Source organism: Cavia porcellus, unplaced genomic scaffold (assembly GCF_034190915.1).
Source record: "Cavia porcellus strain 051 isolate PalLab524CR breed Dunkin Hartley unplaced genomic scaffold, mCavPor4.1 scaffold_2, whole genome shotgun sequence".
NCBI lineage: Eukaryota > Metazoa > Chordata > Mammalia > Rodentia > Caviidae > Cavia > Cavia porcellus.
Window position 1 is genome coordinate 28,560,373 of NW_026947485.1, and position 144,179 is coordinate 28,704,551.

At 41.1% G+C, this 144,179-nt stretch overlaps 3 protein-coding genes and 1 long non-coding RNA gene across 16 annotated transcripts; 3 read left to right on the plus strand and 1 right to left on the minus strand.

The window, feature by feature from the left end:
• Positions 1–35,127: 35,127 nt before the first annotated feature.
• Positions 35,128–45,315, plus strand: LOC134472655 (uncharacterized). The gene is made up of 3 exons (XR_010042554.1): positions 35,128–35,255; positions 37,688–38,067; positions 45,030–45,315. It is a non-coding gene; the product is annotated as an uncharacterized LOC134472655 (long non-coding RNA).
• A 10,721-nt stretch (positions 45,316–56,036) lies between these two features.
• Nfe2l3 (NFE2 like bZIP transcription factor 3) lies at positions 56,037–89,518 on the plus strand. The gene is made up of 4 exons (XM_003467935.5): positions 56,037–56,846; positions 79,691–79,867; positions 86,205–86,288; positions 87,106–89,518. The coding sequence occupies exons 1-4, from the start codon at positions 56,274–56,276 to the stop codon at positions 88,297–88,299; spliced, it is 2,028 nt and encodes a 675-aa protein (XP_003467983.1). The 5' UTR covers positions 56,037–56,273; the 3' UTR covers positions 88,300–89,518.
• A 1,476-nt stretch (positions 89,519–90,994) lies between these two features.
• Positions 90,995–100,883, minus strand: Hnrnpa2b1 (heterogeneous nuclear ribonucleoprotein A2/B1). 8 transcript variants are annotated; one of them, XR_010044334.1, is made up of 14 exons: positions 100,690–100,878; positions 98,015–98,050; positions 97,807–97,917; positions 97,509–97,655; positions 97,047–97,257; positions 96,809–96,910; positions 96,651–96,731; positions 95,780–95,842; positions 94,812–94,931; positions 94,337–94,459; positions 93,537–93,619; positions 92,466–92,694; positions 92,033–92,168; positions 90,995–91,514 (listed from the first exon to the last, which is right to left on the minus strand). XR_010044334.1 is itself a non-coding variant. In XM_013150463.3 (12 exons), the coding sequence occupies exons 1-11, from the start codon at positions 100,693–100,695 to the stop codon at positions 93,558–93,560; spliced, it is 1,062 nt and encodes a 353-aa protein (XP_013005917.1). In that variant the 5' UTR covers positions 100,696–100,878; the 3' UTR covers positions 90,995–91,514; positions 93,537–93,557. The 8 variants fall into 8 exon arrangements, 5 of the variants coding, with proteins under 5 accessions (XP_013005917.1, XP_063095692.1, XP_003467988.2 ...); XR_010044337.1 differs by lacking the exon at positions 92,466–92,694 and having other exon boundaries at positions 92,096–92,168; XR_002790705.2 differs by lacking the exon at positions 92,466–92,694.
• Positions 100,884–101,184: 301 nt separating this feature from the next.
• Cbx3 (chromobox 3) lies at positions 101,185–110,997 on the plus strand. 6 transcript variants are annotated; one of them, XM_003467936.5, is made up of 6 exons: positions 101,185–101,689; positions 103,022–103,073; positions 105,288–105,430; positions 107,911–108,073; positions 109,374–109,468; positions 109,730–110,997. In XM_003467936.5, the coding sequence occupies exons 2-6, from the start codon at positions 103,050–103,052 to the stop codon at positions 109,854–109,856; spliced, it is 552 nt and encodes a 183-aa protein (XP_003467984.1). In that variant the 5' UTR covers positions 101,185–101,689; positions 103,022–103,049; the 3' UTR covers positions 109,857–110,997. The 6 variants fall into 6 exon arrangements, with proteins under 6 accessions (XP_003467984.1, XP_063095716.1, XP_063095698.1 ...); XM_063239628.1 differs by lacking the exon at positions 101,185–101,689 and adding an exon at positions 101,774–101,912; XM_063239633.1 differs by lacking the exon at positions 101,185–101,689 and adding an exon at positions 101,783–101,916.
• The last annotated feature ends 33,182 nt before the right edge of the window (positions 110,998–144,179 follow it).

The following is a 144,179-nucleotide window of genomic DNA, read 5'->3' on the forward strand; positions in this document are numbered from 1 at the left end:
CTGAGCCCACAGTGAACAAGTCCTTGTCTAGCTCATGGGCTGTAGTAGTGGATTTGGATTTGATACAGGCTGGACAGATTCCATGGACTCTTACTGCAGTGCACAGAGAGATCACCTGGATACTTGTCAAATGTCCAGGTTTCTGAGTCCTCGCTCCAGAAATTATGACTCGGTTGAGAGAGCGAGAGAGGGAGCTGGTAGGTCTCATAATCTACCCACACTTGGAAACCACTGGGAAAACAAAGCATTCCATTTCCATGATGGCAGCTCAGGCAATTTCTATCCGTCAGCAAACAAGTATTAAGCAAGCATATGGGACTGGGAGTGTGCGAGGCACTGACAGGATGTTTTAGGCTTTTAAAAATATATCTCAGTGCCTTGTGTTAGAGTATATAAATGAGCTGTATGTATCTGCACATGCACACATGTAATTTAAGTAAGAAAAGGAAAGAAATAGAGAAAAGAAGAAGATGACAAATTAGTGAAGGTACACATGCCCTTTCCCCTGCCACAGCATTTGGAGAGTGAGATCACATTCTCCTCTGTTCTAAAATAACAAAAAAGGCAGTGATGTGAATGAGGTCAGGGAGATCCTCAGAGGCTCTTCCTTAAAGAGGAGAAGATGAGGAGGAGTCACAAACCGAGCTAGGAGAGTGTCAGATCGCTGCTAAGAGCTCACATGTCCAAGCCTGCTGGGCACAAGGATAGAGAAAAGGCCGTCTCTGTCTGCCTAACACACAACTGAAACAGATTAGAAAAAAAAATAATAGACTTTAGAGCTCATTGTACCACAAAGAAACTTTGGGGGGAAAAAACAAGTGGTTGGTAAATTATTTGTTCAAGACCAGATAAATGAAGAAAAGATTTGAATTCAGAGTCTCTTTGACAAATGTATTTGACACACGCTATTTGCTTTGGATATAAATATGTGATTGACCACGTATGTAAAAATAAACACAACTAAGACCAGCACCTACAGGTTAGCATGTACCTGGGCGTGGCGGGCCCTCAGTCAATATTTGTCAAATTAATTCATGTCCTGTTTAAAAGATACACAATATAGCGTCAGATGGTTGTGAAGGGCCCAAGTCCAGAACCTGATGGCTTCTCTGTGAAATATGCCTGATAACCAAGCAGGTTGCATTGATCTATTTTTTTGTATGCATAGGACATTAACAATAGTTAACGCTATTCAACCTTTAGTAGTCTCTAGGCACTAGCTTTACATAAGTGAGCTTACTTAGTCTTTACAACAATCCTATGAAAGGTAACTATCACTATCCCCATTTTCCAGAGGAGGAAATTGAGGCACACAGGGTAACTTAACACAGGTCTTTACTTCAAAACACTGATAAGAAAAACTTTAGAATAGCTAAGTTCTAACTAATGGATTCTTCATGGGGCTTAATGTAATAGGGATTTGGATTTATTAGGGTAAAAAGGATTAGTCTAGGAAAAAGTTATAATAGGCTGTAGCAGAATTACAGAAATTCTCATGGTGGAGGTGGGATGTGAACTGTATGTTTAAATGCAGGCAGGACTGGAAGGTGGAAGAGGGAGATGTAAAGGACCAGGAAAGGAAAGGAAAGGAAGGCGTGGGCCAGATTCCAGAGCGCGCTCAGCAGCCCCACCTAGGATGAAGAATTTGGGGTTAGTGAGAAGTCTGGAAAATAAAAGAATCAGTTTAGAGAGTAGAGCAGAGCTAGGGAGTTTGACTGATTGTTTAAAAGGCCCATCTAGTTTCTTAGCTAGAAAACATCCCAAATGAGAACCAAGTTTCTAGGACACTATCTTGGCAACAGCCTGTGAAAAGCGGGCAGCAGCCGGAAAGCCCAGAGACCAATATGGTGGCTGCATTAACCCAGATCCAGAAGTCATGGGAATAAGAGGAGATGCAGCTCTGAGACTAGACAGCTAAGTAACTATGCTGAGTGCTTCCGCTGGGTCAGGGCCTGTGATAAGGGCCCATGAGCTCACTTGCCACATCCTTATAGCAAGAAGTGGAAGGGGATGTTAATGTCCTCACTCTCAAGACAAGGGAACTGGCTGGGGGTTTAGCTTAGCAGCATAAGCGCCTGCCTGGCAAGCACCAGGTCATGCATTTGATCCCTGGTACCAAAAAAGGGAAAGCGAGCCCCTAGCTTCAGAGTCCATCCTGGAATGGCGTGAACAGGCTCTGACGACAAGTTGGATGCCTCCGTATCCTCTCAAGAGCAGCTCCTTTTTGTTTCTTCAGAGCCATTTGAGGGCAGGGAGGCAGGTGGAGGTGATAAATTTTGTTGGGGTTTCTTGTGTCAGCTAAACAGCGGATAAACTTGTGCGGGGAGTTGAAAGTGCTAGACTGAAAACAGAGCATCGGGGCTGGGGATTTAGCTCAGCGGCATAAGCGCCTGCCTTGCAAGGCAGTCGTGAGTTCGATCCCCGGTACCGATAAAAAGACCTAAAAAAAAAAAAAAAAAAGAAAAAGAAAAAAGAAAGAAAAAGAAAACGGCATCTCTGATCTTGGAGGCTCCTGCCCAATCAGAAAGTAATGCTTGTGGTTAGACCCAGAGAAAACAGAAGAAACCAGCCTTTCTCAATCTTCCTCAACCTGTGCATCCAAACTCTCATCCAACAGTCCCAGAGTGTGTGTGCTTAGTCCCGGTGCTGAGAGTTAAGAGCTGCCCATAGCTTCTCTATTTCATAGAGAAGCTGGCTAACCCCCCGCCGGACACTTCCTTCCCCAGATGCTACCCACATCAGGATGCTGAGGGCTGGCCAAGGAAGGAGCCTCCTTCTCCAAGCTCTGTCCCTAAGGGGCCTTTCACTGCAGGTTATGGATTAAAGCAGTAGGAAAACAAAGTGGGCCAAAAAAACAAAAGTGCCCTTTTTGAAAGAATGCTGGATGCCTTCTTCATTCTGTTTGGGGATGTTTGGTACTATGTTGTTTTGTATGAAATCTTTGTATGCAAAGACATGGACAGCTATTTGGAAGAAAACAAGAGCAATATGATAGTGAAGATCTCAGGTCCTCTAGCTTTGAAATTTATATCTCTTACATTGCTTGCTTATGTCCTCTTTTGTTCTGTTTTGTTGTGTTTAATTTTACCCCCTTTAAAATAAAAATTAAAAAAATTTAAAAAAAAAAAAAAAGAAAGAATGCTGGCTGTCCAATCCAGGTAGGGCCACATATCACCAAAACAACATGCCACAGTTAAATGTATGTGTTCTTTTACTGAATATTCTAATTCCATGAGTGGACAATACCTCTTCCCAAAAGCAGACAGCTGACACTGACTGATTTGCCTGTCTTGCTAATAGTAACCTTCAGAGGCCTTGGGAGCTCCTGAGAAAGTCAGTCTGCCGGTCCACCAGCAGATGTCTCTGTTTTGCCTACATGAGTTGGGCTCCCTTTGTTCTCAGCCACTAAATTTCAAATCCAATTAAAGAAAATCCTTTCTCGAATTGTCCCCAGAGATTTTTTTTTCTATTTGAAGGAAAAAAAAAAATTCAGAACAAGACAATAGGAGAGTTACAATGGTTAATATATTACTTACTGTTATCTTTAAATTAGTTACTCAAGTACAAGATATTGCCATTTAATGCCCAAGCAATATTAGCACAAATCTTTTTTTAATGAACCAAACAAAATTAGTGGTATAACTATCTTAACTATCATTTGTTTGGCTTTTCTCTTCCTTTTTTTCCTCCTTTCCTCCATTCCAGTTTCTCTTTCTTTTCTCTTCCTCTTTCTAGTTTGTACCTAAAGATTCTAACACACGTTTGCCGAACAACAAATAATTTCCTTCCTCCTTAATTTTTTTTTTTTTTGTACCAGGGATCGAACTCAAGACTTTGTGTTTGCCAAGTAAGCACTTGTGCCACTGAGCTAAATCCCCAGCCCCTTCCTTAATTTTTTAAGAGGAGAAATCAATGAAATTGTTTCTATACCTCCTAAAAACCAGCATTCATGTCTCATAGTCCCATTTCTAATAACTTATACAAAACCAAGCTTATATTTATGGTTGCTGGGAGCTGATGGAATGGGGAGTCATTATTTGATAGGTGGAAAGTTTCCATTTTATAAAATGAAATGAAGCTGGGTAGTAGTGCACTCCCATAATCCCAGCAATCTGGGAGGTGGAGGTGGGATGATCTAAAATTCCAACTCAATGTGGGCAACTTAGCAACTTCACAAGACCTTGTCAAAATAAAAGTTAAAAAAACATTGATATGTAGCTCAAAACAAATACTGGGTTTTATCCCCAGTACCACCAAAATTTAAAAAAAAAAAAAATAGATGACATGATTTATGGAAGAGTAAGGTGATGACTCCTATACATTCTGAATGTATTTAATACTACCTAACTGTACACTCAAAATAATTAAAATGGCAACGTTTATGCTATGTACATTTTATAGCTACAGAAAATTTGAGAAAAAAAAAACTTACATTAAAAAACATGCAACCCTCAACTTGAGTCTTTATTGTAAATCCTCCTCATAAACTGGCAAAATTTGCTTTAAAGAAAGTAGACAAGTTCTCCCCCCAAAAGTTATAATTCTGGATGCTCAAAATAAAAGTATACAAATGAACACCCTTTTGTTAATTACTAAATAAGCCCTTCACAAGTGGAGACAAGCACCTCCTTTAGGAAGTCCTAGTAGGAGAAAAAAAGACTGACAAAGAATTTAATCTCAGGATAAAGCAACCTTTCATTTAAAATATTCCTCCCACGTGACCCAGAGGCTCTATTACTTTCTCCCTGTTTCTCCTACTTCCTCAAGAATGCTAAACTTAAAAACTAAATTTAAAATGATCATTAAGATTTGCTGAGGTAATGGACACATTCTAAGTATACTGGGGCCTCATTTTTAGTGCATTCATATGGGCCTTAACGCATGAAAGAGCAGAACCAGCTTTGACTTTGCTAAGTTAGCATGACCCTCATGACACAGAGAAACCTTTTCACCCAGAACCTCCAATTGGGAAATGCTAAAAACTGAAACTTGCTCCAGGCAAAAGCTTCCAGTCAAGATTCGAATTTCCATGGTAACACCATTTTACATCCTGACCACCAATCCCCAAAGCGTCGTTCCAACCTCATCCCTTATGAACACACACAAGAACACATGAAAGGAGCATTTCAGGATTACACCGACCCTCATGGCAATACAGCTCAGGAACTCCCAACAATTATTCAGAAGATCTCAAAATTCCATTTAAAATTTGAATTCAGTTCAACAAATCAATTCATCTTGAAAGACACATTTTTAAATGGAAGGCACAGTAGGAATCTCAGCCCCAAACACTGCCCTGGTCTTTTCCCAGCAGAATGCTGACCTGAGACTCATTACTTACCTCTCCTCCCGTGGATGGGAACATCATCCTTTGGCACAGCACTGGTCCAATTATCCTATGCTAAGCATGCCTAGATTTCACTTACTCTGTATCGTTTCCTTTGTATTCAACGAGACGTTACTATTGGTCTTTTTTATTATTTAATCTCCTATGCTAACTCAAGCTGTTCTAATGAATGACCAGAATTCACTGCCATGTTGGATGACAGAGTCAGCTGTGCCTTAGATAGTTCATTTCACTGGAAATAACAATGAGAATGTGTCAATCAGCTGGTACTATGCCACCAATAGCATCTCACTATAACCTCCCCTTTTTTATTTTTAGCTATAATGTGACAGGTGAATACCATCCATCTATTTCCAGAGCTGCTTCCTTTCTTGACAGTCATTGTGGAAGTTAGAACTAGGATAGTAATAGCAAGGGTCACAGCTAGGGTGGCAGAGCTGCCACAAATCTAGAACAGGCCTGAAAAGACCTCACACAGAGGATCCTCCTCTGATGTGTGATAGGTGGGGAGGCGGCTCTGCCAGCTCAGGAGCTGCCTGTAAAAAGAACAAATGGCTCTGTAGAAAAGCTGTCAGAGACCGGACAGGGAGGGACTGTCAGAACCCAAGGACATGAGACCCTAATGGCCATGCTGACTGGCTGTCACCTGTAGCCCCGTGACCTTCAACTAATTCCTGAAACCTTTTGACCTTAGTTTCTTCATTTGCACAGTGGCAAATATCAGAATCTACCTTGCAGTTATAACGAGGATTGTATTAGTCACTTTCCTGTCACAAGGACACACTGACACCTGAAACGTAATTGAAGAAAGGTTTATTTTGGCTCATGGTTTCAGAGGGTTCAGACCACGTTCAGCTGGCTCAAAGGAGAAAGTGCATGGTGGGAGGGCACCAGGAGGAAAGCGGCCAGAAGCAGAGAGTGAGGAAGGAGCCAGGGACAAAAATCCATCCTTCTAGATCGTGGCCACCTCTTCTGCTCAGTCCCACTTCCTAACAGACTATTCAGCTAAGAACTCATCAATGGATGAAACCACCCATGGGTATAATGCCCCAGGATCCAATTGCCTTTCAAAACCCCCACCTCTGCACACATGAGACATCTGGGAGATACTTCAGATCTAAACCACAACAAGAATACTTTTTACAAATGGGACATGGAAACAGGGTGAGTATCGGGAACGGAACCCAGAGCCTTCATGCAGAGCTCCATCCAAAGCCCTTTATTCTTTATTTTGAGAAAGGATAGTGCTACATTGCTCAGTTGCACAGACTGCACTCAAGCTTTTGACCTCCTGCCTCAGCTTCCCTGAGTGTGTGCACCATCACCTTCAGCTGAAACTTTTTTTAGTAAACATTTTGATGAAGTCTAACACACTTACAGAAAAATACACAAGTTATAAATTCATGAATTTTCACAAAACAAACACATCCAGGTTAAGAAACAACACAACCAGTAAACTTCACTTCCTCCCAAGAACCATGTCCTGACATCAAACTCTGTACTCTGCTATACTTTGAAATTGGTATAAATGGATTCATTATGATATATACTCCCTGTGCCTGGATTTTTCTGAGAAATATCCACATTGTTATAAGAATCAGTAGATCGTTCTTGCTCATGGTTCTCAGGGTTGTATAGTATTCTACTGTATGGTTATTCCACAGTTCTTATTTGTTTTACTTTTTTTTGGTTTTAGTTTTTTAGCTTTTTGTAGGGTTGTTTGCTTGCTTGCTTGCTTGCTTGGATTGCATTCACTTTGTTTTGTTTTGTTCTATTTTGTTTTGTTTTGGAGACAGGGACTCACTATGTAGTTTTAGGCTATCTTGAGCTCATCATGTAGCTCAGGCTGGCCTCCAACTCACAGAAATCCTCCTACCTCAGCCATCTGAGTGCTGGCATTTACACCCACACTGGATATATACCACAGATTTTTAAAAACCCATTTAAATTACATCCCCTCAGAGCTAGGCATGTGACACATTTTTGTAATCCCAACACTCAGGAGGCTGAGGCAGAAAGATCATGGTTAATTCAAAGCCAACCTCGGCTACATAGTGAGTTCCAGGCCAGCCTGAACCACATGATGGACCTGCTCTCAAAAAATGACAACAAAAATTATATTCCCTCATGCTTCCTCTATGGATAGGCAATGCCACTTTAAAGAAGCAAATGATAGCTTTATGATGATATAATTCACACATTGTAACGTTTATCCACTTAAAGTATATAATTCCATGGCTTTTAGTATAGTCACAGAGTTGTACAACAATCACTACAATTTTAGAATATCTTAAAAGAACCCTGCAGGCTTTGGCATCTATTCTCATCCCCCAGCCAACCACAGGCACCCACATTCAGCCCCAGGCACCTGCTAATCCAAACCTTGTCTTTAGAGATGCACCTGTTCTGGAAATTTCCCCCTAGGGCTTTATGCAAGGAGTAGGTGGCAGCTGAAGTCTGGAACATAGGCCAGGGAACAACTTTAAACTTAAAACTTGTCTCGCCTTTATATTTTGTTTATGAAAATGAGATATGGCGGGAGAAAATAACTTCTAATCTCCATTAATTCTCATCTAATACATCAATAAGTATTAAAGGGAGGAAAGAGGGGAAACAGGCATGGCTCTACCTCCTAACCTCCCCTCTTAGGACCAAGTCCCCGAGGCCAGAGAGACTGGAAAGGGGACAGTGAAGGGAAAGCAGGGGAGCATGGCCTCCTCCCCGCTTCCAGTTCATAGAAAACATCCCCGCAGGCTGCCTCCCCAGTGCCTGTGCCCATAGCACCCTAAACTATGGTAGAGCACATGGCCCGAAGCTCGCTTCCTCAGCTGCTGTTAGTTACCCCATAGCAAACCCAGACGTCCCCAAGGAAGGGATGCAAGACAGAACTGGGCATCCCCTTGGAAATGTCTTGGAGAATTTGTAGTGTCAGAGGATTGAAACTAGGAATGTCCTCACTGGGAGCCACAGACAAACTTCAGGGGATCCCTAATGCTCCCCAAAGGAAGCAAGGTCTACTCAGCAGAGAGAGGTCACATGGCCTGAACAGTGTAAGCGTTAAGTGATAGGCACCAGCAGAACTGATTAGGACTGAACCAACCACGCCTCACTGGACACCAACCACAACATTCCCAGCCATCCACGCCAGGGTCCCCATCCTGCCACACTGAGAGGTTCCACGTCCTGTTTGCCCCCAGAGTGCTTTAGGCATAAAATTGAAACTCAGCAGGACTGATCATTTTATCTAGCACATATTGAGATTTATTTTTGAAAGAGAATTGGGGAAAAAGAGAACAAGATTGTTTCTCCTACTGAATGGGGCTATTATTGAACTTAAATGTAGCAGTTTTGTATGTTTGGTGGAACAGGAATAAAGATGTGATCACCATGAGGAGATCTGTCATAGGGAAATAAAGACAGGATACTTCCTTACAAATATAAGTGTATCATATGAGTGAACCTGAAACCTAGATGTAAAAAATGTTTGAAGCATTAAAATGTTAAAAACAACTGACACATAGGGACTCAATAAAAGGTAAGAATGACCACTGATGTTGCTGCTTCGCCTCTCTCCTCCTCGATCCTAACACACTAACTCACATCACCCGAAGCAATTCTGTGCTCTTGGACACAGCAGAAAGGCGTCTTTCTGGGCTGGGGCAGAACACATGCCTTGCATGTGCAAGGCCCTGGGTTTAATTTTCAGCACCAATTTCATGCATGCTTTTGAGAGACTGCATCTCTGAGCTCCCTAGCAAGGATGGCCGTGACAATGCTGAGCACGCCGTAGGCCCCATGTTCAGTGGCCCCCCTTCTTCCTTGGCCTTCCTTCGGCCCAGGGCGTCCTGGCTATGTTCTTCTGAGAAGTGTGATAGTGCGCAGCCAGATCACTCCAGCGCAGCAAGAAACCTGCAAACAAGGCCAATGGGTGGAGATGCTCCCGTTGGGGTAGGGAGAGCACAAGATGCCAAACGTAAGTGAGGAAAAGGTGGTTAAATTGCTCTTGAGCATTGATGATAGCTGCGTACGACTGAAGATTTTGGGATTTCAGCTAAGCATTATCCTGGATCAGCACAAAATCCTTCTCACTTCCGTACTAAGGATCATGGGTTTGTATCTAAACTTCTCCTTTGCCTGAACTTTGAAAGTCACCGTATTCCTATTCCCCACCCCACCTCACCGCGACCTTTGGGTGGGATACAATGTTTTCCCCATCAGTAAATCTAAAATCATACTTGTTTGTACCACAAGCCTGTAATCCCAGCACTCTGGGAGGCTGAGGCAGGAGAACAAGTTTGAGCCTAGCCTGAGAAATTTAGTGATTTAGAAAGACCCTGCCTCAAAATAAAATGGAAAAAAGGTCTGAGGATATACCTCATGGTGAAAGCCTTGGGTTCAGTCACCACTCAGTACTGCAAAAAGAAAAGTGTGTCTATTATTTGTTATTCTTACTGTGCATAGGTTGCCATATGTTCAAGATTTCCTACCACAATTCCAATTTTTAATCTCTCTTCATTGCTTTTATAAATTCACCTTTAACTTTTCATACTATGTATCCCAATTTTGGTTCTGAAAATACAGTCTGTATTTTTTCTAGTATCATTCCAAAAAGAAACCAGAGAAATCTTCTAATATCTTCTAATATCTTACATACAATGAGCAGAGGAATATTTAAGGAAAGATTTCTAGGACACCATAGCAGTTGGGGGGGTGTTCATCCCGCTCGCTGTATGAGTCACAGTTAGCAGACCAAAGCCAGAAGCCAGAGCAGCTGACCCGCTAAGCTGTGACACTGCAGAAGGGTGGGCTGCTTGCTTGGCACCGCAGACACAGCCAGCTTAAGCAGGCTTCGGTCTTTGTTGGTGGCTCGTCTATGTCAACAGTGGAATCCGGCTACACCTCACTTTTCTTCTCCATCAAATGGGCTAACAAGGCTGTTACAAGATATAATTGCTGTTTATAGCATCTCAGATGAAAGGCATTGGAGCTGGGCAAAGCTTGTCAAAGGTGAGTTAATGCTTTGATTAGTGGAGCCCAAGGAAGAAAAATATACCCCTGCCATGTGAGAATTATCTAGGCTGGTCGGAGAAGGAAGGTTTCACTTTACAGAAGAAGACTTGTGGGGATTATTGTTCTCTTTTGAACAGCATTCACAATCCTTGAATTTCACTTGAGGCTTGAGGAAAGCAGAAGTCTCTACACACAAAGGGAAATATAACCCATTAGGACCACAGGTATTCAAATTATTCCTCCTGCAAAGCCAAGCACACAGTAAGTGCCCAGTAAATATTTGCTCTATGGCCTAAATTATTTGCCAAAATCAATGAAACAGGGCCCAAAAACAAGGTCAATGTAATAGCTTCAAACCACAAAAAGATGAACCCAATAAAATACAGGACATGATTGTTTCGAGTTCTCATGATCCATAAGAATAGTCACATACATATTCTCCCAGGCTGAAGGCTATGCATGCAAATGATAGCCAACTGATGGATAGCTCAAATTATTTGTATTATTTTCATGTATATAGAGAAACTGAAAAATTATGTGACAGTGTATACAACAAACACATCAGGACTTATACATTCTCACAAGTACAAACTTTAGGAAACTACAACTTTTTTCCCAATAAAGATACTATTGTTTAAAACATTTTAAATTTTTTCATAGAAACTTTTTATAAGGATTGAGATCTATTGATTTTAATAGTGGCCAAATCTCAACATTTGGAGACTCAGTTTGAATTCTTTAAGTAGCTAAAGAGTATTAAGAGCAAGTGGGTGAGCTGGGTGTGGTGATGCTTGCCTGAAATTCCAGCACTCTGGGAGGCTCAGGCAGAAGGATTGCCAAGTTTGAGCCCAGCCTGGGCCACTTAGTGACTTAGCAAGATCCAGCCTCAAAATACAAATAAAAATGAGTTGGGGATACAGCTCGGTGATAGAAAACCCTAAGTTCAATCCCTAGTATTGGAAAGTGAGTGGTTAAGCATTCTACTTTACAAACTAAAAGAGAAGTGTGATGATGATTGTGATGTATTAGGAATTAATGCTCTTACATAATTAAACTGCTTTAAACACAAATCCAAAGAAGCAGTTCCAGGAACAATTTTTATAACTAACACCTCTCTATTAAGGTTAGCATTTACACTGTGTGTTAGCACAATAGTATCTCATTTGTCCTTATCATCTGTCCCTGTCCTAGGTGTGACCTAGGTGTGTCCCTGACAATAGTACATCTGACCTAAAAAATTATCTACAAAATACAAACCTTAGATAGTTTTTGTAGTGCCCTGTAGTTAAAAAAGTACATTTTTAAATATTCAATAATGAAAATGTATCAGTAATACTCCATATTTTATAAGTATTTCTAGCAATTTAATGATTCTCCCCAAGTCCACAATGCCTTAAGATTAAAGTATGCTACTTGGAGGTCAAGGTACCGACTCTGCAAAAATATCAGGGAAGTGATCTATCAAGGAGGTGCTACTCTGTTGAGTGAAACCTCCTCTTCATACACAAGAGCTAAACCAACAGAGCAAAGGAGCAAAAGGAAATTGAAAGACCACAAGAAATATGAGACTTTAATTCCAAATTAAATACCTCTGCTATTGTCCTCAGTCACCATTTCTTACATTTCTTAACCATCATTCCTTTTTACCAAGATGTAATCATTGGATCAGAAAATCTACAACCTACAGCTGGGAATGTAGCTCAGTGATAGAGCACTTGCCCAGCATGTGCAAGGCCTTAGATTCTACCACAAACATAAAAGAGAGACAGACAGACAGACAGAGACAGGGACAGAAAGACTGGCCATCTATAAGATCCCTGAAAAATTTCTAAGCCACTTGTATTCCCTTCATCCACTGTTAGAAAGTAATGAGAACTTAGGTAGTATTACCCAGTAGCACAGGTAGAGTGGTACACACAGGAGTTCATGTCATTAGGTTAGCATTGTCATGCAGCAAAGAGTCATCCCCAGGGGTTGCTAAAAACATACCAAAGATCAACATACTAGCTCGCTTTATGCCTGCAGCTGCTTGCACATGGAGCTCAAATGGTGTCCCTTCACTTGCTATGGGTGGCAGGGTATAAATGTCTCCCACACTGACTAACCTAACTGTTCTAGTTTTAGCACTGGAGCTCTCTCATTCCAGGAAACTCCCTAGTTCATCAATCTAGAACAAACCATCTGGCAGGGACCATACGATACATTCCACTGGGAATGGAAGCCCACTCTCCGGATAGTCTATTAGGTCACCTTGTCCATCTGGCTAATGCTTGTCTCCAGGAACTAACTTTTCTAAGCTTGTGGTCCAACATAGTAAGAGAAGAAAATAAAGAAAGCCGGGGCCCCAACTTCATGTGACACTTGGGCCAGGCCTCCCCTCCCTCATGTGTGAGGGGCTGGACACATCAGAGCTTCCACACTCCAAACAATAGCGTGATTGTTATCAATCATGAAATAGATTGAGTGGATCATAAACAGCATTTTTAATTAAAGGAATGAAACAAGTGGAAGATGTTAGAGGACATTGTATGTGACAAGGAAGTACTGTAGAATATGTTCCAGTTACATATAAATGTCCATGTGTACTGGGTCTCAATGTAAAACTTATTCCTTAATATACAATGCAGTCAGACTCTTAGAGTCAATGCACTAGGTAATCTCCAAGTTTCCTACTGATTCTGAAATTCTAAGGTCCTTCAGGAGTTGGAAAATTTACCAATAATCTGCGTACATGTATGACCAGCACAGGTCATATATTTGGTTCACTGTCAATAACTGACAAATCAATATGTTACAGGACACTGGAATATAATCACTGGTGTCATTTTCCAGCTCAAGTGTCAGCAAAAGTCCAAGGGTTACGTGCTTGTCCTACCTAGCAAGAAAATAGCCTTTTAAATACTGTTGCTTTCACTTGGGAGGAACTCAGAGAACCCAATAAATGCCACAACCATGTCAGCAGTAGCCTTTGCCGGCACCATCTGTAGCACTGACGTAGGGGGCTGATTTCAGCTTCAGTTGCTGGAGAGTGGAATGCACTATCAAAGGAAAGGCAGGAGAGAAAGAAGGAAAAGATATATCATACAATTAACAACAGGTACACACTAACTACACATTGGCAGTGCCTTTTAGGAGCTAGAAATCTGACATTCACTGCCTGCAAACTGCTAAGGAAAAGAATAAGAAATACAATTTTTTCAAGAAGTATAATTTTATGGATGGCCATTTTACAATAACAAGACAAAGAATGAAGTTTAGCAATTTTTACATCAGGAATCACAATTATGGAGTCTTTTTTGTTTCAACCCTCTCTCACCAAAAAAAAAAAAAAAAAAAAAAAAAGTGTGCAGGAATTTCCAAACATTCAAGACTCAGAGCAAAAATTTTAGCATCCTGGAAAAAAAAAGTCATTTCCTCTCAAGTCATATTTCTTTCGCAAGTAATTCTGAAGTTTGCTTAGAGGACAAAAATGGAGAAGACAGATATTTATGGCTCAAAGCCTTTAAAAAATTAAGAAGTAATGCTCCTTTTCCAAAATATGAGAACAGAACAGAAATAAAAACTTATTACTGTATCCTACACTGAAGCCTGAATGTTGGACCCCCTATTAAGGGCACAGCTGCCCTGGTTCAAGGGATGACAGACAGGTGGGGACATGGAGGGTAGAGATAGATGGCTGTGCTGTGCTGGTCAGGACTTGTTACCTTGGAAAAACAAGGCTTATGAAAGGACTCACATGCCTGGAACCCAGAACAAGCTAAGCAGCCAGATCTGGGGAAGGACAGTACTGATGCTGCTGAGAACTGGTCAGTTTTTTTTCCTGTCTGTACTTTTTGTTAGGCTCCTTGAAACCAGGTACACATTAAACTGCTTTCAAATTAACCCAATACAGTATATCTGTAAGACTAGCACCTAAGTCCTTCTTGGTCCTTGAACACCAATCCCAAGTCCTCAAATTCCACAGTTCTGTCCCAGCTCATCTCTCCTAGCTGTACATGCCTCCAGCCTGGCCAGGATGGGATAATTTTGGGTTTGCCTCGGCCAGTCAGCTGCTGCTGGGAAGAGGAACAGAAGCCAGGGCTGCTTACACAGCAGGGTTGACAACTAGAGAGCACCACAAACTTGTGCAATCACTGCAGCTTCACGAAGTCATAGGGGACCCAAACCCTGGGGCAGCCTGGAATTCCAAGCCCCAAGGAACAAAGAGATGATTACCAGCAGTGGATTCCAGGACAGGGAAACCATGCAGGTACCCAGTGAAGAAAACTGGGACAAAGCAAAAGGGTTAATTACAGGAAGAGAAGCCACTGGATATGGAGCACAGAGTGAAGAGTGCTCAAAACCCAGCAGAACAGTCATCTTCCAGGCAATCATGAAGATAGTCTGACTTTTAATTAATTAGCTCAGAGCTTAATTAGCTCAACCACTGGAGAGCTCGCTTAAAATACAGTTATCAGGCCTCCCTAAGAGTCACAGTGATTCCTAGCATCTGTGGACCTGAGCTTGGGGATCTCTACGACTCTGGGAAACAATGCTGTAGGATAAAGGGGCCTCTTTGTTCTTCTGTTGGCAGAAATTGCGGACTACCAAGTTCTGTTTGCCCTGATCTTCATGTTAAAAGTCTTCTTCCTCCAGCTGAATGAAATGGCAGTGATGAGAGACCTCCTGTGAATACATCCTGTGTGATGTGTCCCATTGTTTCCAGGGAGATGCCGAGCACTGGGCGGAGGCTGACTCACTCCCTGCCAGTTTTCCTGCATTCTGTTTCCACTCTGACCCCAGCGGCAAGGTCAGGCTGTCCCAGTCTCTGGTGCAATCCCAATAGCCAGTCTCGGCCCCACCCTCTCCTTACTGAGGCTGATAATTAAGTCATCCCTTCCAGACCTGTCATCCCGGGTTCAGCCATTCCTGCTCCTAATAGTTCCCTAAAGGTGCCCCGGAGCCAGAGTGCCAAAGATGAGGACCACAAAAGTGCCACGATCCTGCATGCCCTCCTGATTCAGTGAGGGATACGTTATTGCTGCATTTCCTTACTATTTTCTTTCCTTTGTTCAGAAACAACTGTTTAGTGAGCACCCCCTGTATTTGGTGACCAGGCACTGGGTCACCAAAGTGAGAGTGTCCTTCAATTCTGAGCAATCTTCAGTTCTCCACAGCAGTATTGGCTGTATTAGCTTTTAAATTTTTTTTTTTCATTTCCACTTTAAGAGTATTCTTTAAAAAAAAACAAGTAACTGGCACTTTGTCATATAATTTAGAGTTCATATTTATATTAGTAAATACTCATCAAGTAAGGCCAAATGATATCATGTTAGTGAACTATGAAGGGTCCAATAAGTTGAATAGATCTAAGTGCTTAGAACACTTATTATTTGGGTATCAAAACTCAAAGGATCCTTGTAGCAATCACAATCACTCTCTCATTATGTTCATGATCCCATTTGATACTGATCCACTTGCCAAAGTTCATTTATTATGAATGTAGCAAGTCAATGAACAATGACAAACAGCTGGAGTTCTTGTTCTAGCAAGTACACAACTAGATATTTGTGTAATGCAGATTTCCAGGATGTGGCAATGCTATCTTCACTTTTGAACAAACAAGACAGTCTCACAGAGTTACTAAGTGGCATTTCATTAAAATCCCCAGTTCAAGAGTGCTCCAGGGAAGAGTTTAAAATTAACAATGAGGTCTGATTATTCTAAACCAGCTACAAAGTTAACAGGCATTCTCTTCATTAACACTAACCCAAAAGGTCAAAGACAAAAAAATATAAGGCTGGATCTGAGATCACATCTTCCTACTGTTACATTCAGTTACTTTTATAACAGCATCATCTATCAAATTAATGTGGTTTACTTGAATAATATTAATTTGCGGTACTTTGGGAACTTCATTCATATTGGCTTTGTTTTTATAATAGTTCAGATTTAATTGGTATTTGTTGCATACCAGGCACTGTGATAATCATTTTTCATGCTATTAGCTGCTTAATCTGTACAACTGTACTCTTAGAGTACTCTGTAACTATTCTAAGTAGTTTTTAACCTGGCTGTTAATGGTGAGTAAACTGAAGCACAAGATTAACTGGCCTGAGGTTACCCATCAAGAAGGTGATTGGTCTAGACAGTAATGACAAAACTGTTACAGACTGAGTGCCAAAACTCAATCCCAAACCTACTTATTTATTGCAAAGTTCAAAAACTGCAATTAAATCTGAATACTAAGGTTTGGGGGGAAAAAACTGTAGGGGGTCGGGGATTTAGCACAGCAGCATAAGTGCCTGCCTGGTAAGGGCGAGGTCCTGAGTTCAATCCCTGGTACAAAAATAAAAAATAAAAAATAAATTTAAAAGATTTTTAAAAACTGTTATCCAGTATTCAGCTACTGGGGCAACTTGGCTCGAGTGCCAACATAGAGGGCTCTGTGTACCCACTGCAACACATGTGCCATAGGTTTACCTGTGAAGATTTTAATCCAAGAACCTGAGTTTTGTTTTGTTTTTTTGATACTGGGAATCGAACTCACGACCGAGCACTTGCAAGGCAGGTGCTTATGCCGCTGAGCTAAATCCCCAGCCCAAACTTGAGTTCTTAACCTGAAACTGTACTGTATTATCAGTATATATGATATATACATATGCACACCTATGTCTATGAAATTATGTAAACACAATGCAGAAAAGCTTATGCTGTATAGCTTTGTACTTTCACATTATTTGTATGATTACAATATAAGCATTTAATTCAATATTCAACTCATGAGGATTTCTTTCATAATTTAAAAGAAAAAAAAAAAAAACAAGGGAGAGTGGGGCAGAGAGAGATAGGGGCAGTCTATGTTCTATTCAAGTGAAAGAAATGCTGCATTAGTCAGTGCTGCCCCAGGGTATGGGAAGCAGCCTAAATTCCAGCGCTGACTTGCAGGAGGGAGTTCTGACACCAACTTAGCTCTCCAGCAAGCCCTCCTGACCCTCCACTCATCCTTCTATTCCCCCTACACTATGAAGAGCCTACTGTGCAGGGACCCCTGAACTCATTCCGACTTTCTGAGCCACTGAACTTTCCCAGTACCTGCATTTCCTTGAAATATTCTGCTTTAGTTCCCCGGCTTGCCATGTGAAAGGAAGTCAGAATCACAGCTGACTTTGCATCTCTGAACCCAATGTATTGTTTTTCCCCCTCCCACCCCACCTTCTGCAGGAGGGTGAGTTTCTGCACTCTCTCACAGCTGACACCTGGCTGTGGGCTCTCCATCCAGCTTCCTCATCCTCATCCTCATGCTCCTTCTTCCCTCCTCCCTGCCAGATGTGTGTTGCTAGGGTCCAGATGCTTCTCACTTGGCTCAGGGAATACAGTGTTTATGATTCTGCTGCCGAAGTCTCCAGTCACTAGGCCAACATCACAAAAGTGGCTTGCACTATTAAAGCTGCACTTCCAGGGAGTCAGTAAGATACAAGCCATAGATGCCCTGTTCCCCTGGAGGATCCACAGGCTGCAGGCCTGTCTTCACAATTGCAAAAAATATGAAGAATTGTTGCAAGTTTAAACTGATTTTTAAATGTGAGTTGGGAATTAAATTGAAAGGATTCTCACCACCCGAAGGCCCTACCTCCTAATCCCATCACATTGTGGGTGAGAATTTCAACACATGAACTTTGGAGGGATATAAGCATTCACTCCATGACAGCCTTTTACACATGCTGTTAATTAATTAATAGCAGTAGTTAATGGTGCCTTGCAAGATTCAAATTATTATTATTTTTTGTCTTTTTGAGACAGAGTCTCACTATGCAATTCAGCCTGGCCTTGAGTTCACTTTGTAGCCAAAACTGGTCTTAAACTCACAACATTCCTCCTATCTCAGCCTCCTGAGTGCTGGGATTATAGATGTAAGCCACCACGCCTGGTTTCAAATTATTTTTTGACCTGATGTTGTTCTAGTTATGATTCAAATTCTCCAAAAAGATCAAACTGGTATGGCTCTTCTACTGACAAGTCCATCAAGATTGCATGTGTTTAAGTAGGACAGTTTCCTCAAAGGAAACTTTGAATCAAAAACATCTCCCCAAAGGCCTAGGCATTAAAGAATTAGTCGCCAGTTTAGTGCCTTTGGGGAAAAGCACACATTTTAGAAGTTGAGACCTAGAGAAAAATCTTCAGGTCACTGAGGCTGGCCACCCCTATTTTGCTTTCGCATCAGGAAGTGAATAATTTTGCTTCTCCCCATGCTCTCCACCATGATCTTCTGCTTCTCCACTGGCCCAAAAACAAAGAGCCAACTGATCATGGGCTAAACCTCTAAAACTTTGAGCTAAACTAAATCTTTCCTCACTACTAATTGATTATGTCGAATATTTTTTACAGTAATAAGGAGCTGATTAACCGAATAGAAAAGGAATGCTGATTAGACCAAAGCACAAGCTTCCACTGCAAATACAAAAACTCTTTTGAATCTAGCTACTGGTCAAAAGGATCATAGCAAAGTACACAAGTGAAAAATGCCTGAACATTCAGTGGAAACTTGCTTCTGTTCAGATGTTAAATATTTCATGCAGATCTTGAAGAACACTCATCTGAAACACAGAGACTTATATAAAACATCACTGGCATTGTCCTAAAGCAGCTCTGGAAGGCAGCCAGACACTCTGGAAGGGAAGGTGGGAAGAGGAGACACCAAGGAGCCTGGGTACTGAAGGGAAGGCCCAGTGCACCTCCCTCCCCACTCACTCAGTGAGGACTGTGGAGCTTCTGGGTGAAACTCCTGCAGAACGTGGTGGTCACTGCTCCACACACCGTCACACAGTGTTACCAGAACTCACTGGAAAATGTCCTGGGGCTCAAAATAAGAAGGCCTCATGGGTGCTCCAATACAATCTGTCACTGACAAATGAGAAACCTCATGCCCAACTCATCAAATCAGAATTTATCTCTGGGAATCTGACAGATGCTTCCCTTTCTTGGAGATTTGACATTTGATTTCGGGGTTATGGTTCATAGTGCACTTGCTTTGATTTCAATATGGTTTGTCCTCTTCAAAACTCATGTGGAGGTTTGATTGCCACTGTGGCAGTGTTGGGAGGTGAGGCCATCAAGAAGGATTCAAGAAATAGGCTCTTTCTCACAAGAACAGGTTATTATAAATTGAGACCACACAAACCTGTTTATCTTCCTGCTTTTTCTATGAGTTGCTACATGATGCCCTCACCAAAAAACTAGCAGATGCAGAAGTACATAGCAGGCTCTTGAATTTCCTGACACTCAAAACTATGAATCAATATAACTTCTCTTCTTTCTAAATTATCCTGTTTCCAGTATTCTGTCACAGCAACAAAAAACAGACAAAGATAGCTTCTGAGTGGTTCTAATACCTTTATTTAATGTCTTAAATTTTTATTTAAGGATTTTTCCAGATTAAAGCTTTAAAATAACTTCCTCTCTTGTATGATACATAAATTATGTAAAATTCATATATATATATATCTTATATATCACATTATATAAAAATCTCAATTAAGTCTCCAATTTATTTTATAATTCCTTACTCCCAAGAAAATAAAGAAAAACTTGATATTTTTTAAACCTCAAACAAGAATTTTTTGCCTCTTTAAACCAAGATTTTCTCTCACTTATCATTTCTTTTGATGGAAATTTTCCTTGATTCCTTTCTTTTTAGTTTCTGCTTTCTGTCAAAGGTTGATTATATCTCTTCCCCTTTTTCCAGAGCAACCTTCATATTTTTACTCTTCCCACAACGCAAGTAATTTCCCAATTATAAATTCATAAAACCTCAATTGTGGAGATTTTCCTCCACCAATTACAGGTAGTTTATCACTAGCCAAATGGATGCTGGTGTTTTACCCACATGTGCAAAGGCCATATCCTAAAAAGACAGAAATATAATAATCCCTGAGGATTATTTCCCCTTTTTGAATAGGAAGAAAGAATTTTATCAAAGTGGTCTTGCCTGATACATCTGGTAATTAATGAGCAGAGACCAAAGGCTGCTTATACCAAACTAGCTGAGAGACAAACACGTAGAGGGATGAAGGCAGTGAATATCCTCACTGACAATGGTGACCAATCAGATTTCCCAGAGCCAAACAGTCTGGATATTGAGGGAGAATTCTCTAAGCTTTCCCTGTGTTGCTAAACAATTGCTTCATGCAAGAAATAATTTACATCAACCAAGAGAACAGTTGGACCTTGCACCGAGACATGGTGAGACAGATCACTTGCAAATGATGAATGAGCAGCAGGACCAGATGCACTGATCTGCACCAGAGATATGGTGGCAGCCACTCCTTAGTAAGCTCCAAGCAGAATCTCTCCATGACCAGATTTTATATTCGAAATTGTGCCCAGCCTGGCCACAACAGAGGCTCAATTCATTTTCTTGAAAGTGTAAATAAGAAGTTCTGAACGGTAGTGCTGCCTTGAATTTTAGTTACATTTGCATTTTGACATTAAAGGGAAGCAAGAAAACATTTTTTCTCTTTTTAAGTCAGAATTTCAAAAATAACCTCTTTTACCACCTCTTTAAGTGTTTCAATAAACGTAATGCGAACATTGGATGCCATTTGAAGACAATCCATACCTTATTAAATCACTCTACCAAAACTTCCTTACCAATCCTCCCTCTTTCATTTTCGCAAAATTCAAATCATATGTGATCTGCTCTTCTTGCTTATCGTGGCAGGTATCTTTACCAGTTAAGGTTTCATAATCATAATTTATAACAAAAGCATGTCACGATATTCTTGGCCTTAATTCAGTGAATCACTTCCCTATTGTTCACCCAGGTTAAAAGAACCCCAATGAATCAGCACAAGACCAAAGAAGCTCTGTTTGCTATTAGGATTAGAATTGCAAGTTTGACTGAGAGAACAATCACTATAAAAGCTTACATGACTCCCCCAGACACAAAAGTGAGGTCAACCCAACAAAGGAAGATCACAGAAAATTCCAGGAGCAGGTGATCCATCATGGAGCCAGAACAAAGGTACTCACATCATGTGCAAAAATAAATAAAGAAAAATGAAGCACACAAAAAACTGACCCCCCAAAAAAGTACTCTACAGAACAAATTAAACCCATAAACAGTACTTTGAATAATTTACACTTTTCGTTTTAGTTAACTAGTATTTTGATTTTTAACATGAACAGAATTTTTTTTCAAATAATTTCAAATATTTTCACCCAATGAAGAGAGAATAAGTGTATATAGATTTTAAAAATCCAAACATAGAGTAGATTGTCTCATAATCCAAGACCTCTATCCCTCATTTAGAAAAAAATGCTCCTGAGAGTGCATTCACTATCCTTTTAGAATTTTTCTTTGTATATGGCACATATACATTTACACGTATACATCTTTTTTATGGTTTATACAAATACCTTTGCCATTTTTACCTGTCCCAGATGACTCCATCTTGGCATATATAGCCCACTTTATTATTTTTTGAAGAACTACATAGTTCTTTTTGAAAGTATTATAATTTATTTCCATACAGAGACATTTCACAGTTTCTAGTTTTTGATTGAAATAATGTTGTAACTATAACATTTTTGATAGATTTAGGCCAACTGGAAGTTTCAGATTTCCTGAACAATCTTGATGACATATAACAAATTATATTCAACAAAATAATCTTTGTAGATCCCAAAAAGAGAGTTGATAAAACTTGGTATTTCATTCCTGATTTTTAAGAAACTTAGTAAATAAAATTTTTTTTTTCATTTTCATACTTAACAGAAAAATAACAGAAGCATTGCCGTTAGAGTCAGAAAATGACAAGGATACCCACCCTTACCATAGTTGGTTAGCATCCTATAGAATAACTAGCCAGGGCAAAAGAAAGATTAAAATTGAACTAAGAGGTAAAATTACCATTATATCTAGATGATGTGTTATATAATTTGAAAAATAAATAAGCAAAATCAACAGAACTTCTAGTAACAATAAAGGCATACAGAAGATAGCTTTCATATGCTTCTAAGGTCTGGTGAATTGCTCCGGTGAAGAGTAATTCACCAATCTGAGCTATGTATCAAAACCTACTGAACCCACTGAAGCCTCACTTCCAGAAATCTAGCCCTCACCTCAGATACACCACACCATGGCTTCAGAAACACAGGTACAGGTATGTAGATGTATACCCAGACCTTTTATTAGACTGCTTTTATCATAACAAAGGGCTGGAAACAACTGATATATCTATGAACAAGCATATGATACAACTGTAAAATACTGTTTAAAGAATAGCCAAAAAAAAAACTCATCTCGATGAGTTCCTCCAAGAAACAAAAACATAGGAAGGATGACAAAAAGCTTTTTTCCCATTGTAGCTGGCACATTTGCCATGTGCCCCGCAAAGTACATGCCTTCAAATGTAATTTACTTCTTGTATCACAGACAAACTTTTTCTAACGGACAAATTTATTTTCACAAAATCCTTGATCAAATCGAAACACTGATTTTGAGTTCAGAATAGATGGATGGCCTTTTTTCAGTAAAGAAAAACCTTTTCATTGACATAAAGGGGAGAAAACAGTATCTTAAATTTTTAGTTTTGTGTTGTTTTTTTCATTGTTGTGATAGTTTCGAAGTGGTCCAACTGTATCTCTATTTGTCACTTTACACGTCAGTTTCTCCAATCCTGTGGCTGGTACATGTCACCACCAAACACAGTGAATGCTGCTGGACACATAAACCAGGACCAGCAGAGCTTTTCTGAGGATCTTCATGGATTCTGTGAGCCAGCTTACAAACACCTGCGGTAATCAGTTTATGAAGAGTAAAGGTTTACTTTGGCTGCCATTTTTAGAGATTTCAGGGCATGGTCAGTTGACCCCACTGCTTTGTACTTGTGGCTGGGTGAAGTGAACAAAGCCTCCCATCTCATAGCTGGAAAATGGGAGAGATGAAGAGGATCGAGCTGAGACCTCACAGTCCCCTTCAAGGATACACTCCTGGAGACCCGGGGACCTCCCGCTAAGCTCCATTGCACCACACCAGGAACCCCTCCAGTTACACAGGGGTCCGCAGTCTCCCAGGCCTGGTGGGAAAGGCCTGAACAGCAGGATCTAAGCAAGGGTGAGTAAAACTTCCTTTGTGTTTATGGCTGCTCTCCATACTCACATTACTGCCTGACTCTGCCTCCTGTCAGATCAGTGGTGGCATTAGATTCTCATGAGGGTGTGAACCCTTCTGTGAACTGTGCATTTGCAGGATCTTGGTTGTGTACTCCTTATAAAAGTCTAACATAATAATATAAATGAAGTGAGACTTCTGGGAGAACATGGTGGACAGATAACAGCAACTACTGGAGGCTCTCTGAAAGACTCAGCTCAGAAGCCAGGAATGGTGCAGACTAAGGAGATATAAGCAGGTGGAGATATGCTCTGCTGACTCAGGAACGAACTGGGCTGAGAGAAACCAACTTGGAATGCAGTCCTGGTGCTAAAACAGGAACAGAAAAGACTCGGTGTGGAGGCTGGACCTCGCGCCATTGTAAGCCGCGATTTGGGTTTCCCGCCGCGCAGCAGCTGGCTGCCTCTACATCGGCTCAGCAAGGAGAGAGACGCGCGGAAGCTCTGAGAACGGCAATCTGCGAACGGAGTCGAAAACAGGATGGGCAGGGAGGTGTGCACTGACTTGTGGTGAGGTGAGTGAGAGACACTGACACTCTACCACAGTTTGACTCTAGCGGAGGACTTTCTGGGCCCGAGCAGTCCTGCAGGAGCAGGGCGCGGTGGCGACTCCAGCCACACATCCCCCTCTCGGGCGGGATTGGTGAAAAGTGCCTGGCCTGCTTGATGCTGCCAGCGGACCCGGTAGGCTGTCCCAACCCAGATCCCAGAGCCTGACGGTGTCCGGGAGGGGCGACGCGTAGACTGCCTGGTCCGTAACTCCCTGGTACGCAGCGGTGAGCGGGAACACCTAACTGGCGCAATTCGATCAGGCTGTGGCTGACAGGGAGAGAAGCTGGGCCTCTTATATAAGCTTGCATATATAAGGAACAGAGAATATGGGAAGAGGGAGCAACAAGAAAGGCTCCTCGGCCCCCAATTCTGAGAAACAGGCAATAGCGGACACCGCACCAATAGACATAAAGCGCCATATAGAGAGCCTCATAGACCAATTCAGGAATGAAGTTATCAACGACCTGAAGCTAGAAGTATGCAGAATAGTTAGAGAAATGCTAAGCACCCCCCAAGAAAAAACAGATGGTGGAATGGAAGAACAGAAAAAGAGGGGAGAATTGTTTGATGGAGAAAACAGAGAAAGCATAGAATACATGAAGCAGGTTCAAAGGGACTACCAAGATACTAAGAAGTCTATCGAAGACTGGCATAACAGCTTGAAAGAAACTAAGGACAGACTATCTGAACTGGAGGGCAGACTTGTAATATGGGAGAATGAAATGAAAAACTTCTTAAAAATAACAAAGAAACAAACAGCAATAATACAAAGACAAGAAGATGATAAGAGGATCCATAACTTAAGAATTAAGAACATAAAAGAAGAGGTAGGGACACAAACAAATGAACTACAAAAGCTATTCACAGAAATAATCCAGGAGAATTTTCCTAATTTAGCACAAGGTAAAGATACTCAGATGTATGAAGCATTCAGGACCCCAGCCACCTACAACCCAAACAGAGCAACACCCAGGCATATAATAATCAAAATACCAGAAATCCAATACAAGAACAGAATATTAAAAGCCGTCAGAGACAAGAAACAGATCACTTACAAGGGAACACCCATCAGAATTACAGCAGACTTCTCGGCACAAACCATCAAATCACAAAGAGCGTGGGGGGAAATAATTCAAGCTTTGAAAGATAATAATCTCCAGCCAAGATTGAGATATCCTGCACAACTGTCCCTGGAAATTGATGGAAAAACAAGGTGCTTCCAGGATAAAGACGAACTGGGGGAATCTGCAACCACCAGTTCAACTCTACAGAGAGTATTGCAGGATATTCTAAAAAAAGAAAAATACAAAGAATCCAGAAATAGTGGCGGGGAGGCCACAACGAATGGAGCAGAGAACAAAATGAAGAAGACAAACTGACAGCTACTGACAGAAAAAGAGCTCAACAGAAATGAGACAGAAGATTGGATGATAGGAACAGCTTTTTTTGGAGAAAATGACATCTTAATAGGTAATGCTGATTTAGTACCATCTTGTTTTGAAGTCTCATCTAGCTTTTGTTCTTCTGTCTCCAATGGTCTAAACAGGTTGTATCTTATTGGATTTTGTTATGTACGATAGTATAAGCAAAAACCTTTTAAAGACAAGGAGATTATACAGAGACCATTGTTCATTTTCTGTTAGTCGATTCTAAATACTCTATAATGCTGCCATTCTCTTAAATGGATTTACATTGTTTTGATACACTTAATGCTACAGTATATGAAGTTGTACTCAAGGACTTCAGGGAGGGAGTCAATATGGTAACTATTTTTGGGTCAGGATTAGCTGGTGGTGAAACACTATTCTGCTTAAATGGTTATGTTTTGATCTGCCCTGTTTCGCTGTTATGCCCTCCTTTTTCTCAATCTCCACTCCATTATTTACTTTTTTATTTTTATCCATTTAATTAAAGGGAAAAATATAGCAGGATATAATACAGTAACCCACTTTGACTTTCTATTATCTCGATTTGAAGCCCTGCATTACTCTCACCATCTTGTTTTTGACTGAGGTTCCTATATTCTGTTTTTCTGGATAGTATCAGGTTCGAAAGTTTAGGCATCAGCTGAGAAGATAATGAGATTCATTATAACGCCCATTCTCGTTGACTTTTATCTACTTTTGAAGACCTACAATATCTCCAATGTTTTGGTTTTGTCGGTTTTATTCTTTACGGTTTTGTTCAATTGTATTACAACTAATGATATAGGCAATTCTATTAGAAATAGTGGGAGGCATTATGGTAACCATTGTTGATCACCTTGTATTAGGTTTTTATATTATCTATTATGTCCACCCTTTTGACTTGACCGATTCTGTTCTGTTATGTCACATTTGGTTTTACTCTCTTCCAAAAAAAGCAACAAGAACCGTGGGAGCAATGAAACCCAAAATGCGTAATAGTCACTGTACAAAAGAGAGGAAAAGAAAGTGCTCTAAACTATATAACTGCATGTATATTTAAATGTATAAGATAGAAAATGATAGCACAGAGTTTTATTGGATCATTGAACAGAACTGTTTGCAGTATCATTGTTGGAATGTCCACTCTACAAGCTTTAATTTTGTGACTTAAACAATTATTTCTAAGATGGCAATATGTAATCCATTAACTAGTGATTTCCTACTGCACATTTTTTTATTCTGTAAATCTGTATAACTTGTACCCCTTCACTGTTTTCTTTCTTTCTTTTCTTTTCTCCTTAAATAAAAAAAAAAAATAACAAAGAAACAAACAGCAATAATACAAAGACAAGAAGATGATAAGAGGATCCATAACTTAAGGATTAAGAACATAAAAGAAGAAGTAGGGACACAAACAAATGAACTACAAAAGCTACTCACAGAAATAATCCAGGAGAATTTTCCTAATTTAGCAAAAGGTAAAGATACTCAGATGTATGAGGCATACAGGACCCCAGCTACTTACAACCCAAACAGAGCAACACCCAGGCATATAATAATAAAAATTCCAGAAATTCAATACAAGAACAGAATATTAAAAGCTATCAGAGACAAGAAACAGACCACTTACAAGGGAACACCCATCAGAATTACAGCAGATTTCTCTGCACAAACCATCAAATCACAAAGAGCGTGGGGGGAAATAATTCAAGCTTTGAAAGATAATAATCTCCAGCCAAGATTGAGATATCCTGCACAACTGTCCCTGGAAATTGATGGAAAAACAAGGTGCTTCCAGGATAAAGACGAACTGGGGGAATCTGCAACCACCAGTTCAACTCTACAGAGAGTATTGCAGGATATTCTAAAAAAAGAAAAATACAAAGAATCCAGAAATAGTGGCGGGGAGGCCACAACGAATGGAGCAGAGAACAAAATGAAGAAGACAAACTGACAGCTACTGACAGAAAAAGAGTTCAACAGAAATGAGGCAGAGAAGATTGGATGATAGGAACAGCTATTTTGGAGAAAATGACATCTTAATAGGTAATACTGATTTAGTATCATCTTGTTTTGAAGTCTCATCTAGCTTTTGTCCTTCTGTCTCCAATGGTCTAAATAGGTTGTATCTTACTGGATTTTATTATGTACGATAGTATAAGCAAAAACCTTTTAAAGACAAGGAGATTATACAGAAACCATTGTTCATTTTCTGTTAGTCGATTCTAAATACTCTGTAATGCTGTCATTCTCTTAAATGGTTTTACATTGTTTTGATATACTTAATGCTACAGTATATGAAGTTGTACTCAAGGATTTCAAGGAAAGAGACAATATGGTAACTACTTTTAGGTTAGGATTATCTGGTGGTGAAACACTATTCTGCTTAAATGGTTATGTTTTGATCTGTGGTGTTTCGTTGTTATGCCCTCTTTTATCTCAATCTCCACTCCATTATTTATTTTTTTATCTTTATCCTTTTAATTAAAGGAAAAAAATAGCAGGATATATTATAGTAACCCACTTTGACTTTCCATTACCTCGATTTAAAGCCCTGTATTACTCTCACCATCTGGTTTTTAACTGATGTTCCCCTATTCTGTTTTGCTGGAGAGTATCAGTTTCAAAAGTTTAGGCATCAGCTGTGAAGATAATGAGATTCATTATAACGCCCATTCTCGTTGACTTTTATCTACTTTTGAAGACCTACAATGTCTCCAATGTTTTGGTTTTGTCGGTTTTATTCTTTACTGTTTTGTTCAATTTTATTATAACTAACGATATAGGCAATTCTATTAGAGATAGCGGGAGGCATTATGGTAACCATTGTTGATCACCTTGTATTATGTTTTTACATTATCTATTATGTCCACCCTTTTGACTTGACTGATTCTGTTCTGTTATGTCACATTTGGTTTTACTCTCTTCCAAACAAGTAATAAGAACTGTGGGAGCAATGAAACCCAAAATGTGTAATAGTCATGGTACAAAAGAGAGGAAAAGAAAGTGCTCTAAACTATATAATTGCATGTATATTTAAGTGTATAAGATAGAAAATGATATCACAGAGTTTTATTGGATCATTGAACAGAACTGTTTGCAGTATCATTGATGGAATGTCCACTTTACAAGCTTTAATTTTGTGACTTGAACAATTATTTCTAAGATGACAATATGTAATCCATTAACTAGTGATTTCCTACTGTTCATTTTTTTTCTGTAAATCTGTATAACTTGTAAAAAAAATAATATAAATGAAGTGCAAAATAAATGTAATGCATTTGAATTATCCAACAACGACTACCTCACCACCTCATCCATGGAAAAATTATCTTCCATGAAAATGGTTCCTGGTACCAAAAAGATTGGGAATGCACAGGCCTTTCAGAAACAGTTAAGAACCAGACCATACCAGGGGCCCTGCCAATTAGAGCAATCCCAACCCAAAGAGCTTGGTTCAGGCCTGCAGACCTGGTAGCAGCAAAGAGAGAAATACGTCTACCAGCTGTTCTGGCTCCTCTGGTTGTTGCGACCATGATCAGTGGCAATGTTTCTCTACTCTGAACCTCCCATGTGTTCTCTTCCTCTGATGAACACTACTAATACAAAGAAAGGAACACGGAGAATTCTAGCAGGCAGGAAGATAAAAAGAAATAAAGATATGTGGTCTACATTAAAAGTCTACATTTAATGACCATAATATTTTAGTTTAAAATTATCTAGGACTAAATTATCCAGAGAATTTTCCAAAGCCCACACACCAACAGAGGTGAGGCCACTGTACCTGAAATTCTGGGACGCACTGTCCAGTGGAAGAATTCTCAGTCTGTACCCCAAGACATTTTGCCTCACTAGTTCTGGGACTCCATATTTTTGAGACATTCTCTGAGTGATTTTGATGGGCCTTGGCATACCCAGATATAAATTATTCAGCTACATCCAAATTATTGTGACCTTCATAACAGTCTTATAAATTTGGATGTCTCTTTCAAGGGGAAAAATCCCAGAAAAATTACTACCATAAATGAATTAAATTAATCCTCAAAGGTAAATAAATTAGTCCCAGTAAACACATTATAGTCACTGCATTAAGTAAAAAAAAATTTGTCAGCCTAATCAATAATAAAATAAGCAGAGAGAGGACATTTCAAAGCCTGCAGGAGATGTTATAATTCACATACTAGCTTAGATCTGATAAATATTTTATAAACAATCAATTTTACTTCGTTCTACTTGAGAAATGAGTTAAGCGTAGTGCTTCTACTTAGTAACATCAGGATTTTTGAGTTGAACTGGAAGCCTGGTTAAACTAATGTGAATTTCTCCCTCAAGGTAAGTGTTAGCCGCTTTGTGATTGGAAGGCTCCGGGTCATTTCTGCCCCCCATATGCTTGTAAACCACGTCGCCGCGTAAACTGGTTTCTGAGCTCTGGCTCTGAAGAACAGTTTTGTGAGCCATCTTTCAGAAATGACAGTCCCACAAAAGGTACCTGTTCTTTAGAAAGGGCCATATCTTAGATCACTGGTCACGGTCCATCTTTTCTTCCTGCTAAAACCTTCCCAAAAACTCACTACACAGTGAGAGGCAAAAACAAAAGAAAAGTAGCTTATTTCCATTCATCACCTTACAGATCCTTAACAAAAAGTATCTACTGGGGGCTGGGGATTTAGCTCGGCAGCATAAGCACCTGCCTTGCAAGCAGGCAGTCGTGAGTTCGATACCAAAAAAAAAAAAAAAAAAGTATCTACTGGTGACACATGAGTTTACAGTAAGCCCTCATGGGAGAGTGTGTGCGTGTGTGTATGCGCATGTGTGTGCCTGTGTGTATGTGTGTGGGGGGCGTGTGGGGGTGTAAATTCATCCTGGGTTTTTTTTCCATATTCTAAATCAAGTGAGATATTGTAAAGTAAGAAATCTAACCAAGAAAGCCTTTAAGGGACAAAAAGAAAAGCAAGCCTTTTAGGGTTTGACAAACTTATGGAGAGATTCAAAACAGCGAGGAATCAACACTAAAAGGTATTTTCAGTTCTCAAAAGTTGCAAGACAGGTCATTCCAACTTCACATGAAAATGTACAGAGAAATTGGAGTAGCCGATCTAAGTGAGATTTTTCACTTAAGAGAAACAGTGACCCTAAAGTATCCTCTCATTCATTTCCCTAATCCATTTCATCGCCATCCATGCAGATTGGATTCTTGCATTTAGGAACCTCCCCTTGAGTAAAGAACCTCCCGCATTTAACTGGGAGGCCACAGAGGGCCTCTAGAGGGCGCCTTGCGTAACCAGTGTCAGGCTCCTGAAAGGGGAGGGGGGAGGGCGGTGTCAAAGATTAAGCTCCAAAGCACGAGGTTAAGACTTTTGAAAATTGACTTTATAGAGACTGCGTTCTCAGAGGAGAGAAAAATCAAAGAACAGGAAGTTTGAAAGCTGTTTGCTTTGTTTCAGTGAGGAAAGTACAGATCACTGCATAGTAATGTGTTACAGTAAGGTCCCCAGCCCAGCTCCATGGGAACTGAAGCCAACTGCTTTGGGGCTACTATTGGGGTGGGAAGAGACTCTTAAGCAAAATGACCAAAGCGCAGTGAGGCAAAGCCTTTGCGTCAGACTGGAGACTTGGGAGCAGTGAGGTGGGTGACCACCAGCAGCCTGTGGATTCACCCACAACCAGCCAGGAAGAGTTCCAGACTGAGGGTTACTGTCCCCCAAAAGCACAGCTGCATGTAAGAGGAGACAGCTGGGAGATTAGCATGCCAATAACATCTTCTTTATTATAGCCCTAACCTAGCTCTCAGCCATCCGCCCAGTGCAGATATGTATGCGTTGAGAAGAGGGAGGTAGACATACTTTACTAATGCACTTCTCCTACTTGTGTGTTTATAATGCACAGGAATAAGTGACTGAGTAAGTTGCATACAAAGAATGATTGACTCTGAGACTTTCTACGAGAACTATATGAAAATTCAGGGCAAGGGTTGTAGCTCAGAAATAAAAGGGGATGGAGAAAATTGAAGCCTTAGACTCTGTTAAGCAATAAAAATTATTCCATCTTGGTCAATGCAAACCTCTCATTCACAATACGAGTTTTTCCAGAACTTATTAGAACAAATATTTACCCTGACCTTCAAGAGATTAAATTTAGATGCGATGACAAAGCACACCCACATAATGACTGAGGATCAATGTGAGGCAGAACCTGAGTGGTGACAGTGTAGATTAAAATCACAACACCAATACACTAGGCATGGAAAACACCACTGGGAGCCAAAGTTACTCCTACAGTAAAAGGTTTCACAGCATTGGGACTTGAGATCCAAAAATAATCTAGTTAAAAGGAGGTGAGAGTGAAGTTCATCCTAAGGAGAAATAACCACAAAAGTTACAAAGGTCAGAGCAAAAAGAGCTGTGTACACAAGAATGAAATGCCTGTAGGTACTCTTCACAGCCCTCAGCAGTGCGTGGGAATGTGCCCGGTGTCAGCCGTTCACCGTGTGCCAGCCCATTGTACATTCACTCATTCATTGCTCCTTAAAGGAGCCCAAGGAAGCAAGTCCACTTTTGCAATCAGGAGAGAAAGGCTCCTAGGGGCTCAGGAACTTGTGCAAGGTTTCATGTTGGTAAGTGGCAGAGCAGGGACTCTAACTGAAAGTCAATAGAGTACAGGGCCTGTACCAAGAACTCCAGCACACTTACATAAATCAGTGAGTGGCATAAAGTTCTCAGATATGAATTCGTGGTCAGCATAATGTGCAGAAAAGCAGAGGTACTAACTGAACTGGGATAAGCTGGCTGCCCACTCTGCTTCATTCTTATCTCCTAACTCTCCTGGTTAATTCATTTATGATAGTAATTTTTCCTGGGATTTTTCCCCAAAAAAAGGTCACATCCAAATTTATAAGACTGTTATGAAGTTCTTCCTACTTCTAAGGGGTACTGGTACAGAGCCCACTGTTCCAGCCAACCTCTCCCAGGATGCAGTGATTCTAAATCTGGCAACATCTTTCCTAAGGAGTAACTTTATTTGTGAAAATTGCAGATAGTCGTATAAGTGACTCAAAAAAATTAGCAATCATGAAATCAAAACTACAATGTCACACTTTAAAATGTACAGTTGAGACTTCTAGGAAAATGGCCATATTAAGCAACAACTCAGGCTCTCCAAGATTCAGAATTCAGACACTAGAAAATAACAACTTGGAAAAGAAGAAAAAAAAGAGGGAGAATAGATTCCTGGGAGCCAGGAAGAATGTGTGAGGAAAGTGAAAATATGCGGAGAAATGTAAGAGACAGAACACAATGCAGAGAAGGGATGGACAGTCTGCACTTCCTCTCTAGCTCCCAGCTCATGACTCCTGAGAAAGGGAGACAAAATCTACAGAAACAGTGTGAAAGCTTGTGACTCTGGAAGGCCTCAGGGAGAAATGTAGCAGCGGAATGGACCAGCAGTGCTGTGAGCGGTGGGGAGGGCACAGGACACTGCTTCCATGTGAGTTGTTCAACTGGCAACATCTCATGTGTGACTGCAGTCCAAGTGTGTGCCAAATCTGTGAAAGAGTGCTCTATTGGGTGCCATGCCAAGGAAGGGTTGGTTGATTGTTTGAATTTGGGACTCAGAGTAGACACAGGACAAGATAGCTGTACTTCAAGGGTTCCCCGTGTTACATTCCCACAGTGACTGGGCAGGAATTAACCACAGGATCCTCACTTCTCTTTCCTCTTTCTTGTATCACGGTTTAATATTTCAAATTTTTCATCTTGCTTTCTCCTATTCCCAAATCTTAAAAAGTCTTATTAATCTTTTGATAGTTAATTTTCTATAAAACTACTGTTGAATTCATTTCTATCGGTAGTGGAGATATTGATATCACATTTAGTATATATTAGCCACAAGTCAATACCTGAATTGTCTTCATATATTTCTTCTCTAGAGTAAAAGACAGTTCTTTACTTATGGTATGTTAATATCCATTTTATCTTGGGTGATACTCCAGTAGCTGATGTGCTTGGGATTACCAGGATCACAAAATTGTTGTCCTTGCTCTGTATGACAATGTTTAGATTACCTTGTGACATTAGCAATACAGTGGCCTTATGAACTCAATTCATTCACAAGAGTTGGTTGTAGCTCAAGTTGATTGTAAGTCAAAACTATTGTTCCTAAAGAAATAAGGGAAATACTCATAACACATTCTGAACCTCCCAAAGCACTCCTTAACTAACCTTTGCCTAATAAAAAGGATTGTATAATCTGCATAATTTGCCAGGAACACCAATAGTTTTCCTAGTATATTCACCCAATTAGTTGCTTTCCAGTGATGTACTCTGAGCAGAGTTAACTATATAGTCCTTTGCCTTAGTCCCCAGATCTGACCACCTTGGTTAGCTTGGGAGCAGAGGCTGGAATATAAGTAGCCGAACAAGTGAGTTCTCTGGGAATGTATTCTAGTAGAATAAGGGACAGAAAGAGGACTGCTGTTGTCATTTGCTGCTTCGTTTTGTTGCCTTCTGCCTTTTGCAAGCTATAAACTGCCTTTCCTCTGCCATGCCATCCTGCTTTGAAGCAAACTATGAACTGAAACCTCTACAAATTGTGAGCCTCAATAAGTCTTTCCTCCTTTAACTTTGAGTGTCAGGTTTTTGTCTCAACCATAAGAAAGGTAACTAAGACACAGAGCAAGCTCAAATAAATAATTTAATGATGCACCTCAAGGTCCTGGAAAAGCAAGAACAATCCAAACCCAAAGCCAGTACAAAGAAAGAAATTGCAATGATCAGATGAGAAATTAATGAAATTGAAACTTAACAAACAAAATAAACAATCAATGAATTGTACAGCAGGTTATTTGAAAGAATAAACAAAATAGAAAAACCCTTAGTCAATCTCAACAAAGTAAGGGGGAAAAGATCCAAATCCATGTAATTAGAAATGAAAAAGGGTCCCGGCACTCAGCAGGCTGAGGCAGGATGAGCACTGTGAACTGGAGGCCACACCTGGGCTACAAAGCGAGTTTAGGGCCTGCTTGAACTCTATGAGGCCCTGTCTCCAAATGACAAAAAAAAAAAAAAAAAAAAAAAGATAAAGCCAGATATGGTGGCACATGCCTGTAATCCCAACATTTGGGAGGCTGAGGCAGGAAGGATTGCTGCAAGTTTGAGGCCAGCCTGGGCTACAAAGTGAGTTTAAAGCCAGCCTGAACTGCATAGTAAGACCTTGTCTCAAAAAGAAAATAAAAAAATAAATTCCTAGAAAAGTATGAACTACCAAAGTTGAACCAAGAAGATATTTTAAAAATCTGAATAATTCGGGGCTGGGGATTTAGCTCAGTGGCATAAGCGCCTGCCTTGCAAGCAGATGGTCATGAGTTCGATCCCTGGTACCAATAAAAACCGAAAAAGACAAAAAAAAAAAATCTGAATAATTCAATAGTACTGAATGAAATTGAAGAATGAAAAAAAAAACTGCCAAGAAAAGCTCAGGTCCCAGTGGATTCAATGCTAAATTATACAAAAATTTTAGAGAGGATTGTGATGGTTGATTCATAGTGTCTACTTGATAAGTTTAGAAGCTTAACTAAGTGACCCAGCAGTTCTACATCTTCCGGTTTGGAGGACACGTCCTGGGGCAGTTGTTTACATTCTAGGATACTGTAATAGTTGATTCACTGTGTCACCCTGAGAAGTTTAGCACTTTAATTAATTAACTCAGCAAGGGGCCAGGGTCCTCACTTTGTAAACATCCTCAGCCTGTGCAAGAGGAGGGCGTGGAAATGACCTGAGTGCTACACCCCCAGGGTGAGTAGTCTGCATACACAGAAGGGAGGAAATGAGGCTTGCTCCTCCCCTTCTTTTCTCTTGTTGCTTTTGTTGTCTTCTGCTGCCTTGAACTGTTGCCCCTCACCATGCCACCCTGCTTTGCAGGGAGCTGATTAAGAACTGAAATTGCAACAGACTGTAAGCTAAATAAACATTTTCTTCTTTAATTTTGAGCACTGAGTATTTTGTCCCAGCAATGAGAGAAAAGTGACTAACAGATCTAATGCCAATGCACCTCAAACTCTTTTGAGAAATTGAAAGGGAAGCAGTACTCCCAGAGACTTTGCTGGAAGCAAGCATTGTCCTGATACCAAAATCAGAAATATCCAACCAGAAAAGAGAACTACAGGCCAGTCTCTTTAATGAACATAAAGCCAAATTTTTATTCTCAATAAGATACTGGCAAATAAAATGCAGTAAATCATCACAAAAATCATACATTCTGACCAAGCAGGATTCATCCCAGGGATGCAGAGATGCTTCAACATACACAAATAAATAAATGTAATATACCACATTAACAGAACCCAGGACAAAAAACATATGATGTGATTCCTGGTATCAAAAGAAAAAAATTATAGCCAGGTGTGGTGGCTCACACCTGTAATTCCAGCACTTGAGAGACTGAGGCAAGAGGATTGCTGCTAGTTCGAGGCCAACCTGGGTTACAAAGCAAGCTTGAGTCCAGCTCAAACTACATAGTGAGACCTTATCTCACTAAACCACAAAAAAATTATAGTAAAAACCATATGATCATCTCAATGGGCACAAAAAACATTTGACAAAGTCCAACACATGCTCATGATAAAAAAAAAAAAAAAAAAACTGAAGAAAATTACTATAGAAGGTCTTTTAATCTCATAGAAGTCATCCATGACAAACCAAAGGCCAACCTCAAACTAAATGGAGGAAAACTGAGTGCTTTCTCTCCAAAATCCACTATCACCACACCTGTCAATATACTTCTCAAAATATTGGCTATAGCAATCAGGAAAAAGAAAAAAAACAAAGGATATGGATAGGAAAGGAAGAAGTCAAACTATCATTCTTTGCAGATGACGTGATAGTCTCTATAGAAGCCCTCAAAAACTATATCAAAAGATTCTAAAATGAATAGCCAAATTCGGTAATGTAGAAGGATACAAACTCAACATTTGAAAATTACCAGCATCCCTATACTCTAATATGAAGCTCACTGAGAGAGAAATCAGGGAAACAATACCTACCTTTCACAATACCATCTACAGTGAAAACTACAGTACTCTGAAAAAAAGATTGAAGAAGACATCACAAAATGGAAAGAAATGCCCTGTTTCTGGACAGGCAGAACCAATATTGTCAAATCAACCATACTTCCAAAACTGTTACTCGAATTTAATGCAATCCCAATCAAAACACAAATAGCATTCTTTATAGAATGAGAAACAGCAAACTTAATTCATATAGAAGCAGAAGTCTCCTACTGTAGCAAAAACAATTTTGGGCAACAAGAGCAAGGCAGGGGGTACCACAGTCCAGGACTTCTACAACGCTGCAGTGGGTGGGGTGGGGGTGGGAACAGCGCAACAGAGCGGAGGGTGCAGAAACTACTCCAGGCTGAAACAGCTTATCTCTGACAAGGGGCCAGGTACTTTCACTGGGGGAAAAATAGCCTCTTGCTTTCTGGGAATACTGGCTATCCACATACTGAAGATTGAAACTAGACTCATACCTCCCACTAAAATCAAAATGGATCTAAGTTTTGAAACAGAAACAATAGGCCCCAGGACAAAATAAATAAACGTCTTGAAGGCGTAGGAACAGGCAAAGACTTTCTGAACATAATCTGTGTTTATGATAATTAACTTGACAAGGAGTTATAAAATAAATAACTGAATCTGATGCTAGCAATATCTTTTTTTTAAGAAAGGGAATTGGATAAGAAGGAAGAAAAGGAATTGAGATGTGTTACATACATATACCAGTTCCCCAGGATGAATGTAATCATGTACTCAAGTAGGTACTCATATAAATAAAAAATAAAATGAAATCTACAATTGGCAATTTTTAAATGTTTGGCACTCTGCTTATTTACTTTGCAGGCTGCCCTGGGGAAGCCAGACATTTGCTCAAGCCTTTTGTAATCTTCCAAAAGTTCTTCATACTGATGGCAGTGCCTGCAGACTCTCTTTCTGCTTCCATGGTACCTTTTGTGGGGTATCACTGTGAAATTTTCTGCTTTTGTTGCTGGCACTAGCATCCTGTTAAACCTTGGTTCAGTTCTTCAACTCTTTACATGCTGAGTCAGATCAGATGTAAGAATGAGGTCTTTGCTTTCTAATCAGAGTTCAATATTTCAGTATATGATCAAGCTGGATCCGGAGTGCTTTCTCATTTCATCAGCAACTGCTTTTTGTTTTTTTCCAACACAGGTGCGGCCGGCTGCCCTGCATGCCCTGACCTGGTTGCTTCATTCAATACCGATGTCCTGTTTGAAGTTATTCTTCTTCTTTCTGTGCAAGAACCGCTTTTCCATCATCGAGCATACTCCTTGAGGCAGTACCTAGACTTGGCCCTGGGAGTATGACTGTTAACTATGCTTACAGGGAGGCAGGTCCCATGTGTGACCTTGGTAACACCCTACTGCCTTTTTCCTCACACAGCGCTGAGCACAAGGAAGCAGCACACATCTCCTTGGAGGCAGTGACAACTTGACTCAGATTCCTAAGGGAGAAGCTTAGCAACAACAGTGAGGTCTTCAGCATCTCATGTCTTCCTAGTGGGCAGCTCCAAGCGGCACCTATTTTTTAGGGTAAGTGGTGATTATGAAGTGGCAGAGGCTCTCACACAGAGCTGTGGCTACTGATCAGAGAATGCCAAAGCAGTGTACTAGAAACAAGCACGACTGACTGCACACCTACCAGGCAGGCCTGCCTGTAACACTCCAGGCCCTTCTGTGAGGTCACAGCAGAATGTCTGCACCAGGGCTGGGACCCACATGAAACTGGCCACACCAGTAGCAGGGGAGATGACAGAAAAATGTAATCCAAGGTGAGAGGTGGAGAGGGTCAGATGTTCACTGATAGGATTACTTCCAAAAGATGAAAAGTATTTCCAAAAGATGAGAAGTATAAAACAAAAAGAGTCCTTTATTCTGAGAATACGGAGAGAGATGACTGGCACCCCGGCCACTGAAGTCCGGCGATCTCTCTCTCGGACACGTGGCGTGGGGGGATATAAGTAGCCTAAGCTTAGGACAGTGCCCTAAGGCCAGTAGAGATGCACAGGTATTTCATTGGCACACGATTGGCACCAGGGGCAGATTCCAAAGGGTGGGGGGATATAGAGTTACAGGTAAATCTCTAAGGGCGGGGGAGACAGGAGCTCCCTGATTCTGGTTGAGGTTTTTTCTGGCTACAGTGTCCCATCTGGGCCAAAACCCTTTCACTCACCACCCAGGATTCTTCTGGACAGAGCATAGGACTATGGAGAGAGCCAGGAGATGTGGCAAAGGTGAGCAATAACTGGTAGGAGAAAATCAGACTCTTCCATGCAGATGGCATTAGGTGTTGGCAGAGATGCAGGGCAAGGTGATTGCTTTGACAGTCTTCAAAGAACCATTAGCAAGGCTCCACATCACGATGCTTACCTGTAATTGTAGCACTTGGGAGGCAGGAGGATGGTAAATTTGGGGCCAGCCTGGGCTACAACACTGAGTTCAAGGTTGGCTTGGATTACTCAGTGAGACCTTGCCTCAAAAAGAAAAACAAGGCAAAAATTTATAAGCAAAAACCAGAAGTATATGTCTGGAGCCCAAAGGGAAAATTACCAGATTCTTCTAAAGTAAAAAAATAGGAGTGGGTTGGCCAAGGAGGGGTCAAAAGCAATCTTTGGGCCTGGCATTTGCCAATTACATACTGACATCAATTAGACCATTATAGGGACTAGATCATTATGGGGGTCTAGGGGCAGGAGCGGGGCTGGAACAGAGGGGCAGTTTCCTCCTGGAAGAGGGACAGTGACCACACAGGGCCTCTGGGTGCATATGAGTGGGCCAGGTAGTCATCCACTATGGAGACTACTGATCCCTTGAGACTTCTGAACACCCAGCTGTGTCTGCCTGGCCATTGTGTGCACCCATACACATACCATCCCTCAAGAAGGCATCGTTTTCCTCTTGCTTAGTTTTTTTGTTTGAGCACTTATTATTCCCTGAAAAATCATTTGTCTATAGTCTGTCTCTCCCAAAAGGTTGCAAAGTCCATAGATCTGGAGCTTTGTTTCATTCATACAATATTCTCAAACAATGGGTGACATATAGTATCAAATAGTTACTGAATTAATTTACCTATAAGAAAAAAATTGATTAGATAAACACACCCATATAGTTTCAGGAACTGAAATGATGTGTTTATATATTAGCCAAGGTCCTCCAAGATTAGGTGAATCTAGTTAAATTGTGCAAAGCTATGCACAGAGCAGCTGGATGCCTTGTAATGAGAGAAGATATTTTGGCGGATTAACTAAGGGGTGACTTGTAACACTCAGCTAAACTGAATCAGTGTGGTGCTGAGTGTGGAGGGCCCCCCTGGGGATTGCTGCTAGCAGCATAAAAAGACAACTGGAGAGGAAGATGGTGTGCTGTTGATTCTTCTGAACAAGCTCATCACGCTGGTTTTCCTAATACAAATTCAGAGGTTCTCATCATCAGAAGAGTTCAGGTCTTCTCTGTCACTGAGGGTCGCTGTGGTTCTTTTTGAGAGAATTAGGTCCTTATCTTGACTGTCACTTCCTGGTTCCAGTGCAGATCCCTCAGCCTGGTGGCACAGATCCTTCATCTTGCTGGTGCAGACTTTCTAGCTTCCACCACTGATCTTTGGACCTTCCCAGTGCAGACTTGTATGAGACATTAGTACAGACTTCCATGAGACATTGTTGTGGGCTCTAGGCCTCCAGCTGGACTAGTATAGGACATTGCCATGGGATCTAGGCCCTCAGCTGGATTCTTTGAGTCTAGTGCATGGACAGATCACTTGCACTCTTCTGCATTTGAGTTTTTGGGTGAATATTGTAAAACTATCCTATAAATTATGTGTCTTGTATTAAATCTTATTGATCCATTCAAGGGGCCCAAGGGAGATTTTCGCAGGTAAGGTCTCAAGGTTAAAGAACATACCTATGCAAGACATCAGTGACAATAGCAGGCAGCATAGAACAGAGCAGAGCCCAAGAACATAAGAACACAAGTATTATAAACCCAAATATCAAGTTCAGACATTCAAATATTTGTAATCCTCTTCCTAATTTTTCTCACAATCCAAAGAGTTATATTTGTAATCCTATTGAGATGTTAGTGGAATCCCAGCAAGTTAATTCCAATCTACCTCAACCAATGCAACCCACGGCGAGAGTAAAGACACCAAGACGTTCCAAGTTAAGGGCAGCCAAGGGGTCCTAAGTCCGATCCTCATGAGGACATGTGGACAAAGGTCTTGATCTGAGGCTTCTCCCAGCATTTATTATCTTGTGAAGAAGGGGGGTGGCTCAGGGATGAATGACAGTGAGGATGGCGGGAATTACATAACTTTAGCTGGCTGGCCAGGTGCAAGATTGACATCTCTGTAAATTTGCAGAGATAAAGATATGTATAAGAATCAATTTATATAATCCAATTAAGGTAGTAGTGGAATTGTTTTGGGGGGTTATGGCTTTGGTTTCCGATATGCAAACTCTTGTGCCCTGGAGAGCCACAGCCTTTTATCTTAAGACTCCTACCCAGTTGACATTCCCGGCGCTATTTGCTCTAACATCCTGCATGCTCAATCCTGTACATATCTGTATTGTGGAAAACACTATGCGAGGAAACAGGACTGACTGTTGGCTATAGAGATTGCATATTAGCACCTCAGCTAGCCTTATTGCAATGCTTAGAGCCAACTGAAGAAGAGGAAATACCCTAGCCAGCCTTTTACATATCAGTATAAGAAAATGAGTCTCTAAATAATCAAAGTCACAGTAATTGTTTTGGATTCAAAGGGAGTCACTGGAGTTGTCTCCCATACACAAGAGCCAAAACAAGAGCTGCCTGAGTCTTTATTGTATAATTCTCATACAGATTGTTTGTTATCACTTATTTACATTCTTACACGGTGCCATCATCAGTGTATATGTGCTTACTTATAATAAGTCATGATACATAACTGTATCCCACTGTGCACCTGCACTAGACAAGCAGGGTCATGTCCACAGGTGTCCTTGGACACCCTGGAGCTTTGAAGCAGTCTGAGTGGTTCCCTATAAATCTTTTCCCTTATAAACCCTGATTAAAACAGATGTGCTGTCCTTGTCCATTCCATCCTGAGGGATGAACAGCTGAGGAGCTGGCCTGGAGCTCTCATTGAAGCTGAGTTGTTTGTTCATTTCTTGAGAACAGTAAGACTAAATGCAAATCCAAAGAAGGGATGGAAATCTGCTAGAATTACTTTTGAAAGGAATGACACTATCAGATGGAGCATACCAGAGTTGCAAGAATATTGTAAGGTCAGGCTCTACAGATGGCTTGAGGTTCTTAATCATTTTCAGGAGAGAGCTGGATGAAACAGAAGAGTTAGAAATTCTGAGTAGCAAACATCCCGCTGAATGATGCACTATGAGGAGAACTGAGCCCTCAAACAGTCTGTTGTGGTTTAGATGTAAAGTGTCCCCCCAAAAATTTCATCTATTTGGAAGATAATTGGACCATTGGCCTCTAGTCATTCATTGATGAGTTCCTAGTTAAATGCACTACTAGGAGATGGGGTGTGGTTGGAGGTAGTCACTGGGGCCCTGACCTAGCTCCTTTCCATCATAACAGTTTTGCCTTGGAGACAATCAACCATGGACTGAATCCTCTGAAACCTGAGTCAAAATAAATCTCTCATCCTTGAAGGTGTGAGTGTTGAGCATTTTGGTTCAGTGATGGGAAAGTGATACATTGTCAAGTATATTTTAAGAATTTCATTCCTATCCAAGGTGATGTTTTGACTTATTCATATTTCTGTTCCAAGGAATCTGACCTTTGTCTGAAGGAACACCAGTGGTTAAGATTCTTCTCTGGCACTCAGGTTGCCTAACTGAGCACACTCAGAAGCACACTGGACATGATTACCTCACAAAATAAGGGCTACTAGTGACCCAGCTGAGATACCAGCAGAGATCTGGGGACCCCAATTTGATGTCCTGGGGTTTGTGTGTTAACCCTAAAACTGCAACAGTACCAAGTTTCCATATGCAATTAAAGAAAATCATGAATTGCTTTGCTGCAGAGGTAGCATGTTGAAATCACGGTACTATGAGAAACAAGCTGTATCTCACACTGTCTGGTTTTTGTTTTTGTTTTTTGGTACTGAGAATTGAACTCAGGACCTCATGCTTACCAAGCAGGCACTGTGCCACTGAGCTATATCCCTGGCTGGCCCTCACATTGTCAATTGCTTACTTTTTAAAAACCTGTTCAAGAAAATAACTTGTTAATGATTAGAATGTTTAAATAAGCTGAGTGATCCTCCTGATTAAAAACTTCCTATAGTGGTAAACAATCCAAATGTATACTTTCAAAAGAGAAATGAATTCCTACTCTTTTTTTAAAAATCACCTCTCTCCATCTGCCAGTTTTAGGCCTGAAAACCATCTTGCTGAAGTTTAGTGTTAGCTATGCCAAATAATTGTCTCTCACCTATGAAAAGATTTCCTCACGGGTCCTGGCACTCCATTGGGGGTGCTCCCAGGTCTTTATTTAAACAAATATTGAAACTTTTACAGGAAATATTATTGTAATTCAAACATTGTAACTCCTTTTCCCTTCTACTTCATGGTCCAGGAAGTTTACTTTTGTAATCTCATTGAAATGTTATTGGAATCCTAGAGAGTTAATTCCAATCTATCATCTCCAATGCAAACCATAGAGAGAATAAAGACACTAGGACATATTCATAATTATGGGCACACAAGGGGTCCCAGGTCCAGTATAGGTGAGAATCCATGGAACAAAGGCCTTGATCCAAGGCATCGTCCAGAATTTATTAACTCATGAAGAAGGGAGTGGCAAGGATAAGTGACAGTAAGTACGGCAGGAATTACTTGAGTCTGTGAGGTAGACTTAGCCAGGATGCTAGAAAGTACTTCTATAACATGCAGACAGAAGGGAATGTAGATAGACCAATCTGTATAACTCAATCAGGTTAGCATTTAAATGTTTAGGAGGTTGTTACTTCAGTTTCTGATATGTAAACTTTTGGGCATTGGGAAGTCATATCCTCTCACCTTGAAGCTCAAACCCTGGTGATATTTCTGGAGCTATGTGGCTCTGCCATCCCACTGTGCTCAGCCTTACGGGGAGACACCATGTGAGGAAACAGGAAACTGTCGGTTGGCTTCAAAGATTACCCATTAGTACCTCAGCTATCCCTATGCACATTGCTTAGAGCTAATTGAAGGGAGAAGGAAATAGCTTAGCCAGCTCTGTACATCTCAGTACATGGAAACAGGGCTTGGTTTAACTAATGCTGAAGCAATTGTTCTGCATTCAAGGAGAGCTGTCCAAATCGCCTTTTACAAATACATCTAGATTCTGTTCCTTCCTAATGCATTTTGGCAATCCTGCAGGTTTGACTAAATATACTTCAATAGAATGAGGAAGACACATTTACCTCTGAACTCTAAGAAGACTCACATCTATGAAAGTAATGTTCTTGGTTAACTGGTTCTTGTAAAAGTCACAATGTAGGTTGGATGTGGTGGTTCACACTTGTAACCCCAGCATTCAGGAGGCTGAGGCAGAATTGCTGTGAGTTTGAGACCAGCCTGAACTACATAGTGAGTTCAAGGCCAGCCTGAAGTATATAACAAGACCCTGTCTCAACAACAACAACAAGTCACAATGTAAATAATACTACATATGATCACAAAGCACTGTGAAATAGAAAGGGGGCAGAGTAGAAAGGGATAGAAAAAAACAAAAAAAAAGTACTCTTCCAAAACTTCATATTAATATGTAAAACTTCTTTTTTTTTTAAATTTTATTTAAGGAGAAAAAAAAAAAAAACAAAAAAAGGGTACAAGTTATACAGAATTCAGAAAAAATAAACAGTAGGAAATCACTAGTTAATAGATTACATATTGTCATCTTAGAAATAGTTGTTCAAGTTATAAAATTAAAGCAGATAAAGTGGACTTTCAAACAGTGAGACTGCAAACAGTTCTGTTCCATGATCCAACAAAACTCAGTAATATGGTTACCTATCTTATACACTTAAATATACATGCAGTTATGCCTTTAGAGCACTTTCTTTTCCTCTCTTTTGTACAATGACAATTATACATTTTGGGTTTTATTACTCCCACTGTTCTTATTACTTTTTTTTGAAGAGAGTAAAACCAAATGTGACATAATAGGACACAGTCAGTCAAATCAAAAGGATGGACATAATATATAATGTAAAAACAAAATACAAGGTAATCAACAATATGTAAAACATTTTTAAAAGATCTTTCTAACTAAAATGTATGTCAGTGACAGCCAGGTTATATTAATTTTACATAGAAAATCAGGGAATATTTACTACAACTCAATATTAATACAGCAAAACATTGGATTGAAAATAACTTGTTCTGTGAGTGTTCTGCAAGAGAAGTGAACATTTCTAATATTACGAGCAAGGTCTTACAATATAAGTAATACATGGAGACAACTGTCACATAATCACACCTGAACTAATCCCCACCCTGACATTTCAGAACTGTGGGTGATCATCTCTGAGCAGCAAGAGGCTATGGAGAAGATCTCGTCTGCAGAGGAGGAGAAAAAGGCAGAGAATCCTCGCTTCAAATTGAGATTAAAGAGATGTATAAAATGTGGGAAACTGCAAAATTTTCTACAAAATTTTGCTCTACTTAAATAAGTGTGGAGCATTGAGAAAAATCTGTTTAACAATGCAATGTCACATTTCCATGAAATCCTCAAAAGGAGGCAAAAGTGTTATTGGATAGGTTCCTTGTTAAAGTTACATGAAAAAAGATTTCATTGAGGCAATAGATAGCAGTGATTCTGTAAGTCTTGATGAAATTTGTCCCACACAATAACTCTTCTCTCCTCTCGTCTCCCTCGCACCAACCACAAAGTTTTTCAAAGATAAATACAAGTTAATTTGCTTATATTTTGTATTTTGTTATTATATTGTAGTAATTTTGTTGAATATTTTTGGATTGTGGACTGAATCAAATGACTTTTCATTATTTCTTATGGGGAAATTCACTTTGACACACAAGTACTTTGGATTACAAGCATGTTTCTGGAATGAATGATGCTCACAAAGCAAGGTTTTAATTCATACACTTTTTTAAAATGACTAAGAAACTGCAAAAAACAAAAATCAGTTTATTCTTGGTTCTCATTTTGCATAACACTGCACTGCGCAAAATCAACAACCAAGGAACACTTGTTCATCCCTAACAGTTATTTGGGCCAACCATGAATTTTATAAGCTTCCAGGTCCACAACTCTGGATACAGTAGTTTGAAAAGGGAAGCATTAGATACTTGATCTGCCAGATCTTGGTGAACTTGGTTGCAGAAAAAGCTGTGACCCAACATGCTCTGTACCTAGCAGGGCTTCCTCCCGGAACTTGGGGAACTCCGTATTAGCATACAGAAAGCAGGGACCCTTACAGTTGCCTGAGGCAAAGTCCCCTTGGGTTTCAGAGGTGAAATAACCTCCGTGGCTGGCCCTAAAGTGAACACTATGACTGGCAAAGTAAAATGGTATTTTAAAAACTGGAAGCTTTCAGGGCTGGAGAGTTAGCTCAGTGGGAGAGCACATTCCTAGCACACAGGTGGTCCTGGGCTCAATCCCCAGGACTGGGGCCAAACAGGGGTACTTCTTTAGAGATAGGCAGCTTCTCCAAACTTCCTAGGGTCTCTAAGGGGTGTGCAAACACTCCCTACCCCTTCAGTCTTCAAAGCCCAGAGGAACACACAGAATAGCCGCAGATACTACTGGTCAGGGCACAGGGAAAGGAGGGAGAGGAAAACGGCTGGGAGGGATGAAACACACCCAGAGCTGTCTGCTGTCTCATCCTGGTCCCTGTCTGTCCTGTTCCTCACTATAAAGGACCCAGGCACACCTGGACACAGAGAGGCGATGATTTGTGGTGAAATGAGGCCCCTCCCTTTCCGAGGTAGCTCTGAGCAGAGTCCTCCCAGTCCTTCCTAGAACACAATTGGCAAAATTCCCTCCAATAGTTATCAGTGATTGTTTTGTTTGGTACTGTTTTGTCTTGGATACTAGGAATTGAACCCAGGGCCCACCTACCATTGAGCTACATCTAAGCCCTTTTTAATTTTCACATAAGATCTTATTAAATTGCCAAAGTACTCTTGGAATCCTCCTGCCTCAGTGTCCCTCAGTGTTGGAGTTACAAGTATACACCAACTTGCCCAGCTAGTACAAACTCTTTAGCTCAGAAATTTTGGAGAATTTGCACCATATAATTAGATAGTGACCAAAAATATGTACAAGAGGAATTCATCACCGTAGTTTGTAATAATACAAATTTGATAATAACCTAAATATCAGTAGCAAATCAGTGGCATACTTTGCAGTCTATAACAATATGGAGTTGTATTTGTTTATATGGAATATGAAGTCAATACAAGTATTTTTATAATGAAATTACAAAAACAATCTGTTACAAAATCAAATTGCTACACTTCATAAAAATCAGCCAGTCATGGTGGTGCATACCTGTAATACCAGCACTCAGGAGCCTCGGGCAGGAGGGTGACTGCAAGTTTGAGGTAAGCCTGGGCTACATAGTTCCAAACCAGCCTGAACTACATGGCTAGACCTTGACCAAACAAACAAACAAACGGCCACTCCCCAACAACTCATTTAATTCTGAAGCTGGGCGTAGGGGTGAATGCCTGTATTCCCAAAACTCAGGGAGAAGCATCTTGAGTTTAAAGACTGCTTTTCCTTAAACAGTTGCAAAGAACTTCTTTTGAAATAGTATCGTGATTCAGAGGTTCAGATGATGTGAATTTGGGTGGGGGAGTGAGGCACGACTTAACCCATTACATTATCAGAGACATACTTACTCCACAAAGTAAAACTAGGACAAGTGTAGTGACAAAACCTGGGTCCATGTTTCATTAAGTCAAAGAATGAAACTGAGGACGAAAGAGGTAGACAAGAGGGTAGTTAATTAAGAAGAGAGAAAAACCTCCCAATAGTTAGGAAAGGAAAAAAGTAGGTAGTCATGGGGATTATCTGTCTAGGAGTTTTTATACCAAAAAATGAGCAGGGCTCAGACCAGGGCTGTGAGTCAAACTAAGGTCAATTTTTAGGACTAAAACAAGTTTATTTAAACTAGAAATGAAGCTATGAGGAGTTGAGGGACATAGTAAGCATATGTCTACAGGTGCCTGTTGGCTTCTGTCCTAACTAAGTGGTTCATTAAAAGAACAAGTGAGAGGGGAAAAATATATTTTCCAAATAGGTAGGAGCAGAAGTTGTCCTAGTGGTCATCCATCACCTTGCTTGTTACCTCACTTGTTACATCTCTGGACCTAATTAATTGTGCATCTGGTTCTTATTAACTCTTGACCTCAGGCTCCTGCTTATCTGATGAAGCCTGGTCATAGTGACTCTACCTTGGTCCCAGTGCCTCTCTAGCTGCCTACTACCTTCTGTCTAACTTGCCTGACTATAGTACTAATATCTGCCTTTTTAGGAGATGGACAGAAGTTGGAGGAGGACTGTCATATGGACTGTCAAGTGTGATCCAGTTTGCAAAACCTGGTGACAATTTATCATCAAGGATTAGATTCTTCTGAGAAGACCAGGCTCATTCTTCTCTAAACAAATGACAAGCCAAGTACAACAAAGATAGTTCCTGAATTAATTAGTGTACAATGTACACAATAGCTTAATGATAAAAATAAGCAAAAAGAATATATATAGGTAAAAATAAAAAAAGAAAATCACTTCAGACAAGGGCTAGTGACAAATCAAACACCATGTGTCTGCAAAAGAAATTGCCCGAAGGTCTGGAAGGAGAGTCCCTCCAAGGTGGTACTTGATCCGGTCCAGAATGCCAGCAACTCATCAGTAGTGGAGCAAAGGACCATTTACTTAGAGGCTGCAACAGTTGATGCTGCTTCAGACTAAATAACTTGACAGGGTAGAGTCACAGCAAGATGTGTCTCAAATAGCAGTCTAAACGCGCTGATATTTATAGTCCCAGAAGGTGCCTTATCTCAGCTTCCAGATGTCAACTTTGAAGAGAAAGGTCCAACTATCCTATTTGCATATCAGCACACAGTTGTCAAGGTGACTATCAGCCAGGCCCTCAGCTCAAAATGGAGTTAGTGCCATCAAAGCATAGTCACATCAACCATACTTAAAATATCAATTTACTTAGGCGCATATGAATCACAACAGGGCCAAGCACACATCAGAAGGGTACCTAGCTGACTGAGGAATGCAGCCTTCTGGGTTCATTCTTGTAGTCTGGCAGTCAGAAAGCAACGGCTAAGATGGGATGGAGATTCTACAACACAGAACTAGGAATTAAAACAAACAAGGACAAAGAAGATGATAAATTGTTTAGTGATGTGAAGTAGTAAAGAGAATATTATGCTGAAACAAGAAATATACATATGGTTGATGAGAAAGATTAAACAAATGAGAGTATTCAGATGGTAAACTAATGGTCAGTTGAGATAATAAAGACCCATCAACCTTTTTACACAATGATCAGAGTCCTTGGCCTCAAAGCTAAAGTTTCTCCTAGCAATGCACTGGGCCTTTGCAAGTTGCACATTAATTCCCAGTTATGAGTGCTAGGGCTTCCTAGTTCATAGATAACTTAGTAACTGCCCAACAACTCCACTTACATACAAGCTGCTTTTCTCCTAGCAAATAGTATGAAGTTGGGGCACACAAATCAAGTCAATGAATATTAGACATTTCAACTGTACTGACATGTACTGACACAGAAAGGAAGATATATCCCAAAGCCAGACAGAAATGTCTTCCAGGTCCTTTTTGGAGCCGGAAGGTAGAGTGCACTATCCTTTGCTGTCTTCTCCAAGCTATGTGGAGATGCTCTCAGGGCTGAAAGTCACAGATTTAGGCAAGAACACTAGAATGTGTCACAAGCTAATGTTAAGCCCTCCCTATCACCAGGGCTTCCAAAGCCATTCAAGGTGAGGCAGGAACTTGTAAACCTGTCCAGGTCAAGCTCTTGCTGTGATGCAGTGAGAAACCCTACCGTTGCCTTTCCAAATAACTTTTTGGGGTCAAATTAGGACTACACCTGGGATATGAACCAGCTGCTTTGACCATTCTCCCCGGCAGCATTTCTTAAATACCTACACAATCAGGGCAAAGTGCTGCGTTGCCTTGAACAAGGCTCTCTGGGTTGCATTTGTGTGTTAATTCACTAGAAATGGCTAAAATATTTTCAGTCAAAAAGAGCAAGATATCCAATGGATGATTAATAAATTTTTTAAAATAAATAGGACAAAGAACAAAATCAAAGGTTAGGGATTGACTGAATGTGGCAGAGAGAGCCATCTATGCTCTCACCATACTCTTGAGCAGAGTCAGGAGCCCTGCACCCTTCCCTGCAGTCAGTTGTGGTCTTACAACCAACTTGCATCCATTGGAACATGAGTGGGAGTCGTGTGCATCCCCTCAAGGTTGTCCCATGAAACCCTCCTGTACTGGATCTCCACTTATCCATTCACCAGCTGAACAGAGAGGACTCTGGGGATCTAGAGGAGAAGAGAGCCACAATTTTAAAAGGGCCTGTATCCTCAAATGACCTCCCAGTTGACTCCCTTGAACACACACCTTTCTTTGGACTGTGAAATAAATACGAAACTTTCATTTAGTCACTGAAATTTCGGGGTTGTTGGTGGGAGATAAGCTACCCTGATTAGCATGTTACACTTGTACGGGTGGCCAGTCTTGGCACAGTTCAGAGTACAACCCTAAAAACATGATGAACAGGACAAAGGTTAGCAATGGTAGTGCTTCTCCACTTTCAAATGTGTAGGGTGTAAACTTGTAGATTTCTCGTTCTGTGATTAACAGCCTGTATCCAGCTCTCCTAGACTTCTTTTCCCAATTCCTTTTATGTCCTCTGCAATTCCCTTACACATGTGTGCACGTGTGCTCATGCACACACACAGTACAACTGCAAATTCTGGAAACTTGTAAGAATCTCAATTCACGCTAAGAAACCAGGGCAGGCAGCAGTCCTACTTAGCTCACGGTTTCTATAGGATAGGCCTGATAATGCAAACATATTTCTTGCATGAGGAGAGGGTCAGTCTCCCAAATCCGCGGCATGCAAGCACACATCCTGCTTCGCTGAGAAGACTACCAGCTCCAAGTTTGAATATCTCTGTGATTGCCATGAGTGGGTATTTAACATGAGTCACTGATGGTAAATGAGGCTGACTTGGATCTACATGAATTAAAACTGGAGGAATCACCACAGAGGCAAGCAACTACACAGGGTGCCTTTAACACAAGTTTAGCTGTTTTTGTGCCAGAGATCAGTATAGGAGCATCACATGAAGAAATAAAGCAAATACTGCATTTTTCCCAAAACTTTGCAGACAAGAGAAAATGTTGGCAGACTTTACACTTTCGGGAGCTGTGGGAAGAACACAGTTAAGGAAGAAGACAAGAAAGATGAGTAATGAACAAACAAAACAGTACAGCAGAGAGGTGGGGTATGGTAGGCAGAGGGGAGATTGTGAGTTTGAATTGTGACTGTGCTCTATTTACAGATTAGCATGTTTTCAGGCATGTTGGCAAGTTCCTGAGCCTCAGGGTCCTCATCCATACAACATAAATGAGGAAAATACAGTGAGAAGTGGGATGATACATGAGCCCCAGCACTGCATGGGGCTCAGTACATTGTAGCTTCTATTGTGGTTGCTATGTGTGGGCTCATAGATGGCAATCAATATCATCCTAATAGTCAAAGGAAATTTGAAGTCAAATTTCAGAAGATTATGGGTCAACCAGGAGAAAAGTACAAACTCTTCCTCTTTGTTAAGTATCAGCTGATTCAGCATCACCGAGATAACAAATTAGGTCATTTATATGCCTATTCTCTTTTGTAGAAGCCTTTGGCAAAATGTCTCAACAACTGCACAGTCATTTAAATTCTATGACTGTGCCTGTGTAGAATAGTTTACCTATCTCGTCCTCCTACATATACAACTTATATCTTAATTTATGTCTCAGATTATAATAGGTAATTTTGTTTAATCCTGACATTTCTATAGCAAATTTAAATTTCCTATGAGTAATACTAACAAAAACTTTCTAAGAGAAAGGTACCAATATTTAGACCTGTTTTCTTGTTGGTTTTTGGATAGATGCTATGATATTGTAATATAATAAGAAATATTCTACCAATCTGTGAGGCCGAGGCAAGAGAATCAAAAGTTCAAGCCCAGCCTGGGCACCTTGTGATTTAGCAAGACCTTGTCTCAGCATAATAAAAAAGGGCTGGGGGTATAATTCAATGTGAAGGCCCTGGGATCAAATATACATATATCTTCATCCCAAGTCCCTGGCCAGAATTCAAACAACATTTATAACTTCCTAAATGATGAGTGATAGGAATGATCAAAGTACAAAGAGCATCTTGCTATCCATAACAAGCCCCTGTTGATCACACCCGTATTTATGTTCATGAGATGAGTTTTAGACACCCATAAGGATGGGGGAGATGGCTGCTAAGAGAACCAACCATGTGATTAGGGAGCTGGAACTTTCAGCCCTGTCCTAGTTTCCTCTGTCCCCGAATTCTGGAGAGGGAAGGATAGAGATTGGATTTAATGACAATGCCTAAACAAGTCATCATAACTACACAATGCAGCCTGTTTTTTATGCAGCCTGCATTTTAAAAAAAATCAAGGTTTGGAGAGCTTCTCTATGCTGCTAAACTTGTGGGAGTATTGGGAGGGTGCTGTCCCAGAAGAGGGCACGGAAGTTCCACCCCTCCTCCATGCCTTGCCCTCTGCATCTCTTCCACTTATTGTATCCTTGGCAATAAACTGGTTAACAAGTAAATGCTTTCCTGAGTTTTCCCTAACAAATTATAGGACCCAAGAAGAGGGTGGTTGGAATCACCAATTTTAGCTCATCACTCATAAGTTTTGGAGGTATATCTATAAGATTGACATCTGATCTTATTGAACTAAGTATGAACCTGTGGGTGTGATACTAACTCTAGCTAGATAGTGTTGGAATTGAATTATATTGTAGAATACCCAGTTGGTATCTCCAGAGAATTGAATTGCTTAGTGTGGAAATTCTATACACTTGCTGTCCAAAGTGTTGAGTGAGCATATAAAGAGAAACAAAGTTTCCTATTAGATGGTTTCAGAAAATGAACATGGTATGCCCATTTCATACCAGCTAGAGTTGGTTACATCTTAGTAATGACTGTCTTTCATGCCAAGTTATGATTTTATATTGAGATGATTAAGCCAGATGATTGCATCTAGGGAGCAGAAAATACTGTTATAATGTTACTTTGCAGTTACAAATTACTCATTGAATTTATCACTAACTGTGCAGCATAATTTTAAATTTTCCCTATTTGATCAACTGTCACAGGTTATAGTAGATATCTACAATCGTGTAACCGACTACCCCAAAATGTAATTGAAACAACATTTATTATCTTAGATTCATTTCCAGGTCAGAAATTCATGTACAGTACCTGAATCCCCTTTGGTGCAGGGTCTTCCGTGAGGCTGTGCTGAAGGAGTGGGCTAGGGATACAGGTATCTCAAGTCTCCTGTGAGACCAGCGCACTCACGTGGCTGTTGGTGGCCTCAGTTGCACGCTAGCTATTGGCGAGCAACTCCAGTAGGCTGCTCACAACACAGCAACCTCCTTTCAGGGCCAGGCCTCTGAGAGGAAATTAGTGAGAATACAGAGAGAAAGGGTGAGCAAGACAGAAGCTACTCTGCTTTTTTGTAGCCTACTTCTGGAAATGACATCCCATCATTGTGTGATATTCTGTTACAAGCAAGTCACCAGGGCCAGCCCCACATCTGGGGGAAGGGAATCACTGAGATCAGCTTAGAAGCCACCAGCCTCACAGCAATGCCCATTTAAAACACTGCTTCTCAAACTAACGCTGGGGAAGAATGAACTGTTTTCTTTAATTCCCAATTTATTGTAGGTCAGTATATTTGTAAAACAAAATAGAAGTTCATTTATAGAAAATAAAAGTGAAAGCATAAAAAACAAATCCTCAGATCACACACTGGATCTCATAACAAAGTCAAATTGCTACCAAAATGTCTAAATACTCTCAATTGATTATAGTAAGCCTTCCATGTCTGCATTTGTGGATTCAACCAAGTGTGGATTGAAAGTATTCGAAAGAAATTGTATTGTATGAACTTTTTTCTTGTCATTTGGCCCCTAAAAAGTACAACATAACAATTTTACAGCACTGACATTGTGCCATGTATTATAAGTGAGATGATTTAATGTATATGGGAGAATGTACACAAGATATACTACTCCATCTTATACCAGGGACTTAAACATTTAAAGGTTTCCACATCTAAGGAGAGGCCTGAAACACCCTACCAATAACAAGGGACAGCTTGTTTCTGGATCAGAAATAGTTTTCAGACTGGTACCAATTTTAGATCATTCACTGGGTAGCATCAATGTATTTTATAAATACAGATGACTTTTTGAAGTTTTACAAAACAGTGGTACATTTCACTTGGCTATTTTACCTTGGTTTTTAGAAAATCTAAATAGAAATCCTTCCTTCAAGCCAGGTGTGGTGGTGCACGCCTGTAATACCAGTACTAAGGAGGCTGAGGCAGGAGGATTGCTGGGAGTTAGAAGCCAACCAGAACTGCATAGAAGACCCTGTCTCAAAAAAAAAGCTTGAATGTTCCTCCTGATCCTAGTCTATTCAGATTTCCTCAAACATCGCAAGTATAACCTCTTCAATTCAACTGAAAGAGGAACATTTTTTTTGAGCATTAACTCTGAGTGTATCCTTTTTCCTATTTCTAATTTTCACGCTTATATCAATTCTCCTGAATACTTCAAAAACAAAGCATTTCCACTCCATACCCTTCATGGCCTTCAGCACAGCATCAGCAGTTAGTAGGTCCTCAGCAAGAACCTGAATGCGGCATGTATTTACCGAACCAAGATCCAGAGTTCCCTGGGCAGAGATGAAGTGCTGTAGACTTGGCTTCTGTCCAAATATTGCCCAGGGAGCAACTTTCTTCATCCTCTTGACCACAGCTACCCATCATCCAAGACTTAAAACAGAAGCAACTTTAAGAACACTGTTTCTGCTGCTCTGGCCCTTGCTAAGCAAATCCAAAGCTCTTCCAACCATGTTAGCCCCAAGACAGAGAAAAGAAAATCAGGCAGAGGAAGGAGCCTGAAAAAAGTCTTTGTACCCAGCTGTCAACCCTCAGCTAGGCATCCCCTTCTCACCGAGGAACTGAGTGAGGCTTGGTAAAAGCTACATTTCAACGCCTGACGCTAGGTCCTGTGCGTGCACAAAAATCAACCAAACAGGTTTCTTACATTAAAGAATTTGTGATGGACAAATTAGACCAATCCTCAGTTACTGCAAAATACAAAACAGAATGGACCAAGGGATGTGATGTTGGCAGATGTAGGAAGTACTGTGGGAGAACAGATTGGAAGAGATTAACTCCAGTCTGTGAAACTCCAGAGGAGGTAGCTTTGGGGCTAAACCTTGGAAGATGGGAAATAAAAACAACGGGTAATTGAAAGCACTTCCTATCTACCCAGTGCTGGGGTTGGTGTTTTACACGCATTATCTCATCTGTAACTCACAAAAGATCTGAGAAAGTGTTAGTCTCATTTTATACTGAGGAAACTGAGACAGAGTGAGTAAGCAATTTGCCCAAGGTCCAGCCTAGGAAACAGTGGATGCTAGATTTGAACACACTCTTATGCCTGAAAACTGATGCACTGAACCCTCCCTTAAGGAGCAAAAGCTGCAACGAGCTTTTGCTCCTTAAGGGAGGTAGACAGACGACTACCAACCTGCAGAGCTCGCCTAGGGAACAGTCAGAAGTCTGAGGCTGTGCACGGAGTGGACACGTGTGAATAATATTGTTCAATCCCAATGGCAGCTTGGAATTTATACGTCAAATTCTGGATTTTATGTATATATCATCCGATCTCACCATAAGCTTGTTTTACAGATGTTATTATTCCATTTTATAGATAAGGGAATTGTAACTCAAGGAGGAATCACAACTGGCTGGTGGTAGACTGGGATCTAAATACAGGGGACAGGTCCTAAGCCTACTCCTAACTCTTACTAATGTGCCACCCAAGAGTCCTCTGGAGGGTGAAAGCCTTTGCAAGCCACCAGAGGCCTCAAAGCTGCTCATCAGCTTCCTGGTACTTACTAGTGTACACACCCTGTCATTTCCCACTTACTCTTGTTCCATCTCTCTCACCCGGGGCTTTTGGCCAGGATGGCCCGGGTCAGTGCCAGGGTTGCCAAGGACCACTAAATCCCCTGAAGAACTTTTATTCCCAGAAAGCTTTGCGTTCCCAGCATAAAGAGACCCGGAGCCGGCAGCCCCGCCCCGCAAGCCCCTCCCACAGCGTGATTGGGGGCGGACCAGTGGGCGGGCCCGTGGGCGGAGCGTGCGCAGCGCTCTGGCGGGCGGGCTCAGTGTGCAGGTGGCTCCTCCTCCACCTCGCCCGAACCCGGACCGCGCCAGGCCTCAAGCTTGCTGCCTGGAGACGCCTTTGTGCCTGGCTCAGGGAGCCCGCGACGCCCCCTACACGCCCGGGCGCACTGTTCCGCTTCCCAACCCCTTGGGTACCGGCGGTGCGCGGGACCCGAACGCGACCGGAGCAGCGTTGGGACCCGAGGGCGCGGCAGGGGCGCCCCCGGCGCTAGGTGGGCGATGAAGCTCCTGAAGCCCTGGGGGGCGGCAGGGGGCGGCTTTCTGCACCTTACCATCCTACTGAGTTTAGCTGGGCTCCGGGTGGACCTGGACCTAGACCTCTACCTGCTGCCGCCGCCGCCCGCCGTATTCCGCGACGAGCTGCTGCCCCTAGGCGGCCCGGCACACCCCGCCCACGCGATCACCCCCTTCCCTGCCTCCGGCGGGTGGGGGCGCGCCGGCCCCCTGCACCCCAAAACCCGGGAGCTGGATCCCGCGGCGCCTCTCGAGGGCCACCTGCTCCGGGAGGTGCGCGCACTCGGGGTCCCCTTCATCCCGCGCACCCGAGTGGACGCGTGGTTGGTGCATGGCGTGGCGGACGGGGACACAGACCGGAGCCATGGGCTACTGAGCGCCGCTGCCTCGTCTGCCGCAGGAACCGGCGCCGGCGTGGATGGCAGCAGCCAGGAAGAGCCCGGGGGCGACGGGGAGCGCCGAACGGTACGCGACAGCCCTTTGGCGGCCGAGGAGGAGGAGAAGGCAGCCGCAGAGCCGGTGGCGCAGGTGCCTGTCGCCAGTGGACGCACGAGCCAGGTAACCCGAGAGCGGGACGCGCGCGACTAGGGGCGTCGCTGCGCTCGGAGACCGAGGAGGACCGATGCTTAGCTCCTGGAAAGCTGTACAGCGCTCTACGCCTCGTTTTGGGGAATCCGAATGAAGTATTAGTGCTGTTAATAGGGTTTTTAGGCTTGCGGAGACGGGGGAGCTTTTTTCGGTAGCGTGGATCGAACACAGGGGCTCTGTAACATTGAGGTGCATCTCCAACCCTATTTATTTTTATTTCGAGACAGTGACTAAGTTGCCCTTGCAAGGCTCGAATGTGCAATCCTCCTGCCTCAGCCTCCTGAGTAGCTGGAGCTACAACACTACGTCCAGCTTCTTTAGGTTTATGAGAAACAGATGAATGCATCCGCAGACAACACCTTTCCACAGTGTACTTGGTGGCTGACAAAAGTGGTTGAGGTGGTTGAAGGATACTTTACTTTTCTTGCCTGCTGTCTTAATTCAGTGACTCAGTTGCCTTTCCTTGGACTCTGTGCCATCCTAGGGGATCAGAGGTGGCAGTGGCCTCTCAGAAGATGCACATGCCCTTTGGTCTGGCAGCCGAAAGCCTTCGCCCTGAGTGTAACCCAGTAGTAGCTTGTGTTGTTTTCCTGAAGTAAAAAGCAGTGATAATACTACCAGCCGGCCTCCTCTGAAACACGGGAGGTTTGATAGAGAGGAAAAAGACTATTTAAAGCTACCTCGGAAATGGAGGGGTCTTACTTCACCACAAATCATCGCCTCTCTGTGTCCAGATGTGCCTGGGTCTTTTATAGTGAGGAACAGGACGGACAGGGACCAGGATGAGACAGTAGACAGCTCTGGGTGTGTTTCATCCCTCCCAGCCGTTTTCCTCTCCCTCCTTTCCCTGTGCCCTGACCAGTAGTACCTGCGGCTATTCTGTGTGTTCCTCTGGGCTGAAGACTGGAGCGGGGAGGGAGTGGTTTGCACACCCCTTAGAGACCCTAGGAAGTTTGGAGAAGCTGCCTATCTCTAAAGAAGTATCCCTGTTTGGCCGCAGTCCTGGGGATTGAGCCCAGGGCCACCTTTGTGCTAGGAATGTGCTCTCCCACTGAGCTAACTCTCCAGCCCTGAAAGCTTCCAGTTTTTAAAATGCCATTTTACTTTGCCAGTCATAGTGTCCACTTCAGGGCCAGCCACGGAGTTTATTTCACCTCTGAAACCCAAGGGAACTTTGCCTCAGGCAACTGTAAGGGTCCCTACTTTCTGTATGCTAATACGGAGTTTCTCAAATTCTAGGAGGAAGCCCTGCTAGGTAGAGAGCATGTTGGGTCACAGCTTTTTCTGCACCAAGTTCACCAAGATCTGGCCTATTCAAATATCTAATGTTTCCCTTTTCAAACTACTGTATCCAGAGTTGTGGACCTGGAAGCTTATAAAATTCGTGGTTGGCCCAAATAACTGTTGGGGATGAACAAGTGTTCCTTGGCTGTTCATTTTGTGCAGTGCAGTGTTATGCCAAATGGGAATTGGGGCTAAACTGGTTTGCAGCTCTTCCGAATCGCCCTGTTTGTGTAGGCAGTTGCCAGACGGGCTTCCCCACCCTTTCCTGGAGGGGTCATTGTGTGAAGTGATGGGTGATTCACTGGTAGGCTGATCCCTTTCCCCTCCTGCGGACTGGAACTGAAGGGGCTGGGGTTTGTGCTTGTCTAGGTGGAACACCCCACCCCCCCTTTACTCACTTTTCCCTGTGGGCCCCTCTCACCTAATGTGAGCTACCTGCTGCCCTCTTCCCTCCTGGGTTCTGTAACTTAAGATTGAAACAAGTGCTGAATGCTGTAGGCAGATGGCACCCCCCAAGAGAGTACTGGGAGCTGGAGGGAGCCAGGCTGTTTGCTTTGAGGACTCCTGCATCATCTGTCCGACACACATTTGGACTGGCAGGGTGGTCTTGGAGAAGGCTCTGGGGGCCGGCAGGCTTGTTTAGGCTTCCCTGGAAGAGGCAGTTCTATTTTCTAAGGGCTGTTTTGGCGGTGCTCTCCTGGGGGAGAGCATTGCAGGCACAGGCACCTACTGGGCTCCCTTGGTTCTCTTCACTCCTTGGTTCTGTTCACTCTGGCAGGGATCAGCTGTGGAGCACCTTAGAATTTTCACAGCTCATTTCTCTTCGTTAGTGATTATCTTTTATTTACATCAGCCTTGTGAGGTGTGCAGAGCAGGCATCTTTCTATCCAAAGCTTCCTTAAAGGAAGTATGTTGAAGCAAGATTAGGGGACCCGGCTAAAGGCATATATTATTAAACACCAGAAGTGGGACGGCATCCTACCTCTCAGACTAGCATATTAATTAAGCAGCTTGCACTGTACAACTCAGTCTGTCCCCTGGCCTCAGGACAACTGTTGTCTGATACTGGATTGATTTTTTAAAAGCAGATTGTATAATCTTATAAAGAAGACTATGACTTGGGGGTGAGTAGACTTTGAAATTAGAGAGGCCTGGGTTAGTCACTTATTAGCACTCCCTCCCATGGGTTATTTTGAGCACTCCAAGGCTCCGTGTCTGCCGTGTCAAGTGGGAGAGTGATGTTTACCCTGGAGGATGTTGTGCTGATTAAGTGAGCACAGCATTGCCAAGTGCCAGCACAGTGCCTGGATTATGACGGATCTCTCACTTTGTTCTCCACTCTCAACCCTTCACCTGGCCCCATTCACTTTACTTCTTTTTGGCTTGACTACAGGTCCATCTTGGAGTTGATAGTAGTTAGTGTTGAGGTGTGTAGGAGTACTGAATCTCAGTTCTTCCACTTACCATGAATGGGTTTGTTGCCTTCTTTGTTTCATTCTTCTCACTGCACAATGAGACTGATCGAGGTGCCTGCCCTCTAAAGTTAGAAATTCATTGAACATAAATGCCTTAGCACTGCACATGTCATAAGTGCTTAATAAATATTAGCTGTTGTTCACTTGGGAGAGAGACAGTGTGTTGCTGTGTAGGACATCACAGATGGTAGTTTTTTAGAAAAGACAATTCTAGTGGCTTACACTTAAGTTATAAGAAATTCTAGTGTTAGCGTACTGTTTCTGTACATGTGCTGGAGTATTTTGGAGTGGGAGATTTTCCAAGTATCAGAAGAAGTACTGCGTTGGTTTCACTTCTTAATGGAAGTGAAGCTACACATTTGCTGAAAAAGACTCTGGAACTTCCCAGGGTCAAGAAGCTTTCTTTTACCACCAGAGCTGTTCGCTTCAAATCCATGAAGCACGTGTCTTTCAAAGTAATGTGTGAATTAAACCAAGAAATGAAGTTTCGTAGAAGTGAATGTGTGAACATAATTTGAGGATGGGTGGCTGCCTACAACCAGCATCAATTTTCAAAGCCCTTGCCACTGGAAACTGAGCGGGTTTATAGTCTTCTTGATGTGGTCTGAGGCCCAGTGACATTGACCCTCTGCTGGGTGGAGAAGTTCCCTAAGACCTCTTGATTTACTGCCTGTTGCTTTAGTTTCGTTTCTTCAGGTCACAGAAAGAATCTGACAGTGTAAATACGTTTAATTTTTATTTAGTTATTTTTGTGGTACTAGGGATGGAAACTAGGGCCTTTCAGTGGAGCTCTGCATCCCCGAGCTTTTCATGTGTTTGTTTTGACACAGAGTTTCACTAAGGGACCAAGTGGCCCAAGCTGGGCTCCAACTTGGATTTCTGCTTTGGCCTCTCACGGTGTTGTAGAGGTTTGTGCCACCACACTTGGCTTCAATATTTAATTCCAAGAGTAAAGGGAAAAGAGATGGTCCTTGGATGGTTTTTCTTTTATTACACTTTATTAGTGTGTATAAATATTATATATGAGATTTATTTTGGGAAGTTGACACACACTAAGCACTAAAAGATGGCAAGTTGTGTTTTATTTCAATGCAAAGACTAAGCCCCAGGCCTTGCACGCTTGGCAAGTGTTCGCCACTGAGCTACACCCAAATTTGCTTTTTGTTTTAAAATCAAGATAATCTCTAATGCCTGGGCATTTGGACAGAGATAAATTTTTTCTCTCTAAATTCAGAGATGACTTGCCTGTCTTTAAGTCAGTTTTAATACAAAAATAGTCTAATAATTACAGACACTGCAGGATAGCAGAGTATCATAGTAGGGCTTTCACTTTGCTTATGAAAGGGCATTGTAAAGGTGTCCTTCCGGTGTTCATATGGGAAAAGATGGCATAAGTCACTGTTGGTGTGCCAGGGCTGCCATTACAAAATGCCACGGATCAGGTGGCTTAGGCAGAACTTTACTGTCTCACAGCTGAGCAGTTGGGCAAGAATTCCAAGATCAAGGTGTCTGCAGGGTTGGTTCCTTCCAGGACTGTGAGGAGGAAGGTGTTCATAACAGTCTCCTGCTTTTTGGTAGTTGGCCATGGGTCTTTTCAGGCATCTTTGTCTTCTGCTATGTCACCCCAGTGCCTGCCTTCAGTGTCACATGACAGCCTCTGTATATGCTATCTGTTCCCTTGTAAAAACATCAGTTACACAGGATAAGGGGCTATTTTGCCCCCTTAATTTACCTAATTATATCTGTAGTTACCTAGGTTCCAAATAAGATTGGAGTTAGGACTTCAACTTACCAATTTTGTGTTTCTGTTTTTGATTTTTGGTGTTTTGAAATAAAATGTTGCCGTGTAGTCCGAGCTGGCCTCAAACTCACTGTGTAGTCCAGGCTGACCTCAAACCTCCCAAGTACTGGAATTACAGGTGTGCACCATCACCCCCAGCCAACATAAAGAGTTTTTGAAGGACAGAATTCATCCTGTAATACCATCGTCCTTCTGTCTCCTCTTGGGGTGTTCAGCTTGCTTAGCTCCAAACACTAAAGGCAGAGTCAACTGTTTCTAGGAGCAGCTGGTCTCTGGGTAGGACCGTTGGCAGTAGGACATGGTATGTACTCATGAAGAAACTTGGGATGTTGCTATCTTGATGTGCAAACTTGGGAGCCTTAGTTCATACTGTCTTTTTTCCAATCAGTGCTTCATTTCAACTGGTAGATTATGGAGAAATCCCCTCTGTAGAATATCTTGTAATTTGCTTCTCTTTTTCATCCCCCCTGCTTCTGAGCTCAGACAGTAGGGAAACTTACATGCAAGGCCCTCACCTGACTCAAAGGCAGGTGCCAAGTGTGCCCGCCCTGCAGTGTGGCCCATGTGGTCACAGCACACTTCTTACCTCTCTGAGCCTTGGTTCCCTTACCTGTGAAAGGGGTTGGTAAGAGGCAATTGCTGTAGGATTCTATGAGGTGTGGAAGCCAGTTGGTACATAGGCTTTCAATATCAGCTACTGTTAATAATTTATCCAGGGCTTTCTAGTAACCTCATATTTTGGTGCATCTCTCAATTTGTGTTTGGGGAGTCTCTTCTAGCTCTCCCTAACTGACCAACCATGTTTTTTTGTCTTTCAAGGCTCCCCAAGTGGCCATTGTGCCCCATCCCCACCTGCTTTTGTTGTGTTGAGCCCCACTCATACTCCGCCTATAGCCTACTTTCCAGCTAAAACTTTTCTCCCTCCCTTTTCCCCAAACAACCTCACACTCCCCTCTCACTCTGTTACCTTTGTCTAGAATGCCCTGCTTTCCTTCTTCTCAAGTCTGTCACCAGTAAATTCTCAGACTGGCTGTTATCAGTGCATCAACAGAACATTTCCTCTTCTTTCCTGAGCCCTGTTGCACGCTGTAACCTTTCTTCTAGAGCACTTGGCACCCTCTGCCTTGAACTGCAGTGACTTGAGTGTGGAAACTGGGTTTCAGTTTCAAGCTGCAGTGACACCAGAAGACGGCTAGAAGTAAAGGACAGTGCCACTGGCAGCTGCTGAGCTCTTATCATTTATCACTGTACAGGGGCTTTGCAGCACTTCAAGGGTCACATGACCTGGAGGGTGTCTGTGGCCTGTCAAGGCCAGAGTCCTGCCTAGAAAGTAGGTCAGATCTAAAATCCTGACCAATTCATGCCAGTGACTTGAGTAGAGCTGGGGAGTGGAGATCAGACTTTGAGGTTGCATTGTACTGAATCAGGCGTCGAAACATGGGATTGTTTAGTTGTAGAGCACGGTAGTAACCTTACTCTTTCTGGAATAGACTAGCTACACCGCTAGTTGTAGAGCACGGTAGTAACCTTACTCTTTCTGGAATAGACTAGCTACACCGCTCTTAAGCTGAGAAAGCCAGCCTCCCCCACTTACTGCAGAACTTCAGACTGCAAAGGTGCTGTTCACAGCAGCCTTGGGATAGGAATAATTCATTCTCAAAACCTAGTTATTGAACGTTGGTGTTAATACTCACTGGATGCTAAGTCTTGCTGAGGCACATTGCTGAGTTTTTGCTGACCACATTCCTGGTCAAGTTACAGGTGTTGGTTGGCAGAGCATAGTCAGGTCTTGGAGCAGACATGGATTTTGGAAGTTGGCAGGAACTGGGTTCCCATCTGTATCAGCAGGGTTTCTCCAGAAAAAGAATGAGTGGAATGAGTAAATATGTGCACACACATATTTATTTTAAGGAATTGGCAGACATAGTTGTAGAAGTTGGCAGTCCAAACTGTAGGGCAGCCAGAAACCCTGGGAATCTGCAAAGACTGAGGCTGCAGGCTTATGATAGAATTTTTTCTTCCTCAGGGGAAATCTCAGGTTTGCTTTTAAATCCTTTCAACTGATTGGATAAGGCGTACCCAGATTGGAGGGTGGGATTTGAATCTAAGGTCTCCTTAAATTCCCCAGGCTGGCTTTAACTCCCCAATACTTTTGCTTCACCCTTCAGAGTAGCTGAGATTGCAAACTTGCTCCATTGTACTGTCCCACCCAAATTCTCAAAAGTAGGTAAAGTTTGATTGCAGGTCTTAACCGCATCTGCAGATGACTTCAACAGCAACACCTGGGCTGGTGTTACGTGGTATAACTTGGTCACCTAAGATAATTACAGTGACATGTAAAATTAACCATCTGAACCCCATCTCCTGTAGGGCAGCCTCTGAATCTTGGTTCCCAAATTTGCTGAAGAAAGAAATTGGCATCCTTTTTGGAGAATCCTTGTCAGAACAGAATGACATCATATTGAACGGCTGGTATGGTTGCTGGTGCCCACTGTGTAATCCGCTGTTACTGCTCAGCTCCAGGTCAGATCTCCAGGAAACCTGTGTCCTGTGCAGGAAGTTGCCAGGGCTTGCCCAGTTGTTCAGGGAGCTGCTGAGGTTTAACAGGAGCCCTTCCCTCCCCAGGGGAAAATCAAACTGACTCTGGTTAGATGAACTGAGGTCGTTTGTGCTGATACAAGACTTGTTACAGGGGCCGAAGCTCAGAGGCAGATGGAAGCTAGGCTACCTCTAAGCAAGAAGGAATTCTCAGCCTGTACTCAGAGCTACTCCAGGGGGGCCAGTGACTATAGCAATCACCTGGGATGTGCTCTAAAAGCAGATTGTGACCCACCCAGACTACTGAATCAGAGCCTCTGTCCCCTAAGATATGCCCTCCCAAGCTTGAGGCACCTGGGTTAAAGGTTTTTTGTCAGTTTAAAATCCAGACTGCCTAAAGGACTGGTCTACAGGGCTTACCAAGCGTTTCAACGCTAAAGCCCAGTTTTTTCAGCTCTTTTTATTATTTCCTCACTTCTTCCAAAGAACATCTGTCTGGGTGGTGTAGAGACATGGGGAACTAGCTTGCAAAGAAAAAATATTAATAATGAACACAGAACTGTCTTGCAAATAAATGTAGTTTAAAACTTATGCTTCAATTCTAGAAAAGGCAAAGCTGAGATAAAAATGTCAGCACAGAAAAAAATAGGCCCGAAAATCAATAGAACAGATTAGAAGATACAGAAACAACTCCAGACACACTAAGCCACCTTATCTTTGACAAAGGTGCCCAACACATTCACTGGAAGAAAGATAGCCTTTTTAATGAATGATGCTGGAAAAACTGGCTCTGCACATGCCAAAGATTAAAACTGTACCCATTTCTTTAACCGTGCACTTAGCTAAAATTGGAATGGATCAAAGACCTTAATATTAAATATTAAATCTGCTGGAACATAGAGTAGGTAAGACTCTTGAAGACATTGGTGTAGGCAAAGACTTTATGAACAAAACCTGGATTGCATAGGAACTATCACAATGAGTCAACAACTGGATCTCATCCTATTGAAAAGCTTTTGCACAGCAAGAAAAACCACCAACAGAGTAAAGAAACAACCCACAACGTGGGAGAAATTGTTAGCTATTCAGACAATGGATTACTATCCAGAACATAAAAAGAACTCAAAAAAAAAAATCAGTCCTCCCATATTTAAAGACTCAGTCCAAAAATAGGCAACTGAGATGAATACACACTTCTCAGATGAAGAAATACAAACAGCAAGTAAATATGTGAAAAAAATGGTCAAAATCACTGGTCATTTGAGAGATAAATTAACACTGAGATTCTACCTCACCCCAAAAGAATAGCTATTATCAAGAAATCAAGCAATAACAAATGCTGGAGGGGCTATGAGGAAAAAGGAATCCCTTTCCATTGTTGGTTGGAGTGTAGGCTGGTACAACCACTGTAGAAATCCATGTGGGGGCTGGGGATTTAGCTCAGCGGCATAAGCACCTGCCTTGCAAGCAGGCGGTCGTGAGTTTGATCCCCAGTACCGATTTAAAAAAAAAAAAAAAAAGAAAAGAAAAGAAAAGAAATCAGCATGGAGACTCCTTAAAAAACTAGGATTAGGGTTCCCATTCGACTCAGCTATTCTTGCGGATATCTTCCCAAAAAAAACTAAAAATATCACACCATAGTGATATATGTGCATTCATGTTTATAGCAGCACAATCTGTAATAGCTAGTCTTGAAAAAACCGAAATGCCCATCAACTAAGGAATGGACAAAAACGATGTGGTATTTTTATATAATGGAGCACTACTCAGCCATAGAGAAGGATAAACTAGAGACTTGTATAGGTAAATGGATGCAACTTGAGACCATACTCATAAGTGAAATATATAAGACACATGTAAGCATCATAGTCGCACTAGTGTGAGAAGCTGAAACAACATATATATGTGTGTGTGTGTATGTATATAAATAAGATAGTTAAAAATACATCAGCAAAGGAGACAATTTTCTGAAAGTGCTTTCTATTGTGGATACAGCATGAGTTGCTGTGGTGGCCAAATTGTGCAGCTAAGGTGTCCTACCCCAAGACTTTGAAAGAATAATTGAATAGGCGGGGTGGAATTACCAATGGTGTAAGAATGTTCGAAAGGCCAAGTATGTTGGCACATGCCTATAATCTCAGCACTCTAGAAGACTGAGGCAGGAAGAGCACAGGTTCAAGCCCAGTCTGGGCAACTTAGTGATGTAGGGGAAACCCTGTCTCAAAATTTAAAAGGACTGGGTTGCTCCATATGAATGGCCTGGGTTCAATTTCAACTACTGGGGGGAAAAGTTAAATAATAATTGAAACTGGGTGATGGGGACTTGGAGAATTGACTGTATTATTCTGTGAGTGTTTGAAATTTTCTATAATAAATTATAAAGGCATCATACATTTTGTGGACCAGCTGGCCGGTCTGGCCTACTTGGGTAAATTAACATTAAAGGAGAAGATGGATGAATCCCACCCCCAGCCTAAACACACATGAGGGTTATTTGCATGCGAGGAAGCCTCATTTAAAAGTAGATCCTGTGTGTTGAAGCTTAAGTCAGATGTGGAGGCTTCTCTTTGGGGACATCATGGTTTTTGTACCTGGCGTCTCCTGTAAAGTAGCTTAGCTGCGGCCACCTGGACAATGTCTGCCAAGTGTTTACTGGATTTCTGAGTGTGCTCCAGGGCCTTCAGATATGAGTTTATAGTTTATCTTGCATTTTATCATAAAAATTTCGAAAGTGGGGAGAATAGTTACCAAGCTAATGAACCCTGTCCTGATCATCCATCTTTGATAGCTTCATTGTCCATCACACACACAGACACACACACACACACACACACACACACACACACACACAGAGCCCCTGTTTTGTTATGTTTTGTTTTTTCCTTTTCCAGTGCTGAGGATGGAGCCCAGGGCCTTTTCCTGCTAGGCAGGCGCTCTACCACAGAGCCACATTGTTGGGAAAGAAACATCAGACGCCTTTTGTGATGATCCTTGTGCCCATTCTTTGCAGCGACTTAGTGCAAAAAACCAAGCTTTTATCCTTTCTTCTCACTGACTTCATTGGCTTAAAACCTGTGAATCCATTTGTATTGCAGCATGTATCTTTGAATCAAGGGTTTTTCTAAACATAATCACATGGCATTTGCATACCTGGGAGAGAGTAATGAGAATTATTTCATATCACCAAATGTCCAGTCTAAGTCCAGGCACAGACTATCTAAGGAGTAGTCTTTCATGGTTTGTTTGAAGCACAGTTCAAACAGGGTCCACACCATGCATTTTGTTCAGCTGCTTTAACATGATAAAGTAGTATTCAAACAGGAGCGTGCTTTGTGTATAGGACCAGCTGTTCCAGCTCCACTGCCCGAACCTGTGAGGCAATGAGAAGCAAGTGTAGGAGTCAGCGTGGGTAGTGGTGACAGCAGCTTTCCTCTCCATGGCTCCAATGAAGAAACGTAAATGAAGGGCTTCTCAGAGCCTTGTGGACTGCAGCAGATGGGTGGGAGGCAAGCCAGAATAACAAGCAATGCCCTGACCTCTCCTTTGCCCGCCTTGCAGTTCCGCTTCAGCCTCCCTCTGAATGCAGCTGGCCTTCTAGCCAGTCTGGGAACCCCAAAATTACTAGGGCTTAGCTCCTGAGGATGCACACACGTGAATCTGGAGGGAGCAAATGAGAACCAGTACTGGCTCTGAACAAAAGTACCTGCAACCAGATCCAGGTCTTATCACTCACTGGCTGTGTGAGTTAAGGTGGATAGTTTAATTTCTGCCTCAGTTTCTTCCTCTGTAAGAGGGGAGAGCCTTTCTAGACCTCGTCACGTTTATATTTGTAATCCCAAGGAAAAGTCATTGGAGATCTAGTGAGTTAATTCCAGTCTACCACTTTCAGTGCAACCTACGGCAAGAAAAAAGATACTGAGGCACGTCTATAGTTGTGGAAAGCCAAGGGGATCCTCCGTCTAGCTAAGGTTATGGTTAACCAGAACAAAGGCCTTGACCAAGGGCTGAACCCAGGTTTTACCAATTCTTTACGAGGGGAGTGGTTTGGGGATGAGTGAGTGTGAGGGTGGCAGGAAATAGGAGAGTGCTGAGAGCTGGGCTAGGTAGGTGGCCTGAAATCACTTCTGCAGTATGCGGAGAGAAGGACAGGCAGAAGGAATAATCTGCATGACACAGTTCAAGATAGTGTCTGATGTTTTTGAGGTCGGTACTTCAGCTCTGATGTGGATTCTTTTATGCCCTGGGGAGTCATAGCCTCTTATCTTGAGGCTCTCCATCCTGCTCAGTGCACACTGTTTTTGGGGAGTAATGGGGGCAGGGTAACCCTGACATGTCACCTTGCTTCAGAGACTATACATTAGCACCTTAGGTAGACTGATTCGCATTGCTTAAAGCCAACTGAAGGGATAAGGAAAAGTCTGGCCAGCTCTGTACATACCAATGCATGGAAATAGTACCAGGTTTAACCAAAGTGAAGATCATTGCTCTTCTCTCAAGGTGAGTTGTCAGGTGGTTCTTCACAGGGATAATAGTGCATACCTTGCCAGGATGTTGAACAGCTTAAATGAGATAATGTCCATGGTGCCTGGCCCAGGGTGCTCAATAAACATGAGCTGTAATTATTGTAAACTGCCATTAAAAACCACCCAGGCCAAATAGGACACAGCCTCTCTTTGGCTCCTTGTTTCTCCCAGACCTGCCGACTCCAGCTTGCCTCCAGCCCACAGACAGGCCTCACAGTGCTGTAGCCCTCACTCATAGGCACCACAGTGTTCTTTGTCTTTGAAGGTTCATCTGACTGTCAAGGTCAAAGCAGGTCTCAATCCCTCCTCCCCCAGATGAGTAAATGAAAGGCTGCCGGGGCCACCTGGGACTGCTCATAGATGTTTTCAGGAGCAAGATCTCCACCCATTCCTCAGGTCCCAGGGCAGTGTAATAAGCACCTTGCCAGTGGACAAGGCTTCAGAGACATTGTGCTAAGACACAAACCAACTTCTTCCCCCTCCCACTCATTGCCTTTACTGACTGAGGAAATCCTTCAAATTTGGTCTGTGCTGCCCCTTACATGGATGGCAAAGGTGAATGGCAGGACACCTAGTGTTAAGCTTACAGACCCTGGGGTAGAAGAGGCCTAAATAATTGTTACTTAGCTAGAATGATGCTGTAAAAGAACATTTAGAGCCATGAGGTTATAGACAAAGGAGAACCCAGTTTTAGTTAAAGGACCCAAACTGAGAAAGTTCCAGCCCTTTTCTGAGGACATGGTAGGTCATTTCCTAGCAGAGAGAAAATGGCAGGGAAGGAAGGTCTTTCCCACAAATGCCAGTCCTTGTAGGTCGCTGGGGTTCTGGTAACATCCTCCTGCTCACAAGTTTACCATGGTTTTCTGTAGCAAGCATGGACACTTTCTTTTTTAAATTGGATCCTAGCTGCACAAAGGTAGAAATCACTTGTGTGCAAATAAAAAGTAACTCGATGGGTTTAACTTACTTGTCTTTTAAGTTAAAAGCTGCTATGGTTTGTGTCTAGTTGTGTTCCTCCCCCTCAAGCCTCATGCAGTCATAGACGTAGCTGAATGTAGTGTTTGTGATTGGTTCATTTTCTAGCACTGGGATTGGTGGAGTGAGTGCTGCACCTGCCTAAGGGTGGAGCCAGCATACAGTGTAAGGGCAAGAAGCTGATGGGCTTGGCCCTCTTTTGCTCAGTTCATGCTCTGTTCACGCTTGCTGTTTGTGGCCGCCATGAATGGATGCCTTGCCATCCCATCCTGCCTCTTGGAGCCAGCTGAGTATGGACTGAAATCCCTAAAACTGTAAGAAATAAACCTTTCTTCCCCTAATTTTGGGCATCAGGTATTTTGTTTCAGCAATGAGACAAAAGTAACCAAGACAAAAACACGGCCCATGAATCTCCAGTATGTGCAACAGCTCTTATAAAACACGTCCTTGTATCTCAGCTGTGGAGTTGAGAAGAACAGGGAAGAGAGCAGACCTGCCAGGGACTGGTATGGCTTTCTCTCTTGAAAGTCTGAGTTGGCAGCATTAGTCATTAATTGCTACTCTTGAATCAAAAATAGTAGAAAGAAATAATAGTTAATTGTTTATGAAGCATCTTAAAATATATGAATGGGCTTTTTTCAACTAATTTTTAAAAAAATTTTTGGGTTTTTTTGGTGCCAGGGATCGAACTCATGAACTCATGTTTGCCAAGCAGGCACTTAAGCTGCTGAGCTAAATCCCTGGCCCCTAAAACTTGAGACTTTTGTGGGGGGCACCAAGGATCGAACTCATGACCGCATGCTTGCAAGGCAGATGCTTATGCCGCTGAGCTAAATCCTCAGCCCTTTAAAAATTTGAATTAGATGATAGCCACTCATTTCACAGTTGGGGAAATTGAAGATCAGAGAGATTTAACAACTGGCCCACATTAACACAGCCACTGGAGTAGAAGAGGCCTTTTTACTTAGTGGGTTTGGAGCTGAGCCCTCCTAGCCAGTAGGCTGTTTGAAGCTTCACTGACTACAGATTGTATTATAAACACCACAGGCTTTTTTAACTTGGTAAGTATCATCATAGTGAATCTTTCACCCCTCCATGCCATGAGATCCTGGTCTCTGCCCACCCCAAAGCAGCAGCATTGCTGTCACAGACTAGGTCTCAGACTCTGAGACTGTGCTGTGCTGGTTGTTTAGGAGGCAGGAGGGATAAAGAAGCAGAACCAGACAGAACCGGAAGTTGGAGCTGTGGCACAGGTAGCTTTCAGAATTGTTGCACATGGAGTCAGGATGGCCCAGCCTCTGTTGCAGTCTGAGCAGCTATAGGATTTGGGTGCCTAAGGAGGGCAGGACCCTGGGCGAATCAGATCTAAGCAGCTGGAGGCTGGCTGCCGTGGGTCCCCAGAAGTCACCACAAGTCCTTCCTTACAGGGGATCTGAGCCAGTCATCTCCTTTAACCCCAGGGAAATTGTTTCCTGTGAAGCTGTCAGTAAATGGGATTTGAAAGAGTATGTGAAGAGCCATACAGGAAGAGACTTGCTACTTAAGGCTGTGCAGATGGAAGTATTTCATTTCCCCAGATCGGTGTGTCCGTAGTTAGGTGTGCTTCCCTTTGCCCCATGGTCTCATAGCATTGTGACCCTCTGGAATATTCCCGATTTATGCTTGTTGCACAGCTAAATTAGTAATAGCTTCCTCTTGCCCTCACACAAGTGATAAATTGGTTTGGGTGATAAATTACATAGCCACTTACTCATAGGCCCTGGGAATCTCAGATGTGAGGGTCCCCACGGGAAACCAATTGGTCAACGTTGAAATCCACAAATACGCACGGGCGCAGAGCGCAAGGTCCTACTCCAGCTGCACCTTTCCTCTCCTTGGCTCCTTCAGCTGCTCATCTCTAAGAGTAGTGAGCAGAACATTCTCTTACAGTTAGAATCTGTCCTTCCCTCCTTCAGTCTGAAGCTACCATTGCCATCCTCATAGTCGTAATATGTCCGTGTCTGTAGTGTACTTGCTAGCCTGCTGCATTTTTAGCATTTTAATAAATATTGCTGGAGGGCTTCCGGGAGAACATGGCGGACAGATAACAGCAACTACCGGAGGCTCTCTGAAAGACTCTGCTCAGAAGCCAGGAATGGTGCGGACTAAGGAGACATAAACAGGTGGAGATATGCTCTGCTGACTCAGGAACGAACTGGGCTGAGAGAAACCAACTTGGAATGCAGTCCTGGTGCTAAAACAGGAACAGAAAAGCCTCGGTGTGGAGGCTGGAACCGCGCCATTGTAAGCCGCGATTTGGGTTACCCGCCGCGTGGTGGCTGGCTGCCTCTACAGTGGCTCGGCAAGGAGAGAGACGCGCAGAAGCTCTGAGAACGGCAATCTGCGAACGGTAGGGAGGCGTGCACTGACTTATGGTGAGGTGAGTGAGAGAAACTGACACTCTACCACAGTTTGACTCCAGCAGAGGACTTTCTGGGCCTGAGCAGTCCTGCGGGAGCAGGGCGCGGTGGCGACTCCAGCCACACATCCCCCTCTCGGGCGGGATTGGTGAAAAGTGCCTGGCCTGCGTGACGCTGCCAGCGGACCTGGTAGGCTGTCCCAACCCAGATCCCAGAGCCTGACGGTGGCCGGGAGGGGAGATGCGTAGGCTGCCTGGTCCGTAACTCCCTGGTGCGCAGCGGTGAGCGGGAACACCTAACTGGCGCAATTCGATCAGGCTGTGGCTGACTGGGAGAGAAGCTGGGCCTCTTATATAAGCTTGCATTTATAAGGAACAGAGAAGAAGAGGCAGCATGGGAAGAGGCAGCAACAAGAAAGGCTCCTCGGCCCCCAATTCTGAGAAATAGGCAATAGTAGACACCGCACCAATACACATAAGGCGCCATATAGAGAGCCTCATAGACCAATTCAGGAATGAAGTTATCAACGACCTGAAGCTAGAAGTATGCAGAATAGTTAGAGGAATGCTAAGTACCACCCAAGAAAAAACAGGTGGTGGAATGGAAGAACAGAAAAAAAGGGGAGAATTGTTTGATGGAGAAAACAGAGAAAGCATAGAATACGTGAAGCAGGTTCAAAGGGACTACCAAGATACTAAGAAGTCTATCGAAGACTGGCATAACAGCTTGAAAGAAACTAAGGACAGACTATCTGAACTGGAGGGCAGACTTGTAATATGGGAGAATGAAATGAAAAACTTCTTAAAAATAACAAAGAAACAAACAGCAATAATACAAAGACAAGAAGATGATAAGAGGATCCATAACTTAAGGATTAAGAACATAAAAGAAGAAGTAGGGATACAAACAAGTGAACTACAAAAGCTACTCACAGAAATAATCCAGGAGAATTTTCCTAATTTAGCAAAAGGTAAAGATACTCATATGTATGAGGCATACAGGACCCCAGCTACCTACAACCCAAACAGAGCAACACCCAGGCATATAATAATAAAAATTCCAGAAATTCAATACAAGAACAGAATATTAAAAGCTATCAGAGACAAGAAACAGACCACTTACAAGGGAACACCCATCAGAATTACAGCAGATTTCTCTGCACAAACCATCAAATCACAAAGAGCATGGGGGGAAATAATTCAAGCTTTGAAAGATAATAATCTCCAGCCAAGATTGAGATATCCTTCACAACTGTCCCTGGAAATTGATGGAAAAACAAGGTGCTTCCAGGATAAAGAGGAACTGGGGGAATCTGCAACCACCAATTCAACTCTACAGAGAGTATTGCAGGATATTCTAAAAAAAGAAAAATACAAAGAATCCAGAAATAATGGCGGAGAGGCCACAACGAATGGAGCAGAGAGCAAAATGAAGAAGACAAACTGACAGCTACTGACAGAAAAAGAGCTCAACAGAAATGAGGCAGAGAAGATTGGATGATAGGAACAGCTATTTTGGAGAAAATGACATCTTAATAGGTAATACTGATTTAGTATCATCTTGTTTTGAAGTCTCATCTAGCTTTTGTCCTTCTGTCTCCAATGGTCTAAATAGGCTGTATCTTATTGGATTTTATTATGTACGATAGTATAAGCAAAAACCTTTTAAAGACAAGGAGATTATACAGAAACCATTGTTCATTTTCTGTTAGTCGATTCTAAATACTCTGTAATGCTGTCATTCTCTTGAATGGTTTTACATTGTTTTGATATACTTAATGCTACAGTATACAAAGTTGTACTCAAGGATTTCAAAGAAAGAGACAATATGGTAACTACTTTTAGGTTAGGATTATCTGGTGGTGAAACACTATTCTGCTTAAATGGTTATGTTTTGATCTGCGCTGTTTCGTTGTTATGCCCTCTTTTATCTCAATCTCCACTCCATTATTTACTTTTTTATCTTTATCCTTTTAATTAAAGGAAAAAAAATAGCAGGATATATTATAGTAACCCACTTTGACTTTTCATTACCTTGATTTAAAGCCCTGTATTACTCTCACCATCTGGTTTTTAACTGATGTTCCCCTATTCTGTTTTGCTGGATAGTATCAGGTTCGAAAGTTTAGGCATCAGCTGTGAAGATAATGAGATTCATTATGACGCCCATTCTTGTTGACTTTTATCTACTTTTGAAGACCTACAATGTCTCCAATGTTTTGGTTTTGTCGGTTTTATTCTTTACTGTTTTGTTCAATTGTATTATAACTAACGATATAGGCAATTCTATTAGAGATAGCAGGAGGCATTATGGTAACCATTGTTGATCACCTTGTATTATGTTTTTACATTATCTATTATGTCCACCCTTTTGACTTGACCGATTCTGTTCTGTTATGTCACATTTGGTTTTACTCTCTTCCAAAAAAGTAATAAGAACTGTGGGAGCAATGAAACCCAAAATGTGTAATAGTCATGGTACAAAAGAGAGGAAAAGAAAGTGCTCCAAACTATATAACTGCATGTATATTTAAGTGTATAAGATAGAAAATGATATCACAGAGTTTTATTGGATCAATGAACAGAACTGTTTGCAGTATCATTGATGGAATGTCCACTTTACAAGCTTTAATTTTGTGACTTGAACAATTATTTCTAAGATGACAATATGTAATCCATTAACTAGTGATTTCCTACTGCTCATTTTTTTTCTGTAAATCTGTATAACTTGTACCCTTTCCCTGCTTTTTTTTTTTTTTCTCCTTAAATAAAATTTTTTTTTAAATTGCAAAAAAAAAAAAAAATATTGCTGGAGCAATCTAGTGTAGGTGGGAGTGAAGAAATTAACATGCTGGGATACCACCGATGACAGTATAACTAGTAACAGCCTTTTTGGAGGATTTGGCATAACCCATAAAGGAAGTCAAAAAAGTTGTCAGGATAGTTTCTTCCAAAAAAAAAAATGAACTGTATTGGCACATGCCTGTAATCTCAGCTCTCAGGAGGAGAGGAAGATCACCACAAATTAGAGGCCAGCCTAAACTATGTAATGAGACCTTGTCTCAGAAAACTGGGGTGGGCATGGAGAGATAAGCGTATAAAATTTCTAGTCCTTATAATTTGGTGGGGGGGCTGGGGATTTAGCTCAGCCGCATAAGCACCTGCCTTGCAAGCAGGTGGTCGTGAGTTCGATCTCTGGTACCAATAAAAAGAAAAAAAAAATTTAGGGGGAATTCTAGACTTCATGAGAATAAGAAATTCTGATGTTACATTGGCCTCAGTTTCTTCTTCAAAGGATGCATGACAACAATACTAAGACCTAAAAATAAAATATGAAAGAAAACTAAAAGCTGGAGAAGGTAGTATAGGCTTGTCATTCCAGCATTCTGGGAAGCTGAGGCAGGAGGATCACAAATTCAAGTTCAGCATGGGCAATTTGGCGACTTAACAAGACCTTGTCTCAAAATAAAAAATGAAACAAAGGCTGGGAATGTAGCTCAATGCAAAGATAACTAGGTTCAATCCCCAATACGCTCTTTAGGAATGTTCATGCAAAATACTAAATAAATTACAAGCCAGACATACAAAGACTGAAGATGCCAAGAGCGTTAAGTGAGTTAATTGTCCACTGATGCATAACAGATTGTCCCAAGACTTAATGACTTAATTTGCAGGCATTATCTCATAGTATCTGCTCTGTTCTAGAACAGCTGAGCTGGGTGGTGGTCTTGAGGGCTTATGAGCCAAGATGTTGGGTGGGCAGCAGTCAACTTAAGACTTGGCTGGGGCTGGCTGGCAGGCCACAGCTCCTGGCTCCATGATCTCTCCATGGGGCTGCTTAAATGACCTCTGCATGAGTGATCAGTTAAAAGGGCCAGGAGGAAGTGCTGTTCCATCACTTCTACCTTGTTATATTGGTTTGGGGCAATTCACTAAGTCCAGCCCCCAACTCAAGTGGAGAGGAATTAAGCTCTAGCTCACGAAGAAAGTGTCAAACAATTTATAAGCATTTTTACGTCAACTAATGTTCAGTATCCATTTCTGTTTTTTATTTTATTTTTTTGAAAGAGTCTAGCTATGCAGTTGAGGCTGGCCCCAAGCCACTGTGTAGCCTAAGGTGCCTTGACCTCAGGGTGCTCCTTCTCTGTATTGGGGGTTACTGACACGGTTCAACATGTTTGGCTCTCCTGCAAAGATAGGAATAGATGGGTCTTCCTCCTACTAAGTGGTGAAATGTATGCTTGAGTCTAGTGAGTTCTGACATCTAAGAAAATACTTCAGGATTTGCTAGAAGGCTGATCCAGCTATTCTTAGTTTAACTTTTCTGTAGAGATCATGGGTCGGGTGTCACCTCTAACTATGTAAGTAGAGTTCGTATCTTTCAGATAAATGGCAAACCCTGAAGAGTTAAAAGATACCTTTACTGTTTTTCTCTTTGTATAAAGGCTTTGTTTTCTTTCACAATCAGTCTTTCAGCTGGGGCTTTGGAATCAATTGCTTGTTGCCTTCCAAAGGACTGTACTTTGCAGTTCCCTTTTCTCCTAAATCATTTCCTTGTAGAGAGCTGCTGTAGCATCTCTTTAAGACAAGATGGAACAAAAACCATGGTCCTGATACGCATATCCTCAAATTTGGATGACAGATTTGATCACTTGTGTAAGAGGCTGCCTGCCAGATTCCTCCCATAGTGTTATTTTTCTTTTTATAATTAACAAGTAATCTGCCATGAAACTTTAAGACTGTTTAAATAGTATTTTCTCTCCTTAGTTATTTTAGTATCCATTAAAGAGTTTCTGGCTCTACCGTTGTCCTTCTGTACTTATTAATTGTACTCCACTGTAAGGAAGATTTTCTTTTTCCCTATTGTACTTTGTTGCTTATATTTATTCAAGTGGAATCATGCTTTTATTCTTTATGCAGTGCATTACAATCCATTATTATATGAAAGGATTTTTAATCTGAGTTTGGTTTTTTGCAGTGTGTGTGCTAGGTCACAGGTTCTCTACCTTTAATCTCTTCCCCTTAGTTTCTCAGGCCATCTTAGATACCTTTGTTAACGATCTCTCTCCCTGTGCTCCCCCCGCTAAACTTTCTTAGACTAATATTTTCATGATTACTTTCCATATGGACTTGATTTAGTTTATTTATGTAATATTGTAGGAACAGTCTCATGTTTTTATGTGCTGTTGTTAACTCACATATTATGGATTAAGAGGATCTTGCTTCATGTTTCTAAACCAAATCAAGTGATTCAGATTAAGTATTTCTCTGCTCACCAGCTGCAGAGTTTGTGAACAGAGTTGTCTACCTTAAGAATCCAGATTTTGAATTTGATAATCTTCAGGTTTAACAAAAGAAATCTTGTCTGAGTAAAAGATGAGAGAGATAACAAAGAGTGGCAGCCAGTCTCTTCCTCCCAATTTTTTGTTGTTGTTTGTTTTCTGAGACAGGCTTTCACTATGCAGTTTAGGCTGGCCCTGAACTCAACTATGTAGCCCAGGCTGGCCTCAAATTCAACAGTGATCCTCCTGCCTCAGCCTCCTGAGTGCTGGGATTACAGACATGTGACACCATGTCTGGCAAAACTTTTATTTTTTTAGTTCTTCCCCCAAATTTAACTAGGAATCAGCACTGTAACTGCAGGAAAGAGCCATCCATCAGAAATAGGATCCCAACCCGTCTTAGAATGTTGTATCTATAAGAGTTCAGCTATTCAACAGATGTCTCTTAAGGCTCTATGATGAGTCCTTGTTCTAGGAACAAACAGCAACCAAATAAGTAAAATAATGTATCAGCTGGTGTTAAATACAAAGAAAATCCGGGCATGGTGGCGCACTCCTCTATTCCCAGCACTCAGGAGGCTGAGGCAGAAAGATCGTCGCAAGTTGGGAGACCAGTCTGGGCTACAAAGTGAGCCCAAGGCCAGCCTGAACTGCATAGCAAAACCCTGTCTCAGAAAAGACCAGATAAGTAAATAAGAAAACAAAACAAGATTTGGGAGATAGATGTTACAAGTGCTTTTTGAAATTTATTGTTTTGAGACAGGTTTTTGTTATGTAGTCAGGCTGGCTTCAAACTTAAAATTCTCCTGCCTTAGCTTCCCAAGTTTTGTGCTACCACTGCTGGCTGAGGTGCTCCTTTTTTAATGGAAAGTGGTTTAAAAAAGATAAATGGTAATACCAGTCAGTATCTGAAAAGCCAGCTGAACCACACCACAAGGAGAGGGTAGAGTCAGAGGCAGAGAGAATTTCACAGGTAAAGCAACAGCCAATCCAAGACTGCAGAGAGGCAGAGCCTAACGAATCTGAATCTTGGGCCATTGCTATGTTTAGAGATCATAGGAAGAATTAACAAAGCAGAAAGCCCTTCGTGACCTAGAAAAACAAAGAGGGAGATACTTGGAAATCAGCTGAAGAAGCTGTTTCTAGGAGGAGGCAGTAACTAAATCAGATTTTGTTGATGAGGTAGACGAGGGTGGAAACTCAGATTTGGGAGGCGTTTCTGTGGAGCGGTGGGGACTTTAAAGTTTGAGACACAGTAGGATTTTGTGTTCCAAAGGGGAGTAGAAAAGTGGGATAGATCCGTAAGAGTAGTCAGTATGGGAATGAAAGGAGAAGTTTTTAAAGTTGGAAGAGATGAGTGGACATTAGGAGGCTGATGGCTGATGAGGTCCCAGCAGATAGGAAACAGTGTTGATGTGGAAGATGAGGAGAGTAGCAGGGCAGGTGTAAAGCTTTGAGCACATGTGCGATGTGGTGCATGGGGAGCCTTCCCTGCTGGGAACGAACAGGGATAGTAACCCAGGGTCAGGAGGGAAGGCACACTACACCAGAGCGAAGTGCAGTAGGGAAGCCAGGAAAAGTAAGTGGGCCACCAGGAATTCACTGTGCTTTTGCTGCTCTTTGGTTTCTCTCCTTGCTTGTGGCATTTGTAGATCTCCTTTCTCTGACCGTTACCTTCTCATTAAGAAAAGCCTTTTGGGGGGGGGTGTTATCCTTGAGTTAGTCCATTACTCCCACGTTCCTAGAATTCAGAAAAAGATTCTTTGAAAGAGCTTTGAGAAGCCTTTATGTTAAAGGGGAAAAATATACATAACAAAGTTTTTAACATCATAGTTGAAAGTGTCAGGATAAGCGGCCCATGCTAAACTGTAACTATTTTGAATGTCTAGGAGAATCCTCTAGTTTTTTAAGTGCCCACAGATAAAAGACAGAAGTACTCACTCAGTAAATAAGCATACTTGAAAATATCTATGCTAAAAAAAGAAAATATGCAAAAAAAAATACTTTTCCTATTGTCAAAGGAAAGTTGATGTATTGTAAAATCCTCAAGGAGTTAAAAACGCCTACATAATGAAGTGTTAGCTTTTCCCCAGTTTTTCTTCACCCATCCTATGTTGCAAAGAGAACCACAGTTACTAGTTTATAAAACGCTTCCCAGGTTTTTCTGTGTATCTTTATATTTGATCATTTCCTTCTACCTTAGCTGTATGATCTGGTTTCCAAATAGAATTAAATAAAAATTGCCATCTGACAACATTGATTTCCAAGTATTTTAAATCCATAGGCTTAATAAATGCATGTAATTTAAATTATGCAGATTAGTACAGCCTGTCTCAGAATGAATACTTAAGGAAGACAGGGCATACACCTTTGTTTCTAAATTAAATGTTCCTGTGATACTGAAGTAATGAAATATATAGGTCTTAGGTTTTGACTTCTGGGTTTTCATGATCACTAATCAGTGACTACAGTGCCATTTTATAGACTATTTGATGAGATCTGGATTTCGGTTGAGTATATTCTTGGATGTTTTTATAGGAGAATGAAGTACTAAGAGAGAAGTGTGAATCTGTGGCTCGCAGTTCCTGCAAGGACAATGAAGAAACAGCATCAGCTCATGAGCAATCACTGCAGCAGCACAATAATGAGAATAAGAACACAACAGCAGATAGACTTGACCAAGAGGTAGCAAAGACCACTGAATCTAGAAATGAGGTAAGTACTGCACATAAGAACAACCCAGCCTTGCTGTTTCCCTTCTACGCAGATTTTGTGGCATTGACAGAGTATGGAGACAATTTTCTATGTAAGTATGCTGTGTTGGTGAATTTAACGTAGGAGAAAAAAATATATAAAATTATGTAGTAGTAATTGGACTTTCAAAGGAATCAGCAATTGTTTTCTCTGATTGAACTCTGAGAATTTTGTGCATACAAACACATCTCTCTCCAAGAACTTGCTAGTAGGTTTCACAAGTTCTGCTTGCCAAGATAAGAGATAAAAGAGATGACTGGCATTCTTAACCCAGAGATCCTTAAACAGCTACCTGAGAAGCAAACAGCTGGTCAGGTCCAGGATCACAAGCTTGGGCTCAGATCATTGAGTCTGCCATGGCTGTGGCCCAAGCCAAAGCACTGGCTTCCAGGAGCCCATTTTGTGCCTCTGGCCTCTGCTAAGAGGTCAGCCCAGTGGGTCACGTCCTTGGCTCCTTGTTGTCCAAGCACCCTTTTTAGCCCAGAGAGGAAAAGAGAAAGATGAGCTCCAAGAGCCAATGAGTGGATTCTCCCTAAGCCTGTTTGTCCCCTTCTTTCACATGGACCCTACTCTGGTTTCTGTTCAGCCCTGCTGAGATTTTGCTCACTAACCTGGCACGAAAGTGCTCCAGAAACAGGACTAGAGACTCCAGACTTTTAACCACTTGGTACTTCACCTGCGAGGAGCATCCTTTGCAGGCCTTCCCCTGATGGTTCTCTTCGACATGCCGTTTCAGCATGTCTTCTCCCCAGAAGGTAGAGTTGGGGCTAAGCCTTGAACACCTTTGGAGGGCAGAGAACATCATGCCTGGGCCCTTATCAGACTGCCCATCACCACTGTAGTCTGCTGTGTAATGTGATATCAAACATTACTTAATCTTATGGAGTAAAATCAGAAATAGCTTTGTTCTCTTTGCCTACTTTCTTCTGTCCCTTCCAGCATGTTCTAACCTGTACCAAGGGATCTAGTTCTTCCCTGCACCGTAGGTGACATCTAGGGCAGACCCCATTATTTCTAGATTCTCAGATTAAAAATCCCTCAATCATCGTAGTACAATTGACAAGGATACTATAGTGTGATACTTGGTGGGGGGTGCTTCTGGGGATGGAATTCAGGGCCTTGTGCATGTTAGGCAAGCACTCTGCCACTGAGCTGTATCCCCAGCCCATCCAGTGTAATTCTGAAAAACTTAAAACTAAAATTCAGCTGCTTCCCGTCTCCTCTGTGGCACTTACAGGGCTGAGTAGTGTGGAAGAGTATGTGGAACCATGTGTTTCCCCAGTTTGTCTTTCCCCACTGGTTAGGCTGCCTTCTCTGAGTGTGGGAGTATCAGTCATAATTACCCAGGAAAGGTATTGTTTGATGAGACTCAACCCCAGGATTTTTCCCTTCTCTTGTCTGTAGAACATATTTAAAATGGTTAGATACATAGTTTCAGTTTAGAGGGTTTTGTAGGTTCTTTGGGGACCCCTGCCTGATAGCTGAGTTACTCATGGTAAGGACAAATGCCTCCCTAGTCCCAGCTGATCCTTTAGGATTCCTGAATATTCAGTGACTTGCGTCCTTTTCCAGATCACCTTCTCAACCATTTGGCAGCTGCCTACCACATGGTGCTGGACACATGCGCTTCACATCATCAGTTTAGTCCCTTTGCCTAACTGCAGCCCTTGCTTGGCCTTTTGCGTCTTGCCTTTTGTGTTTCTCAAGGAAATTACTTTGTCGGCAAACTACGGAATATATACCAAGTTTTACGTGGTTTTGAGACCCTTTGAGGCATTTCCCAGGTGAAACAGGTAGAGAATTCACCATATTTTCATTCCTAACCACCCCCAGCTTCAGCCTTTTCATAACTTTCAGGCTCAGCCTAGCATTTTACTAAAATGCAGACGTGTATGGCCCATGTCTGTGCTTTTCCCCAGCTGGTATTCTCCCTGCCCTTCTAACTTATGTAGACTTTGTTTCCTCACCTATGTACCATATCAGTGTCCACTGTCTGTCTTAGAAATACTGAAAGGTTTTGAAAAGGGCATTATTTCAGCTCACTTTCCTGAGTTCCCTACAGTTACTTTTGAAGGAAAGGATGTTTTTTGCTACTGCTTACTTTTTTTCTTCAGTGTATGGTATGCCTTTGCCTTTACTCCCTCTTTGGCTCCCCAGAAACGTTTTCTTTTGTTTGAATTATCTGTAGTTTCATTCACTACTACACACTTAGTAGCAACACTCATTAAATATTAAAGATAGATGACAATTGGAGCTTTCTTGGAGAGGTTAAAATATAATTTGATATAAGGCATACATCAGATTGGATGGAAGTTTCAGGAAACACATTAATTACTCAAAGCAGGGTATTAACGTGTTTTGAGTAGGTTCAGCTTCTCGTTAACCTGGTTCCTATGTTGTGTTGTATCCATTGTTTAGTTAGCATTTACATACCACCTTTGTATGCTGCAGACTACACATTACATATGGTATTTCACAATATTTTTGCTGGCCCTTTTGATAAGATACTATTTGGTAGATGCTTTCAGTTAAAGAAAACAAATGAAATGTTAAATCACTGAATCACTGGCTATTGTATTTTGCTGTCCCCTATATAGGTCTATACTTGAATTACAGCCAGTTAATGAATACATAATATATGTAGGCCAACTAGTCTGAAGAAATTTAAGTTTCATGGGTTCATGTATTAAGCTGTTGCTTATAAAATGAAATGTGTATCTACCAAGTTCTCAGGACATACTTAATGGTCTGCATTTAAAATACAATCAATTCTTGACCTAAAGTGGAACTGTATGTTCCTATTTTATATGAAAATTAGGAAGGATTACAAAAGGTTGAATTTCTCAACAATTAAATCAGACTGAACCGTTTGGTTTTGGCGGTGCAGGTCCAGCACTACCACCACCAGCACCAATCCCTTTTGAGATGAGGCTCAAGTGTGGGATCTTCTTGCCTAAACCTCTCATAGTGCTCTCATTACAAGTGTGGCTCACTCTGCCAGGCTGATTTTTTTTTTTTTTAAAACATGGTTCAGCTGTCCAAATTTATGTAAGATCTGTTCTCCTGAAGGAAAAAGGGGAAAAAAAAACCCCAAGCAATTAGATTTTAAAATGGCCAAGTTCTGTGAAACCAAGTATCTTAAAATTATTCTCTGATTTCTCAGGTATAGTAGACAGGAATATGTGTCACTTACTCTTTGTAAACAGAATACTTTCCAATTAAAATCATCAAATACATAGAGGGGTCACCCTGATGAGATTCTGAAGAGATTTGAAGGGACTGAGGTTAAGCAGGTTTGTGAAGCTATGACCAACCACCATTTATTTATACAGCAGAAAATCTGAAGAACAACTCGGCAAGAGCTGGAATTGATCCCTCTATAAAAATGTGGCTTTTTAGGGAGTCACTATCTCTTCATCCTCCCGTCTCTCACCTTCATCTCCTGCGGGGAACCACCACCCAACCCTAGGCTGTAGAGCCTGGTGGGATAGGCTTGACCCCTTAGCCTTCCATTTTTGGGGCATTGAAGGAAACAAGCAAAAAATTAAAAACATCTTAGGCTAGCCTAAAGCACAAACCTCTAAATTCATTTACACAGAACTAGCCCTCATAGCCAACAATTCCATGTTTTAAGGCTTTTTCAGCAGATAAGGCCATTTATATACTTACTATAGATTTTTGATGATCTTCTCCAGTGTCATGTGTAACCATCAGCATATTTTGGTCAGTAGTTGGTCAGGGACTAAGCCCAAATTGAGGACCATTAACAGAATAGAATGCTTCTGAAATTAAGAAACAGGGCTGGGGGTTTAGCTCAGCGGTATGCAACATTGTGTTTGATCCTCAGCACCAAAAAAAAAAAAAAAAAAAAAAAAAAGAAAGAAAAAAAAGAAACAAGGATTCTGGGGCTGGGGGTTTATTTAGCTCAGCAGCCTAAGTGCCTGTGTTGGATCTCATCACCAAACAAAAAACAAACACACACACAAGAACTTTTAAATAGTAATCCAGTTGGCCAAGAAGCCTGTTATGTACTCAGATGTTTAATTTTCTAATTAAAGAAGAGCAAAAGAAATTTGTCTTTTTCTGTTTTACCGGTACCAGGGATCGAACTCACAACCACACACTTGCAAGGCAGGTGCTTATGCCACTGAGCTAAATCCCCAGCCCCGAGCAAAAGAAATTTTACCAGTTTAACTTGAATAGTCCTGTAGCATGCAGACATCTGGAAAGTCTAATGTAATATGAAAAACATGGCTTTCATGTAACATGAGAAACACAAGAACCCAGGGTATTCAGCAGAAAAGACAATATATTTGTATATATACACATACACTCTTTCACCAGGTCTGACTCAAAGGGAAACCCTAAAATAAACACTTAAGGGAAGGAGTAATGAACAGAACAAGAGTAACTCATTAGAGATTATGAATTCACAAGATATGCACACACACCAAAAATGTTGAAACCTTTAAGTGAATTAACAGAACTCAGAAGAAAAGGACTTCTATAGATATGAGAAATGAAGGAACTCAAAGGTAGAATTTAAAGTGATTGGGCTAAAGTTGAACAGTCTCAAAGAATTGGAACCAGGTATCATTGGAACCAGGCAGAGACTGAGTTAGTGGATAGGACACAGATCTCTCAAGCCTATACCTGTGGGAATGTGGGCTTCTTACCTAAAACTCAGACTGTTTTAAGGCTCTTATGTTCAGGAAACATGGACTGGGACAACTATTGACCTGTTTAAAATCATAAAACTCAGGCCTCAAAATTAAATATAGGGTCTGAATCTGTACCACAGTCACCATGAGGAATCTTCAGGACAAAAATCTAAAATTGTAGAAAGTGATTAAATATTTGTACTTGGACAGAAAAACATAAAACTGTTAAGTGCTCCCAACTAACGTCCTCTGAGCTCTTTAAAAAATTGTGTTTAAGAAAAAAATAAGGCAAAAATGTACTGTCATACAGGGGTGGTAGCATGTCTATAACTCCAGCACTTGGGGAGGCTGGCGCAGAAGTCAAGAATTCAAGGTTAGCCTGAGCTACATAGTTAATCCCAGGCCAGCCTGAGTTACGGACATGGTGATATATGCTTGTATCATTCCTGGCATTTTAGGAGGTTGATGCATAAGCTCAAGCCCAGCTTTAGCAACTTAACACAGGCCTTAGATTCCTTCTATATAGTACTGCAAGTACCTACCATGACAAAATCCTGATAGGAAAAAAGTAATCACTCAAGTAGAAGCGGTAAACAGCAGATTAGAAATGACTAAAGAAAAGGGAACCTGGGCATGCTAGTGCATACCTGTAATAGTAGCACTTGAGAGTAAGGCAGAAGGATCACCAGCTTAAACCAGTGTGGACACAGTGAGTTAAAGTCAGCCTGAACTAAGCAGTAACCTATCTATCTAATAATGAAATGAAATGGAAGGAATAGGTTGACCCAGATGTACTTAATGGAAAGGATGTAAAATATGAAAGAAAAATCTTGTTACTCCTCAACAGAACTCCTAGAAACAAACGAGAAAATGAGAAGGAACTCATTAGTAAAATATTTTCAGAACTAAAATGGTCCTTGGGGCTGGGGATTTAGCTCAGCGGCATAAGCACCTGCCTTGCAAGCAGGTAGTCGGGAATTAGATCCCCAGTACCGATAAAAATTTAAAAAAATTTTTTAAAAAGGTCCTTACTCCATATTTAGACAAAATAAGAATTGCAGAGTAAACATATAAGCAAATTAAATCTTGGACGTAAAGTGAGAACTAAGAAATCTAAAGCTCCCCAAGGAAAAACAATCATTGACAGCAAACTAATTTAAAATGCACTGAGGACTGAGGAAGAGTCTTAAAACCTGGCATTTCTACTAGTGTGAAGGGAAAGAAATTCTGGAGTATAGAAACTGAAGTTATTTTTCAGACCCTTTCTAAAGTAGTTAGTTCAATAAGCTAAACCCTGAAGGCAGGAATTAGATGAACCAACCAATGATGAGCAAATTGAAACATTTGGATAAATAATTTTGTAGCTAGTGGAGCGGGAGGGGCTGGTTTAGTCACCAATAGGCAAAGTAAAGTGGAATTAAAAATAGTAACCAGATATTACAGACATTGGTTAAAGCAAAAAACAATGGGAGTTTGGAGTGTTTGGAGTTAAAGGTCCTAATAAACATTTTTTGACTATGCATATTAAAACACCAAGAATATACAGATTGAAATAAATTGTCCAGCATGTAGGTTAAGACCTAAGTTGCCTTTAAAAGCCTCAATCACTCGTCTAAAGAGTGTATTTTTTCTCCTAGAGACACCTAAATGGAACAGACACATCTTTCTCCCTGGAAGACTTGTTGCAGCTTCTTTCATCACAGTCTGAATATTCTCTGGAGGTAATTATGATCCTAACTTTTGTCCTTATAATGCGACAAAATATTTATGTGACTATAATCCTCATACTTGGAAGACACAGCAGGCTTGATATGTAATGCATTTAATATCAAGTGAGGGTCTCACTATGCAGTTCAGGTTGGCCTTAAAATTCATCCTGTAGGGGCTGGGGATTTAGCTCAGTGGCATAAGCGACCTGCCTTGCAAGCAGGCGGTTGTGAGTTCAATCCCTATTACCGATAAAAAGTTTAAGAAAAAAAAAAAAAAAAACCTCACCCTGTAGCCCAGACTGGTCTCAAACTTGCAGTGATCCTCCCGTTTTCAGCCTCCAGTGTTGGGATTACAGGTATGCTCCATTACACTTTAAAGAATTCAGAATGTATATCCTTCCTTACAAATAACCATCTCAAAGATTATGAAACATGTCAAAATACCACTCATATGAAAGCAAAATGATAAACATTTGACAAGACTACAGCATTTTTTTTTGTCTTTTTCATTTTTATCAGTACTGGGGATCAAACTCACGACCGCCTGCTTGCAAGGCAGGTGTTTATGCCGCTGAGCTTAAACCCCCAGCCCCAAGCATTTTATTTTTGTGGTAGCATTTGTCATGAGTCACACTTATAAATTAGTAAATAGGAATTACATTTAATGAAATTCAACTTTAATACCAGCATAATGATTTAACCTTTCCCCACATAGTGTATTGGTTTAGGCTTATAGATTATATCATCTATATTCATTGCACATTAGTATGTAGAACCATTTTTGAAATAAGCCTCTGCATATTTAAAGTGCCTTTCACTTCTTTTTCAGGGCATTTCATTGGAAGATACTTCATCTTTTCCAGGTACCATCAGTGAGAGTATGAATGTAGTAAACTTTAGCCAAGCAGTAAGTCATGATGTCAATCTTCATGAAGCCATGTTGCTGTGTCCCAATAACACATTTTTCAGAAGAGATCCACAAGAAGCATTTCTGCAGCTCAATGCTCAAGCCCTTCCTGATACTAATCTGACAGTATTCCACTCACCCGTTGACATTCAGATGTGTAATCTAACAAGCCAAGACCTTCTGTATGGCCTTGATGCGAACACATTCGATGAGATAAACTTAATGTCATTGGCTGTGGAAGGTGGTTTTGATCCAATGCAAGTTTCTGAACTTTTTGAAGAACCAGATTCTGGACTTATGTTAAATTTAAGTCACAGCAACACATCTATCACCAAGCATCATTCTCCTTTATGTAATGAAGGTGCTATAGGCTATACTAGTGACCTTGACAATGTTTCCCAACATCATTTGGAGGGGGCTGTTGGTGGTTATTGCCCACAACCCAGTAAACTTGGTCACATGGATCATAGATACCAATCAGCTTTTCAAGAACTATTTCATCAAGTGTATCATAACCATACTTACCACTTAAAGCCACCTATATCAGACCCCACTAGTGAATCTTTTTCAAAGTCTGGGAAATCACAGAAAATGATTAGGTACTTCAGTGACACAAGCAGAAACTTGAGCCGTGATGAACAGCGTGCAAAAGCTCTGCATATTCCCTTTTCTGTTGAAGAAATTGTCCGCATGCCTGTTGATTCTTTCAACAGCATGTTAAGCAGGCACTACCTGACAGACTTGCAAGTCTCAATGATGCGCGACATCAGACGAAGAGGGAAAAATAAAGTTGCTGCTCAAAACTGTCGTAGGCGCAAATTAGACAGAATTTTGAATCTAGAAGATGACGTATGCAACTTGCAAGCAAGAAAGGAAACCCTTAAGAGAGAGCAAGCCCAATGCAACAAAGCTATTAATACAATGAAACAGAAACTACACGATCTTTATCATGATGTTTTTAGTAAATTGAGAGATGACCAAGGTAGGCCTATTAATCCAAACCAGTATATACTTCAGTGCAGCCATGATGGGACTGTTTTGATTGTACCAAAAGAACTGGTAGCCACAGGCCAAAAAACGGAAACCCAAAAGATAAAGAGAAAAAATAGAAGTTGAAGATAGGTCAGTTCTTATGGTCATAAATCACTCTCAATAAATGTCCAGGACTCAAGAGGTTGTAATTCTGGCAAGTTGAGGGGAAAGCCACTTTTCACTTTCATTAGGGCAGCGTGCCACTTCTATAGCAGCGTAGACACTGGAGCTATATTTGAGCTGTATTTTTAATTCACTTAAAACACACAAACAATTTGTGAACATTTAACTTCAAAGGTTTAAAATTTTTTATTTGAACTTCAATGATTTTCTAGTAATGCAGTTGCACTAATGTGTCCCTTCAAATTAAGACCACCTTTGTAAGGACAACCTCATATCCCAAGTCTTCATTGCATAAACAAACTAAAGCAAACCATTTAAAGGGGAGCGAAAAGTAACGTTTTCTAATAGAAAAACTAAAACCATAATAGATGTTTAAGTAATCTCAGAAATACTGGTAAAAACTCCCATTAGTCCCCACAGTTCTATAGAGATCCATGAATTTCTGTAACTTACATGGACACCCATTTATGAACTTGTGTGCCATCAATGTGGGTAGCATGACCATAAGAGAATCAAGTCTATCGTTTCTGAAAAATGTGAAACACCATGTACATATAAAAAGGTACTACCTTTGGTTACACAAATACAGGGTTTATTCAGCCGGGCAGTTTATTCCACTTTTATTTTCAAACTCTAGATTTTGCCATTTAATACCTTTAAATACAAATACCACCAAAAGTCCAGTTTTGCTCACTGAACTGTTCAGACCATCACAGGTCTATTTGCTCAACAATGCCTTATACCCTCAAAATTTGTGTTACTACCTGGCAAGGCTATCCAGACTGATTAAAAACAACTCATTTTAGTGAATGTCAAGACAACTGTGTACAAAATCACAATATTGATGGAAACTGGTTTCAATATATTGCACATGGTTATTAAAGTTCAAATTTCACAGTAAGTCACCAGTCATACATGATAAATCTTGAATATCAGAGCCATTTGAACAATTATACTTCTGACCATAAAAAAGTGCAGTTTGTCTACTACCTGAGACCCTACCCTGCTTGGTTCACTAAAACTCAAGGATCCTACAATAGGCACATTTATGTTTAAGTCTATTTGGTACATCAAGATTGCATTTTGTAACAAGCACCCACCTGGATTCCCTTGATATATATTAGTGCTTTTATATTAACATGAAAATTTGCAATCTACAATAAACTCATGTCACAAAACAGCTGGCAAAATGGTGTCAAAGTAAAACCCAGTATAGCGATCCACTCAGTCATTTTCTTCTAGTATGTAGCACATCGAAGTGTCCAAGTGTCTTTCATTACACTTACATGTGGAACACAAGCCATCAATTACAAATCCCTCATCCCAGGATTCATTCCACTTACCTTGCCTAGCTTTTTTTAGTTCAACGCCCTCAAGTGCAAACCCGCCCTGCCAAACTGCAGCCTAAAGCATTAAATAGTCAAAATATGCTGTGTAGAACAGCCAGTTGGATGAGTTCCTATTGCCTCAAAGGGCAGAACATGTATGTGCTTCCAGTGTCTGGAAATGTTTTATTCAAGACTTGGACCAAAACCACCATGACCTTATCTACCCAACAACAACAGGGACTGAAAACCTTGAAATATATGCAATATATGAAATATGAAAACCTTGTATGGGGGGATTTGGGGGTAAGGGGCTTGTTTCACACATTTGTAAGAGGTTTCACAGGAACAAAGCTGCACTCAAAATACCTACAAAGTTGCCAAAGTTTGCACTGGAACACATCACAAAGAGTAGAAATGACTACAACAGTGATCAATGTTGGTTCACATATCTCCAAGGGAGGCCAAGTGCTAATTTTCAAGACATTCCTACATGTAAATTCTCCAGCTTCAAGGTGGCTTTTATGCTAATTTGAGCTTTGTCTAAACCACACAGCTATGATGCCTACAAGTGAATACACACAAATGCAGTAGCAAGTTTACCGGTGATTGCAGACAAAATGCTAGTAATGTTAAACCTGGAGTAAATGTACTACACACCACCCAAGTCATCCCCCTCCTAGGATAATGTCTTATATTACTGCTTCCTGTAACAGAAAAAAACACTTGTGTTCACTATCCAACATTAGCCTCCATAAACCCTTTAGTAAGCCAGTTATTTCACTGTCAACTTCAAGTTGTTCATTTGCAATAGTCCCACTGATTTTAAGAACCAGTATTTTACACCTGTATCAGGCCAATTTTGATTTGCTTCTCCAGTTAACTGTAGAGGCATACACTGTTTTAATCCTACACAAAGTATTTTTCATAAAATACTGCAAGATTTCTGACCAATGTAATTGGTAATAGATACACCTAGAGTTTACAGCATACTGTTACACGTGACTTACCTGAGACCTCATTTTCAAAACCAAAAGAAATTTAATATAGTCAACTGTTTATCTGTATGTTTTAGAAAAGCTTAACAATTTAGCTAACATCTAAAGACAGTTCCCAAAGCTCTATTTTAATAACCACCAATGTTCATATGTAAAATGTAAATTTGTAATTGTAACTGATTGGCATTTCACTGTTCAATCTGATTTTGTCCCAGCACTCTGCACAAGCCAGTTTGTGAACCTCTAGGCTGGTTAAAATCCATCAATTCCAAAAGCCACCACCAATGTCAAAGATATAGCAAACTAGCAGTATTCAAACGCTGAATATACAAATGCATAAAAAATAGCATTTTATTAGGGACAGCAAATAATGTCCACAATGCTTTTTGTCATTTGACTATTAATATTCAAAAAGTGAAATATGCACAGCTTTGAGAAAACTGCTTTAAAAATTTAGGGGATGGCAATCTTGTAGACAGCTGGATATTAATAGAACAAGTTTCACACATTTTATGTGTAAGCATTACACCAAGTATTTGCATATAAAAGTATTTATTTTATAAATTTTATATTTAAAATAGAAATTTAATCTGTCTATTCACAAACCTAACTTAAAACATGATACATTTATCTCTAGCTGATGTTACTTCTTTATACACACTCATTTTTAGTTATCAAGAACCTGTGCTAAAATCAAGTTTTTGTTTTTTAAACATTTCCCTTTAATCTTAAAAAGTGCTTCTTAAATGAAGGCACCAACAAGAACTACTTTCAGATGGTACAGAATTTCTTATTTCTTGAAGACTCTGTGGTTGACCACTTCTTCATTAGTTACCTGCAGCAAGACACCTTCCTGCCAAAGGAAAAAAAAAGTATCTGAAGAAGTTTATCATGTTTGTCCAAAGAACCTAAATAACTTCAGTGGTGGCCTTAGGATCAAAAAGACTCTCTGCTGCATACAAAATAAGCCCTGAATATAACAATTCTGAAAAGGCAGTAAAGCCAGGAGATCTGATAGTACTAAGAAATGAATTTCAGCAGTCAACCTGCAGCTCTGTTTACAATAAGACACTGGGTAACAATTAGCACATTTTAACCTGGCCATTTTATAATGGATATAATACAAGGTTTATAATGTAAGAGCTTTACTTACAAAGTATAAACTATTTCCAGAAAATAGATCCATTTCACCCTACCTTCTGTGAGCCTAATTCTAAATATGTAAAGCTAGAATCAAAGTAATAGAACAGAATGTGCATTTTAATAAAAACCCTAGTTCTCTCAAAATGCTTGACCCATGAAATGTGAACACACAAGAGTGTAATGACAGGAAATCTGATTTAGTCAACTTTCAGCCTAACTTTTACCTACCATTTTACTACCAACACCACTGAAGGAACCAAGAAAAGCTTTATTAATGATCACTTGGCTTGCCTCAGCTGTTGAAATGAAGCACTTTACAGTCTTTGTGGCAGCAGAATATACTTGTCCATGGTTCATATCAATGCTAAAATTCCAGCAGGGAAAAAAATGATATGTTAAGCACCTGAATCTTCATGGAGAGGAAAGGGTGGGAAAGGAGGAAAAAAAAAAGGGAAAACAACCAAAATAATTTTAGGTAAATGACAGATTTGGAAAACAGGGTTTATTAAAAGATAATTCTCTTGAGTTTATAAATTGTTAAACTCAATTTGTAGCTATGTTAAACTACGTAAGAAGCACTATACTGAAAGACCATTGAAGAGTTATTAATTTAATCTTTTAGGAAGGAAAATTAAGAAAGAAAAAGTAAATAAGATCTTACCTAAAGAAGTTTAACTGAAGCTTAGAACTACTTTGCTCTACACCCTCAGCTTTCGTTGGCATCCTTATAAACTACTGTAGTTAAAGCTTTGTAGAAACAGCACAGTTTCTTAAGACTGGCTGAACTTAGTAGCCGTCAAGAGTTCTCTTGTACTAGACCTGTGTCCCTGAAGAGTACCTCGCTGGGGTTATTTCCTTTCCTTGCATTGAAGAAGCAGCATCTAAAAGATCTAAAAAGGTGTTTCTCCTTGCAGAGATATCCCTTAGGTTATCTAGATAATTTAATCCTCATGAATTGCAGACAACACACTTATAACTGACCAGCATTTAATCTTACACAAATGTTGACAACAGCTTTGCAATGGACCTTAATTATACTACCCACTCCTTAACTTATTTAAAATAAAAAGTCTATAATTACACAATTTCCTTTAGAATTATTTTATTAAATCATAAATGTACAACAGCTTCTTAACTCTACACACGCACTTAAATTTTTTAAAGGAAAAACGTTATGTCTTATTACACCATGATCCTGGCTAATAGCTTTTCAAAACTTTGAGAAAAATCTTAAAAAAGGTTTCACATGTCACCTGAAACTTACAAATTTAACATTATCAAAGAAGGAATGCTTCTACACTCTTACAAAGACCACTAGAAAGAAACAACAATTAAAAAGCTAAGAAACTGTCTCAAAGGCATTTTTTTACAATCCTTCCTCCACAGTAAGGTAATGTTATTAAATAATCCAATCCATTCACAAAATGGCTCTCTGCATCTGCTCTGGTGTCTTCTGCCATATCACTGCATATTTATGCATGACTGAGATAAGAGTTTCCTTAACATTGTTATTTCGATAACCTGAAGCTGTTCTGTTACCTCTGGGCTCTCATCCTCTCCTATTTATACAGTGAAGCCTGTTTCAACAGAAGTAAAGAGTAAAAAAAAATAGGTTATGAAATTATCCATCTAACCAGATTTTAAGGAAAGATAACATGATCCTAATAAAGCTTTACTCCTGCAGCTAGGACTCCCAAGATAATAATAATTGTAAAATTCAAAAGCTACTTACCCATGGCAAATAGGAAGAAGCTCAGTATCGGCTCCTTCCACCATAACCCCCACTTCCTCCACTGCCTCCTGGACCATAATTTCCTAGAATGGTTGAGAGAGCACAAAAACAAATTGCTTTCATTTCCCATGATCAGCACAATACTCATTACTTTTATTTTGTAGCCATAACCTTTTACATGCTGCTAACTCCCTCACTTGGTTAAATATTAAAGTGTATGAAAGCGTTTGTTTTTAGTCTTTTAAAAGGCCTTCTACCACCACCCTTCGCTTTTAAAAAGGCATTTAAAAAGAATGTAGCCAACACAAGACTTTTTAATAGTCTTGCTAAAAAAGCATTGTCAATAAGCTAAACAATAGTTTGAACAGGGGTTTGGAATTATGTAACTTTCAAGAGGCTCATTACATACATAATTATACTTCCAACATGCTCAGTAATCTATCTAAATTTAGAGTGATTGCATGTAACTGTAATCCCAGTGCTCAAAAGGCTGATAGAAGATCTCCTTAAATTGAAGCCAGCCTTGGCTATATTGCGGTTCAAAATAAGCCCAACGCGCCCCCCCTCCCAGCTACCCATTAATACAGCTCCCACCTAGTATTCTACTTTTCTCACCCCCAAGAATAACTCCTTCACCACCTCAGACTACCTTTAAACCTCTGTAAAATTTACCTCATTTAAATTTAGACAGGCACATTAGCCTAATGTAAGCATGTTTGAAATGTCACTTTGCCCTTTAAGTCATAAACAAGTCATACAATCACAAAAATTTTAATCTGAAATTTTTAGTTCTAACTTACCTCCACCATATGGTCCCCCCATGTTCCTGCTACCACCAAAATTTCCACTTTTCATTGGACCATAGTTTGAAGGTTGTTGGTTGTAATTTCCAAAATCATTGTAATTTCCACTTCCATAATTCCCTTAAAAAAAAAAAAACTGGAATATCAGCGTAACAGATTTTATTACGCAGAACACAACCAAACCAATGAAACATGCCAAATATTTAGGACACAGCTCCCATAAAATCAGAATGCCAAGTGCCTGTGAAGTTCCCACACCATCTCAATGCATCTACTAGTAAAAAATAAAAATCATGAAAGAAATCTCTTGCAAGAATCTTGAATTTCAATCCAAATTCCCACATAGAAAGCTACAGGCAGGTGCCAGGACTGTAAATTAGTGGTAGAGGCCCTGCATATCGTAAGAGGTATTTGGTGTGCTCCTCAGTCCCGCCAAAGATGTAGGTGGGAAGATAGCATGTGGATTCATTACCTCCTCCATAGTTGTCATAACCACCTCCGTAGCCCCCACCCTGGTTTCCATATCCAGGTCCTCCACCACCATATCCTCCTCTTCCTCCTCCATAACCAGGGCTACCTCCAAAATTGCCACCTATGTAAAGCAAGCATTTAATATTTTCAATGCCTTCTGAACTGTTGTTATTTCAAGTTTCTCAAAACATGTGCTTCTAGATTGACAACAAATACAGAATACCTACATAAAGAATTTAGTCCTAAAGTAGGTAGAAGTCACCATAGCTCTCCACTAAAACTACATTAAAGGCTTATTATTGGCATAATCTATTGGAACGAGGCTCATACTCCTCATAATGGTGCAAAAACTTGTTATCAGTTCAATGTTCTGTGTGAGTTACTGTTTTATACTATATACTCATTACCCTCCCCTGAGCAGGAATCCTGAACAAATCAAAAATAAGTTAGGTTTCACGTAACTCAAAAAGCTAGCACAGTAAGCCTCAGATTACTTCTAGTGTCACTCTACACTGACCAGTTAAAATTTCTAAGGTTGCCAGTAACTTAGTAATATACAGGAAGTAGCAAAAAAGCGATCTTCATAATTTTAAATGTCCTTTTAAAAATCACAACTCCTTCTGGTCTAAATGAACAAAAATGCTCATATATTCCTTTTCAATACTGATCTTAGTCAAATTCACTACTCTATATTTAATAAAAACTCAAGAGCATATAAAATGTCACACATAGGTCATATTCTTACTCCAAAAATGTGATCACATGATGGTACCTATAAATTTACACTAATGACCCATTCATATACTTTTACACTTGGTGTATCAACACTTAAAAGCACATGCTCAGTTACAACACAGCTAAACTGCAATTTTTAAAAGCTCAGGGAAGTGAACAGTATCACACAGGCCTTTAAAAAATAAAGGGTAAATGGGGTGAGTCACATAAACCAAAATACAGAAAAAAACTGACCTCCAGGTCCTCCTCCATACCCGTTATAGCCATCCCCAAATCCACGTCCACTTCCATATCCATCTGTCAGGGGACAAGAAAAAAAATTTATTGTACACTGTTGTATTTATTAACACTCATTTTCATAACATTGTTAGTGCCTCAGAACAAGCATAACTGAGAACCTTGGAATAGAACACTTGCCTTTCTTAGTGGTTAAACCACAACATAGAAAAGTGCTGAATTCTTTTTATTATAATAACTTTGGGGCTTGACTTCAGCCAGCAATTCTGAGCAGAAAAACACCGTTTTACCCATAAACCACCACTGAATGGGGATTTTGTCACATCTCGTTTGGCATTAAACCAGACATACACCTAAAGCTTTCACTGAAAATTCTAACCCAAACCAAACAAGACAGTGGTTGTTAGCTCACTAATCCTCCTATAATCCCACTCACTATTCTAAAATATTTACATGCTAAAATCACCCATCAACAGTTTTTAAAAAATCATAAATGAGACAGGTGTGGTGGCTCACGCCTGTAATCCCAGCACTCAGGAGGCTGAGGTGGGAGGATCCTTGAGTTTGAGACCAGCCTGAGCTACAAAGTAAGCTCAAGGCCAGCCTGAACTGCATAGTGAGGCCCCATCTCAAAAAAGACCAAAAAAAAAAAAAAACCCCAAAAAAACACCCAACCACAAATGAACCTAAAATCTATTATCTCAGGCCTTGGTTACAAGATAAATGTTTAACTCTATTATTATCTGACAGATGCTGTGGAGAAGGCACCAGAATACAACCCAAAGGTTATTTCCTGACTAGTCAAAAACTAATTTTAACACCAAGAACATTTTCACTTCTCAAACACTTTAATCCAACTTGCACTTACCAGATCCTCCTCTAAAGTTACTTCCTGGTCCTGGTCCAAAATTCCCACCGCCACCACGCGAATCTCCAAAACCGAAGTTCCCTACAATACATGCTCTTGTTAGTAGTAAGCACTTAAGACAAATTACAAGAGAAGTAGAATCCAATTATAATACCAACCTCCTCTTCCACTCCTAGAACTCTGGACTTCTTGCATTTCTTGTCTAGACAACGCCTTTCTTACTTCTGCATTATGACCATTAATGGTGTGATATTTTTGCACTGAAATGAAAAATTCAGATTCTACTAAATGCACACAGTAATACTAAGGTACTTTACACAATAAAAGTCATAAATATTAATGTCCCCCAAATCAATACATGGAAAGGCTGCAAACCTAACACCTACAGACACTTACATACAATTTTATCCACAGGATCATGGTCATCAAAAGTAACAAAGCCAAAACCTCTTTTTTTCCCAGACTGTCTATCGGTAATTATCTCAATGGTATCAATTTTCCCATATTCTTCAAAGTAATCTCTAAGGTGATGTTCCTCAGTATCCTCTTTAATTCCACCAACAAACAGTTTCTTCACAGTCACATGAGCCCCTGGTTTGCCAGACTCCTACAAAAAGTAGGTAAGAAAGAGTTAACCTGAGGGCGGGGGACACCCCAAAAGCAAGACTGCAAACATACCATCTTTTAATTTTATCTTATCTCTCTTTTACGACAATAAAGTAAAGCACCAGTTTTAAAGAGTCTTAAAAAACAAAATATGGTAGTCCAGAAACCCAGCACAACCGCATTAGTCAATACTTGTTTTGAAAGTTACATCCTACTGGGATATAACTTTCAGTTATATTTAGTTGTGCTTACCTCTCTTGCTACAGCACGTTTTGGTTCAACTACTCTCCCATCAATTGAATGAGGTCTTGCAGCCATGGCAGCATCAACCTCAGCCATGGATGAGAAAGTTACAAAACCAAATCCTCTTGATCTTTTGCTTGCAGGATCCCTCATAACCTTTAAAACCAAAAAGCAATCTTTAGTATTTAATTTCATTATTTCATAAGAAACTAACACGAATTAAAAATTTTTAAATGTGAAGTTGTTTTCTGCACGATTCACTTTAGTTATGGGGCTAGTTATCTGCAGCCTTCCACAATTAACGTACCACACAGTCTGTCAGTTTTCCCCATTGCTCGTAGTAGTTCCTCAAACTTTCTTCCGTGGTTTCAAAACTTAAGCCACCAATAAAGAGCTTACGAAATTGTTCCTTTTCTCTCTGCAAAGGAAAATACCATTTCAATTTTTATTTACATTTTCTCTTTGTATGCAGGAAATTAAATTCTTAAATATGAGGTGACCTGCTGGCAGAGTACCTTTTTCCTCTCCAAAGGAACAGTTTCTAAAGTTTTCTGGGGGGGAAAAAAGAAACTTACATCAAATTTAAACCATATGTTAAACTGCATATTAGTTGCGTTACACCAAAAATTTTCAGCTCAACTACATAAGTTTCAAAGTCATTATTAACGCTTCTATACATTTACTTGACATTAAATTATCTTAAGCAAATTTAGCATCACATATTTTAAAACTTTCTAGGAAACATTGATTCGATGGTCACTGAAGAGCTATTAAAAGCGAAATTACTCAAATTTGTAACATAACATATTTACTCAAATTTATGCATTTTTTCAATACAAAGAACAACTTCATACCTTATGCAAAATTCTATCATTTTATTCTTTGGTACCTGAAATGACACTTTTTCTTAATTGCCCCCTCTGGTGGCAATTCTAAGTAGCTCAAGGAACTCCCCCCTCAAAAGAAAAAACAAGGTGTTTTTTCCATGTGACAATTTTCAATTAGAAAAAACCCCTGAACATTTAGCATATGCATAAAATAACCTTAAAGTGATCTTATAACCTAGAAAACTAATTTTCTTAATCAGCGATATCTAAAGCTTAAGTATCTGAAGCCTGAAAAGTTTAAAATACCAAATTTTGTCGGGCAGGCATTCTTGATATTTTAAGACAATTGTACAACCTTAGCTAACACATGGCACAGTAAGATACGATTATCACAAGTATAGTAATTCACATTTTAAAGCCATAAAGTTTCATACATACTGTAACACTTTCCTCAAATTCATTAAACTAGACCAAGCTTACTGAACTTACTGGCTTTCAGGGCAAATCGATATAAAACCAGTGTCCTAACTTCTACAAGTCAAAAATATTTTGGATACCGTTTAGTTATCTGGAGCCCCCACCTCTGGCAGTTAAGAATGGATCATCAAACCTGGTTTACAAGTAACTAGGCACACATCCAGTCCAACTGCTTTGGGTGTATACTGTATGAAAAAACTTTTGCTTCTAACAAGCAGCATTACTGCTTTCAATCCAGTTCTCTGGAAATTCCCCCTTTGTGCATATTCTTCCAAATGCTCAAAAATCAAGTAATTAAAAGCCAATTGGGGCTTCTTTGCCTATATATAGTCAAACGTCCAAAATTCTAAAAACTTTAGAAATTTCCTGTAATTTCCAATTAGTTTCTTTGAGAGAAACACTTTCTTAAAAAAAATGTTTTTTCGGCAAAAACAGTACTTTGAATTTTTAGTTCACTGTATTTTAATTGTTCAGTCTGACTCACATACAACTATATAAAGTACATCTACAATTCTTACAAGTCACTAACAAAAAGCAAAAACTCTTACTTACCTCATAGTTTTTTCCAAACTTACCCGATGTCCACTATCGATTATAAAAAAAGTTATTTTACAAATGTGCTTAGGGTCAAAGAAAGTAACCAAGCAGACCCCCTTCACTTAAAATCACAGCTTATCAATATCATCAACCAAAATTGCAAACAAATGAGAAAAGTGACAAAGTTCAAATACACAGTGCTCAACTCTGAAACACTTGGAACATAACACACTCTGAATTAAGCACTGAGCCATATTTTAAGCAAAGTCAAACAAGTCATTTCTTCACTTTAATAATTTCTAACTTATAAGGGCCTGTAACTTTGAACTTGCCAGTAAAAAATATTACTTAAAAACGAAAAAATTCCACAACTCAACCAGAACCCTTGAAAAGAGTAAACTACTAAAACGAATAGCCCTCCCCCCAATAATCTCGCTCGCTGCTGTGCTCGGCAGTAATCCGAGAATTTTTTTTAAAACGAGTTTCTTCCAATTCAACTGCTTTCTTAATCACTGCAGCCCCAAACAAAACTCTCTCTCAAACTATCAAAGATTGAAAAAGCACAAAAACCTTTCTTTGTAATATGGCCCGATTCAAAAGCGCCCCAACGCCCTAGGCTGCGATACCTTCTCTCAGCCGCCGCCGAGAAGCCCTGCAGTGCCCCCCCCAACCGCCCGCTCTTCTGTGTGGCTTCCGCACGCAATGGCGCCATTTCATCGAGGGGAAGGCAGAGAGCCTGCAATGAGGTGCGTAGGACGCTAAAGATCCAAGCTCACAAAACACTCCAAATCCACCTCGAAACGAGATGAAAACAGCCCGAGAAGAGAGAGACACAGTTAACCACTTCTATACTTCCACAGAGAAATTAAACTAATAGAACTGAGAAAGTTAAGAGGAAAACGCTGCGAAGGAGGAGAGGCAGGAAAATGGCGGCCGCCAAATCCGGTTCCCGGGAGAGGGGGAAGGGAGGCTCCGCAGAGCAGCTCGCGAGGACCCGCTGCCCGCCGCGACGCCCCGACGCCCAGGCCCCCAAGTCAGTGCCTTTTGGGGGAGTCAAACTGCCCGCTCCCGCGCCCCGCTTTCACTACAGGGCCCGCGGCCGCCAAAAGAGATTTCCCCATCCCCCACCCGAGTAAAGGGAAATGGCGCCGGGAGGCTGAGGGTGGGGAAAGCGTTTACACAATCAAGCCTCCGCTGCCGACCCCTCTCGAAAACACCTCAACAACTACCGCCACGGGGCGGCCCGATCTCCTGCCGCTCTCCCGCAGAGGCGGCTGGCCGGCTTCCACTGCGGCGCCAACGGCCTCGCCATGCCCTTTCCAATAACTCATTGATTTCAAACCCGTTACCTCCATCGCGGACTCAGTCGCTTCAGCCCGATTTCCCGCAGCCGAGCGAGATGAGAGAGATCTCCGCGGACGAACACGAACCGGACTCGTCCTGGCGCTGTAGTGAGAACTGCTGCCGCTCGAGAAACACCGCTAACTGCACGTCCACACGGCACCCGGCACTGCTGCTACTGCCGCTAGAGCCGCTGCCGCCGCTTTTCTAGAACCTTCCCCCCACTAACGCGTCTTCCCTTACGTCAGTGCGTAACGTAAACGCCCTAATCCCCGCCAAGGGCGGGAGGGTCTACGCCCTCTTTACGCCAAATACGCTCTCCTCCGTCATTTACGACTAGCGAGGGTACCTTGCGTCACTTGCGCAAATTTGCTTGATGAATTGCGGAAAGCTCGAGTTCTGCGTATTGCTCCTACGAGAATTGCGTCCAGCCCCCTCCTTAGCGCAGGGCAGGTGAGAAACGGTCGCGCAGTTTAAAATTAACGCTGGTGGGTGGAGCTTAAGCCGCAGTTCTGAAGTCCGGCCACTTCCATCCGGGAAACTACCTCTTCCAACCTACGCAGCTACCCCTGATAATCCTACCCTCCGTGGTTCTCCCGTTTTAGAACAATTTTTGTATTTTTCCCTTCTTTTTCTCTCCCCCAGCACAGGAGTGACTCGGCCCCTTCCAGAAAAACACCCGAAGCGATTTCCAGTCTACAACTTAAATATGTTGCATCAACCGAGCCTCCGCCTAAGGCCGGCGGATTTAAAGCCTCGGGCTGGGGGGTGATCGGCCGAGGGGGACCGGAGGGTGGACTGTAGCTCTTAGCTCCCTGCCCACCGCCTCTCAGCGCAGGGGCACCCACGCCGAGAGGTGACGAAGGGGGCGGAGTCCGCTTTTGGCGCCAGCAGCCGCAACGCTGAAAAGCCTCCTCCTTGCAGACCCGGGTCACGGTTTTCACCCCGACCTCTCTTGTTCCCTTCTCCCCTCCTCTCCAGGGACACTCGGGCGCCGCGGCGCGGACGGTAAGAGCTGCGGCCGCGCGCCCCAGCGCCCCTCCTCCCCCCCCCGGGCCGCGCCGCGCCGCGCTGCTCCCCGGCCCCGCCCCTCGCGGCCGCCCGGCGTGGGCGGTTCCCCCCCTCCCGGGCCCGCGCAGCGCCCCGGCCCCCCGCGCTTGGATGTAAGTGGAGCTGCAAGCGCGCAGGCCGAGACGCTGCGGACCCGCGACTGAGCATCCAAGGCGGTGAAGTCGGTGGTTTTTTTTTTTTCTCTCCCTGCCTTGGGTGGTGGTTCTTAGAAGACTGCTTGCGCCGGCGCCCCCAGCTGTCCTTGTGCTGCTCCCGATCGCTTTTGTCGAAGGGGCTGCAAGAGGCTGCTGTGGGGCGAACGGGGGCCTGCGATGGGCCTGGCGTTGCGCGTGCAGTGAGATGGGGACCAAGCTGTCGCGGATGTCTCCGGTGTGGAGCCGCGGTGACAGCGGCCTTTAGACAAAGCGCTCGCCCCCCCCCCCGGCCCAATGGCGGGGGCGCCGTGCCGCCTTGCAGGCGAGCTGGCCTTTGGGAGGTTTGCGGCTGCAGCCGCGAGGCCTGGCGCTGGTGGCCGCTGCCCCTAGGCTGCGGCGGACGTCCCGTTACGTGGCCGCCGCCCGAGGGGAGCGCGGGCCTGTGGCGCAGTGCCCTTGAGCCCCCGCGCTGCGGCCTTTGTCTCCCCGCGACTGCGCTGACCACGAGGCCCGCGCCCCGGGGTGGGGGTGGGGAGAGGAGGGGGAGGGAAGGGAGTAGGGGTGGGTGCCAGGCACCTATGGCTTGGAGGCCGGAAAGAGCTAGGAGGGGCCTGGGATCCGGGCCGCGGGCGTGCCTGGGATGAGCTCTTCTCAAAAGTGTCACGAAATGCAGCTGCAGCATCTCGATGTTTTTACTGATCAGAAAAGGGATTGCAGTTGGGAGGAAATCCAACGAATTAAGGAGATCCTGGACTGCTCCGAAGGCTAGGGGGAAAATGTGAAATTCACCATTAGCTTATTAATTATATCTGGTTTTGAACCAAAAGGTAAAAAAAAATTGGATACTAATATTTTTATACATAAGAATCAGATTAGGAAAAAATATGTGTGTATTTTTGCCCCGAAAAGCCTTCTTAGCTACCAATATCCCTAGCAAAGTTTCTGTCGACTGATTATTTTAGAACAGTGAGTGATATGCAGAGGAGTCCAACTTAATGCCTGGAGCATAAATCTGCTTTGGATTTGTATCTTTCAGCGTGTGTTACCTACGTGTGGGATAAAGTCCAAGCAAAGCTTGTATTTACCTATCTTATGTCATGAAAACAATTTTTTAACTTGTCATGCATTTTTCTAGTAATAGCTCTTCAAGTCTGCAATAAAAAATGGCGTCCAATAAAACTACATTGGTAAGTTAATTCAAGCCTAAAACATGTAAGGATCTAACAAAATTTTCCCCCAAAATTTTAAGTGCATCTCTGTAGTTAAGAATTTACATCTATGTATTTCACAGAACTCTTACTGGTTTTCTGGGGGCAAATTGGGGACAAAACGAAATGGTTACCATTATGGTATTACATAGTGGCTTAAAAGGCTCAAAATTCATTTCAAAAATAATTAAATAAAAATACACAAATTATGGGGGCTGGGGATTTAGCTCAGTGGCATAAGTACCTGCCTTGCAAGCAGGCGGTCCGTGAGTTCGATCCCCAGTACCGATAAAAAGAAAAACACAAATTTACATAACATGGAAGAGTATGTCAATGTAGGCAAAGCTATCTTTAACTTAGATCTGTACTGGATTCTGGAGAAGGCAAGAACTATTTAAAACTAGGTACTTTATGCAAAGTTTGCATCTTGGATTTTATGCCAGTTCTACAGATGTATAGAAACCATGTACAAACGTGTTTAGCCATGTCACATTACAAGTTCTTTGAAAAACATAAAGATATATCAAAATCATGAAAGATTAGTAAGTCTGGCATACTATATAGGTTGATGCCATCAATGATAAAAGGATATTCTGTACCTCTTCTGGATTCCATAGTCAGTACATCAAAATGCAGATCATAGAATTGGCTTCGCAGTTACCTACCTGTATCCTTCAAGTATTGAACGGAAAAGAAACTGATTTTTTTTTTTTTTTTTTTTTTTTTTGGTCTTTTATCGGTACCGGGGTTAGAACTCACGACTGCCTGCTTACAAGGCAGGCGCTTAGAAACTGATACTTTGAGGATGCATATAAGTACAGAAAACGAATGCTCTTTGAAATTAAGTTGCTTTCTGTTTTTTGTAAAATTACCACAGATTGGCCACTTTTTTTTTTTTTAAGTCTTTTTCGTTTTTTTTATTGGTACCAGGGATCGAACTAACGACTGCCTGCTTCCAAGGCAGGCGCTTATGCCGCTGAGCTAAATTCCCAGCCCCAAGCCACTTATGTTTTTAATGTGATTTTTATTTTAAACTTTATTGCATTTCTTTGTTCTTCCCACTGTCACCCTTTATCTTCCTTACACTTTACAGAGGCAGAAAGTAACTGGGTCGTGTGTTCAACGTTTTGAGTAATAAAATTAAGAAGGCCTGAGTTGGATATAGTGTGCAACAAAATCAAATGTTTTCTGCTTTTTTAATTTACAAAAAAGAATTTTGATACATTAGTTTGTACACCTTTGTTTTCATAGCTTTAAGTGTCCTTTTGTAGTCTTGAGGCATTGCTATTGTAAGCAGGATTTGTAGATTATCTAATGATTGAGAAATTGAGTTTTGTTGTTGGTTTTTTAATTAAGTATTTGTGTTGGGTTTTATTTTAATATATTCTAATTAACCTTTTCAGGTTTTTAAAAATGACTTAGTTTCATTGCTCTCATAACAAATCTGCTTGAATTATTAGAAATAACTGGCTGCGTTCAGGCTCCTGCTTCTCTCAGGAATTTGATTAGAAATCAGTTTAATTTTTTTTTCTCTTGATCTTTAGCAGTAGTAACATAGATGTGTTTCAAGTGGTCAAGGAAAACAAGTTGTGATCTCTGTGGTTGACCCTACAATGACTGTCAGGATTCTAAACCTGTGTTTTCATTTTGCAGTTAACTTTCCTATATCCTTGAGGCTTTTAATATTGATACCTGGGGCTGGGGATTTAGCTCAGTGGCATAAGCGCCTTCCTAGCAAGTGCAAGGTCATGAGTTCAATCCCCAGTACCGCCAAAAAAAAAAAAAAAGATAGATAGATACCTGAATTGGGAAAGGATTTATCAGATCTACCATGGGTTGCCTTATAAAACTTGTCAGTACTGTGTACTCTGTTCATTGTAGTGGTCAATAAAACTTTAGTCATTTGTTGCTGTACTGCAGTTAAAATGAGAACTTGGGTAAATTTGGTGATAGTTTGGGAAAAGGTAACAGTATTTTCCAGATAGTGTTTTTGGTTTTGTCACTTAGTGAAGGTTGTTAGGTCATAAGTTTGAGCTAAATAAATGAAGTAAAGCATTCCTTTATTTTATTGTGTGTTAACTTTAGAAGATGTCTGCCTTGGGATGTACACGTAACAGTTTAAGTCATGTAACAATAAAAGAAACTAAGCCTTTAAAGTCTGTGTTTCTTAACTTTTCTCTTGTTTTATTTCAGCAAAAAATGGGAAAGAAACAAAATGGAAAAAGTAAAAAAGTTGAGGAAGCAGAGCCTGAAGAATTTGTGGTAGAAAAAGTACTGGACCGCCGTGTAGTGAATGGGAAGGTGGAATATTTTCTGAAGTGGAAGGGATTTACAGAGTAAGAGACTTAGTTGTTGCTTGTATTTTTAATTGTACTTAAGTGGGCTTAAAATTTAATTCTAGCCTAGATCTTTTGTCAGTTATCCCATGGGTATGTTTCAAGAAATTTTTAGTTCTAGGGATCTTGTTTAAGGTTTGGAGTCTAGTTTATTACTCCCAAGTCTAGTTTCTTACTCTGGAGAGACTATAGTTTATTGTACCATGTATTCTAATATAGTTAGATAGTTGTATTGAGTAGAATCTACGTTTTCCTGTGAACAGAGAACACTAAAAGACATTGAGACTATATAAGACAGACTAGTGGCTCTTAAACAGAAACATTTGTAGCAATCTAGGTCATTGGGTAACTCCTGCCACAGCCAGCTGTTTATCATTGAAAGCTCTAATGGGTTCACCATTACTGATGTGTAAGTCCTTAAACTAAGTTTACAGTATCTTGACTCTCTTTAAGTGGAACATATTCCTTGTTATAAGTTGATCACATAATCTTTTTTTATAATGCTAGCTGTCTTTCAGATAACTCAAACATCCAGAGATGCTCTTAGCACTTACAGCACAAATCTACTTTTATTCTACCTTACACCACAAAAATGGTTTAATAATCAATGACAATTTTAAAATGGATAGGTAATTTCCTGAATGTTGTGGATATAGGCATCTGATAAATGATTAAGTTTCAAATATCTGTTATCTCCTGCTTCCCCCACTGTTCACATTTAAAGTTTTCTCTGTATCAGTTTGGAAATTATCTGTTGAACGGAAGATGTAGGTGTTCTTATTTTATCTTTCAGGATCCTTAGTTGAACCTAAGTATGAATCATAAATCCATAGCTTAAAGCCTGGCATGGTGGCTCATGCCTGTAATCCCAGCACTCGGGAGGCTGAGGCAGGAGGATTGTTCGAGGTTGAGGCTAGCCTGAACTACATAGCCTGAGACTCTGTCTCAAAAAAGACCCCCCCCCCCAAAAAAATCATAGTTTATTACTAAAACATTTCTTACAGGTAGCAGAACCAAATAGGGTAAGTCTGTGAGCTATTTAAATTTAGATGTAACCAATTCACCAGAGTTGATTACCTTCAGGTATTGGGAAGTTTTTACTAGAATCCCATAGGACCTTAAAAGCTGTCTCCACAATCTACCCATTAAAAAATTCAGAAAGAAATGTCTGTCTTTCCCCCAGACCTAAGATGAACCTGTGGCATGCTTGCTGCAGTGGGCTATTTGAAAAGCTTAAAAGCTTTATCATCACTGTTTTTAGAGTTTTGGGTAATATAGAAACCTATACTGAAAATAATGCAAGATTAGTGATGTTTTAACACCCCCTTCCCCTTTCACCCAGTCATTTGTTTGTGAGTTTTGGAGTCTTGAGATAAAAGGGTATTCTATGTACTGATAACACCATCTAGTTCTGTAAAGGCTTTTGGAACCAAAGCACAAAACGTTTACAAGGCTATCACTACCAGTGTAGGGTAATCATGTGATCACATTTGTTAATTGACAATTTATTTTCTTTACAGCCCTTCTGAAAAACATGGAAATGCTCATCTAGCCTTAGATATGTCACAGGTTATAATTCTTACCCCCCACGACCCCCTTTTTTTTTTTTTTTTTTTTTTTTTTTGAGACAGGGTCTCAGGCCTTGAGCTCACTTTGTAGCCCAGGCTGGTCTCGAACTCGAAATGATCCTCCTGCCTCAGCCTCCTGAGTGCTGGAATTACAGGCATGAGCCACCACACCCGGCTTCTTACCCCCTTTGTAGCTTGCAATAACTTACAAGCTTTATGAACTGTCTCTTCAACATCTCTGCAGTTGTACAAAAGCAGCAGTAGATAATGTATCAAACAAATGAGCATGACTGTTCCAGGAATGCTTTATAGCTGTTTTGTATTTTTATTTTGAAATTTTTTCTTAAAAAATAGAAGAAATACTATTAGTTTGTAAGTCACATACAAGACTGCATTTGGCTTTTGATTTCCCAATCCCCTTCTTTATATCAGTTCCACATTTGAGCACTTTCCAGAAACATCTCACATTTCAGAGTGTCACTAAGACACTAGTGGAAACCAGGTGTGTTGGGTGGCAGAGGCTAGCAGATTGCCATAATTTCAAGACCAACCTGGGCTACATTGTTAGTTCAAGGCCATCCTGAGCCACATAGCAGACCCGCTTTCAGAACACACACAGATACACAAACCATTAGAGGTCAGCGAGTTGTGAAATTTGGAAAGATAAGTAGCTTTAGTTACTCTGAATTAGATCCCGTTATCTCGGGAATAGAATAGCACATTGCCCACTTAGAACTGTAAAGTAAACAATATGAAGGGAAATCTAGACTGATCCTCTCAAAAGAATTCCTGGGAAGGGAAGGAATAACTAGTACCTGTAATACAAAAATCTTTTCCCCAGGCAGCTGTAAATCTAGATGATGGTCATGAGTCATGTTTAATTGAATGAATTTTTTTTTTTACTGAACACAGTGCTGACAATACATGGGAACCTGAAGAAAATTTAGATTGTCCAGAGTTAATTGAAGCATTTCTTAATTCTCAAAAAGCTGGTAAAGAAAAAGATGGTACAAAACGAAAATCTTTATCTGACAGTGAATCTGATGATAGCAAATCAAAGAAAAAAAGAGATGCTGTAAGTATAAAACATTGCCTGCTAGACCAGCTTTTCATGACAGGCTTTGATTTTTTAAATATTTTAAAGAGTTTAAAATTCGTATATTTGAATACTGCTAAAAAGCCTTTTATAAATGCTGAATAGGTAAAAAAGGATAAGCATGAGTTAGCGTACAGATGGGCAGTGTGAGTACTTTATGCCACTTAAAATATACTAGTAGTGCTGTGTTTATTAGATTGATGGGTGTGATCCCTCTTCAGACCACTTACCTGTGATACAAAGGTAAGAGTCTTAATACATTAGTAAAGTAGGATCATGGAAGCGTTTGCATTGTACTGAAAGCAATCCAGATAGCATGTCTTGATGTAGTCCTTTACTGGCAATTGGTTGCCTGGAAAGTGCTTTTTATGTATGATCTGTGTGACAGGCCTTGTGTGAACACTTGTAATCCTAGCACTCAGTAGGCTGAGGCAGGAGGATCCCAGTGAGTTTGAGGCCACATAGTGAGTCCCTGTCTTAAAAAATAAACCAAAAAAATTTTTTTCATGTATATATATGTGGTTCCTGTTACCACACATTTTAATTTTTAAATGTATGTTTTTTAGTCACAATAGTTTTATGATTTATTGTCATGAATTGAAATATTTGAGTAATTCACTACACATGTGCTTTAATTCAGTCTGTGTTTCCCTGTGTGATTTTGGACAAATTAAGGTAACTTCTGATCTTTTAAGATTTCTTTGCCTTGCCTGCTGGCTCAGTATGGCAACTTGGTACAAGATGTTGATGCTGAATTAGTTTCTTGGCTCAAACAGTAAGCCTATATGTAGAATATATTAGTAAAGAGGACTGATTTGAAAGTTGACAGTTCAGTATCTTCATGACAATTCTGTTAAGGTTATAGATGTTCCATTTTATAGCTGAGGAAACGAGGTTGATTACAAATTTGATTCTGAAAGTAAATCACATACATAAGTATTAAAGTTTCTATTAGTTTCATTATGTTTATGCATTATAGGTGGATAATTCAGGCTTAATTCTTAAAAGTGATTTGAGATAATAGTTCTAATGAGCTTATAAGTATTATCACTAGAAATAAAGGAATTGGTTTTTCTGTAATGTAATCCCACCCTATTCTGCTGTTAATGTTTTTTCTAATGTTCTCTTGACTTGATTCACAATCATTTTAGAAATTTTAAATATTGGGCATCAAATAAACATAGATTTCTTTGTTCAGGCTCTTGGTCTCGTTTTTTCTGCTTCACTGTTGGAAGCCTTTGATGGAGTAATACTTAATCACTTTGCTTCTTCTAAATAGGCTGACAAACCTAGAGGCTTTGCTAGAGGTCTTGATCCTGAACGAATAATTGGTGCCACAGACAGTAGTGGGGAATTGATGTTTCTCATGAAATGGTAAGTACAAAGGTGATTATGTTTTAAAGCAAGAATAAATTTTTTTTTTAAAATTACAACTGTATATCTAGGAAAACTTTAATGAATAATTTCCATTGTAAGGTAGAGGATAACTATTTGTTGAAAGGAATATTCTTATTTTGATAATTGTTTTAAAGTGATGATCAGCAAACCATGACCTGTTTTGGAAAAGGAAGTTAAGTGAATGGTTCTCAGCTGACATAATTCAAACTTCTAATTGAATTTTTTTCTTTACAATAGGAAAGATTCAGATGAGGCTGACTTGGTGCTGGCAAAAGAGGCAAATATGAAATGTCCTCAAATTGTAATCGCTTTTTATGAAGAGAGACTAACCTGGCATTCTTGTCCAGAAGATGAAGCTCAATAACTTACATCATTTATATATATTTATATATATATAAAATATGGGTAATAATGGGTCTTGGTTTTGATTTACTGGTGTGAAAAAAACAGCATTCTAGTGAAAATCAAGTTGAATATGTTAATTTTGAAAATAGTATTTGGGAGAGTTGTTGGGTTTTGTTTGTTTTGCATCTATAGCACTGGTTTCTTTGAACAAATAAAAGCTTTTGTAGTTGCTTTCTTTGTCAGTAAAGAGCTAGCCTGATACATTTCCTCTGCTTTTCTAAATGTTAGGGGAATTGTCCATAGTCAAACTAAATCAGAACTCATGTTATAACTTACATGCTTATGGACCATTCTTGAGTTTTTTGTTTGTGTGTGTATAAATAAAATACTTATATAAATGGTTTTTGTTTTGTTTTTAAGCAGTCACCAAAAAAAAAAATTTCTGGGTGATAAGTTCATGTTTGGGATGCCCTCATGCTAGCAATTTAAGAAATCATTAAAAAAATATTAAAAAGAAGAAATCACTTCCAGTTAAACGTTTTCCTGAAGCCATAACTTTTCAAGTTAAAGAGGTGGTTTTGTGGTTAATAGGACTGTTTAAAGTGGATATTTTCAAAACAGCATTAGCAGAATCTAGATCTGTGTCTTTAGTCAATAAAATGCTGCAGTTTACTTGCAAATTTTCTGAAAAAAAGAATTGTTCTCTCTACTAACAACTTCCCAACCCAAATAAGGTAATAAGTCAAAACCTGGTTTATTTGAATTAGCTAAGGAAGACTTGTTAAGGGAACATTAAAGATTCCTCATGACCCATTGCTTTGCAACAAAAATATGTACTCAAAAGTCAGGATTTGTGGATGTCTAAAGACTTGGCCTATGGTAACCTACTGAGTGGTAAGTGTTCACAGTTTAGGACCTGCTAGAATCACTGAGTGAACAAACTTGTAATCTAAAATTACTGACCTGCATGTTTTTCTTGACCCCGACGTGCTCGTTACATGTAGGCTCAATCTTTTCAGTATTTGGGTTACTGTTTTCAGCAGAAGCCAGGAAAACAACTTTGTAGTAGTCAGAATGTTATTCTACTGTATATTGTTTACTTACTGTAAATAATGGTGAGCAGTGGTCAATAAATAGTTTTATATTCCTTTATGTGGTAAGACTTTTTAATCTGATTTTCTTTAAAATGGAAGTGGAAACACCACTAAAGAATTAACCTTCATGTTTATAAGTTGAATACCACTGAGGGAGTAATGTGCATCTTAGGTCCTTTGAGGTTATGAGTTTTAAACTATTTCCACAAAAATATTTCTGCTGGGGAGACAAAAATTAGTTTTGTGTGATCCTAAAGAGGAATTTGCCTCATTAAAGCACAATTTTGACACTCAGGATCTTTTCATAATTGTTTTTCAATTTTAAGTATTCTGATAGAACTAATTTTGTGGACAGACACATCTGCAGGATTCCAAAATGTGTACAGAGAAAAGGGAAATGATACCTGAGCTGGTGAGAGTTTATAGTCTTAATGCTTTCTCGGCAGGTTCATAGAAACACAGAACCTTTTATTCAGATTAACAGTTGATAGCCCTACATTAAATTTTAATACACGTATTTCTGAAAATGGTGTCTGCATTATTTCTCAGGTGTTGTATTAGTTTGTGCTATAACAGATTACCACCAGTTTGATGACTTAATGCAAATGTATTAATTCTGGAGACCAAAATGCAAAATCAAGTCTCTGCTGAACTACTTTACGGGCGGCGGCAGCACAGGACTTCCTTGTGGAGGCTCCTGTGGCAAAGTCTTTCCTTAGCTGTTTTCCGTTTCTAGACTTCACATCTGCATTCATAGTTCCTGGTTCCTTCCATCTTCCAGACCAGTGGAACAATGCAATGATGGTGAACCTTTTAGAGCTCTTGATACAAATAGCCTGCTGCAGCCTGTGTGCTATGGGGCATAGGATCTTGTGTTGTCTCCATTCTTGCCTCTTTCCATATCCTGTTGATTACATCTATTTTGTGGAAAGATTGAGCCAAAGTATTCAAGTCTTTAAATTTCTGAAACCTGGGTTTTTAGCTGAGAGGGAAAAAAGTCTCTTCTATTTTACCCACTATACAGAAAAAAAGTACCACTTAACAAAATGGACTAGAAATAAAACTCTCATAATCTCTTCGCCAACGCTAAGTAGTTCAGTTGATAAATATTTTATTCTATACGACTTTGACATTTTTTTTTTTTAGCAAATTTAGACTAACTCAGTAAATAGTTTAAAAGTCTGTCCTGTTCTATGGTAGCTGCTAAGTATTATAGCTAAACTACTTGGATTGGCATCTGCTATCTATTCTTTGGTTTTGGACAAACTGTTGCCTCTCTGCCTCAGTTTTCTCATCTATAATTGTTTGTTTTTCTTTCAACACAGGGTCTTGCTATGCAGTTTAGGTTGGCCCTTGAACTCACTAGCCCAGGCTGGCCTTAAATTCAGCAGTCCTATCTCAGCCTCCCAAATGCTGGGATTATAGGTGTGTGCTACCATACCTAGCTATTATTTTTAATGGATTAGGAACATAGTAAGCTGTTGAGCAGAAAGAAATTCCTTGGTTTAACCAATTGCAAAGTATGAGCAGCCACAGCACTTGCATTATTTTGTAGTTTTTCACTGTTAGATAAATGTAAATATCCATATATACATGAATCACAGAAGCCATTAGTGAAAAACTTGCTGTGATTCATGTCACCCTGTATCATCACTGAATACAGATGAACAACATTGCTCTCAGTAAGTTTGCCAGTCCAAAAGCATATTTTTATTTTGCCTATCAATATTTTATTGACTGCTCTTTTCATGCTTAAAACTTCACATTTACTCATCTTTAAATTACCAGTTTTACTAGTTTTTTAGTTGAATTACTTTTGAACTGAAGGTTAATGAGTCTTTTAGGCTATAAATATTTTCTCTTATGTGCACAACTCTGTTAGTCTGTGTCTTCTGGATTTCGTTTCAGAATACCTCTGCCATCCTGAATTTGAAGTTACACAAATACTTTAAATTTTCTTCTGTTTTATTGACTTGCCTTTTGTAGGTAAGTCTCTAAACTACCTGAGATTTCACTGAATATTGTGATGAAGGATTCTTGTTTCTCCAAGATGAGCAACAGTATCTCTTGAAGAAATCAGACGCATAAATAAGTTTCCCAAGTCCTGTGGATCAAAGAAAACCAGTATGCTGCTCCAAGAATAGGTTGACGTAAAACCAAAGCATTTTCATAAAGGACCTGGAATCTGTAAATACTTGGACATGTATTGATATGGTTAGTAAAATACATGAAGTTAATTACATAGAGAACAAAAGTGGACACTGATGTGGAGTTTTATTACTACCAGTAAGCTTTTTTAGAGCCTCTGAAGTGTTTGTACTGCTACCTTCACTGCTTTTTATAATTTGAAAAAACATCCTTTATATAAGAAAGTGTCATGGCAATTCTGACAGCCTCGTTTTGAAAGGTTTTTTTCTTTTTTAATTGGCAGATGCTGCTCAGGGTATTTGTATAGTGATACCATGGACAGGGGTGAAAAGCTGTGAAAATCAGGTTGCCCTTCAAGGTAATATTAATGCTTAGGAGGTGGAGATGTGTGTAGCTCTGTAGTGCAGCACTTGCCTCGCATGTGCGAGGGTGTGATTTAGACCCTTCAGCACCACAATTTTAAAAAGCAAAAATAGTTTTTAACTCTTCAGGGCCTGAACTTTAAAAAGTACTGTGAGAAAATTGTGGGTTTAAACTGGGTCATTAGGCCTTTTTCTGTTACATAAGTCCACCCCAGGTTTCTTTTACTTAACGTCACACCCTAAGCCCTCTTCAGAAAATGAATCTTTACTCACAGCAATGTTAAAAGTTTCAGTAGTTGGTGTAATTAAGGAAGTTTAGGTGCTAATCTGCCTTCTTGATACCTCTCCTCTGAATGTAGTATCTCTGTGAATGGTGCTGCATTTTTAGACATGATGGTAACACATCTGCTACCAAGGGGATATTGTGCGTTGCATGTTTATATGTGTATGCTAAGAATTTATATTAGTTATAATGAAAGAAGATTATTTTTCTTTTTTTTCTTTTTTTTTTTTTTTTTTTTTTTGTTTTGTTTTTTGAAACAGGGTCTCAATACGTAGTTCAGGCTAGGCCGAAACTCAATGTATAGCCCAGATAGGCCTCAAACTCAGTGATCCTCCTATCTCATCCTCCCAAATGCTGGGATTACAGTTGTGTAGTCACGACATCCGTTTTGAAAGCAGATTTCTGTAGACATTGGCTAGAAGTATTAGGGTCTGTTTTCCCAGTACAGCTTAATTTTTCCCATAAAAGTAAGGAATAAAGCTGGGCGTAGTGGCCAACACCTGTAATCCCAGCACTCCAGAGGCTGAAGCATGTGAGGATTACTTTTTTTTTTTTTTTTTTTTTTTTTTTTTTTGTGAGGATTACTTTGAATTGAGGTCAATCTGCACTGCATAGCAAAACCCTGTCTCAAAAAAAAAAAAAAAAAAAAAACGCTGGGCGTGGTGGCACATTCCTGTAATCCCAACACTTGGGAGGCTGAGGCAGGATTGTTGTGCATTCCAGACCAGTTTGGGCTACAAAGAGCTCAAGACCAGTCTGAATTGTATGGCGAGACCCAAGTGTTTTTCTTTAGTAGCAAAGAAGTAAACTACAATAGGCCCACAGTGCCATTTGACCTGAGAGAAGAAGAGAGGAAAGTGAAAACAACTCGGGAATTACAAGTACAACTTCATTTTCCATAATAAGTTAAATGGATTATGGCCATTACTAGCTTTCAAACAAGCAGACTCACATTTAAAATGGTACTAATATTTAAAAAAATTACTTGCTTGGTACTCAGTTGGTAACAGGTGTTGGGCCTACACATGGCAGGAAAGTCACAAGTTCTAGGTCGGCCTGGGCAACTCAACAAGAGCTTGTCTCAAAATGGAAGTAAAAAGGACTCACCGGGCGTGGTGGCTCACGCCTGTAATCCTAGTACTCCGGGAGGCTGAGGTGGGAGGATCTTTGTGAGTTCGAGACCAGCCTGGACTACAAAGTGAGCTCAAGGCCAGCCTGAACTGCATAGCAAGACCCAGTCTCAAAAAAGACAAGAAAAAAAAAAAAAATTGGGCTAGGGCTGTAACTTAGCAGTACAGCAGGTATTTGAGAAACTGCAGAATTTCTGTTTAAATTCCACCTCTTTTTCCAGAGAATTCCCTTTCCCGTCTGGTTTCCCTCCGACCCTGAGATCTCTGAGGTAGATTCCTCCAGGATGGCCCACACCCCTTTTCAGACCAGGAGTTCTTAACTTCATACTGAGGGCCCATGAATTCAATGCAGATTTGGTAGGGCCAGGGTAGGAGTGTGTTTCTGAAGGAATGGTCCATAATTATACTCTTCATTAGCTCATGAAGAAAAATTTATTTAAAGCTGCTGTTTGATTTCTGTAGCATTCTTCAAGCCCGGCTGTGTAATTTCCTGTATCCCAGAACTGTGGATTTCTCTTTTCAAAGTGAAGTTATTAAGCTATAGAATTCCTATGGCCTCCTGTCTCATCTATTTTATGTATGTGCACTCTAACAGTGCCCTACAAATGATATTCAAACACAGAGCTTCACGGATGGAATTATAGGTATCTAGTAGCAGGAGGCACCGGTGGTCCCCAGAATGCTATGTGCAGTGTTTAGACCTGCCCAGGCCTGCTGTAATCTCTCCCATCTTTCATTTACCTCCTCCATGTACCTTCTTCTTTTCAATTGCCTTCTTCCAGGGAAAGAAAAACAACTGAAATATTTTATGTACATTTAAACAACTCTCCATGACGAATATAATTATCATGTACTGAAGATGTGCTAATAAAAGTCGTAAAATTAAAATGTTGAAAAGATTACCTTCTTTTGACAATTTCAATTTTCTTCCCAGAAAGAATGTTTTGTTTTGTTTTAAGACAGGTTGTCACCATGTAGGTCCAGCTGCCTTTGAATGTACTATGTAACCCAGGCTGGCTTTGAAGTCATGGTGATCCTCCAGCTCAGCCTCCCAAGTACTAGGATTATAGGTGTATCACCATGTCTGGCTCCCCTAGGAAGAAAGTGATGAGTTATACTTCTTTCCATGAGTTTCTGTCACTACTCTGTCATCCTTTGTGTTGGTTACTTTCCTCTTCTTGCTGAGACAAAATACCCGATGCCCAGAATTAAGGGAAGAAAGGTTTATGTAGCTCACAGCTTGTGGAGGTTTCAGTCCATAACGTTATAGAGAACACTTTGGGTCTTTGTCACAGTTCGGGAAGTTTATATTTACAATGTAATGTGGAAAACTTATTAGAATTCTAGTGAGTTGATCCCAGTCTACCACTTCCAGTACAACCCATGGCAAGAATAAAAACACTATAAGACATAGTAATGGGGAGCCAAGGGGAGCCAGGATGAAGGGTCATTGGAACAAAGACCTTGATCCAGGGTCTAACCCAGATTTTATTAATTCGTGAAGAAGGGAGTGGGTTGAGAATTAGTGTCTGTAAGAATGCTGGAAATTCGGTGAGTACTGTCAGCTGGGCTAACGAGGAGGCCCGAAAGCATCTCTGCAATATGCAGAGAGAAGGATATGCAGAAAGATTGGTCTGCATAACACAAAGTAGCATTTAATGTATAGGGGGCTGGTTCTTCAGTCCTGATAAGCAAACTTCTCTGCTATGAGAAGTCAGAGCCTCTTATCTCGAGGCTCAAACGCAGTTGACAGCCTTGGAGTGGTGGCCCTTCAACTATGTTTTGGGAATCAGGGCAGGAAACAGACTGTCCCTAGCTTCAAAAGTTATGTATCAGTACCTCAGCTAGTCCTGTTTACATTGCTTAGAGTCAATTGAAAGGAAAAGGAAATGATTTAGCCAGCTCTGTACATATCAGTACATGGAGATAGGGCCAGGTTTAGTCAAAATGGAGATAATTCCTCTTTGTTCAAGGAGAGCCATCCAGGTGGCTCTCCACACAAACTCAGATCACTTGCTCGAGAGAAAGCAAGCTACTAAGGAACCTTATGGAGAGGCTCACCTGGTTGGGAACTGAAACCAACAACCAGTGAAGAATCAGGGTCTGCCAACTACTGTCAAAGAAGGTGAGCTTGAAAAGTAATTCCCCAGGTAAGCCTCAAGATGGTTGTGGCTCCAGAGGATTGCTTCACTGAACCTGCACGAGAAGCACTCCAATTGCCCAGCTAAGCTACTCCTGAATTTCTGACTCCAAAACTGTGTGTGCGGGACTTCTGGAAGAACATGGCAGATAGATAACAGCAGCTATGGAGGCTCTCTGAGTTAGCCAGCTTAGAATTCAGGAATGGTATGGTGTGAGGAGTCCTAAGCAAGGGGAGATATACCTTGCCAACCCAGGAATGAACTAAGCTGAGAGAAACCAACTGGAAATGCAATCCTGGTGCTATAACCAGAACAGATAAAATCTCAGCGCCAAAGCTGGAACCCACTCGATTTGGATTTCCTGCCACCACTGCTACATCTGAATCGGCACAGCAGGGAGAGAGACGCACAAAAGCCCTGAGAGCGGGAATCGGCGAACCAAACGGAGTTGAGAGCAGGACTGGTGCAGTGAGTGAGAGGAATGGGGACCCTTTCATAGACTAGGAGGCTCCAGCAAAGGACATTCTGGGACTGGGCAGACTAGCTGGATCAGGACACTGCAGTGACTTCAGTCACATATTGCACTCTCATGCAGGATTGGTGGGGAGCCCTGACCTGAGTGATGCTGCTGACTAAGACCCAGTAGGCTAGCCCAAACCAGGTCCCAGCGCCTGGCGGTGCACCCTAGCAGTGAAGCCTTCAGTAGGTTGACTGACCTGGAGGGGTGGGCCCAGCAGAGGCTGCCCAGGTCTGTGTCTCCCTAGTATGCTGCAGGAACACCTAGCCAGCACAATTCAAACAAACTGTAACTGACAGAGAAAGAAACTGGGCCTCCTATATACACTTGTATGGAAGGAACAAAAAGTATGGGAAGAGGGAGCAACAAGAAAGGGTCCTCGGCCCCCAACCCTGAGAACACTGATCCAGGAAAGGTAAATACAAAGGAGAATGAGGAGAGAAAACATGCAATATCAGACACAGCACCAATAGACATAAAGCGATATCTCCAGAGCCTCATAGACGAGTTCAAAAGTGAAGTATTTAATGACCTAAAGCAAGATATAAGTAGAATAATGCTAAGAAAAATGCTAAGCACTACCCAAGAAAAAACAGATGGAGGGAATGGAAGAAAAGAAAAAAAGGGGAGAATTGTTTGATAGAGAAAACAGAGAAAATATAGAATATGTGAAGCAGATTCAAAGAGATTACCAGGAAACTAAAAACTATCGAAAGCTGGCATAACAGCTTGAAAGAAACTAAGGATAGATTATCTGAACTGGAGGACAGATTTGTAATGTGGGAGCATGAAATGAAAAACTTCTTAAAAATAACAAGAAAACAAACAGCAATAATACACAGGTTTGAATAACTTAAGAATTAAGAACTTAAGAATTAAGAACATAGAAGAAGTAGAGACACAAACAAATGAACTACAAAAGCTATTCACAGAAATAATCCAGGAGAATTTCCCTAATTTAGCAAAATGTAAGGATACTCAAATGTATGAGGCATACAGGACTCCAGCCACCTACAACCCAAACAGAGCTACACCCAGGCATATAATAATCAAAATTCTAGAAATCCAATATAAGAACAGAATATTAAAAGCCATCAGAGACAAGAAACGTCACAAGGGAACACCCATCAGAATTACAGCAGACTTCTCGGCACAAACCATCAAATTACGAAGAGCATGGGGGCAAATAATTCAGGCTTTGAAAGATAATAACCTCCAGCCAAGATTGATATATCCTGCACAACTGTCCCTAGAAATTGATGGAAAAACAAGGTGCTTCCAGGATAAAGAGGAGCTAGGGGAATTTGCAACCACCAATTCAACTCTACAGAGAATACTGCAGGACATTCTAAAAAAAGAAAAATACCAAGAGATTCCAGAAAAGTGGCAGAGAAGCCACAATGAATGGAGCAGAAAGCAAAATGAAGACAAACTGACAACTAATGACAGCTCAACAGAAATGAGGCAGAGAAGGTTGGATGGTAGGAACAGCTATTTTGGAGAAAACAAGACATCATAATAGCTAGTGCTGATCAAATATCATCTTGTTTGCAGTCTCACTGTTTAAATGTCCACTTTATATGTTTTAATTTTGTAACTTGAACAACTATTTCAAAGATGACAATATGTGATCTATTAACTAGTGATTTCCTACTGTTTATTTTTTCTGAAATTCTGTGTAACTTGTACCCCTTTTCTGTTTTTTTTTTCTTTTTCTCCTTAAATAAAATTTAAAAACAAAAAGCAAAAACAAAACTGTGTGCAGTATGTGAAGGTAATATGTTATATAACAACAGGTTCCACAAATGGACTGAATTTTATGTCTTCCCCAGATTTGTGCATTGAAATCCTAACCTCCAAATTAATGGTATTAGAAGTATGGCCCTTAGAAAGTGACTAGGTCATAAATGCTGACTTGAAGGCATTAATGCGCTCATAAAAGAGACCCCAGAGAGCTCATTTTCCCACCCCACCAGATGAAGATACAATGAAAGGATGGCTGTCAACAGACCAGGAAGTTCTGGCCCTCACCAGACCCCAAATCTGCTGGTTTTTCTCAGGCTCCACTACTGTAAGAGATACATTTCTGTTATTTATAAACCAGTATATGGTATTTTGGTGTAGCAATCCAAATAAACACTTTGCTTATCTTTCACAAAAAGAACACTTGGGGGGCTGCGGATTTAGCTCAGCAGCATAAGTGCCTGCCTTGCAAGCAGGCAGTCATGAGTTCGATCCCCGGTACCGGTAAAAATGAAAAAGACAAAAAAAAAAAGAACACTTGGAAAATTGTGAACTAATTTTCCTAACCTGACAGACCAGCAGCAGCAGAGAAAATCAAGCACATCAATAATCAATCCTTCCAAGAGAAATAGTACCTCATTAGGTGATTCCTATGGTGTTTATCCCTTTATTGAAATACTAATATCCATCAGTCTTCAAATGATTCTCACCCAACCCCAGGAAATTTTCAAAATTTAGAACATCTGCAGACAAAGCAAAGAGAAAACACTTAGGCAGTTTCTCTCAGCTGTCGTTAAAAGGTTGGTAACTCAGCTGTAACTCTCACTGAACTCCTATAACACTATAAATGATAAATAAAAGTGAGATTCTGTTACAGTTTGTGTAAGCTCTGAAAGGCTGCAAGGAAAGATGCTATTATCTCTTTAAGTGTGGGGAGGAGGAGGGATCCCGGAAGAGTGGGAAAGGACATGCATTCCCAAAACAAAGGCTTAAAGATAGAGAGTTTTGTAAACTTGTCCTCAGTGTGATAAGCTATAAATAGATATGGTTTTTTTGGTGGGGACAGGAAGTGGTCCCCAAGATAAAATCTGGTGTGGGGTCTAGCCCACAGAGTTATAGCCAGATGAGGCAACAGACTGTGGTCTGCTAAGTTTAAAGTTGTCACTTTTTACTCTAGACCAATTGGTATTTTATGGTTCCAAAACTCATAATAATTGGCCATCACCAATATATGAGTGGATTTCATGTGGTTTTAGTAACAACTCTGCCTGTGAGAATTAAAAAGCTCTGAAGGACGTGAGAGTCTTTCAGTGTGGACACAGGCTGGCCCAGGAAGATTCTGCCTTGGGCTATCCAAACCCAAAGGACGTGAGAGTCTCCTGGTGTGGACACAGATTGGCCCAGAAAGACCCTGCCTTGGCCTATCTAAGGATGTGAGAGCCTCAGGGGAACCCACAGAAAGGGGGAGAAAACCCACCTGGGGCCCAGCCCAGCAGCAATCTCCAGGGGGGTTGCTCACCTGTGGTAAATTGGGTTGGTGTTGTTTGCGAACTGGCAGCGACAAGTGTAAAACTCAGGAATTAATGCAGGATGCAGTCCAGTCCTGGTCCTGAATGGCAGGGAACTCAGACTGGGAGGGCCCAGGAGTCTCTCGTCTCATATGATAGAACTGTGGGGGACCAGCAGCGGCTGAAAAGATAAGAAGTATGAAATATAAATGACCTTTATTTTGAGGATTCGTGGAGAGACACCCCCCAATCCTCTGGGGGTAAGGCATCTCCCCCTGGGTCAGCGATCTCTCTGTGGAACACGTGGAGTGGAGGCATATATGTAGCTTTGGTTTGGGGTGGACTCTGAGGGGGCATTAGAGATGCACAGGTAGCCCATTGGTCTTTGGCGCCATAGGTATATTCCTAGGGGTGGGGAAGATACAGTCACAGGTAACTTCCTAAGGGTGGGGAAGATGGAGCTCCTTGGTTCTGGCTACAGTGTCTGGGCCTGCGCCAAAACTCTTTCACACCTCTCTGACGGTCTTCTGCCAGGCCACCTTGCCTTGGAGCCAGCCAATTACAGACTGAAACCTCCACAAACTGTGAGCCAAATAAACCTTTCCTCCTTTGACTTGGAGTGTCAGGGATTTTGTCTCAGTAGCTAGAGAAAAGTAACTAAAATGGGTTCTAATTACATATGTCAGCAAATGCTGAACAACAGGGAAACAGGAAATTATGACACAGCTATATTATGTTTTGTTTGTACTGGGGATTGAACTCAGGACTCCATGCTTAAAGGCAGGCACTTATGCTTGGACCTAAATCCCCAGCCCATATTATGGGTTCTTAATATGCCCATTTGAAAGAATCTTCTTTTTTTGTCTTTTTTTTTTTTTTTTTTTTTTTTGAGATGGAGTCTCGCTGTTCGGGCAGGCCTTGAGCTCACTTTGTAGCCCAGGATGGTCTGGAACTCACAACAGTCCTCCCACCTCAGCCTCCCGAGTGCAGGGATTACAGGCATGAGCCACCGCGCCCGGCTCCTTGAAAGAATCTTAATGAAGAAAACTGAATTACAAAAAAAGAACACATGAGGCATGCTGTCACACATCCATAACCCCAGCACTTGGGAGGCTGAGGCAGTAGAATAACTGAGTTCAAGGCCAGACTGTCTCAAAACACCAAAAATAAAAAAATGAACAATGAAAGCATAAAATGTTTTATGCAAAGTTCCTCTGGCTTTTTAAAAAAGACTATGTTGTCTCAGCAACTATGTAATTACTTTATATTGTCATCATGTACTGGAAGCTAAGTTACTGTCATCTCTACCTTCACCAATTCCCACCTTCACCATAGGTATAAGGAAAAATTAAAACAGAAGCCAGAAAAAAATCCTAGAGAACTAGGTTTTATGCAAAGTAAAAAAGATAAGCTTGACAATACCAGTAGCTATTTGTATTAAACACTTGCACTGATAGTGCTTCTACAAACAAAGTAGGTGGGGCTGCAGGTGTGGCTAGGGGAGAGCACTCACCAGAGGTGGGAGGCACTAGGTTTAACCCCAGCACCACAAAAATGGATAAATAAAGCAAGCTAGGTGGCAGCACATCGTGGTAATCCTAGGACTCTGGGAGGCTGAGGCAGAAGAAATAGCTAGTTTGGAGCCGGGCATGATGGCTCACACCTGTAATCCCAGCACTCGGGAGGTTAAGGTGAGAGGTTTGTTGTGAGTTCAAGACCAGCCTGGGCTACAAAGTGAGCTCAAGGCCAGCCTGAACTGCATAGCAAGACCTGCTCTCAAAAAAAAAAAAAAAAAAAAAAGCTAGTTTGAGCCCAGTCTGGGAAATTTAGAGACTTAGTGAGATCATATCTCAAAATAAAAAAGGGACGGGGACATAGTTCAGAAGCAAGGCCCTCCATCCACATGTGGTGGTGTATACTTGTAATCCCACCACTCTGGAGGCTGAGGTGGGAGGATCACCACAAGTTCAAGGCTAGCCTTTACTACATAGTGAGATCTTGACTCAAAAGAAAAAAGCAAAGAAAGAGTCAAGGCCCAGTTTCAAAATAAAATAATAAAAGGACCAGAGATATGGCTCAAAAGGAAGGTCGGGGTTTAATTTGTATTACCACCCAAAAAAGAGAACAAATGCATAGTGGCCAAAGTCATATTCAGAAGCACTTCTGACAATGATTCCCCTCATTTGAAGTTTTTTCAATTTCAAAGATAAAGTTGACTGTAAAAAAGGGATTTTGATTTTTTTTTTGATAGAAATAAACGTTTATTCTGATTCAGAGGTGACTTTTACAAAATGTTCTATTACAGATAGTTCTAACAGGATAATTCCTGATGCTGTATACTAGCAAAAAAGAGCTTTGTCATGTTTGCCAAAGCCCAAGTTATATGACCAAATTACTTGTTAATTCCCTTTGCAAATGCAACTATTTTCTACAACCGGACACCCTGGGGCACCGACCACATTGCTACAAAATAACTGTAGCACGGTCATACTGTTCTGTATGCACCATCTTCCTGAGTGACCTGATTGATATGTTAACCGTTGTTCCCCTCTGCAAAGGACAGATGTTATCTAAAATTAAGTGTTGAAATTAGCTGGCAAAGGTCTATAAATTCCTGGGAATCTTCTCTGTCCTCAAGCAAAGGGAAACAAAGGATTTCCTCATTCCTGATCCATACCCATAAATCATTTACTTTGTAATTGTCTTTTCTATAAAAGTCTGTCAAAATTTTAAGCAAGTTACACAGCTTTGCAAACTCCAACTGCACTGTGTCGCTGGTGCCAGGATAAATAAAAAGCACTTCTTTTTCTTTAAAAAAGATGTCTTGCCCTGTTTTTTTGGACACCATTTTGGGGGCTCATTTTGGGGGATACAACACCTGACAGGATATGTCTTGAATGTCCAGGCAGTGTGGAAGGGAGCAATACAGTAGCCATGTGGGACAGGCCCAGGAACTGGGAAGGATAGTTTGAAAAAAAAGAGCTGGGGCTTTCAGTAAAGGCAAAGTTGGTGCACCACTTCATGAGCAAGACTCCTAAGACACACTCCACAATACAGAGGACGTGGAAATGGAGATAACAAAGAAAGACTTGTTGTAGCTTGGCATAACTGACACCATTTTGAGCCCTGCATTTAACTAGTTCCCTGTATTCAGGAAAATGGAAAATTACTCAGGGTACAATCCCATGAGAAAAGCAGAAAGAGCTGTACCTACAGGAGAAAAATTAACCTTCTCAACAAAAGAAACAGGATACATACAGGTGTCAACCAAAAATTAATGAAAGATTTGAGCTAAATTGTTTCCATCAGGATGTCTTTTGTGATTCTCTCATTTAAAAACTCTGTAACTTTCCAGTTCGGGGCCACTTGTTTGGACCCTGAAGGGGGAGGGTGCCTGAACTCAGTTATTTAAATTCCAAATTTATCAGTTTGGCTGCTTGGATTCCTATATTGTTGTTCATGAGCCCACCTCAGGAAAGGCAAACTGAAGAGAAAACCACATCCAAATGAAGAATCTATGATTTCATCTATGGGAAGTGAGACCTTTTTGGGTCCATTGCCCAACTGCAACACAGATCCAGCTTACACTTCATCTGGCAGGAGATCCAAAAATCCGAGGAAGTGAGCCTTAAATTCATGAAAGGCAGGTCACTAAAATAGGCTTCTAATTCTTTTACATTCCCCAGCCAAAATAGTAAAAGTAACTGATGTATTTGCAGACCACTGTACCAAAAATACTGAAAGAAAGAAGTCTGAGAAAGAAGTGGTGGATCCCAAGAAAAATTAAAAATTAGGGCATATTCTAGTTAAGAGCCCAATTTGGTTTTTTTGTGTTTTTCTTTTTTTTTTTTGTCTTTTTGAGACTGGGCTTCTCTATGTAGTTCAGGCTGGCCTTGAGCTCACTTTGTAGCCCAGGCTGATCTTGAGCTCGAAAGATCCTCCTGCCTCAGTTTCCTGAGTGCTGGGATTACAGGCGTGAGCCACCACATCCGGCTTGAAAGAGCCCAATTTGAATGCAGAGAAAATTGTCATCACAGAGTATTTTGCCAGTGGCAACAACAGCAAGTGAGGACACACTTGAGTGTAACAAAAGCAAACTGGCACTCATTCATTCTTCCCCAAACACCTGGAGGCTTAAGTTCCCCGGGTACCTTGCTCAGTTCCTCAGCAGGGATGCTGATTTTTAGAAATTATTTTATTTTGTGCTGGGAATTGAACACGAGGGGCTTTGCACCAAGACACATCCCCAGTCCTTTTTTTATTTTTGAGGCAGGGTCTTGGTAAATTGTTCTATTAGTCACTTTCTCATTGCTGGGACACAATGCCCAAAGTCCCCAACTTAAAGGAGGAGAGGTTTATTTTGGCTCAAGGATTTTAGAGGATTTCATCTATGGTCAGTTGGCTCCAAGGTGGAAAAGGCATGGCAGAAGAGCATGGTGGCAGAAAGGTGCTCACACCATCACAGCCAGGAAGTTAAGATGGGAGGAGCCAAAAACAAGGAACACAGCTATTTCCTGTCCTCAGGGATCCGCCTCCAACTAGGTCCCATCTCCTAACAGCAGGTTCAGCAACTCAGCTCACCAACCAGTGAATACAGCACCCCCATGGTTCAGTTACCTTCTAAACACAGGAGCCTTTGGGAAAACATCTTAGAGCCCTGGCGCAGCTTGAACTTGTGACCCTCCTGCTTCAGCCTCCACTCCACTGAAAACAGTACTTTATATGAATGTTTTGCATATATCCTTCAATCTCATGCAATTTTTTTTTTGTCTTTTTCGTTTTTTATTGGTACCAGGGATCGAATTCACGACCACACACTTGCAAGGCAGGTGCTTATGCTGCTGAGCTAAATCCCCAGCCCCTTATCTCATGAATTTTTTAAAAATTCTCAGATATGAGCCAGATGTGCAAGAGCTATAACATTTTATATCTTTTAAAAAATGAACTTCATTTTTCATAGCTCCTTCCATCTGGGAGTAGAAATTAAATCTTTTATTTTTAACTTTTTTTTTGGTCTTTTTCATTTTTATCGGTACCAGGGATCAAACTCACGACTGCCTGCTTGCAAGGCAGGCGCTTATGCGCTGAGCTAAATCCCCAGCCCAGAAATTGAATCTTAATCAATGAAATTTCATTCTCCTTTTTTCTTTCTTTTTCTTTTTTTTAAAATCTGTTTGTTTTGTTTGAGACAGGATCTCCCCATGGAGTCCGAACTGGCTTTGAACTTATTATGTAGGCCAGGCTGACCTTGAACTCCAGACAATCCTCTTGCCTCAGCCCCTGAGGTTAGGTATGCACCACCACACCCAGCCCATTCTTTTTCTGTTCAGGTTGAGGCAGAGAGTGAGGGGGAAGGGTGGTGAATGTGGACAGGAAGGCTGGTGTCTGGTCTGAGCTTATTTTCATCTGTCCACACTGGCTCTTCACTTTTTGGATTTTAAAAGTCTTTTTCTCTTCCATTGATATAATGACTACCATTTACAGGGTAAGGAAAGAGAAAAAGGGTTCTAGGCGGTGTAGGAACCCTTTCTTAATGAAAGGTTTGGCCCAGACAGGACACTGTAGCCAGGAAAGCCACAACTGGAAGCAGGAAGCCCCATCTTGCCCTGCCCCTAGGAAGTTACCTGTGACGCCATCTTCCCGCCCCTGGGAATTTACATATGGCGCCAAACCTAGGACCAATGGGCTACCTGTGCATCCCTAATGCCCGCCTTAGGTTCCACCCCAAACCGAGGTTATTTACAGGCCCCCACGCCACGTGTCCGCCGGAGAGATCGCTGGACGCCAGCGGTGGGGTGCCGGTCATCTCTCTCCGTGTTCTCAGAATAAAGGCCGCTTTTTATTTTATATTTCTCATCTTTTGTTAATATTTTTCATCTTTTGGAAATAACTCTATCATTTGGTGCCGTGACTCTATCGGCAGGCAACTGACTGTTGGGCCACATACCCAAAGTCTTCTAGCCGATAGCCAGATAACATCCTGGATTAATCCCGAGCTTTTTCCTCTCCCGAGACGTTCCTGTCGCCAGCCGCCTGCACTCCGCATCGGCCAGACTGATTTCAGGTGAGCACTCCCCGGGGAACTTTTCGCACTGGGCAGCCCCAGTGGAATGTTCTCCCCGTCTGCGTGGGTCTGTGCATTTTCACGTCCTTAGGACCGCCCAGGGCAGGGTTCTTTCTGGGCAAACCTGCGCCCACAAAATCTCTCACGTTCTTTGGGTTCGGATAGCCCAAAGCAGAGATTTTTGGGACCGCCCACACTGAAAGAATGCCTCACTTCCCTTAAAGCCTTGCGCTTTCACGGGCAAAACTGTTACTGACCCCACGTAGACTCCATTCGTAAATCTCAGTGACGACTGGAGTTTACGGTTTGGAACCGTTCCGCCGCGTGGTACCACAAATAAGTGACGACTTTTTTCTGGACCTCCGGTTTTTTTTTTCTTGCCTGAATCAGTCATGGGGAACGTATTTTCTAACTCCCAAAAGACGCCTTTAAAATGCCTAATTTCCAATTTACGTACTCTAAAACTTAAAGGTACCATAAAAACTAAACAACTAACTTTTTACTGCCAGGAGGTCTGGCCAACCTACCCGCTTATCGGCAAGCCTTGGCCTCGGCAAGGAACATTTGACCCCTGCATTCTCAGGAACTTGTATGATTTTTGTCAAGCTGGCAACAAGTTATTGGAACTCCCTTATGTCCAAGCCTTTCTTATTCTGAGAACACGCCCATCTCTCATTAAGTCTTGTGCTCCCGCTGAGATACTTTTAGCTAACTCTACCGCGCCGCAAACTTTTCCATCCTGCCCTCCAGTGTTTTTCTGGCCGCCGCCTGCCTACCACCAAACTCGTTCCCTGCTGTTACCTCCCGCCGGACCGCTCTCTCCTCCCCCTGTGCCTGATTCTCTCAGCAGCTGTAATCCCTCTCCATTGCAGATACCTCCCACTGTACAATCGTCTCCCTCTCCGCCTTCCAGGACCCATAATTCTCCCAGCAGCTCTAATCCCTCTGTGTCGCAGTTATCTCCCGATCTTCCATCCTCTCCCCAGCCTTCTCCTGGGACCCATAACTCTCCCAGTGGCTCTGATCCCTCTGTTAGTGCTTCCTCACAGTCTCCGAATTCTCCTGAGAATTCTCTATCCCCTACAGCATTCTCACCGCCTGCCCACCATACTAGGTCTCGGTCGCTATGTCCTTCCAGCAGGTCGCGTGATTGTTCCAGCTTGTGCAGGGAACAGTCGCCATGTTGCAACCCTCTGCCACATGGCATGGCGCCGCCATGTTCCGGAGGGCCACATGGCGACAGGGCGCCGCCATGTTCCCAGGCGCCGCCATGTTTTGGGTCACGTGACAGGGCGCCGCCATGTTTCCAGGGCCCTCACTGTCAACAGGCGTCTCCTTGTGGCTCCTCTTGTGAACCACAACAGCCGCCCTGTTGCAGTGCACATGACGCTTCATTGTGCTGCCAACAGCAGTCCTCTGGCTGCAAGGCACACAGTGAGACGCCATCTGCTCGTGTTTCCCAGGGTGACCGGCAGCAGCTCTGTAGCCGCTCTACAGATGATTGCTCACATGCGCCTACCGGAAGGATGGCTGCTCAGTGGTCCTCTGCTCCGGAATCTCCTCAGGCTCTGCTACCGCTTCGGGAGCAAGCTGGCCCCGAGGGACTTGTTAACATCCATGTGCCTTTTTCCCTTTCTGATCTATCCCAGACTGTCCATAAATTAGGTAGCTTTTCTGTTGACCCACAGAATTATATCAGGCAATTTGAATTCATTACTAATTGTTATGATTTACATTTTAAGGACGTTTATAATGACTCTAGGCCTATAGCTGTGCCAGAGCAGGACAAGCATACTAACTATAACAAACTTTTAAAACAGGTCCAGGAGGCTAATCAAAACCCAGCTGTGTTCCTAAATTGGCTTTCTAATCCTCGAGCCCTGCGAGCAGTTCCAGCTTCGCGCGCTGTGTCGGGCCGCCTCCCAGCCCCTCCCCCATGCGCCGTCCCAGCCCCTCCCTCCCCTGTGCGCCGTCGTCGCCGCTGCCATCTTACACGTTTCCGGGGGCAGTCCGAGCCCGCCCCTGCGCGCTACATTCCAGGGCTTGCCCCACCCACTGGGCGTGCTCTGCCGCAAAACAGCAGCTCAGCGGCTCTGCTCAGGCATGCTTTTTTTTACAATTTGGCTCCGCTCAAAAGATGCTTTTTTATTACAATTCTCAAACCATTTAATCAAGGTTATTGGCCACCTGATAATTTTACCAGCCTTGTTTATCAATCAAAGCCTTCACCAATCTCCTGTTTAACAACTAAGGTTATAAATTCCTTTTTGCTGGGAACCACTAGCTCTATTTCAAGACAAGGGTTTTCTTCAAAGTTTTATTTTATTTGTCTTGGTTCATATTACTGCAAATAACAACTTTAAAAGTAAATGTGTTCAGAATTTAACAGTATTAGATCAGTTTTGTTTGGTAGACTAAAGCTTTGTTAATTCTACGTGTCACCCTAAAAAAAAAAAAAAAGCGATATGCCATCCAGATAAAGCCTGCTCTCTAATCCAAAATGCCAATATTAAATTCCTGCATACTTACTTAATTCTACTATAGTCCAAATCCCAAACAAAAAGGCAAAACTTGACCTTCAAACCTTATAGAGATCTTAATATGGTTTTTCATAATTTTAACACTTGTGACACTTGGAGTTCTGAGACAGGTAAACCTACACAAGGTGGAGCTGCCTGCCCCCTCCATGGACCATGCTCAAATGCAGCAGAAGATACTGGGCAAGAAAATGCCCCATCCTGGCATTCTTTGAGACCTTACTCCAGGGCTACTGGACTGTCCTAGCCACCAGAGAGTGGGTAAGTCATGCTAAGTAATAGCCCTCACAGGAAATGTCAACACTGCCAGATTCGTCACCAACAGAAAATCGCTGCTGGAGGCTGAGGGGGTTCAGGGCAACAACAGCCCCCTTTAAGGTGTCTGTCTCAGATTCCAAGTAGCACAAAACTCTCAGGTAAGACATTCTCTATATTTGTGGACATAGAGGCCATATATACAGAGGTCTTCCTGAGTATTCAGGCTGCTATATTAAGTCTTCAATCTCTATGACAGGGTATTGATGGTCAACCTATGCCATTTACAAACAGGGCCTATTTTGTGCAGGTCCCAATCCTAAATCTTAAAATGCCTTTTATACAGGCTGACTTAGACACACTGAGGCCTCAACAGCTTCCACCTGTTGTTGCTGGTGGACCCTTCCTCAGTGATATAGACCACCCCCCTTCCTTTCTTATTTACCAATTTATCAGGTACCCTGGTCAAGACTGACAGATACATTTTTGTCTTCTCACTTGGTTTATACTTTTTCAGGATACATAAAAGCCTTTCTCATACTTGCTAAAGTTCTGTTACAGCAAATCATTCCAAGGACTACAACCAGGTTACAGCGACCCATGCCTAAATAAAAGTTGCTGGACTGCCATCCTGGTTTCACATCACTCAGGCTAAGAGGTGCCCTTCCAGCCCTAAATCTGATCATTCTGAGTGGTCATCTCATCTTCTGTCGCCTACCCGTCTCTGTCTCACAAAGGCCGCGCAGCCACAGTTAACAGGCTAAGTCATGTTTTGTTATCCATTTTGGTTCTTAATTTCTTACATTCTATTAATGATCATTTTTACAGCAGGACTCTTTAACAGTAGTGCCTACAGACTCCAACATCATGCCTTCCAGAGACAAGCCTCACCAACCTACTGTCTTAACTTTTATGCTTTCAGATGGGGGAGTAATCACCTCTCATAACTCCACTCCTCCTAACCCCAAGTTTAATTTTCAGAATTCTGCCTCACCGTGGAAATGTTTCTACCTCAACATGGTCCTGATAGAATGATATGTCTAAATCAAAGGCACCTTTCCTTCTACCTCACCTGGGTCCTTAAATATGACAGTGCCATGTCTCCTCATAACATCTTGTCTCTTTGTTTTTCCAGTCTGACATACGTGCATTCACCAGTGAAGCTGTCCTGGCCAAAACACCTGGTACCAGCGTCTACCTGGGCATCAACCTTCATCCCGTCGACTCCCCTAGGCTCCAGTACAGCGCCCTTTGCCAGCAGGAAGTAGTTAAAGAGAGAAATCTTCGCCCCTTTTCATAATAACCATAAGACGGGATATGAAAGGTTTGGCCCAGACAGGACACTGTAGCCAGGAAAGCCACAACTGGAAGCAGGAAGCCCCATCTTGCCCTGCCCCTAGGAAGTTACCTGTGACGCCATCTTCCCGCCCCTGGGAATTTACATATGGCGCCAAACCTAGGACCAATGGGCTACCTGTGCATCCCTAATGCCCGCCTTAGGTTCCACCCCAAACCGAGGTTATTTACAGGCCCCCACGCCACGTGTCCGCCGGAGAGATCGCTGGACGCCAGCGGTGGGGTGCCGGTCATCTCTCTCCGTGTTCTCAGAATAAAGGCCGCTTTTTATTTTATATTTCTCATCTTTTGTTAATATTTTTCATCTTTTGGAAATAACTCTATCACTTAACATCTCAAATACACTATAATCATGATATTTTCAACTGTGTGTTATCCCATCATATGGATGTTATAATTTATTTAACTACCTCCTATAATTGGGCATTATTTTGTGTGTGATGCTGGGGATCTAATGCCCTACCTCTGAGCCATACCCTAAATTCTTTATGAGGTATGCGGTTGGCTTCCTGTTGCAGTTAGAACACATTTTATCCCCTCCAAAATTCATGTTAGGATTTAATCTTCCTTAGGAGACATTAAGAGGTGGGACCAGGTGAGCCTTTAAGAGGTGATTAGGTAGCCGAGTGTGGTGGCACACCCTATAATCCCAGCACTTGGCAGGCTTAGGCAGGAGGAGGGTGGCAAATTCAATGCCAGCCTAAACTGCATAGTTTTTTTGTCTTCAACCAAAAGAAGAAGAAGAAGAAGAAGAAGAAGAAGAAGAAAAAAAGAGATGATTTGCCTCTGTCCTCAACAATAATTAATCCATTCATGGGATTGATGGGCTAATGGCTTAGTGGATTATTTCAAGGGTGTCTGCAGTTTGTCTAGGTCTCTTGAGTACCTCCTGTCACTTGCCATGTGATGCCCTGTACCACTTGGGAACTCAACTAACAAGAGTGCTGTGACCAGATCCAGCTTCTTGACCTAAGACCAGAACTGTGAGTCAAAATATACATCTTTTCTCTATAACATTCTCTGTGTTGTTGTGTTATGAGCAATAGTAAACAGATTTAGGACATTAAACCTTCAAGTACAGTTGCTACATCAGTGCCAAGTGGGCGAGGTGGCACATACCTTCATTCCCTGCATTCCAGAGGCCGACTCAGGAGGTTCTCCACAACTTGGAGACCAGCATGGGCTGCACAGTGATTTCAAGACCAGCCTAAACTACATAGGGAGATCCTGTCTCAAAAAGCAAAACAAATAAATTGCTACACCACGGGATATGCATACTTTTAAGAATTACAAAATACAATGTTAAATTACCACTGAAAGATTATGGGAATATACACCTTTATCCTCCATGTGAATTGCTATTTATTAGTAAACTACATATTTTTGTTCTTTAAAAACAGAAGTAAGTTCTAAAATTGATATGTGTTAGTTATAAAAAATAATTCAAGTTGTACAAAGTGGAACCAGGAGAAAGTGAAAATTCTCTTCTCAACTCTACTCCCTATTGTTTTTTTGGGGGAGGTACCAGGGATTGAACTTATGACCTCGTGCTTTCCAGACAGGTGCTTATGCCACTGAGCTAAATCCCTGGCTATTTCCTATTGTTTTATCAATATCTTTCCAGGATTTTTCAAATAGTAAGGTACAGATAGATAAGAAAGGGATAGAGAAAAGACAGCAACAAAACATCATAAATAGAAACTTACATATTGATTATTTTGTCTTTTTTTTTTTTTTTTTTTTTTTTTTGAGACAGAGTCTCGCTATGCAGTTCAGGCTGACCTTGAACTCATTTTGTAGCCCAGGCTGGCCTCAAACTCGCAAGGATCCTCCCACCTCAGCCTCCCGAGTGCTGGGATTACAGGTGTGAGCCCCCAATGCCCGGCTTCCATATTGATTTTTAAGAACAAAAATAATTATATGCTATTGTATAATCATGTATATATAATATTTTTTTTTTTGGCTCTTTGAGATAGGGTCTTGCTATGTAGTTTAGGCTAGCCTTAAACTCACCGTGTAGCCCAGGCTGGCTTTGAACTTGCATCAATCCTTTGCCTCAGCCTCCAGTGCTGGGATTATAGGCATGTGCCACCATGCCTGACTTTCTAATATACTACAAACAGTGATTCTTTCAAAAATAGTATTGAATATCATAGTATTTATAGTATATAAATATCCATCTTTTTATATTTGAATTAAATTTCAAGAAAATGAAATACTGAGGCAAAGAAAATGGACATTAAAAATATTGATACATGTACCCAGATTTATCCTCAGAAAAGAAGGTTAATCTCACAGGATATGAAAGAATTCTTGTTTCTCAATATCTTGCCAAAATGGGCATTCTGTCTTTTTAATATTTGTTCATTAGATGGGTCAAAGAAGCAAAGTAAAAAGTACAAGTCATTGTTACTTTATTTTGCCAGGCAGGCACTTATGCAGCTGAGCTAAATCCCCAGCCCCTTACTTTGTTTTTAATCAGTAATTTATTCTATATGCACCTGAGAGAACTCTTGAAACTTTGCTCCTAACTGTGAGGGCCAGAGTTGAAGAAAGAGAGCAAGACATGAGAGGCCAAATTGGGAAGTACCCCGTGTGAAGTCAGTATGAGGGTGGGCCCCAGGTGCTCAGGGCAGCCAAAACACAACTAAGGTCATCTAGATGAGGTCTCAGGACAGCATGGTCTTAAACAGTTACTGTCGATGTCCGCTCCCGGCCGGCAGGAAGGACACACGACAAAGTCTGGTAGTGGACAACCTTTTCTTTTTATTTTCCTTCTCCGTACAGCCTGCCCTGGGATCGCTCCCAGCCGAAGCCTCCTCTGGTCCGCTCCCCGCGGCTCCTTCCGGGCTTCGCTCCGAAGCCTCTACCGGTCCGCTCTCCGCGGCTCCTTCTGGGCTTCTACTTCCGGGCTTCTACCTGGCTTCTTCTTCCGCCCAGGGGTGGCACCGGTATATATACGGGTACAGTGTCCAATCATGTTAAAGTAAGCAAGGCAAGCTGATTGGCTAACATCATCAGTTGCCAGGCAGACTATATTGTTGAGCGGGTTGTTTACGCGGTAAGCAGGAAACTAACATATTCGATGGGAGGGGTAATCTACCTCAGGCTTTGCTCTTTACCACAGGCCGCACGTCCGCCGCGCAAGGCGAGCTATCACAGACGCGTCTCCCAACAAGTTACAACTCAGAATCATGTATTTTGTCTATTAAGGAAAAAACTAACAAGGGAGGATGATATGCACAGGAAACCAGTTCTATGCAGGGAAGAAGAGAATTGGTCCGGATGCTTAAGAATGAATGAATGAATGATCTGCCCTAGTGTGGTGCAGCTTGATAGTTCATTCAGATCTGCCATGACCTGGATTATTATTTTTTTAATTCAGTAGAATATTTTTTTCTTGAAGGAAATTAGGCACTTTTTTAAAAAACCAGACATTACAATGTTTATTTATAATGTGAAAAGCAAGTATTCTAGTGTTTCTTTGCTAGAGCTAGAGGCCACTTTCTCTCTTTCTGGATCAAATGAGACCAATAATAATTTTTTTTTTTGAGTGATTACTACATGCTGGTCCTTCATGTTTTCTGAGTGATTACTACATGTCAGAAATGAAACTTGCTACATATTAACTCACTCAAATCCCCTACAACTGTCAATTGAATATGTACTGCTTATTGAGCATGACCTCTTAAGGTTGCAAGACTTCTAAGCAGAGGAGCTGGAATTTCAACCTTGACCGTCTGGTTCTCTGACCTGTTTCCTTAATCTAATCACACTGTCTGAAATTCTTTCCATTGTTGTAGAGCAGAAATTTCTGGAAACAAAAAGGTAGAGACCAGAAGCTTTCCCATTAGTCCCTATCATAGGTGGTGCTAAGCAAGTTTTATGTGATCTTGGAGTTGATGTGGTTTCTTGAGTGGTAGAGGTGGCCCAGCTGGTTTGTTCACAGCTGCCCACTATTATCATTTCCTATTTGTCTTTCCTAGGTTAGGTTAGCATGGAGAGTTTCTCAATGTAATTTTTAACTGAAAGGTTAAAAATTCACCATGCAAATCATTACTTCTCAGTACAAAACTCATTCATTGTTGTCAACTGATATTCTTTTTCTTTAACTAGTTCCCTACTGATGGACACTTAAATTGTTTCTAAATAATGCTACAATGAGTATCTTTGCATGAGTGAAAGCTCTACTCTACTCCTAGTAGTGACATTATTAGATCGAAGGGTACATAAATTTTAAAGTTTAGTAGATTACACTTAATTGCCCTTCAAAGAATACTACTCTCCAGTTCCCTCAAAAGTGCAGACAGTATTTACTTCCTGGTTGGTAAAATATCTTCTGTCTGACATTGCCCAACTCCCCATGGTGTATACCCTGGATTCTATTCTCCCATGCAACCTTTTGGTAGAAAAGAGGACATGATGTCTTGCAGATTACTGAAGGGACTTGGACCTTGACTTTTACCCTGTGGTGGGAAACTACTGAAGAATTTCCATCAATAGATCTTTTTTAAAATTTTATTTTATTTTTTTTTAAAAGGATAAAACTAAACATAACAAAACAGAACAAAGCAGATCAGAAGAAAACAATGTAAATGATACATTTCAAAACAAGACAACAGGAGATCTACAAGTGGCTACCAGAATGTCTCTTACTTTCTTCTAAATGGTTGTCTATATCTTCACACACAACGAGTTTCTACAAAACACAGTAGTATAAAACTGATTAGGGTAATGAAGGCATTACAGGCCTTCAAATCCAGACAATATGAAAATTAACATTGGCTGCTATAATGTCTCGTTCTCTTCAAAATAGCTGTCCATACCCTTAGGTATGTTCAAATTAAAGAATACAAAACAGACTAAAACCACTCTAAACAAAGACTAGAAGCATTATTGGATTTCACAGCATGATGATATGAAATCAGCAATGGATACCATAATGTTGTTTTTCTTCAAAATAGCTGTTCATTTCATCACACATAATCAATTCTCATGAACTGTTTAGGAGACATTCTTGGCATGGATAAGCCTCTACTTGTACACCTATCCTTTCTGCTTTAGAGCAAAAAACAAAACTAAGCAAAACAGATTACTAGAAATACAAGAAACATAAAAGACAAATAAATAACAATAGCAAAGAGCCCAAAACAGTAACAATACAGGCCCTCAAAACATGGTGGTAGGAACAGAACTAAGGTTGATATTTTACATAGTGATCTTCAAGATTTCTTCAGGTCATCTGACACAAACATGCAAAATTGTTCCAATCCTATGAATATTAACTGCTTTGTTCTATGAACTTAGAGAATTTGTAACACAATCATCTTAGCTATCCTAAGTGTGTTTATACAAATTTAGATATTTTTTCTTTTCCCTTTCTTTTTCTTTTTCCTGCTTTTCCCTGAGATATTATTTTTCCCCCTTGAGAAGATTCTTACCCTTTTACAGTATTTATTGAGGATTTTGTATCATATGTACACTGATCATTTCTTATACTAGGGAGACAATACGATATTTACTCATATGAGTTTGATTTATTTCACTTGTGAATATGCGCTCAAGTTACATCCACTTATTTATAAATATCTCAATGTGATCATTCATTACGGCTGAGTAGTACTCCATTGTATAAAAATACATCTTTTTATCCATTCCTTAACTGATGGGCATTTAAGTTGTTTCCACAATCTGGCTATAACAAATTGTGCTGTTCTAAACATGCGTGCACATATGTCACTGTGGTATGATAATTTCCATCAGTAGATCTTTAACGGGAAACAATACAATTAAATTATTCTTTGGTCTTGGTCTCTGTTCCAAAAAGGTTTTGCAAGAACTTGGTTAGTTGGTAGAACATTTAAAAGTCCCCTAGTAATCCTTTCAAATCTAAAAATAAAGCAATCTAAATTTTATATCCAAGGTCATTTTTCAGATTTGCTGCTTATCTTGTGTATGCACAGTGTGACTGAATCATCTCCACCTGGAAGACAGGATCAACATGAATTTGCAGATAATGCTACCACAATTCTGTGAGGACCAGGAAGAATCTGACTTTTTTTCCCCCCTCTGGTTTTTTTTTTTTTTTGTGTGTGTGTGTGTGTGTGTGTGTGTGTGTGTGTGTGTGTGTGTCTTTTTTGAGACAGGGTCTTTCTATGCAGTTCAGGCTGGCCTTGAGCTCACTTTGTAGCTTAGGCTGGTCTCGAACTCGCAAGGATCCTTCTGCCTCAGTCTCCCGAGTGCTGGGATTACAGGCATGAGCCACCACGCCCAGCTCCCAGGTTGGCTTTGAATTTATGGTAATGCTCTTGCCTTCGACTCTCTCATGCTGGGATTACAGGTATATATCACTATGCCTGGCTAAAGCTCTGGTCTTGAGTCATCAACTGAACTACTTAGATTTGGGGCATGATCTTATCTTGTGTTATTAAACTACACTTCGCTCTCCTTGATTTCTCTCTCCTGTACTCAAAGCAGCTGAGCATTAGAGTGACATCACCATCCACATCCAAAGTTGAGACCTACAGTTATTATGTGACTACCATTGATGCCCCAGAATACAGAGACTTAATTAAAAAAATGATTACAGGCATATCTGAGACTAACAATGCTGTCTGGATCGTTGCTGCTGGTTATAGTGGATCTGAAGATGGTATCTGCCAGACAGGCAGATCTGTGTACATATCTTCTGGCATATACATAAGTGAAGCAATCTGCTGCTGGTGTTCACACCCGCAATCCTACAGCCGGCTGCACTACAGCCAGAAAGGACACCAGGAAATGATTAAGGAAGTCTTCACTTACATTAAGAAAATGGGCTACAACCCAACACAGTAGCATTTCTGCCAGCTTCTGGCTGGAATGGTGACAGTATCTGAGGTTTCCCACAAAGATAGCAATCCCAGTAGAACCACGCTGCTTGAAGCTTTGGGTTGCGTTCTACCACGTTATCCAACTGACGAGCCTTTATACCTGCCCCTTTGGGATAGCCACAAAATTGGTGAGTATTGGCATCATTCCTATGGGCTGAGTAGAGACTGATGTTTTCAAACCCTGAAGAGCAGTTGCCTTTGCTTCAGGCAATGGCACAACTGAAGCGGAGTATGTTGAAAGGCACCCTGGAGCTCTGAGCATAGCTCTTCCTGGGGACAATGTGGCTTCAGTGCTAATATCATGACTGTCAAAGGTGTTCATTGTTGTAACATTGCTGGTGACATGATAGCAAAAAATGATCCACTGGTTTCACCACTCGGGTAATTATCTTGAACCGTGAAAGCCAAGTCTGCCTGGCCCTGTGCTGGCTTGTTACACTCTCATAGTGCCTGAAAGAAAAGCTTCATCACCATTTTGGTAAGAAGCTCGAAGGTGATCCTAAATTCCTGAGATTTGCTGATGTTCTCATGTTGTCATGGCTTCGGACAAGCCCACGTGTGTTCAGAGCTTGTCTGCCTCTCCTTCTCTGGGTTGCTTTGCTGTTTGTCATATGAGACAGTTGCTGTGGCAGTTAGCAAAGCAGTGGACAAGAAAGCCTTTGGAAATGGCAAGACCGCCAAGACAACAGGCTCAGAAGGGTAAAGGAATATTACTCACCACTCATGTACCCAATCTCTATCAGTGGGGGAAGCAAGAACAGTCACAGGGCCTCTTGTCTCTACTGAGCACTTGAGTTTCATGGTAAAAACTAATAGTGCCTCGTAAAGTCTTTAGAAGGAAAAGAAACTGGGTGGACTGACTAGTTGTGTGTGTGTGACGGTTTTAATTCATTCATTAAAACTCATTCATTCATTCATTAAAATCAGTACTTTTAAAGGAAACAACTTAACTAAAAATATGCCACAGAATACTGAGAACTATTAAAACAAAGTTGAATGAGAAAAAAAAAGGAAGCAAAGAAGTGGGTGGTTAGAGGATCCCCACTGTCACATCAGAAATAATCTGTGTTGTGAAAATAAATAATTTTTATTTATGCAAGCCATTTTATCAGGTCCTAATCTATTGGGAAAAAAACCCATGAGTCCATCGTGATGAAAATAAATAAGTAAATACATAAACAAATAAGGGAGAAGGTAAAATTTTACTTTTTAGTAGTTTGCCCATAAATAAACGTAGGAAAAAAAATGAGAGAATTAGTAAAGATCCAGTTGGCAACCATCATAAAAGCAATAAATGATTCAAATGAGAATTATCAATAAATTTTAAAAGTTACAGTGAAAGTTGGATGAGGACAAGGATATAGATATAGTCTTTAAGTATACCTTTATGAGGCAGTCAATAATTACATATTAATTAATAATATTTAACTTACAGTTAACATGAGAGACATTGTAACAAAAAGTTAGCATCACTAGGAATGGGACAAAAAGGGTCTTCTAATGTGTGGCAGGCACTGTCCAACTAAGTGTCATTTTGACCTTGGATTTACAAGTAAGGTTATTGGAACTGTTGGTCAAGTTTGAGATTTGTGGGTAAATGAAAAAAATTATGCATGCAAATTTCTTTATTTCGTTGGTATATGTGGCTATGTAAGAGAGTGTTTTTGGTTTTACGAAATAAGAGCTAAAGTATTAAGGAGTAAAAGAACTTTCTGTCTACAGTTTATTCTCTACAATTCAGAAAAATATGCATATAGAGAGAATAATAAGGCACATGTGAGAGTGTAGGGAGCGCTTCGTATAGCTGCTGCTGCCCTGCCCCTCCTGCCTGAGGGCATTTTGTGTGTCAGCCTACATTTCCCATGATCCTCATGTCCGCCTACATTACTCATAATCCTCTCCTGCTTACATCATATATCTGGATGTGATGATGACCTATCAGATAACACTCTGTGCCCTCTTCCTGCCCTTGGCCCGCCCCCCACCCTATATAAGTTGTAGCCATTTTAAAAATAAACGAGACTCGATTGGAATCGCATCCTGTCTCTATCTCTCTTTTCTTTTGCCCTGCCCCCATCCCCGATCCCCTCTCCAGGTGAGACCCATAGATTGGTCCGCAGGCCGGATCATGATAGGATGTTAACAATTGGACAAGCTGATGAAGGTTATATGGAAATTCTTTATAGTGCACTTTTAACTTGTATAAGCAAATTATTTGAAAATAAAAACTGAAGACATTGTTTAAAAATAAAACAAATCACCATTCCTACAAAAAAATTTTACTAAGTTTTCAAGGAAGAGAAAATTACAATTAAACAGCTTCCAACAAATATAAGGAATATAAAAAGGAGAAATATTTTTCATTTTATTCTGTCAGGCTAGTGTGACCTTGATACCTAAACTGCAGGTAGATACACAAGAAAATAACATTACAGAGCAATCTCTCATGATGACAGGTGAGAAAACTTAAATAAAATGTTAAAGAGGTAAATACAGCAAATTGTATGAAAGATAATACAAGTTTCATCTAGCATTAGTAATTTTATGAATATAATTTATAGTAGCATTTTAAAAAGATCACAAGTTCACAGTAGTTATACAAAAAGCACTTACACACACACATATACACACACACCCTTAGAAAATCATGAAAAGAGAGAATTTTTTTTAAAAAGGCTTTAGAAGGGATCTCAGTTGGTTTCCTAAGTTGGCCTTGAACTTGTGGGTTCAAGTGATTTTCCTGCCTCAGCCTCCCGAGCAGCTGGAATTATATACATGTGTCACTGCTGGAGAGAACTTTTTAATCAGTTAAATAATATCTTTAAAAACCTGTAGTAAACATCATTCTTTATAAAATATTAGAAATTTTCTTTTTAAAAATCAAGAGCAAAGGGGAGTTATTAGCTCAGTGGTACACCACTTGCCTGGCAAATGTGAGCTCCTGAATTTGATTTCTGATACCCCTCCAAAAACAGTAAAGAACAAGAAAAGCATAATCACTGTTATCATTTCTGTTCTGTATTGTATCAGGGGTTTTAGCCATGTAGCAAAACAAGAAAGGATGAAAGGATGAAGAAAAGGAGGGAAAGGGGAAAAGGAAGGAGGCATGCCTTGGGAGTGTAAAGGAAGAAACAAAATCAGTCTTAGCCAGAAGATATAAATGTTTAAATAGAAAATCCTAAACTCCTCAGTTTGGGAGTAGAGCTGGTTTTGTGACAGGGTTTTGATGCTCCTGCCTTAGCCTCCCTAGTTAGGTCACATAGCATCACACCTCAAAGACTAATCATTATAATTATTAAGGTTAGGAAGGTGCCCGTATGTAAAGTCAATACACAAAAATCAATTATAAAATAAATTATACCTCCAAAAACATAATTCCCAAAATGATATAAGACTAGAACATAGAGAACCTAGTAATAAATTTAATAAAAGATGTGCAAGGAAATGAAGACCTAAATAAACGCAGAGAAAATCACGAAGCTGTGGTCCTGGATAAGACGACCTTATCTGAAAAATATGGCTTAAACAGCATAAACTCTGAGGCCAGGCTGCCTGAGGTTCTGGCATTGAGCAGTGCATCCACAGCTAATTACTTATCCTAGTTTCCTTATCAGTAAATTGGAGATAACTGCAGCACTTAACCTTACAGAGCTGTTTTTAGCAGAGCAGGAGGTAATGTTTAGAACTGGGCCTGCCTTGAAGGTTATCTTGCACCAGAGAGGGATTGGAAGGACAGAAGCCATGCACAACAGAATGGTAGTCAACCTTCAGTTACTGTAACAAATATCTGAGATAAATAAACTGCTAAAGAGAAAGGGGTTAATTTATTTGGCTCTTAGTTTTGGAGGTTGCAGTCTAGCATATAAAGGTTGGGGAGTATGACAGAGCAAAGCCCTTCACTTCCTGGCCAAGAGGTGAGAGACAGGAAGAGTCTCATTGTCCTGTCCCAGCGCACACCCCCAGTGACCCAAAGACCTCCTATCTGGCCCCGCCTCTTAATGTCCCCCACCCAACAGCAGCAAGCCTTTAGCACACAAACCCTTGGTGGGTATTTAGGATGAAAATCACAGCACAGAGCAGCAAAATCAAAGGCTGGACCCATGACCAGCACTGTTGTGACAAGCTCTTGTGGTAGCCTAGTTCTAACCAATGCACCTCCATCTTGTTCTGTAGGCGCTGCACAAGCCCCTCCCCTCCCCATTCTTTTTAGGTTAAGTCTCCATTTCCCGTAAAAGCCTTAAGTTTCAGTTTCTTGTAATTTCCCCCACACCCTTCCGCCTATCTGTAATAAAATGTGCTGTTCCTTAAGAAACATTTAACTACAAGGAAATTACAGGAAATACCAAGAAGCCCAGGTGCTATCAAACTGTGTCAAAGTTCACAACATTCCTGTGGTTTTTCGGCTTTAAAAACCCAACCATTTAGCTGAAAGGTGCGCAGTCTTCCATATTGGCTACTGGAGGCTGCGTTGCCAGGCCTGGCCTAAAATAAAGTCTTTTGCTCCCTAAATTTTAATTTCTTGCTTCCTTGGACTTTATTTTGGGGTATGAGCTATCACATTTGGGGGCTCGTCCGGGATGGAAGCAAGACCCCCGACTCAATTCTGAACATCTAAAAGTAAGTACTCTGGAGGGTTTGGTTGGACCATGGTCAGTTTGTACTTTGGGAGGGGACACCCTCAATTTGGGGAGTGAGGACCTCCTGAGGACAGTCAGTTGGTTTTTTGGGACAAATCTCGTCTGTTTGTGACTCTGCCCCGGGAGGGGATATGATCCGTTGGTTAATTTGTTAATTCCTCCAGATCCCAAAATAGATCAATTCCAAAATTTGACCAATTTTGGAGCAAAGGCCATTTTTGCTGCAGCTTGTCTTGTCTTGTATGTCTGTCTGTGTGTCCATTTGGTCTGACTGTTATCCTTTTGGTTACCCCAAATCTAACAGAACATTCTCTCCTAGGAACCCCTTCGACGAGCCCAAAATGGACAAAGGGATTTAGATATTTATGTTCAGTGTTTTTGTATTTTAGAATTTTCTGCCTATTTGAATTTGTTACTAACTTAGGGGCTTGTTGCCAATTTCTGTTGCAGGATCCATATGGCTTATTAGACTCAAGGTTCATAATAAAAAATTATTTCCTTTAGCTCACCAAACTGTGCACAAAACAACCTTTGTTTGTATCTTTAATGTTGTGGTGCCTTGTTTAATGTTTTAGTCCTCAATTGATTATTTGCAACCTCAGCATGCCTTTTTTTTTTTTTTTTAAATGGATTTTTCTTTCTGGTTAAAATGAAAACACATGTGCACATATATATGTATATTTATGGTTTTAAAAATCATATCAACTTTACCAAATAAAAACCAAGTTTCATACCCATGAAAAAGCCCTTTTTTATTAAGTATATAATTTCAGTAAAATGATGGCCTGCCACGAGGCACCCTGGGACAAAAAAGCGATGTGCCATCCAGATGAAGCCTGCTCTCTGATCTGGAATGCCAGAACCATGTTTTCCTTTTGTCCCACCCCGACTGGGCAGCCAGAGGTAAGGAGGTTCCCCCAGTATCGCCAGTTGTTCTCTTTGCAACTCAGTCGGCCCCACATGTTAGACAAAAATTACAAAAGTTTGAGAGATTTGAGAAAATGCCCTTCAGCCAGTTAATAGAGATAGCACAAAAGGTCTTTGAGAACAGAGAGAATTTACAAGAAGCTACCAACAAGAAGATATCCAAGGTGTTAGAATTGCTCTATGAGAGAGAAACTTAAAAAAAAAAAAGTACGGGAGTTTCTGGGGGCAATTGGATACTGTAGGCTATAGATTCTAAATTTTACTGAAACAGATCGCCCCCTATATGACTCCCTTAAGGGTGAAACTCAAAATTCACTGAACTGGACTGATGAATGTGAACGGGCCTTCCAACAGCTCAAGTGGGCCTTGACAGAGGCCCCAGCCCTGGGACTCCCTGACATTACCAAGCCGTTCACCTTGTTCATAGATAAACTCAGGGGCATTGCCAAAGAGTCCTAACCCAGGACATTGGCCCTTGGAAGAGGCCTATAGCCTACCTCTCCAAAAGACTTGATCCGGTGACAGGAGGATGGCCCCCCTGCCTGAGAATGCTAGCTGCTGTGGCAATGTTACTTAAGGAGGCTTAAAAAAACTTACTTATGGACAGAAGATTTCTGTGGTGACCTCCAACAGTTTAGAGACTCTTATCAAAACCCCTCCCAAAAAGTGGCTCTTGAATGCCAGAATTCTACACTATCAGGCCCTGCTTCTAGACCCAGAGTCAGTGGTATTCAAAACCTCTTCAAAGCCTTAAACCCAGCCATCCTT

Excerpts from the sequence above, each read along its gene's own strand:
- Nfe2l3 (XM_003467935.5), top strand. The coding sequence starts at position 56,274 with ATGAAGCTCCTGAAGCCCTGGGGGGCGGCAGGGGGCGGCTTTCTGCAC. Across the intron at positions 79,868-86,204 it reads CCACTGAATCTAGAAATGAG|AGACACCTAAATGGAACAGA; the intron begins GTAAGTACTGCA and ends TTTTTCTCCTAG. Across the intron at positions 86,289-87,105 it reads AGTCTGAATATTCTCTGGAG|GGCATTTCATTGGAAGATAC; the intron begins GTAATTATGATC and ends CTTCTTTTTCAG.
- Hnrnpa2b1 (XM_013150463.3), bottom strand. Across the intron at positions 95,843-96,650 it reads TAACTTTAGAGGAGGATCTG|ATGGATATGGAAGTGGACGT; the intron begins GTAAGTGCAAGT and ends GTCCCCTGACAG. Across the intron at positions 94,460-94,811 it reads TTATGACAACTATGGAGGAG|GGAATTATGGAAGTGGAAAT; the intron begins GTAATGAATCCA and ends TTTTTTTTTAAG.
- Cbx3 (XM_003467936.5), top strand. The coding sequence starts at position 103,050 with ATGGCGTCCAATAAAACTACATTG. Across the intron at positions 103,074-105,287 it reads CGTCCAATAAAACTACATTG|CAAAAAATGGGAAAGAAACA; the intron begins GTAAGTTAATTC and ends GTTTTATTTCAG. Across the intron at positions 105,431-107,910 it reads AAGTGGAAGGGATTTACAGA|TGCTGACAATACATGGGAAC; the intron begins GTAAGAGACTTA and ends TACTGAACACAG.